Genomic DNA, 121,847 nt, shown 5'->3' with positions numbered 1-121,847 from the left:
GACTTTAAATTTTGAGGTCATTCATTTCCATTCTTGTTTAAAGAATAAAATGCTACAGACAATTACCTGCCAAAACGTTTAGAAATGCACTGATAATTTTTACAGTGACCTAGAGTGTACTGAAGTAGTTTCACCTTAGTGGTTCCATTGAAAAAAAAACATCAGTTTCACCCTGTTTCCATATTTATAGTTGTCGTTTTATACCAAAATGTGCTTTGTTTTGGGGTTTAAATGTGACTTTTTTATATGTTCCAAAATGGAAAATAATGTGAATGGATTTGTTTTGTGTGAAAACATTTGGTCTTCCTCCTCTCATCCACAGGATGAAAACAGATTTCCCCTTTCTGAACACGTGAAACATGCACGCCATCATTCCTTTTTCTGCAACTATGTAAAGCACGCAAACACACACAGCAGGGTGGAAAATCCCAACGTTTCCTTATGACCCTTTGGTGCACTTGACATGAGAGCAGGAGTACCCATGTTAATGAATGGAGCTTTTCTCTTAAATAGAGGGAAACCTCATACGCACACGTGTACACATAATGCTTTAATGCATGCTCCAAGGGCAGTTCTGTCACATCATCCCACGCTCCAGGACTCTGTAAATGTCAGACTGTGGGAGACGGGGTTTATCTTGGAGCAGCATGATATTTTTACACCTTTCATTACTGCCTCTGTCTGCCTCACATACTGGCATTCAAACACCTGGTATTTCAGTGAGTCTAAAATCAGCCATCCTAAGCACCTAAGGAAACCTTTATGTCAATGACAAAACGTCAGTGACAAAACATTGGGTGAAATAAAGAAACTTGTCAGAAAAGTCTAAGTAGATATGATGAATTTGTGTCTTTCTGCAATTTTTTGTATGCAATTAGTTTTTCTTGGGGAAGATATTTTCCAAAACGAAGTAAAAAACAATGCCTCATGGATGTTTAAACTTTGTACATGCTTTAAGTCAGTAGGAAAGAACAAGTTTGAAGTAAAAATGAATACTTCTGCCTGGAAAGAGCAGAAGCTGCAAGTTAAAAGTCTATAAAAGAAAAGTCAGTGAAATGAAAAGGTTTGAGAACCTGAGAGAAAGCAAGAACATTCATGTTTTGAGGGGAATATCTCTTTGATGCAAGAAAATGTGTTGTCATTAAAATATTTCCATCTTATTCTACCATTTGTCACTCTGAATGCATGTGCATTTATAGTGAGAAAGGACTTATTTTTCCAATATAACCGAGAAATAATTTAAAAAAAAGCACTGTTGTTGCTCATTGCAACTTAACCCTTGTGCTATCCTAGACACTTTAACATTGGGAGTTGGGTCATCTAGACCCACTAGACAGTGCTCTGAACCTTTTTTCTTCAATGATTTGTGATCTTCACTGGTGTCCATGGATTACATGAAATCTTTCCACCTTTATCCACCTTTGTCATGGCAGGGAGAACATGTCAATGCAAGGGTGGGGTCATCTATGATAGCACAAGGGTTAATTCAAATTTTTGAACATGCTTTTGTCTCAGATATTTGTAAATGTGCACTGTCCCGTTAAACAAACTTTAATCTTCAAAAAAAAATCCTACTTCAAAACTTTTCCTGGCTAAGTGTAGGATTATTAACTAAATCGTCTTAAATATGTATTTATGGTGCAGAACAATGATCCCGCTTACAGTATCAAGAAGACTAAAAGACATTCAGATCATTTTGAAAGTTTTGTAACAAGAAATTCTAAAGTAATTATAATATCTGCATAATTTATTAGCACCCCAAAAAACAAGTAGCTCATTCCAAACCGTCAGTTTTTAGATGCTTCTTGGAAGCAAGACAATAGGATACCTCAATTTGTGACTCAGAACTGCAGAATTTGAGCTCGTTTTTTGCGAAAATTATGTTGTATTGGTATACTGAATCTATATTTTGACATGAGTTACAGCTCCAATATTTTTCATTCTGCAAAAGAGTGAAACCTTCATTCTGAAAGAGCAATGAAAATAAACATAATTTTGAACTTACACTAATATTTTTATTTGTTTTTCTATGGTAAAAATAAGTGAAAAAAAATGTTAAAAGTTGATTTGTGGATATCTTTAAGGCGACATGTTAGATTGAACGGCTAGACAGGACATGGCACTGCTGATCTGGCCAGTTAAAGGCAGACTTGTGTTGTTTGTTTTCTTCCAAATAAAGAGCTGTCTGTGCTGTTGAAATTAAAGTGGCTGGTTGCGATGGTTGATTGGGGGGGTTTACAACAATGCTTGTCTCATTCCCTGCTGTTCTTAAACTGCTAATGGCCCCCTAATGTATAAACACCATTCTGCCTGCATTAGTTACACCTTCGTTCATTCTCTGACGCCTGCAGAAACTTGTGTGCACGCACACAAACAAAGGCTCCGGAGGCAGAGCTACAAGGCATTAGTCACAGTGGCAGCTCTGCCTGTGGTTGAATTGTAGATTAGGGCCAAGGCCAGGGGGCTGGGGGGCTAAATTTCCTTGCAAAAACAATGCATGTCAAAGAGGCCCATCAGAGAGGTTTTATAGAGATAGAACGATTCAAAGCAACTGAAAAAAGCTGTAGGAACTGTGGAGAAAAGTTGTGAAGATAAGTAAATTACTAATTGTTGTGAATGCTTGTTGTTCAAAAATTTAAAACATGAAAACGTTTTATCTTTTCATTTGCTTCAAACCTCTGTTTTTCAAATCAACTCATAAAGAAAGTTGTTTTTTTTTTTCTTTCGTGCTGGGTTAGACCACAAGCAGCGCGAAGACAAAAACCTTTTTGACAGTTTAATATCTTAATTCCCCCACAGGACACTAATAGAACAAATTGTCAAGTTGTTGCAAATATTTATGAAATATTGAAGTTATTGACTATAATTTAATCCCTATTTTACCTGTGAGCAATTATAATCTATACACTTAAGATCAAAATAAAACACTTTTTTTCTTTTTGCCATGGATTAGTCTGCGCATCTGTGGATGTTTGGTTGCGGTCAGTGGAGGGGGGGCTGTTTGGGCAACACTATACAATGATTTTGGCATTTTCCCAGACATAAATAAAGTTTTGACTTGACAGTCAAAAACACTTTAATGAACTGATCCTCCTCCTTCCTCTGCCCGCCCACAGATCACTTAAATTTCTCCAAAAGTCATCTGAGGCTTGTGGTTGTCTTTGAAATCTTGAGGAAATTCTTGGGCGGGACGTTTTTTTTAATCAGATATGAAATTCTTACACTTTAATCTTCTTGTTAGATTGTCTGTGATGGTGACAAATGTTAATTTTTATGAGAGTTTAAGACACCAACTCACATGTCCTTGTTCTCAAGCTTGTGGAACTTGCAAAAGAATCAGCCAATAATTAGGCTAAACTGTAATCATAGGGAGCATTCCTGCTCATCAACACTGAATCAACACTGAAAATTACACAATATATTTTCCTTGATGACATATTTTATGAAATTTCTTAGGTCTTTCCATACTTTCATAACCCTTGTGCAATCCTATGGGGTCAAGATGACCATTGACGTGTTCTCCCTACCATGACACAGGTGGATAAAGGTGGAACGATTTCATGTAATCCATGGAAACCAGTGAAGATCACAAATCACCGAAGAAAAAAGGTTTAGCGCACTGTCTTGTGGGTCTAAATGACCCCACTCCCAATGTTAAAGTGCCTAAGATAGCACAAGGGTTTAGCTCATAACGGCTGGATTCGAGCTATGAAAAAAAAATCATGTTTTTGCTTTGAAGTAGATATTTTGGAGCAGATGTGGTTTGATATTTGCATCAATAGACATCAAGGAGTTGAAATATCTTTTTGTAAAACTGTACTCACAGCAAACACATCTGATCTGCATGTGAGCAAAATACGACAAGGAATTTATATGAAAATACTTTTTCTTCCAAATGAGTTGGCATGCGATTTGAATATTTTTGGAATATGTGACATAAAGTAACACCTTTTATACACATGTCTTGCAACTATTTTGTCCTTGCCATGCCCAGGATGTGTTTTTTTTAAAAATGATCAATTAAAGCCTTTTTTTCCCATTGTGTTCCTTCCACCTGCTTTTGCACATTTGATGGACAAGTAGCTGCAAATGTGCACGGACATAACAGCTTTTACTTCTTTTGGATAAATAAAGAAATATATCCCACAGAAGGGCGAAAGTGTGCTTTCAGTCTTCCATAACTTCACTTTGAAGAGTGGGACCTGTTACCCACAAGATAATCTTTTACAACTGCTTTAAGACTTCAACGCATGTTGCAAGGTTCCTTCAGTAAAGCCAATATTCTCCTTGTGATTTTAGTGCTGCTCCTGAGGTTTCAGGGTGATTGTAATGTATTCCTATAACAACCCCTTGAATAAATGGAGCAGTCTGCCTCTTCACGAGGCACATTTTCCACTGATTTAGGAGTTTCTGCTGTTGACTAAGTAAAGACTCCAGAGAAAACATTGCATGGAAATTTAAATGAAGGAAACTATTTAGGGGGAATAAAAATAAATCAACAAATAAATGTTGCAATTTGATCTTTCGTTGGGGTACAAATGTTGCACTTTGGTGGTTTGGGTACATGTGAAGCTCCTAGATAATAATGATGTCACATGTTTCTTATCACCATAAGTTTAAATGACTTTAAATTTGTGACACATGAATTAAACTATATGTCCTGTAACTGAACACACACAGTCTGTGTTTGCATATGCATGTAAATCGGCAGGTTCTGTACATTCAAAATAAATGTACCGTTGGGTAATATTTCAAAAACTATTTAGCCAAGTTGGAGATAAAAGTAAACAAAAATCATCATACCCAACTATTTATCTTCTATTGGTGCTTAGTCTTGTGTAGGGTTGCTGATGCTTATCCCAGCTACTTCCGGGCAAAGGTGGGGTACACCCTGGACCCACAGGGCTACACATTCACACACACTCACCACTGAGGGATACTTTAGAGTCAGCAATTTGAAGTATGTTTTGGGGGAAATAACACAAAATACCTGTATAGCGAGAACATGCCACTCAGGAGGGACTCAGTTAATCAGAGGAACGCTACCGGAAACACAGCAGCCGGTCTCACGAGTGTCTTAAAAGTCTCTTACAGACCCACTCTTTTTAAAATCCTGTTTTTCAAGATTTTAGCATGTTCTTGTGACATTTTTCCTGATAATGGGGGACATTTATTAAGAAAACTAAGCTCACAAGTGTTAGTAACGTAGAAGCTACAATCAGCTCCCTTCTCTGCTTCATTCTGATGTGTCTACTTACAAACAAATAGATCCATGTATGCTTTCATTTTCCTCATCTGAGCTGGCATCTGGCTTAAAAATTGTACATCTGGATAGTTCCAACATTGCTCGCCAATGTTAGGTTGGGGGTGAGAGGGGCTGTAAGCTAGCGGGAGAGAGTGTAAACAAAGAGCTCATTTATTGGTGACAGGAAGAGGGGCGGGGGTTGCTCCATGCCAACAGTCCCGCCCACAACTCAAAGAGTAAATTTCTAATAAACTAATACTGTTAATATGTACTGGAAAGTACCAGGGTTTTTTGTGTGCTAAAAATGGAATTATCATAAATAAAAGTCAACTAGGAACGATTTTACAATAGATCAAAAGATGATTGCAGTGGGACTTTAAAAAAGTTATGTGAGCCTTTCCTAAGGAACTTAAAAGTGTCTCAAAAACATCTCACAAAGGTCTCAATTATACCCTCCGAAAATGCACCAGCTCACAAGTATTTCAAATGTTTACATTTTCAGGTTTTAGGGGACAAATTCAGAATCAGAATCTGCTGTTGCACCGTTTGATTTTTTTTCACTACTTCAGCAAAGAAAAGAAACAACTCAACATGTCGTGATAGAAAAGGTGCACCTGTTGCATGACGTCACGCTCAAGCATGACGGCCATTCGCATCCTGTTTAAAGCTCCGCATTAAGTTATAACATCGTTATGATTCCACAATACCTCCATAGAAGGCGGCATCATCAATCTTAGCCTGTCTTTGAACAAACTCCTGGTGTTTGACAGCTCTTTCTTCCTACAGCTTGGGCCTCCTGCAGGAGTTTATTATTCTTTTTCCTCTCACATGGTGTACGCTCTTTTATCTTTAAACCAAAGTCTTTTTCAAAATGAGTTGAACATTTGACACAGACGTTTAGTTTATTTGCATTCCTTTTTAGCTGTTAACATGCCCACACATTCACAGAAGTCTGTCAAAAGTCTGCCCTTGTTTTTTGTCTTTTGTCACAAGTATGGTGTGCTAAATTCTCATTTTCCTGTAGTAGCTCCGGTACTTGGAGGCGTCTGGGCTAAAGCAAGGGATTTTGCTCTTTCTTCTGCAACCTAACCATGTTGGGGCAATAGTGGAAAGTAGAGGATCAGGTCGCTGGCTGCCATCTCAAAACTTCAGCGTTCTCTTGGCCTCTCCTTTCCCAGCTCCTCTCCCCTGAAGCACTGTGGGTGTTTTAGAGCATGCTCAGCAGGTTGCCCTGAATCACAAAGCCCTCTTCTTCCATAGTCTGAGGCTGCCAGCTGGTGAGAGTGGGCAAAGTGTTTATGAGTGTTTTGAGAGAAGTAGAAAATATTCCTGCTTTGAAAAAAAAAAGACTTCGGCCTCTCCTCCCTCCACTGCTGACCTGATCACTGAGGAAAAGAATGAAACACCGAATTGGAAGGAGACATGAAGGACTTGGTTCTTGAGGAAAAATAAATCAACAAGCTGGATTCATTAGAAGCAACACAGCGGGATTTTTTTTTATCTTCCCAGCAGGCGAGTGAGGCTGATAAAGCTTCTCCAATCAGAAGCAGCCTCAAAGAAGAAAAAAAACATATAACACAGAGAGCAAATGAAGGGCTTTTCAGGGGGCTTTAAAATTCAAAATTAGCAGTGGGTTACGTGGTGTGAAAAACGACAAAAAGGAGCAAAAATAAAACCACTGAACTACATCACCTTTCAGAAGCTGTGGGCAGATCAGCCTTTCAACTGAGGAATTTGTGGTTCTGAAGGCTCAACAACAAAACCAGAACAAGTGTCAGGCTGAAGACCACAATTGTTTGAGGTTGAAAATAAGGGAGCAAGTTTGTCATTTTTTCAAGGCCAAATGATTGGATGCTGCTCCCCCTAAGGAGCTGGCTCAGCTGCACTCTGCGAAGGAAACAAAATGACAGCTGGGTGATGAGCATCAACCTCCAATCCAGTCCAAGTCCCTAAGAAGCACCAGTGGCCACAGAGATCTGCATCTGTCAGCTGTCATCTCTCTTAAAGCGCCACTTCCTTCCTGCCAGAGCTCCTGCCACCAAAAGGTTTCAGAAAAAGAGACTGGACTGTTCACCCCAGATCCGTTTCATTCTCTACAAAAAAACTTGACTGAGCTCAGACTGCTTGAGATGTAGCTTTGGCCAGACTGACAGCAAGATACATTTTTCTAAGGAATTATTTCAATACAAGAAAAACCTTTGAAGATTTACCCTCTGAGTTGATGAAAGCTCCATTATTTCTTCCAAACCTCTTTACAAATATATTTGACACCAATGTCTGACTTCTCTTTAATCTGTTATTTGTTGTCTTGTGATGAGGGGAAAATGTTGATAAAACTTTTACCTCGTGGCATATAAATCTTGAAAGTGCATGTCTGATCATCCAAGGGCATTTCTTGTGTAAAAAGAATAAAATTGATTGTTTAAAGCAATTTTAGAGGAACAATACAATTAAAAAACATTGCTATATCTAAACTATTTGAGAAATTAATTCATAAATTGATGGGGAAATCAATAATTCAAAACTGTGCTAAGTTCTTGACATTGTCATTGATTGTGATTATAGAAAGACTTGCCTAACTTACCTATAAATGCAGTACGCAACAGACACACTGACTCAATGAAATATAATGCTTGTCAAATAGTTTGATTAATGAAATAAAGTTTGATTAATTACTTGAAAGAGAGTAAAAGATGTGCATTTATTTTAATCCCATCCGATTATCTTTCACTTAACTTTTTTAATATGTGTATACTATTAATATGTGTATACTATAGCTGCCATCATTGGAATTGATTAAACTGGATTAGAAATGATTTATTTTAAGCAAACAATACAGAAAAAGGAAATAGAAGACAAACATACGCGACATACATCTACACATAGATATATTAATTTAGGATTTGTCATGATTTCATAAAAAAATTAAAAAATTAAATAAAAGTAATAGAGATATATCTTCTCATATAAACATCCAAATATCCATTACAGTTACTCTGAATTTTAAATAGATGTAGTTCACCTATACAAAGAGAACATGACACAATGAGTCCATTAAGTGTAAAGTTTGTCATAAACTGTTTAATATATTGCTTGAAAAGGAGTGGGAGGAAGCAAATTCCTTTACAGTAAACATGTCCCATGCTTTAGCTAACTATTTCACTTGTTTTTTTTACCTGGTTTGTAATTTCTAAATAAAGGCATTACCCTATTCCAGAAATCCCTATACATTATCACAGATCCAGTTTAAAATGGTGTGCGTAATGTTCATGATCAGTAAACACTATTGCATTAATTATCTTTTCTTTTTTCTCAAAATCAGTGTCTTTGTCACAGCTGAAACAAATTACAGATATGCAGATATGGTTATGATGTTAAATCAAAGGTCCATATTCTGTAGATCCTAGTCCATGCTGTCTTACTTCAGGATTGACAGATATTTTAAAGTGCCACCAAAAGGTTTAAAGTGTAATATGTTCCACATAGTTGTTTTTCATATTTATCTGAAACAATTCTTCCCCCCGGATCTGTTTCCAAACAAGCACAGTAAGTTGATCTCCGCCTTTAAACCTTGTGCTATCTTAGATGACCCCACCCTTGCATTGACGTGTTATCCCTACCACGACAAAGGTGGATAAAGGTGGAAAGATTTCATGTAATCCATGGACACCAGTGAGGTTCACAAATCATTGAAGAAAAAAAGTTCAGAGCACTGTCTAGTGGGTCTAGATGACCCAACTCCCAATGTTAAAGTGCCTAGGATAGCACAAGGGTTACAGAGGACACTTTGATGCTAATTGCTGAGACAAATTGAAAAAGCAGATTGTTCTTTTGGATAGAAGTTAATATTAGGTTATGAGGGGTCACATTAACAATTTCAGTCAGACAAACAGAGGATGAATTAATCAAGTGGACAATTAACAAAAGAAAATTATGAATTTCACGAGAAGTGCTTCCTCGGCTGAATAATGAAACCGGTCTTTTGACTCAGACGGCATACAGAAGCACTTCTGAAAGAATCCTGCTATGGTTTCAGTTTTCCATTTCCCCAAACTGTGATTACGCTATTCTTTTGAATTTCACCCCATCAAAACTGCACTCAGACCTCCAGGCACCACAGCAATCCTTTGGGTTTATGATTAGCATTTCAGGATTTATGTGAAGTGACCCAGATCAAACAAAATCTTAAAATGCAGTGAAACTGCTCTGGCTCCTCAATGGAAAAAAAATCAAATTAAATTTAGAGATATTAATGAAATTAAGAGACGGTGCGAGAGTCGAATGTTGGACTCTTCTTCTGGTGTTTGAAGCGACAGGCAGATCAAATGCAGAACACAAATAGTAGTTTTGTTTTTACATTTTTACCCTCGTCTACGCCTTTAACCCCAGCTTCCTCAGAGTCATTTTCCGTGTTTTCCTATCCAGGTTTCTACTAGCAATGTGGAGAATGAATAGAAACTCAATCGGTCCCAGATTGCTCCAGCGTGTCCCTCTTTCATTCATCAGATCAAGGCCTTTCTGCAAACAGAGCTTCAACAAGCAGTTCATGGTGTTAAGCTGTGCAGATGGATGCTGCCCAGCATAGCAACTGCCCTGAGGGGCAACACAAAGAGGTCACTTCCTTTACCTTCACTTCACCCTTATGGAGAAGAATCCCAGGCATCAAAATAGTGTCAACTTAAAATACATTTTTTACTCAGTGGAAGAATAAATGCCTTTTCTCCTTAAACGTTTGTGAAATCTCCAAATGAGGCAACGACAAAAAAGCTAAAAGGATTGCTTAAGAGTGTCGGGAATCATAGTGACTTTTTTCTTTAAAATTGTAGTTTTGAGAGGGAATTTTACAAAATTATGTTCCCTAAATGATGGAGCAAAAAATGTCATCCTTTGGGTTTTTAATGAGAGGACGAAAGACGTAGAAGTCAGAGGCAGGTAAAAATGTGAAAAGTAAAAGACGGTCATGTTCCTGGGAATCCCAGTGGCATCATGTCATGCTCTCAAAAGCATTAGAGACTCACTCCTATGAAAATCATGTTTTTTTGGTCATGGAGGATATATATGGAGAAAATTATGCTTAAAAATGCATTTCAGAGTATTTCTTTATTCAAATTGTTGTAAATTAGGAGCATGAAAAATGCTGTCCAAAGATAATACGTAATACTATCAGTGGACCACTAGAGGCACATTTTTCTAATGAACTACAGCCGCTCTGCAGAAACTATTTACAACTACTTTTTGATTTTGCCTAAAAATGATATAACCATAATTATTGGACCACTGGGAGAGCAAAAGATGTTCGGAGTGGGACATAAAGCAAAAGTTTGAATGAGTGTTTATCAGGCAGGTTAAAACTCCAAAAACCATGAAAAGGTCTTCTCTATCATCATAAAAAGCTTAACAATGGTAAACAGAACTGTGAAGGTCAACCAGTCATCTCTTCCGTTCATGGTTCCAGAACTCCAGTATGGCGTGGCTCCTGGCCAATGAGCTTTAAAGAGAGATGCAAAAATCTGGCACCGGTGGAGGTCCGGTGTGAAGAGAGTATTGTCTCTGATTAAACTATGTCTATAGTGATGATGCCCGATCCTTGATCCCTGGCCCAGCTCCAGACTGAGCATACTGCTCCTGTCTCCCCACTAACCATCTTCTTTCTACCTCCTCCCAACTGTGACAGGAGGGGTTTCCAGGAGCAGCTTTGATCAGTGTCTGCCTGTCATTCAGCATTAGTCACCCCTGCGTAGGAGAGTCCTCTTTGGGTCAGGGATGGACCGGAGAAATGCTGAATGGAAGAGCCCATGGCTGCGGAACAATCAGCTCTGTGAGGTGCAGCAGGCGCCTGAGTGTCAGCGGACATACCGCCGCATGTCTCACCCCTGCCACTGTCATGAACCAATCTGCACTCCCCTTACAGCTTCATCTCCCTAATATGGCCCCACACCTCTGCAGATGAGATCATAGCTACTGCTGACACTTACACACACAGTCATATAGGTATGATTTAAGGAATTTTTCATGAGTTTTCCAGGACAAACTCTCACAGGAATAATGACGGAGTGCAATTATACTAACTACATTCAAAGGGGAAAACATTTCCAAAAATATAGCTTATTTCCTTTTTCCCCTTATTTCCCTGCACTCAGAATGTTGTTCTTGCTCAGGACTCAGGAAGGTGATGTCATCCACCGTTCAGGCATATCATATGTCGATAACTCCTTTCAGAGGCAGGCTCTAGACAGAGGGAATGTAGACAAACTGCGCCATGACACAAACAAATGAAATCACTCTAAACTGTGTCTGCATGTTTTTGTTCTTTTGGATGATGAGATTTTACAAGACTGTACTCGTTCATGAAATTGTTGGTAAGAAAAAGACAAATGTTTGATCACTATAATGTGTTGTACTACTTTCTCTTTGAGTTTGAAATCTTTTAGGCAATGAGGGGGAAATACCAAAACTAGAACATTAATTCAGCCTGTTGCATATCTGAAAATGTAAATTTAGGAAATCCTACAGTATACTATGCATCCCGAATTTTAAGATAAAACCTGGATTTAAGTCAATGCATGTGAACTTTTCTTAAATAGAAAATGAAAAAAAAAATAGATAAGGATTTGTCATAACAAATTGGCATAAATACTGGCTTGTTAAGCCTTAATGCACCTGTGTAGGAGTTGATCTGTACGGGTGCTACAGGTTTTGGGTTGTCTGGTCCCATGGAGGGTCGTATACAGGAGGAGGTGCAACTTAAGAGGAGCTCAGGTGTGTCTTGCAGTTATCTTGAGGTTTGTGACGTCATTGAAAATGGAACACATGATTGTCATATCATACTTGTAGGCTTCACGCTACAAATGTGCCACAAATGTGCCACAAATGACAGCTAATCAGAGACATGGACATGAAGGTTGATGCTGATTGGTCAGAAATTGTTCCAATTGCGCTCAAACCTGATCCAGTCTACAAGCTGAAAGGAAGAATTTCTGACCAATCAGCAGAAGCTTAACGCTCAAAAAAGTGAGTGTTGTGCTTGGAATAATCCTTCCTTACAACAGGAGCAGATGAATGGAATTGGAATTTGATAATCCACCTCAAAGAAAGAAATAACAAGAAATCTGGACGAAAACATGAATTAATTTTGACTGAAATGTGATACCTAAATTTTGAACCCAAACATTTTGGAGGTTTTATTTCTTTTTTTCTTTTCTTTTTTTATTTTTTTTACATTCTAGTGCCAATTGCACCATTGGATTGATGTCCTTCAAGGAAAATGCAAACTTAGAGAAATGCTGGGTGGTGGATTGATCGGAAAAAAATGGTTGTCCAACTTGGCAAAACACATAAACATCAGAACCACGATATGAATGCAAAATAATTTTCTGCATCTAAGTAAAGGTCAATTTATTAGTATTGCACCATCTATGGGGAAACGCCAGACTTATAGGGAACATTTTAAAGGACTATCAATTTAATTTATTCTCCTTTGGCGAGCCAGATTTAATAGGTCGTAACTGTAGTCATGGCAAGGTGCATGCACTGGTTCCTTACTGACTGCACACAAATGCGCACGCATGGGGGTGTGTGCGGGTGATACTTAATTGCCCACAGGACAAACTACCCTTTAGTTGTCTAATTTTCTAAATTCTAAAAGTCAGGTTCTGTGCAAGGAGTGAGCACAAGGGGTACACACTTATCACCAGAACAGCACTAACAGGCCTCTTATGCTGTGTTGGGAAGGGTTGAAAAAATGAAAACTCTATATGACATGCGTGCGTCTTACCTATCTCACCTTTACTTACCCCATAAGTTGTTCAAGTGTTCGCTACAGCCTGTCGGCCGTAGCCTGCCCGTAGGAAAAGATCTGCACGAACATTTTCACTGGCTCACCTAGCGGTCTACAACCATAATATTTTGTCCTCTGCGTGCCTCGCATGTTTGCCCACAAAAAGTTCACATCCACCCATAAGAGCAGTTGTGACTAAGGCCTTAATGACGCTGATCTCCTAAAACTCTCCTTTTATTAATGACAAAAACAACAGGTGTTTAAGAGATTAATAAATAAAAGACGGTAATCTAATCAGCATTTTTTTATTGACATTTTGTTTAAGTTATTACCACAACTTTTTCAGTTCCAGGTTGATTTGGTTCCATGGCAGTTTACTAAATATCATTCTTAAGATTTTACTTAAAACGTGTTAAAAAAATACCAAAGAGTTGCTTAATGGCAGCAAAATAAGAATATTGTTTATATTTCTAATTCATTCAGGTTTAATTTAGCTACAATGATTGTCTACAACAGTTTGCTGTGGCTGAAGCTGATGCAGCTTGTAGGACTAAATGCAGTCTAACTTAGATATTGCTACTTTTAGATTACCAAAAAAAAAAAAAATTTGCAATGGTAAAAAGTACTTTTTTTAATAGGAGGTTTTCTCAAAGCTAATTTTTACCCAAATTTGACTGAAGAAAGACATTTCAATTGACAACCTTTCTGTGGATTGGAAAATGTTTCAGTTTCTCAGTTTTATGTTGCAACTTAATAATGAAGGACATGAAATGGTTAAACAAACACATTTGAACTTCAAACTGTAAAGAAGAAAACCAGATAAACAAACACAATTTTATAAAGAGCTTCACCTCAGCTTTTCACCCAGATTGTAATTGATCTTTCCATAACACACAGAAGTGTAATTTTTTTTAAACTCCTAATGTGTTCAGCAAAATAAACGATAATTGAGTGAAGCCTGAAGGTTGATTTTGTTTATAAGACAAATGCTTCGAAAAAGATTTTTCTCTTGTACTCACTCAATATGGGTTCTTGTTAGATTACAGATTACTGCTCTGGTTATAACCTTACAGCAAGACTGACACACTGTATGTTTAGTCTGCGGGCTGCCCTTCCTCTAACACCAGCAGAGACAATATTTCCCACAGAATAAAATGTTTTTTCTTCTGTCAGCGGTTGCCAGAATCATGAAATTCCAACCTGATTCAACACGACTTGGATATAGAAAAACATATTTCTTTTTTTTTTTACCTCATTCTCATCTTTCAATAACTAGTCAGTAGCACTGCTGGCTTTTTTCCCTTCCTGAAAGCTGTTAACATGACATCACCAAAGTAATAATCGCTCTCAGCGTGAGCTCAAAGCACAGGAGGAGGCTTGAACCTCCTCAACTGGGAAGTACACATCACAGCTTCTGCTTTTCAAGGAAGCTAAAACTATTAGGAAATATCATCCTCCACTTTTAGAAATGAAGAAGGGAGAAACAAATTACACGGATTGTCGAAGGACCAATCTGTCAATCCTATCGGAAAAAAAACTTAAACAAATATTAGAAATGTCTGCTTATTTTGGAGAGTTTGAATCTCTACCCTTTTTCTTTGAAGAACATTTAAGTCATCCTGAATTAAAGTCAGTTCAACAAAAAAACATGACCCTTAGCAGGATGTTTTACAAATAAAAAAGGTATATCCCACTGTCGAAATAAAGCTCTCAAAGGGTATTGCATCTACCAAAAAATTTACTTTTTAAATTTCCACATCTTCTGATCTATTGTAAAAATTTTCCCAGTAGCGCTTTAATCATGTGTATGCCGTATTTAGCCAAAATAAAACAACCTGTGGCATTTAAGACATGGTTTTCTACAGTAGTTCATTACAAATTCCCCTCTGAGTTGTGGGCAAGACCATTGCCGTGGAGTAAGCCTTTCCCCACTTCCCGACATCCATCTGTTTACACTCTCTCCCGCTAGTTTACAGCCCCTCACACCTCAAACCTAACATTAATGGTGCAACAAAATTGGCAAGCAATGTTGGAGCTATCCAGATGTACAATTTTGCTCAGATGAGGAGAATGAAGGCATACATTGATCTTTTGGTCTTCAAATGGATGCATTATATAGAGGTGGAGCAGGGGACTTGTAGCTTGCAGTAGCAGCTTCTACGTGGCTGCTTAATTTTTTCAAATGACATTTTTGTCTGCTCCTGATTTCAAACGATTTGAATAGAAACTTTTAAGCTTAATGTTCTTCAAATATGAAAAAAATACTATAGAATACAAAATACTACTTGTTAAAAACACAAAAAACATGGTTTTCATCTGAGTGGGTCTTTGAGGTGTGATCAAGCAACTATAATTCTATTTGCTTTGGCATCAGAATCCACATGGACCCTGTGATTTTTTTAAATATCATAAAACGGGCCGTATCCCGCATAAGCTTTAAACGTCACATAAATATTAGAATAAACTTTGTAGTCAGGCTGCGCATTCCTGTCTTTGTTGGTCGCCTACCAAAGGCACTGAAACCTGGGCCTCATCATGAAATCCTAATAATTAAAGGATTTAGTCAATCAATCTCCTGGAGTAATTTAGTCCATCCTGGCTGTAGCCCAATGGGGTTTCAGGGAAGCCTGTAGAGGTGAAGGTCAGGGCGCCATGAGATGCCTTCAGGAAGTGGCAGCACACAGCACTGCCTATGTAATGGGTTGTTACAACCCCCCCCCCCCAGATCACACTAAGAATGATCCACATTTCACATTTACACTAACAGATTTTCTGTTTCACTCAATCTGCAAACAAAGTCTGATTAAGGATAAGTCATAGTAAAAATGTATAACAGAAACACCCTATATGTGTCACTCCAAGGCTTAGTGTGTGTGTAAACAGTAAGGACAGCATGTTAAATGGAAATTGGAGAATCAGAAGAGCAAATATTCCAACAGTCGGGCCCCAAAACAGATTATTTGTGTCGACTCGGCTCGTAAAAAAGGGAAGCAGAGAACATCTACATCAGTCAATGAAACATGAAGCAATATTTGAACACTGAATGTCTGGAATTTAGGTTCCTCCTCAATACCAAAAGACAACAGATGCATTTTGAAAGGCTTTTCCTTAAGAGAAAAAAATAATCAAACACAAAATTATTTATGTAGACAAATTCCGAGCAGAAAGAGAAATATTTACACAGCTCTGAGTCGATCGGTCAGTATAGTTTGAAGTGTCAGAATAGTTGAAGTGGGGGGGGGGGGGGGGGGGGGGGGGGGGGGACAGCCAGCTCTTTGTTTGTGGACAGAATGGTGCTCTCCGTGGGGTCACTGCAGGGGGACCAACATCACAGATACAACGACACACACAAAAACATGTGCACACACACACACACAGCAAAACTATAACATTCCTCTTCTTCTATTAATGTTTTATTAACCATGTGAATGGGTCACAGAGTTACATCCCCTTAACATAACTGCATTCTCCATAGTCACACACACCCCAGCTCTTTCTCACGCTCAAACCTAGCAGAGGGCCACATGCAGGACTGCCTGTCATTCAGAACTCTCCAACCTGAGTCAGAACCAAACCCAGGAACCCTGTAGTTTTCCGGGACAACTTCATTTCTTATCTGCAAACTAAATTGTTCAGAGGCATCTCAGTTTTAAACCAAGCTAGACTGGTTCTGGACCACAAATCTCTCCACACTTAAGCTGTGCATTGATTTGACCGTATGTCACTTATTGCATAGAACTGAAAATATATAAACCAACTATACATTCTCTTTCAATACTTTAAAAAAGAGCTAAACTAATTATTCCCAAAGTAAGTTAATTTGATCACACAAAGAGCTTATTTTTTCAGTCAAAGAACTCAAACGTTTTAATTTGGTGGAAATCTGTACAACTCAAATGATATTCATACTCAGAAAACAATGTTTTTTCACAAAATATACAAAAGTTATTCAATAAAAGAGAAGTAAGATATAGTATAAGGGAAAAAAACGTTTTTTAAATTCACATGTGGAGCACAACTGTGGAACAAAACCATTTTACACTTAAAACAATATCCAAACATAAAGGAGTTTAAGATTAAATAGATATATGATTATAGAAATCTACATGTACTAAACAAAAATAAACTGTGATATATCTGTAAGTATTTGTTAACATTAATTTGATTTATGTGGGGTTGCATCGGGTGTGTGAAGAATTAAGATTTAAATGGAAACAAATGAGTGTTTTGTGTGTATGTGTTAATGTGTATTTTTATCTGTGTATACCTTTTAAACTATCTGAAATAACAAATAATTATCGTCATCTTTTTTCAGCAATAAATGGATTTGGTAAACCCCAAAAGAGGATATTTTCCTTTTCATTGTTTTTTTGTTTCTCAAGGTTATCTCTGCATTTGAAAAAAAACTACTTGCAAAAGACCCATAATGTGAACTTTTTCTTAACTGCTGTGACCTTATGACTTTTGCTAAACTTACTATACAATCTACAAAGAGGTTGTTTGAGGCTGAAACGCTTCATGTTTTAGTGATTGTCAAAAAACAAATTGCTAATGCTCCACCACACGCAGGGATTTATCAGAGCTGCACTGTTGTGCAGCAAGGACATCTGAAACCACATGTCTTTCCTAAGTCGTCGGTGTGTTTGCTAAAACATACACTTTAATTGCTCCAACTCTTCCACACCCTCGGTGAGATTAGAAAAGAGCTCCTGTTTGGTTTGGACAGCCGACTCGAGGACCTCCATGTTAAACAAACTCAACACAGTGGCCCTGTGGCACAGTCGGATACAGCAGCTTTACAGTTCAGTGCTGCTGGAAGGATCAGTCGGTACCCACATCTGTATTGATCTCTCCGGCCTTCAATCATCAAACAATGAGTCCATTTAAAGATATGCTCCTCAGCAGCACGCACAAGTTGAATTTTTTTTTTTTTTTTGCATCTGTAAAAGGCTGTCAGTTAGGGAGGGCACTGAACTTGTGTCTGAAGCATTTTTAGTTTAAAAACCCACCCCAATGAAAATCTCGTTGCTTAGTGTTTATAACATTTTTGTAGGATTTTTCTTAGAATGGAGGTCATATATAAAGAAAATTACGATTAGAACTGCATTTCTGAGAATTTCTTCATTCCAAATTGCTGTTAATGTGAAGCAGATGAAAAATTGAGATGCATATCCAATCATGTGACAGGGGGAAAAAAATATGCAACCCTAGTAAAAATATAACTGAACAGCTATACTCTGATCTGCCTGTTTGAAAATCAAGGTAGTAGTTTGCACACGTGTGTCCTGATGCAGTTCAGCATGGGTGTGAATCCAAATAGACCATCCAGCAGGTGAAAGAATAGAAACAAGCTAGAGTCTGAGAATGTTGTGTGTTTCAGGTAGTAACAAAAAGTTCAGGTCAGAGAAAATTATGATTGTTGTGTTGTAAAAACATAAAGAGGGTATACTCAGAGGACTAACAGAACAAAGCAGTCATCGTTAACCACAAAATATTTGGAATTCCCCAAATGTTTGAATGGAGTCCACCAGACTGTTTTGATGTGAAAATAACCTAAAACATATTGCATTGACTTAAGATAGGTAACAAACTGCAGGTGTGAGCATAGTTATCTCATTTGGGTCTGTATGTTTTCCGGTGTCCTATCTAGGGTTCACACTGACATTTACCCAAAAGGATTTGTTCCACACTCCAAAAACTCTGAAAACAACGATGCAGGTATGGAATTAAACAATGAACTCATCTTTATTCTTTATTATTAATATTAAAAATGTACTTTTCCTGCTTATTTAATCAAAAAAGTAATGAAACAAGTCAAACATAGATCCAACTCAGTCAACATCAGTTAGGAAATTTATTCCAATTGTGTTTTGGATCTTTGCAATACTCAGGATTATTATTTTAATCTTCTCAAATATTTCTTGCCGAATGATGAAAAGAGTGAGTGAAAGTGGATTTTAAGGACAGAATAATCTTCAGTGCCAAAAATCAATAATATGAGTGTCTTCAAGTCCAGAATCAACAGCCTCCATAAAGTAGTTGGGATAGGGGGAATCCACGAACATTTTTGGTCTTTCTTTTATCTGCAAGCACATCAAAAAAAGAAAGTTGAACTAAAATGACACTTATTTATGACCATGTCTGCAGTTGTTAAACCAGCTTAAATCCAATGCTCCATTCCTGAAAATAAGGATGAAGAGAAAAGCATCATTTGTGATAATGCCTAACAGTAATCTCACATTAGCCTACATTTCAAGGGTTAGAGATCAATTTCAGGCTTTAACTGGTCAGATTTGTTTTAAATCTTCTCGCTCACGTAGCAACCACAATTGTTACGTCACAATTCTTGACTTTATTTTGCAGAAAAAACATTTGAATTTCCCCTACAGACCTACGTTTGTTCAGGTATTGATCTGAGATGATGATTTTTTTCAAGAACTCCTGGTTCATGTGGAACCTGGGGTTTCAAATTTGGCAACTTTTTTCCTGGTTTTGGGGGGGGCTACTGTTTACACTACTACCCACTAAAAAAGAAGAAAAATTGTCAATTCAACTTTATGAGCTAAGAAGAAATGTGGGGATTAGATATGTGCATCGCAATATGTATCGTATCAGCAGACTCTTGCTAATACACGTTTTAACTGTTACATCTTTAAGAAAAAGCATTTTATTGATCAGTTCCAGATCATTCATGTTTTTATTTATGAAGTAGTCATTCTAAAGCTTAAACTATTAATCCTCATAATTTTTCTACAGATCATTAGTCATTAATGTCAGACAAAAGTACTTTTTTTATCCAAAAGAAATTAAATCTGTGTGATGTTATTGTAGCACCAAGGTCAAGTGCGCACAAACACACCAAAAACGTACACACACAGTTTCAAATGCAACTTTAGAGTAGCCCAGATTTAAGACCTGTCGCTGGGGTGGAACATAGTGAAAGGGAGTATCCTGTGGGGCCCTTGGGGGCCAGAAAGGTACTAAGTAGCTCTCTCTGTGTGTGCAAGCATGTGTAAGTCCATTGCACATATCAGTGTATGTGTATGTGGCGGCAGAGAGTGACCTGAGAGGCCCAACCAGTTACAGCCTCTCTGCTGGAGACCACCACTTTCACAAAACAAGCATTGTTGGTACAGAACTCTGCAGACAGCTGAGACATGCATTTGGACAAACACGCACAAACACGCAAAAATGCAGGCGCGCAGCACAGACAAAACCAACACGTTCAAAACCAACAGAGGTCATGTGCTGCTCTCAATAAATAAAAGCAGGGAAAGAGTGTGCGGCACAGCCCAAAATTTTTACTGCAAAGCACACGCACAAATCAGGAAACAGATGAACACACTGCACAAAAAGTGGAGCTTTGTCCCAACAATAGCCCTTGGGTGGTTGGTCTTTCTGTTATTGTAGGTGTTCCTCTGTTAATTATGTGTGACTGAGAGCATGTCAAAAGCAGTTACTGGAAAAAGTGTGGTCAGATGAAGATTATAAGGTAGAATTACTGTCAAAAGACACACACAGGCAGTTTTTAAAGTTTCAGCAACTTTTTTGTTTGACCATTCCGAACAAAAAAGTTCCAAAATTCTGGACCAACACTGGACCAAGTTATTGCAAATCATAATCATCTCTACATCAGTTCTTTGCTGTGCAGATATCCGTTGACTGAGAGGTGCATGTCAGTGCCTCTCACTGCTCTAGTAACCCCCCCACCCACCCACCCATCCATCCAGCCAGCCAGCCTCTGGTGACTAAAAGTGTGAGAGTAACAGCTCCAACTGTTGTCTTGACCAGCCCATTTAACATCCAGGTCCGATAGAGGAGTGGAGACTGCGCACTGAGCCAAATGCGGAAAGACCGCGCACAGAGGCGCAGCAGCTCGGATTGTTTTGGATTTGGATTTAATCTAATTTTTTGGTTGCCAGTTTGAGTCTGATTCTGGATTAATTTCAGCACACCAGTGAGAAGATGATTTCCTCACACCTGTCTCTGCTGATGCTGAGCTGTCTCCTAGGCGCAGCGTTGGCTGCTGGGGACAGCAGTTTCCTCCAACTTTCCTCGGATCCGCTGTCAAGTGACCAACAAGAGGAGGACGACGTGCTGTCCCAACACATGTACACACTGTACGAAAAATACAACAAGGAGAGCCACCTTAAAGAAAGGAACACTGTTAGAGGCTTTAGAGCCAGCCGAGGTTAGTGGAAAAAATCATAATGAGCCCTGCCTTTTTTTCTTTTGAATGATTTGTAAAAGTAAGCCAGGTTTCACGCAGACGCGCGTCTGCGTAAAGACTTACGCATGACTATGTCTGACTTTTTAAAATAGATTGTTTTGCAGCAGTCTGAGAATGCATTTAAGTGGCTTTGAGCTCTCTGGGTTTAATGCAAGCAGCTGTGCGCACAGTCCGATCAATTACCCGAGGCAGACGCGCAAGAATGCGTGCGATTCGCTGCGAGCCACGCACAATAAATACAATAGCCCTACAGTAAATTCTCCGTGGCAATTCTGCGCAGCACTGCGTCCTTGTGCACGAGTGACTCCTAGACGTGGAGTTGAGAAACTTGAAGTTATCCACCTCTGGCTGATGCTGTTACAAAAACAGAGACACTTAAACCCATACAAATAACCCCGTTTTTACAGCAAAAACATGAAATCAAAGAAATGCAACATAGTTTTCAAAACAATACATGAGCTGATGGAACTGTTGATTAGCCTGGGTGTCTGAGCAGACAGTGCATGCTGTGAGCTTTGAAAGAAACTTAGGTAAGCATTTCCATATGCAGGCTAAATCCAAGGTAATGTATATCTCTTGAGTCACTCCGTTCTTCCGCTGAACCTTTGCACAATGAACAATAACTCTGCTGTTGAAGTTAGTAATGTTCATCATGAATATGCAGCTCTCTGCTAAGCCCCCTCCCTCCCTGCCAGCCAGACTCCCAGAGTCTGGTTCCTCTTAAGGGTACCTTCTGAAATCCTACCAAACCCTTCATCAGTCATACAAAACCGAGAACACTGAACTATTTAAATGTCCAAAATTCGAGAAATGTTAAACCACAGTTGAGTGCTTTTGGCTTAAACCAATTTCTTTTGGCACATTTAGACTCCTTTTGGGACTTTTAGGTAGAAATTTCCAGTTATCGGTACATTAGTGAAGACTCGAATACCAAAGTTCATACAAGGTTCAGTCCATGGCTGATGCTACCTTTACTGTTGTGTATGCGTGTGAGTTTTTTTTTTTATAACAGCACAGGAAGGCCAAATAATGGTCAGATGATAATGGGCTAATTTGGGGAAATTATACAATCCAAGCACCTAGAAAACACAAAGCTGCACAATTGTTAACATCTGGGCTTCCAAAAAACACTTTAACAAACATTTCTCTGTGGATGACATGGATGAAAGCCAAAGTGTCGCTGTTCAGCTCAGCTCTGCTTCTTTCATTATCTCTGCAGTTTCTGGTGACCACAGGATGATGTACCAACTCAACCTCTCATCCCTTCAAGACTCAGAAGTCATCCTATCTGCCACATTCCACTTCCTACTCGATAAGAGCCTGCATCCAAACCCCTGGTTCTGTAAACGACTCAAGCGCCCATCCTGTCGCTCCACAGATGCTCCGTCTATCAACTTACTGTTTTGCCTGGACTCTTTTGACTCTAAACTTGGGTCAGCGGGGTCATTTTTAAGCAATGTGACCTTTCACCCCGACAGGAGAGGGGTGTGGCAGATGAAAGATGTGACCCAGGTCATAAAAGAGGCACGAAACAGAGGTAATCTCACGCTGTTGGTTGAACTGGATTTAAGGCAGCAGCAGCATAAGAAACCAGATCACAGTGTCTTAGCTGGAAGAATGCCTTATCTGTTACTATATGCTAATGACAAAGCATTAGCAGAGCCCAACAGTGTGGCAACAAGCCTTCAAAGGTTTGATCCATTCAGTGAAGGCGGAGACCTCCTGCACAGAGCCAACTCCTCCCCTTTCTCTGCTCAAGGACGCCTCAGACGGGAGGTCAATCTGCTGTTTGAGCCCATCCAGAACAACGAGCTGCCGGAGGTCAACGACAGACCCGATGGATACAGGAAAGATGACCTGTGGAAAACCGACTGGTACCTTGCACTCAAGCCCAAGCCTAAATCCGAAAGAAAGGAAGAGAAGAGGAAGAGCAACGTTGAGGACAAAATGGTCCAAAGAGCGAGTCAGCAACAGGTTCTCACAGAAACAGAAACAAAAAGAATCAAAACCAACAATTCTGCTGTGAAAGAAGTCAAAGACAGCAGCGCAGTTTCTAATAGTAGAAGACGAAAGAATGAAGAAAGAAATGAGAAAAAGAAGACCAAAGGAAGTGCTAAAGCACACTCGCCTATCCTGAGTTTTGATGAGAAAACCATGCGGAGGGCCAGGAGGCGGCAGTGGAGCGGCAGCCAGCACAGAGGCTGCTCCAGGAGGAATCTTAGAGTCGACTTTGCAGATATTGGCTGGAGTGAGTGGGTCATAGCCCCAAAAGCCTTTGAGGCCTACTACTGCGCTGGCACCTGTGGTTTTCCGCTGCCCCAGGTAGGAGAGCTAATATTTAAAACATTCTACATTCTCATTTTGTTTTAATTATTTTTTTCCCTCTTTGACTCCCACAGGTGACAAGGCCATCCAACCACGCCACCATCCAAAGCATAGTACGAGCTGTCGGTATCATCCCGGGGGTTCCTGAGCCCTGCTGCGTCCCAGAAAACATGAGCCCTCTGGCTGTTCTCTTCCATGATGAATCCAGCAACCTAGTGCTCAAGATTTACCCTAATATGTCTGTGCAATCCTGCTCCTGCAGGTAGGAGGTCAGCCAAAGCAAAGGGGGACAGAACAAGGTGGATGCATGGAGACTAATAGAAACTGTTCAGTGGTCACATGGTTGGCAACGTCCATTCTGGACCAGAAAGTGATCCCGTTTATCGCTTCTGTTCTCTGGAGGCAAAAGGAAAAGGACAAATCTGGTGACCTTGAGAAAAGGAGAAACAGAAATCAGCACTCTATGAATCTGAGAGTCAAGTTTTATGCAGTTTTTAAGCGACTTTTACAGTCCTTTAAGGCTCACAGTGAGCTTGTATTCCTGTCCTAGGTGACTGTAGCAAGTATAAGTGAAAAAATGTGTTGCCAGACAGGAGCATCCACACAACCTGAAGAAGGGAAGAAGTTTTTTCCAGTTCTGTTTACAGCAACATTCTCCATGTCGTTCATTCAGTCTTTTGGTTTCAAGTTGGAAAGACTAAAATGTTCTTCTGATTTATCGCAACCCTCTTTTAACCTCTCAAGGACAGTTTTGAGAATGCTTTTTTTATTATGAATGTAAAAACTATTTCAAAGTATTTTCCTAGTTACTAGATGTTGCATCACCATGTAGAGGATGTCGTTTTGTACATGATTAAATTATGTTGAAAATAAAAGGTAGGGTAATTTAATCTAACATTTAGATTTTTCAAAGCTTGTGTTTTTTCTTTGAGATTCTTGTATTTGATTTGCAGGAGATTTTTTTTAAAAACGACACTATACACTGTCCAAGATTAGTAAAAACAAAAGAAGAGGAGTGATATTTTCCGAGGTAATTTTGTATTCCATATTAGTCTGTTGTTTGGTTTCAGTTGTGAGACATAAAAGAAGACGAGTTTTGATGTTTTCTACAGTCAGTCAGAATTCTTGTCTTAAAAACTCAGGAGGAGAAAAATAAAAAAAAAATCAGGAGGAGTTTGGAAAAAGATCAAAAACATATACTGTTAATTATTTTATAATTTGGCATTATAATACTTTTGGCAAGTCAGTCTCATAAGCATAAATACCATACATTTTCCCATCATTTGTGCTGAGTTTAAAAACATTTTTAAGGTAAAATTTATTCATTGTTTTTCCTTTTACTAAACACAAAATTTAGATTTTTTTTCTACAGTCTTCCTTATTTATTGTAAAAGCAAAGACTTACAAGTGTAAAATGTTTTAGAGAATTAAAAAAAAGAGTGAGCATGGTAAACACAGTAACTTAAAATTTCTGTTCTGAATATTTGTCCATTTATTATTGGTACATAACTTTTTATTATTTAAACCAAATTTTATGCACTTAAGTTTATTTTGTGTTGTTTTAATGTGAGCATAATGGTTTCTCTTTCTTTTTACCTTTTTATGTCTCTTCTGTTGAATCACTGTGCATTAATAAAAATGTATGTTTAACAAAAATGTTTTAATAACAAAAAATCTTTATTTTTTATTTTAAATGACTGAGCAGCACAAATGTTTTTTCTCTTTCTAATCTAATAAATGCTTTCATTTTTAATAGAATTGTATCTAAGAAAATGTAAAGAAACAAAAGATGAAAAATTTAAAGAACTATTATGAAATTAGTGGATCGTTGACTCTTGTTATCAGGTTAACCAAGAAAAAAACGCTTTGGCGAAGCGTTCTCAAGTTCTCAAGTTCATTATCTTTTGCCTACAAAATCAAATCACTCTTAAATTTTCTTTTTAAAAAAACATCTTTTCTGTGTATGTTACATGAAAATACCTTATAAATTTGCTGTACAAAGGACGTCTGATTATTTCTGCTCTTACTATTTTGTAAAAACAACGATTGATGAAGACTTTCAAAAAAGGAGGAATATTACGTCTTAAATGAGTAGTGTTAATATTGACATAAAAATAAGAGCAAACACATTTTCCTTTTTGGTCATTTACAGAAAGTTTTCTCTTCTATCTGACTAACTGCAAATCTTTTACAACAGCCAAACAATTTCTCAAAACGTTTGTTGTTTGTGCTGCGAGCGGGTCAAGCTAACCCCAAAGACCCACTCCGATCATCTTTTCCTCCTTTTTAAAAGCGTTCCAAGTGGTCTTTTAATTGCGGTTATACCATTTTTAGCCTAAATCAAATAACCTGTGTCGTTTTCTGGGACATAGTTTCTGCAGAGTGACAGTAGTGTTATCAGAAATTTATGGAGTAAGCCCACCCTCAATTCCCATCATCCATTTGATTATACTCTCCCCTGCCAGCTTACAGCCCCGTACAACCGAAACCTGAGAACAAGAATGACAAGTAATATTGGAGCTATCCAGCTGTACAGTTTTGAGCAAAATCCCAGCCTCGACAACTACACCAAATACATACTTGGATCTATTTTTCTGCTTGTGATGCATCAAAATGGAGCAGAGCAGGTTGCTTTGGTCAGCCAATTGTAGCACCTACATCACTGCTATAAGCTTATTCAAATGGGCAATCTTTTATCTGCTCCTGATTCATAACCCTTTGAATAAAAAATACTCAGAAATGCAATTTTGATCTTAATTTTCTTTATATTTGTCCTCCATCATGAGACAAATGCTTCAAGAACATGATAAAAACATGATTTTGCAATCAGAAGTTGAATCACATCGACCACATTCAGCAAGACTGTTTCAGAGTGAAACCAAGGATAAAGATGTATTTTTCCTATGTAATGAAGATAGCAGAGACATTATTAGATAGCACAGATTTCCTTGAAAAGATTTAAAGTGGATATTTACCCCTTAGGTTTGAAAGTTGTGCCATAAGGATACATGTTGGTGATAGAGCAAGACTGTTTCTCTTAGTTTTGTGAGTGTTATATTCCATGATTTTAGAAAAGTCTGCCTCCACCAGTTTTCAGAGAACTTTTGAGGTTTTATTCTGTGGTGGTAGGGGCGGTGTTAACACTATAGCAAATAGCCAAACACATTTGAGCTTTTTTCTCTTTTTTCTACTTTTGCCAAGTTTATTAAAACCAAAGATTTCCTTGAAAAGGTTTTTCAAACACAGGGTTTCAGTCTGAGGGCAAAAAATGGGGTAATGAGTTGTAGAATTCAGAGGGTCCAGTTCCTTTCAGTTCAGAGGCAATGAAGGTCCATAAGCTCAACTTTCCCATAAACTTCATGTCTTGTTCCTGCCTCATTTACCTGTAACAGAGAGAGGTTATTTCTGTCCATCAGTCCAAAGCCAAGTTTGAATAGTTTCTGTACTGCTGATGATAGCAAAGAGACGCGCACGTCACAAATTCAATGGGCTGGAGCTAATAGAGGCTCCAGATCAGTGATAACGAAAAAGTTTTATCCAAAAATTTCATTTGTGAACAGCCGCTTGGAAATGAGTCTTACTGTGTCGTTATTCAAGCTCATTAGTTCAAGCAGGGCATTGAAATGTTGAATACACCAGGGATGTGTAGAAAAGCCACAATTTATGGGAAGGAGATGCAATTCGGACATTTCAGATGGTGCAGAAATTATTTTCATTTCTTTAACCCATAATATCTCACAGTGACATCGGTGTAACAGAAAGCACATCAGAAAAGTGTTCTGTAGTCCAATTGGCCTGCGGTGTATCCCACATCTTTTTTAAGGAAAAGTTGGTCTGGGTTCTCATGGGTTAAGAATGCTTTTTATTTCTCATTTTATCAATAGTTGGTGATGCTGCTAAGAAGTCATTAACAAAAATGAAGGAATTCCAAGGCTCATAAAAAAAGAATACACTTTCTCAAAAAATATTTGGACTTTTTAAGTTTAAGTAATGTAGATAAAGTAATTAAGTTTTGTTAAAAATGTTCAATTCTGTAAAAATTGAGGCTACACTAAAACTGTCACAAGAACAGGCAGACAGCTGGTTCCAAGTGCAGCAGGATAAAGTAGCTCAGCTAAAGGTCCACTAAGCTTAATCAGGGCCAGCCAGGCAGGCAGGGGTCAGTAACAGGCATGAGAGCATCAGAGAAGAGACAGGAGTTGTTAGGATCCAGGTGAGAGTTGGTGCAGTCGGCAGGCAAACAGAGTTAGATCAGATCAGAATACACCGCTCCATAAAGAAGCCAGAGTGGCACAAACAATAGTTCGCACTGAGTGAGGCTCAGTGCAGTGTTGGAGTAGACTGTGATTGATTGAGTGAATGAGAGTCAGGTGTGTGGCATCCAGGAAGTGCACGCTGAGGTTGCTGGGAGATGAAATGCGTTCAGTACTCTGGAGATGGTTCCCGCTTGTGATCAGAAGGGGAGACAGAGTTCTGACTTCTGAGACAAAAAATACAACTGTTCTTAACAGTTACCTTGAAATCTCGTGACTTTTTAGATCTATTATGAACACTTATTATAAAACAAATAACACAACTAAAAACTTTAAACTAGAAAAAGTAAATGAAGGAATTCCAAGGCTCACTCCATAATAATAATGTGTCGAAATAATGATTTAGTAAGATACAGAATGAATACACTTTCACAGAAAAGGTTTATTGGTTTATTTTGACATTTTAAGTTCTAATAAATTTGTAGATTTATATTTTTAAATATTTAAAACTTTTGAAATTAATGCTTAACATTTCATGAATGAAAAAAATATTTTCTAAAATAATTGTGTTTTCTGTTTTTAATGTTAAAGCGCTTCGAGCTGCACAAAATACATGAGAAGCGCTATTTTATAAATAAAGTTTGATTTGATAAAAAAATAATAATAATCTTAATAATTCCCTTTAAAATATCATGAGTTTGTTAGAATTGTTAAGAATACTTGCTATGTTATAGCAATTAAATAAACTAAATCCAAATACTTTAAGAATGTTTTAACAGTTCTTTTTTTGACTGATGCTAATGTACTACTGAATTTTGAAAAAGAGGTTTCGGGTCCATACACCTAAAGCTGTTTTCCTCTTTCCTCATTAGCCTAAAAATAAGAAAAAAAAGGATTAACTATATAGTCAAATGCATACATTCAGAAATATTTAAATAGATTTGAAACTTGTTTTTATTGTTTTTATTTGGTGCTTCTGATGAACAACTCTCTTTTTCCATACTCATCGCTCAATTTCAGACATTCCCTTTAGAAAGGTTAGTTTTCATAGGACTTTAATGATAAAATTGAGCTTTACGTAGTATAATGAACAATAAACAGACTTGTGTAGAAACTAGACATTGAAACAAGAGAATTTCTTTGCTTTTCTTAGACTGAAAGACAACATTTTTGATAGGAAGAAGTTGGGTCCAGATGACAAAATTAAGCCAAACTTGTTTTACCAAGTCTCTTCAAAAGTTCATGAAGGGCAAAAAGACAATAAATCATATTCCTTTTGGTGTTTGGGTACAATGGTTCCTTCCTTTTTGTATGGTAAAGGACAAACTCATACATTACTGAAGGGAAAAGCTGGTGTCAGTCGCCACCTGTTGGAATAGAAAAATACTGACACATATTCACCAACACGATACATTTTTTGATTTATGAGCAAATATGCAAAGCTGATTAAATCAATGTTTCCAACAAAGCAAGTTTGATAAACAGTAGATGAAAAGGTTTATTTGTTTTCAGACAATCAAAATCTGTCCTCCATATCTTTTTCTTCATTTTTACGTCTCATAAGGCACAAAATGACCATCAGCCTAACACAAAAATGGAGCACGACAGCAGCAAACTGCAGTGAGATCCGCTCCTGCGTCCCTCTTGCATCACCTAGTGGCTGTGGGCTGTTTAATACCTACATTCACTATTACATGTCCACAAGCTTAAATATGAGCGTTCATATCAAAAATAAATAGCGTAAAGACTTGTCTCCCTTCAGTTGTGAGAAGTCATGTGTCTGGACAGGTGGTGTCGCTCTCGGAAGTACTCGTGGCAAATCGGGCAGGTGAGTTTCTCCTCCCTCCTCCTCCTGACCTGAGACTCCACGGCGAACTCCTTTTTGTGATGGGAGCGCATGTGGAAAACGAGGTCGGAGGTCATGCGGAAGGACAGGTTACATTTGGCGCACCAGTTCTGCGCCGAAACGCCGAATGAGGTAAAAGTTGGCGGAAGGATGGTGAGGGTGGAGGCTGTGTGCAGCTGAGCCCCAATGTTTCTGCACCACTGCTCCGGTGCGTAATGGAAAGCCGTGCTTATTCCAACCGGGGAGGCTGCAGTCTGCACGTCGCTGCTCAAGATGCTGGAGGCCATCAGGCTGTTGTATCCTAAAACATTTCTGGAGGGGAAACCATCAGTCATATCCCCTATGCGGCTGGGGTGAGCTGTTGGAGCGCCGCTGAGATACGCCGGCGTCTCCAGGAGAGAAGTCCTTTTACTTGGTTTACAAAATGCACTTTTCTGTTCGCCATGGTTGTTGGAGAGGACCAGAGAGAACGCGCTGGTGCTGCTGGAGCGCACACCAAAGCCTTCCCTCTTCTCCCGCTTTTCACCCACCTCTACGTCATGCGTATAAATCCCATTGGCATCCACAACTTCAGCTAAGTCTCCACTTTTACGATCCACTTTAACCATTTCACCTTTCAGTTTGTCCTCAGAGGAAGAAACAGCCCCTGTGGTTAGGTCGCAGTCCTTTACAAGTTGTAAAATGTTGTCATAATTTGCAATGTTTGTTTTTTCCGACAGAACTGTTTTGCGCCATTTGGGATGAAGAGTCACGTCACATTTCCTCTTCTTGGGGGAAATTTCCGCCTCCACAATGCCGCCTGACTGTTTGTGCTCCAAATCTCTTGCGATGTTGTGGAAGTCTGTCACTCGGTGCTGCTTCTTTGTTTCCAACTGTTTGTGCTCATAAACGAGGCGGACGCAGCTGTCATCCTTTCTCTGATTACACTGGAATCGACAGTGAGCCAAAAAAGGATACTCGTTTTTGAAAGTCTCGTTACATCTTTCACATTTGAACTCTGTTTAAAAAAAGCACACACACAAAGAATATGATCCATTTTAAATGAGACTGTCCTTGTTGTGGATCTGAAGGAATAAACTGAGAGACGTCTCACCTTCATTTAAACCTTTTGCCATGTCTGTGAAGCCCAGCAGGTGGGTCAGCTCTTGGTCGTACCACACCAGCAACTCTTCCTCCGGCCGGATTTCCCGGGTTGTCCGAACATAGAGCTGACCCGCTTTCAGAAAGGCCTCTGTGTTCTTTTCCTCTTCGTTTCGCGCAGCTTGTACGAGCCGCAGCCACGACAGTACCAGGGCTGAGTTGCACATCGCCTCTGGGTCAATCTGATGCATGAAAACAGGTCTTTTACACAAATTTGGTCTGCAGGCGGAACCTCTGTGAAGCTTATGCTTTAACCTTCAGTTTCTTGACTGACTACCCCTTAAATGTCACTGCAAACGTCTAAAGTTGTTGGCAAATAAAGCAAAACTCTTTAAAAAGTCTGTTGACTCACCCTGAAAACATATGATTTGGCTCTTCTGTCGGAGGATTTCTGCGCTATAAAGGCGATGGTGTCGTAGAAAGTGTTTTGGAGCAGGCATGGACCAAAGCACGCGCCTGCGGGGATGCTGCGCGTCACGACTACGCTGGCGTATAGATCCGATGGATGCTGGACGAATTTGCAGTCACTGGTCCAGGCGGACCGAGCCAGAAGAGCATGATCCATGGTTAGACTGCAGAACACATCCATGATCAGATCTATGTCATCAGAAGGTAAAATAACGTTTTAAAAAGCTGAATGAGACATAAATCACATTATAGTTTGGATTGTTTTAATCTCAATGTTTAGAAAAGAATAAAGTCAAGGCTTTGGCATGCCTTCACTTTGATTTTCTCCGCTGCTGCACAGACATTTTCGTGCCAAATTTAGATATTCTGCAATCAAATTTTGAGGGAATTGAAGATCCTTTAAAGAGAAGCAGGTGCAGCAGTGTGGAGGCAAAAATGATTTCTAACGCTTCTTTGTCTGATTTTTTCACTCGGTTACTCCTTTTGTCTCAACATCTGCCGCGCAGACCAACTGCCTCCATGCGCGACAGGGAAGTTCGGTGCGTTTGTTTTATTTTTATGAAAGACACAAATGTTCATTTTCCACCCTGCGGATGATCATCTGGCAGATTACAAGAGGGAATGACCGCTGCACACTGAAACAGAATGATGTCATCTGGGAAAGAGAACTTTCCAGTTAAAATGTGGATGTAAAAATGCGCAGAAACCTGGACTTACCCGCCGGACATGAAAAGGATGTGGGTGATGCGCGGCAGCAGCTCACAGCAGGTGCAAGAGTTACCTCCCCGGCTCGAATCCCTCCTCACACTGTAGTCTCTCTCCTCTTCCTCTTCCACTTATCTCCCTCCCGGAGCGCACTGAAGCGTGTTGCATCGATTTAAACAACAGCGCGCTTGTGCCCGCGCCCGCGCGCGCCCTTAGTTGAGCCTTTATATTTTTCTTTGTCTTTTTTTATCTTTTAGATTTTGTTTACAGTCTCTAAAAATGTACATTTTTGGTCTGTTTGAATGCACCCACAGCCAGATTTATGCCAAAATAGTCGGTTTTATATCATACCATTGCCTGATTTGGCAACGTGTATCCCATATGTGCATATTTACAGCATAATTAGGGATGTGACCTTTTACCAATTAAGTAAAAAATCCAAATGAAGGGACATCTGTGTCAAATTTAATGTGAAGACCACATGCAGTGATGCTGACAAGGCATCAACACCTCACCCCCCACACTGCACCGCAGCACATGTGTGATTAAGACATTCTCTATAATTGTTATACCAGAAACTGAAACATTTGAAAATGCTCTTAGAGGGTGATCACTGTCAAATTCAACATATTAGCCTATATGACATGTAGTTGCATGGGTTGGCCACTGGGAAAATCCATAATTAATGGGTGTTTTGTGAGAAATTAAGGATTCTTCTGCATCACAGCTTCAGCTTTTGATCAATTTCAGGATGGATTCTGATCCAGACTCTTCGAGAATGCCTAAAAAGCTTTGAAGGAGGGATATCTGGAAACAGTCAAAAGTGTTTTGCTATGAGTTCATCAGCCAAACATTTTAGTTATTTGGAGTTGTTGGACTATTTGTCATTATTCTGAAGTTTATTTGTGCCTTTAATCATGCATTAAATAACTTATTGTCACCAAAACTCAGTATATGAATGCTATAAAAGAAGACAACATTAAAAAATACACTTTGACCTATATCATTGAAATATTTTGACTAATATATAGGTCTTTTTTTAATTAAGCACCATGGTGTGAAGTTCAAGGAAGAAACAAAAGTTTATAGTATTCAGCAACATCATGTGACTCTAAATGCTTTTTGTCAGAGAAAGAAACTTGTTTATTTAATAAATAAATGCATTTAATGCACTTAAAGTCAGTAAAAGACTCAATTTATGAGGCAAAACAAAAAAAATAGACACGTTTTCATCCATGACACCCCAGCTGGCAATACCTTCAGTTGAACCTGCAGACAGTCCGTGTTATTTTGTTTTTGATTGTGTACTACTGCTCGGCCTCCTTTTGAGGAAAATAATTTTTAAAGTTATTTAAAGTTTGAGTTTGATTTTGAAAGTGAAAAAAGTGGAAATACTCCGGAAATTAAGACAGTTTATTTAATTTCTTTAGATGTTTTCCTCCTCAGATGGCTTCTTTCCCAGGAACAATGAAGTCCTAACTCTTCTGGGATTTGTTTGAGGATTAAGTGATGCAGAATCCAAAACCCAACGAAAACCTTAAAAATTATCATTTTGCAAAATAATTAAAGTTTACTTATAAAATCCACTTTACAAAACAAAAACTTGTTAAAATAAACTGTTATGTCCATTGTTGTCAATTTTAAGAGGCTCCTAAAGCCTGATTATAGAAATGCACTTTGTTTTTTCTCTTTTTCTAAATGAGTGCATTTATTTGGCTGCCTCTCGCTTCAGATTTCATGATCCAAATGTTTCATAAATGAGGTCAGTTTTTTTCCTTGTGTTTAACATCTCATCGGGTGTCGCTCTTCTTCATCCTTCACCCTGCTCCCAAGCTTTTTTTCCCCCTTCGCCCCGGTGGAAAGGGAAGGAAAGGAAAGGAACGGCTTTGGAGAGCCCAGCTCAGGCGGAAGACGGCTGAGCGCACTCAGTCGGAGAGGGATCCACACCTGGAAACAAACTTTCCAAACGCAGTTTGCTGAAAAGCAGACAGCCGAAGAGAAATGCAGAGATCTTCAGCTGCGCACTCGGTCTAAGAGCAGCACGGAGAAACCGGGAAAGATGGCGTGGACGCAGGCTTGCGTTCTGCTCGCTCTGGCTTCACTTGGACTTTTATTTCTCGGCGTCTCGGTGGAAGGAGAGCCGCAGGGGGATCAACAGGAGGAGGAGGAGAGGTCCTGTCAGGGTGCATTCGACCTCTATTTTGTTCTGGACAAGTGAGTCTTCGGGATTATTTATGGCTTTGTTACTTTCTGGTCGCTGCCCATTGCCATGCAACAACAGAAGCACTTTCTTTTTTGAAACGCGGAGAGAGAGTGCATCAGCTTCTTCTTTTCCTGTGGTGTCCTTGCTGTCTTCAGGAAGAAAACTACTGCTACGCTTTTTGAGTCGAAACTCTGATTTTATAGTGTATCATTACATTTTATTTGTGAAACATTTCCCATGTAAACCCGGTTAGCTTGACTTCCCACAGAATCACAATCAACAATGTTGTGATCTGAAATCCAAACTCCGTTTCAGAGAAGGGGAATATACGAACATTAGAACTTGTTTTGCCTTAAATCCTCTTTAAAATGTGGAGCCAGGGGAGCTGAGATTTACCCACGGGATGTGGGCAGGGCGAGCTGTGTGGAGGGATTGGGTTTCAGGCTGATGACGCCGGCGGACACTGCTGCACAAGCTGCCTGGTCCACTCACTGCTCCTCCCGAGTCCTTTTACGCATGACCTGATGCTGGGCTGGACTGGCAGGAACCACAGGCCACGTACATTTGACTCTGGCTAAATTTTAATCTTAAAATATGTCCACTTACAAAATAAATGTAAATAAAATAAAACCAATGTATCAAAATAGAGATCTGTTTTAACAGTTCAAACAGCAAATATTGTGATATTTTGCTCTGACACTTGATCAAATTTAAATGAAAAGTGCAAAAAACACTTTTCGTGGACCCCCTTTTTTTTTAAACCAAAACAAAAGAATCTTTTACTCTGATCCAAGAATGGTTTTACACTGGTCCATTCTGGTTTGTTTCCTTAGACTGCAAATTCCATAAACAAACTCGGGTCTACCTGGAAGCAGTGCCTTCAAGGAACCACTGGTAAAATATTGTAATGATTACCAATTTGACATTGTTTTATAAAATTCTAAACATTTTTAATACCCATACCAACTTTCTTTGATTATAAAATACTAATTTTATATAAACAACCATTTTAACTCAACAAAGGTGGAAAAAGTCGCATAGGAGCTTATGGCTCACCGTTGTAGGTTCTACATAACACCTACAAGCTTTTCCCAGCAGCAGTTCTTCATCTGTTCCTGATTCACAACCATTAGGATAAAGAAACTCGCAGAAATTCAGTCTTAAGCATCATTTTCTTAAAATATGTCCTCATTAGAACAATGCCACAAAAATATGTTAAAAACTCCATTTTTATTGGAGTAGGTCGTAAAATATTCAGGGGACAGCTTTGGTGCACATACAGAGTGGACAACCAATATTGGAATATCCCAGGTTTGATTCCCACCTCAGAAACATAAGGAGAAGAGAACCTTTTTTTTTTTTGTAAAGGACTAACAATTTGATCCAGCTATCAAAAGGGTCCTGTAATTTGTGATCATCTCTGTGCGTATCATTCAGAGAGGCTTTTTTCACCCTCATCCCCTGCATAATGTGTAACAGTTGAATGTTCCGAACTCCAAACACATCAAGTGGCATTTAACTTTGTTCCCAACATTTGTGATGATCTTTCAGATGTTCACATCAGCATCTGTCAGCCACTCTTCAGTCTTTACCCTTTGCTTCAAAAAGTGTACTCAGAGCCTGGGGATTGTGGCACGCCATGCATAGCCTCTGCTTGTCTGACTGTCTGGACCTGCAAGCTTCAGCAGGCCTTCAGGAAGCAGCTGATCTTTCTCCCTGGACTGTCTCACTGGCTGTTTTTGTAGCTCCTAAATGCCAACCAGTGACCTAATCTAATATTTCTGTGACAGAGAGCAGAGCCAAACTGTGTTTTGGGGATGTTGTTGCACGTCTTAGTTAGACTCAACCTCTCCAGTATTAAACTAATTCACATTTTTGGCTTTAGCTACATCAGAAAAACAATTATAAAGCAAACTGAGTTAAATGCTAGTGCTCTCTAGCAGAAATACAATATTAAATGTTGAAATGTTCTGGATTGCTCACCTTTTGCACTTCACACTTCATGCAAGCGTGCATTTTTTTTTCTCCAGCTTGTTGCCTACGGATTCATTTACAAAGGGTTTTTCTCTACTTTGGGGACATTTTGTCTGCATCTGTTGGTAATAAATCCTACTGATTTAGAACCATTACAGCTATTTTTATGACATCTTTGTGTCATCACACTGCAAAAGCAGGCCTCCTAGAAAAACGTTAAAATATTACTAGGTAACTATAATTGAAAAATGTACTTTGAATAAGGCAATAAATCTGCCAGTGGGGTAAGAAAAATGGTCAATTATCATTTTAAGAGAAAAATTCAAGTTACTCAGACACATTTTCATATACTAAGATTATTTTGCTTTTTAAAAAAAAATCTTGGTAAGATTTTTCCTTCCCAGCCAGAAACTAAGACATTTTGTTTTAAATTAAAAATCTGTGTCATAGGATGTACAGTAGTTTCTGCAGAGCAGCAGTAATTCATCACTAATTTGCCTCTCTGTTGTGACCCATCCCCACTTCCCAACATCCATCACACTCTCTCCCGCTAGCTTAAAGTCCCTCACACCCCCAGCCTAACATTAAAAAAAGCGAGCAATATTGGGGCTTTCCAGCCGTACAGTTCTTAGCCAGATTCCAGCTCAGACGACTAAAAACAAAGATGTACATGGATTGATTTGTCTGCAAGTGGATGCATCGGAATGGATTAGAGCAGAGAGATTATGGTCTGCCTACTGTAGCACCTACTTCACTTCTACAAGCTTTTTCCAAACAATTTTTTTTTTGGTCTGCTCCTTTGGTCTGCTCCAACATTTTGAGTAAAGAAGTTTAATTTTAACTTTCTTTATAGATGAGAAAAATGCTAAAGGAACATGGTAAAAACACCAAAAACACAATTTTCATTGGAATTGGTCATTAAGATTTTCTTTTTTTTTTAGTACAGTAATTTACCAAACATGTAATATCTTGGGAGTTTTCAAATCCTTTCCTAAATATTTACAGGAAAAGGATGATAATTGCAAAACGGATTCTTTTCTAAACGGGTGGTCCAAACTGAAACATTATTGCTTTTTTTTTTTTTAAGGAAGCTGGGTTTGATTCATCAACACAGAGGTTCAGACTTGAGATTTAAAAAAATATTGTAGTCATCATGGAACAGGACTGTTATGTCTTCAAGAGAAGAGCATAAGTGGAACAGGAAGCACCTTTGAAGAGCCATAATGAGTCTGACCGCTCCGATTTTCCATTTAGCTGTCAGCCCTGTTCTTTCAGACTTTGGTTTTGTGAGCTGATTGCATCCTTTAGACACATTTCTCCCGACTGAGCGTTAAGTTATGGGTCTCTCTGTTGTTTGTGGGTCACTCTTATGGGCACCCGACCTGTTGTCGAGTTGGCCGTGTGCGGTGGGACCATCTGTTCCCCCTCACAGTCAGCACATCTCGCATATGCATGGTCCAGCTGCTTGCTACAGTGTCGCTGCTAGAGGCAGACTGCTACATCTGTCCGTGTATAACCTCCACCCTCTGGCCCAGCAGCAATTAGCCTCCATTAACAGCCCCATGGGACTACGTTTCATTAAGGACTGTCATGTAAGCAGCAGCACGGAGCAGCTACAGCAGCTCACATCTGACAGATTACAATGGAACGTAATGGAATGTGACTTATCTATCAGAGATGTTACATTTTTCTGTTTTCCTGAAAAATATGTCATTGTTGTGAAATTAGAAGCTTATGATTAAATTCGAATGAGAAATTCTTTAAGTCTGCAAAATAATTTCAAAATGAAACATTTTCTTTCTTTTTTCAGATCTGGAAGTGTGAAATATCACTGGAAGGAGATTTACTTGTTTGTGAAGCAGTTGGCAGAAAAGTTCATCAGGTACAGGAAGATCATCTGCCGTGTTTATGTTTTGCTCGTGCCGGTGCTCATGTGAAACAAAACTTGTGTTTGCAGCCCCATGCTGAGGATGTCTTTTATAGTCTTCTCCACCCAAGGAAAGGTCATCATGCCACTGACAGAGAACAGGTAACAGCGGTGACTCCATTCAGTTCACATGTCTCGACTATGTAGAGTTACCCACATTTCTGTTTTTTTTTCTTTATATTTTAACTATAATTTGCAAATTTCACAAAATATACCGTAAGCAGCTTTTAAGCACAAAGCTCATTCCACAAATGTTGGCTTACACAAACATTAATACTGCCAAAAATGTTTCACACTAAACTCTATTTCTTTTTCTCAAAAGGACAGTCTTTCTGCTTTTTTATGTATGAGGAATTGTCTGTTTGCCTTAAAGGGAGGCCATAACTGAGGGCTTAAGGGCTTTGGACAAAGTTGTCCCAGGAGGAGACACTTACATGAACTTAGGACTTGAGATGGTAAGATTGCCTTTAAAGCACATAAATCTCTTTCATAGACTTTAAACAGTTTTTACAGAAATATGTGTTGAGGATTAATTGAGTTTGGCAGGCAAAACCAGGGCCAATTAGTTTGCTAAGTGAAGTGCCCCCGATCATGAACGGCTTGCTGCTTTTTTTTAAGTTATAGCTTAAGTGCTTCAGTAAGTTACTTGCTTGCAGAAATAACCCCACCTAAATCACTTAAAGAGTCCAGAATATGCTTATTTACAAACTCATAAATTAAGCAACACTTACAAAAATCATATTTGAAACAGGAACACTTTCTGAATCCTAAATGACGGATTTCTGCTCTGAGCGGTCAAAATTCACAGCGGATTATTCCATTTTGAAGACTCCAAGCTTAGAATTTTGCAAAATCCAAGTGTTTTACACAGTGAAGACGAGGGATGCTACAATTAAAACCAAACTGTATGTTACACCTTTAAACCCAATTGTTGCTTCCCCATTGAAGACATCTAATAAAGGAATAAAAGTGTATGTTTAACTTTGCAGATGTTTAAACCAATAGGAGTTTAACGTTGAGGCTGGTGGAAGCTACTGCAGAGATGCTCATCTATAACTTTTAAATTAGGTTTTGAAATCAAATGTAAACTTGCTGGGTATTTTTTTGTTGTTGTTGTTGTTGTTGTTAAAACTTGACTCAGGTTTACTTTTCTCCTGCAGGCCAATGCACAGATATATCGAGAGAAGCAAGGTACGCTCTGTCTAAACTTAATATGTTCTGTTTTGTGTTTAAAGAAGTGATAAATGAATTTGCCCTGTGTAGGAACTGCCAGTGTTATAATCGCGCTGACTGATGGGGAACTGAATCTGTGGCAGTTTGACACAGCGCAGCGAGAGGTAAAATGTGATGTGGGGGTCAGAGGGACCCTCATATAGCATAAATGCGTTTTATTTCAGGGATTTGTTTAAAAAAATTCAAACAAGGCATCATAATTGGAGAATAATCATTATAGATGATTTTATCGTTCTCAAGCTAAAACCTCAAATGAGGAAGTTATGAGTTTTAAGGTTTACTGAGTACACAACAGTTGTGCTTTTCTTAGCAACAAAGCTGCAACTTTCAAAATGCAAAAATTATTATCTCAAATATTTAACCTCTTCAAGTGCTTGAATTTCTTTCCAATTATATATATATATATATATATATATATATATATATATATATATATATATATATATATATATATATATATATATATATATATATATATATATATATATATATATATATATATATATATATATATATATATATATATATATATATATATATATATATATTCTTCAGTGTTTTTACCATTTACGGTGATGCTGAATTAAGTGACGCCCTGGAATAAATTAAATTTTGCAAATTAGCGACACATGGTGTTTAAAATAGACAATTTCTCCTGTTTGCAAGTTATTTGAGCCCAATAATGTATTTAGTTGTTTTTATTATTATTTCAGCAATTTCTAATATACATCATAAACCAAAGGAGCTGTTGTACTGGTTTAATTGTTGCAGTTGGATTTTTTATTTTTTTAAATGCCCTGATTTCTTGAAACATTTCACTAATTTACAAATTTTAAAAGGGACAGAGAGCCAGGTCAATGGGGGCCACCGTTTATTGTGTTGGGGTCAAAGAATTCAACCAGACTCAGGTAAAATGAGATAAAATTCTGCACAGGGTCAAAATGAAATGCATACGTTTATCTCCATTCCATGTCTTTCCAGCTTGCAACTATTGCCGACAGTATGGAGCATGTGTTTCCTGTATGGGGTGGTTTCCAAGCACTCAGGGGAATCATTGACTCGGTATGGCCCACACGTACATGTATGTCATATAGAAATGCCCACACAGGGAGATCTACACAGTCATATTTAATTGGTAAATTATGTCATTGCTGTTATTTTTATTTTTTTATTTGTGGTTTTCAGATCATCAAGAAGTCTTGCATTGAGATTCTGGCAGCTGAGCCATCCAGCGTGTGTGCGGGAGGTAAGGAAGGAGTTTTGTGATGGCGTGTGATCGTGTCAGTTATCTGAAGGCTCAGCGGTGTAACACGAGGTTGAGTAATCGCATGGACGCTTGTGACCGTGGAGTGACAGAGAGCGTATTGTCACTCACGGCCGGGGGAAATTAGTTTGGCCGCTTCGGCTCAGCGTGTGTGCAAAAGAAAGGGGAGATGGGGGGGTGTTGGTCAGAGGAATTAGCCATGAATCTTTAAGCATGGCTGCTTCCCTGGCCTAGTTTGCCACATTGGGTATGCTAAATAGCTGTTTTTGATTGTTTAAAGCTCATCCTCTTCATCCATGTCCAGTTCCTTTGCTTCTTCACTGTGGTTTTAGGAAGTGTGGAGCAGAGTAATGCTGAGAAAGCCTTTATGAGTACCCACTGGATGAATGCGCTTTGACATGACCCTATTAAGGCTCACTTAAGAGAGTGCATTTGCAGGCTGGCTACCAGGACAGCTAATGGAGATTAGCATCCCTTATTGGATATGAAGGGCAAGAAAAAGGATAGTGAAGTTGGTGAGAGGAGGAAAAGGAGGCAACTTTTTGCCCTTAAAGGAAAAAAAAAAAATCAAGTAAGATAATTTGACAAATGACCACTATCCCCCAGAGATAATTACAGTTTCTGGTTTGGTGCCAGAGTCTGGGTATGTGTCACTCGACATGTGACCAAATATCCTCCAACAGCCTCATTTATTATTCGATTGATGAATTGCCTGATGGTCAGTGAACTAAGAAACCAAGGGGTCCTGCTTGTAGCAAGTCCGTATTCTGGCCTAATTAGTGAAAATTGAACTCACTTAGTCTTTTCAATGTAAGTGTTTTATGATTTTATGTGTTTGCATAGCACTGTGGAGAAATAGGTTGCATCTGTTTATTTTAAAATAAACGAAACAAGAGCAGAAAAACGTTATAAGGTCTTCTTCTACACACATCAGTTTCTGCATTTATGCACCAAACAACACTGTCATGCTGCTAATATATGTCGACACCTTCCTTTCCTTTTGCTTCTGCATGTAGTCAAAAAGCATATCGAACATGTTTTGAACCAACAAACACATTTAGATGCTCTTTAGTCTGCTAGCGTACACACGTCTTCAAGCACTTGAATCCCTCACGCTGATGTGAAGTGACCAGACCGGGCTGCCTGCAAACAGGCCATCAGACCGGACAGTAAACGTTGGGCCACACTATTGGACATGACAGCGCCGCACCCCCTGCCCAAAACGCACACGCACACACAGAGAATGCGAAGAGTTAAGGCTCAGATTTAACATGACAGGAAAGATTGCTGCTTTCATTAAAGTCTGACCCTTTTCTCCCTGTTGTCTCTTCCTCTGTTGCCCCTCCCTGCCTTTCACTGTCCTGTCGCACTAACGTGATTGAGGGACCTCCGTTTGGACAAGCCCACCACATTCTGTGCGCACGCAAACATGCCCATGCACATGTGTAGCAACACACAGACACTGATTAATACAAGCCATCCTTGTCAGATATTCAGGTGTAGATGTGTGAGAGGGCAGCAGTGTGGCAGAGTATTGCACCACCAGTCCCTGCCCACCCGTTGTTTGACAGCATTGACCTTTCAGCTGCACTTCAGTGTATCTGAACATGACTTTTGTCCAACCGTACAATCAATAAAGACTGTATACGGTAATTGCCAAATCTCAGTTCGTCAAGTTTGAGTCATGATTGCGGTACACATTTTATAATTACAGTTGTTTATTACACAAATGAGCTAAGCCAATCAACAGAACCCATCCTTCTTAGAGATCTTTTTTAAAGGTATTAATTAGGAAAGCAAGCTGTGTAGCCTCACTGCTCTCAAGCCAGCAGCTGTAATTCACAATGATGAACGCCAGAAAATAATGATTCATCTCTCTACAAAGTGGACAAAACATTAGTGTTTTCGCACCAACAAGAGCACCATTTTTTTATCCTTCATCCTTGCTAGTGTTTTTCTTCTAACACCCTGTTCTCTTTTTTTTAAGTCCCACTCTGATCATATTTGGCTCCCAGTGTTTTTTTTTAATATGGTTTTGCCATTTTTAGGACATAGTTTTTGCAGAGCAGCTGTATTTCTTTAGGAATCTGCCTTTAAGTTGTGAGACCATTGGTGCGGAGCAACCCTCTTCCCATCTGCACTGCTGAGAGCTCTCTGTTTACATTTTCTTTTGCGAGCTCACAACCCCTCACACCCCTAACCTTAGATAATCAGTGCAACAAAAATGTTGAGCAACATTTGAACCGTCCAGTTTTGAGCCAGATTCCAGCTCGGACGAGGAAAACAAAAACGTACATGGATCTACTTGTCTGCAAGTGAATGCAGAGTGGAGAAGGTTGGTTGTGGCCCACCCTGTGTATTTTACAAGTCACAAATACACAGTTTTTTAAACAGCATCAGAAAATGGCTACAAGAACATGTTATGAGCACTTGGGAAGTGGGTCTTTTAATATCTGCTTCCAAAGCAACTTGTCTGACCCTTTAATAAAAACCTCATAATTTACACGCCGTCACCCCAAAATGCTTGTATTCACTAATCTGAGCTTTAATTTGTTAAAAAATATTGGAAAAACCTTTGCCACGATGGTGCTGGAGCTCTTACACTTAAAGACACACAATCATATTTTGTGTGGGTGCTTCCACTCACACCAGTTTAGATGAAGGCACACAATTTTTAATGCCACACATCGGTGCCACAGGTAAGGTCAGACCTACTTTGACAGTGCTGTGCCGTTGACAGCCTCGCAGCCATTTTTTTTTAACCAAGTGTGGGTTTAAAAAAAAAGGCTCTTTAGCATATGCTAGGTAGCAGCCACATAGACACCCCAGCATATGCTGGCAAGCCTCTGTCAGTGCACTTTAACAGTGCCTTGGGGAGCCTAAAGGTCAAAGACACACACATGCACAATCTCCTTCTGGCTACTGTCTGAGATATTTGTGAATAGCAGCACTTTTAGTATTAGCACCATTGAAGCATAATATGGCCTTTCCACACATACGCGCACAAACACACAGATATAAACAAGCAGTAATGAGGCATGCATGAGTTTCTACTGCTCTAGTTGAGCACATCAGAGAGTAACGGAAAGGCTCCCGGCTCTTAGCACAACTTCGGGAAATCTATCTCCAAATTTAGCTGGAATAAAAAATCAATGTTCCTAATTTAAAGTCATTGGGATAAAAATGTGCGTTTTACCTTTAGTGAACTTGTTTAAATGATTTTTGATTATGATGTGTGCTGTTTTTACAGAGAGTTTCCAGGTGGTGGTTAGAGGGAATGGTTTTCTTCATGCTAGAAACATCAACAAGGTCCTCTGCAGCTTCAAACTCAATGATACACACTCTGTGGGTAAGTTGTGTGAGTCAGTCTGCACATTTGCACCAAAAATAATTATATGTGAACATAAAACTAAATGTTAGGAAACTCATGTTTGGTTGATTGTTTTCATCCCTTACCATCACACTGCCTCCACCAAAGATTTACTATGCTGGATGGAGCAATCAGGGTATAAAATTCTCTACGTCTTCTTCACACTTTTGAAATAAAACTACCATAGGCAAAATTTGGAATCATCACAAAAAAGGGAGAAGTGGACTCCACACTATGAGTGTATAACACTATAAGTGTTGGTGACACCAGCACAAATAGGCGTGACAGAGTCATGGCTGGCCTTTTTTGCAGGTCTTCGTATTTTTTGGAATGCCCACTTTGCAGCCCAACTCTTACATTGACAATTGACCCCGGCCGTCAGTTTAATGTCACACTCCAATCTTCTTTTGATCTATTTTCAAAGCCTTCCCAGTGTTTTTATAGTATATATATATTAAAAGTCATTTTAATATTTGTTTAGCTTTTTTAATTGTGATCTTTAATATGTTTTTGCGTTAATTAATTGGTTGCTATGATTTGCACTTCAGGGCCACTGTACCTTAGGGTACCAGAACCTCAGAGCTATTGGTCATTATAAGCAGATTGACAGATTGAACAAAGAACAGCAATCTACCAATCTCTAGTTCTATCACTTTTTGTGTTCATTTTTATAGAAAATTAGTTTGTTACAGAACATTTTTGACAGTAAGAAGTTTTGTGTTTTTCTGTGCAGATGAAAGACCAGCTGGGATTGAGGATACCTACCTGCTGTGTCCGGCTCCTGTCATAGAGGAAGTTGGAAGGTCAGTTCCCTCCCCTTTTGTGTCTCTCTCCAAGTTCGAATGCCAGATTGAGTCTCAGCTGCGGCTCCAGTCTCCAAAACAGTCGGTAACACAGATATTCGGCAGCTGCACTCAAGTTTTGTGGGGACACAGAAGGCGACTGTCCTTGAACAAATTAGGGCCAAAGTCATTGTGTGTCTGTGATCAATCAGTGTTTGTCACAGCTAACGAAGCCAGACACCAATCATGAAGGGACAACAGGAACATAACTCAATGAAAGTCAGCTCAGGAGGCCTGCACAACTGCACACGTGTTTGTGTGTGGGATGTTTCTGATCTCGGAGAGCGAAAGTGTGATTTCAGACAGTGGGGCAGTGTAAGGATCCCTCCAAGGGCCTCTCGCTTTGCTCCTGGTGATTCAGCACAGAGTCTTCTTGTGGGCAAGGCAAGAGTGATGCTTTTGGCTGAGCTTAAGGAGGAGTGAGGCCAGTCGCCTTCACAGCCCTCCTGCCCGCAGTTTGGTGCATAATTATACATTCAAGCCTGTGGCTTCAGACACCTCCCAGTCCTTATCTGTCTTGTTTCTGTCACTCAGATTTCTACAGTGGTTTCAGCCTGCCTTTTATGCCGGGAAAATGCCTCTCATTGATTGGAAATTACTGCTCAGAGATGGAGAGGAAGTTCATATTTTTATTCATTGTGGCTGCAGATTGTATTTAACTTAAACTGCACTAAACAAATTGTGGCTATGAGTTACAACTTAGCAGAAAGGCGGTCTTTTTTATGATTTAAGGCCTCAGAGATGTTGCTTTGTTGAGCAAAGCATAGTTAGGATCCTCCAGAGATTTGATATTACATCAACTCATCATTAACATCCCTTTATAGAAAGTGAAACCACAGACAAAAACGGACAAATGAAAATACAACACATTTTAACATTTCAGTTTTTTGCTTGAACAGTAAAAAATTTTAGCAATCAAACTAAAAAGAATGTTTTATATCTTATTCTTATCATAAGAAATGTAGGAAAACAACATCATAAACTGAAAGAACATCCTTCTAACCAGAGTTAGCGGTCACATAAACCCTGTTAAAGTCCACACAAGCATAAAACACATCTTTAATAAAATATGAAACAGAGGTATCCTTTCCTTTTCTTGTTTTGTTGCGACAGCTACACAGGCAGCATCATTACACACTGCAGTGAAGCCTGAAGGAGGCCGTTCACAGCAGTCAGGACTGCTGACTCCCCGAGAGACGCTTCAGAGGAAGTCAGCTGTGAACGGCTGAAGGGCTCAGAAAGAAGGCCAACAGCTGGCTGATGACTTTTAGATGTGAAAATACAATTCTGGGAAGTCTCGGGTTCCCTCCCACACCTTCTGAAGTACTAGTTATTATTTGATTATTTTGAATTTTCCAGCTGCTAATTAAAAGTTTCATTGCAAAAAAAAGCAAAGGGTGTTGCAGACACTGAACTGATTTTTTTTCCTTAAAATGTGTTAAACTGTTACCCATTTGATAAATAAGACACGCAGTGTAAAAAAAATCCATTTAAAATCTGGAAACTTCTAAAGTCTCACTCAAATCATTTTTGATCCATCATAAAACAGTTTCCAGCGTTTTTTGTAATCATGATTTGGTTTTCTGAAACGTTTCGTTTTTGTATTTAGGGGTTCATCAGAAATTCCCCTCTGAGTTGTGGGCAGGACCATTGATGCGGAGTAATCCCAGCCCCACTTCCCACCATCCATCTTTTCACTCTCTCCTACTAGTTTACAGCCTCTCATACTCCAACCTAACCTTACTTGTTAGGTTGGTTACTTACAAAAATTGCGAGCAATATTGGAGCTATCCAGCCGTACAGTTTGGAGGCCTCTGCACAATTCATCACAAATACGCCCTTTTTCAAACTGCATTTTTTCATCTGCTCCTGATTTACAAGGATTTAAATAAAAAACATGCAGTTTTAATCTTAATTTTCTTTATATATGTCCTTTTATATATGTTTAAAAAAAACAAAAACACGGTTTTTAACAGTGGGTTTTTAAACTTTATACAAGAAAAACGTCACTCCTCTTTCTCAAGTTTCTTTGTCAAATACAATGAAGTCACTGATGCAGCTATCAGACAAATCTGTGTTGACTGCACCTTCTGGATGCAGCTCCTCCCTCCACAGTCACAAAGGCACACATGAGGCAAGCAAGGCAATGGTGGGCACAATAGTGATTGATAGGGGGTGAGATTTCTCCGTCAGCACGGTGCTGATAGCATCGTGTCTCCTGCCTGCCTGTAAGCTGAGCCGACCATGTGATCGACAAGAAAAGGAGGAAACGGCAGCTTCCTTATTCCAGGTGGGAGAAAACGAGCCACACTTGTGATGGAGGTGCTGAAATGATAATCAGCGCTGGAGGAAATAAGGAGAGTTGGGACGCTGCAGAGGGGATGTAAAACAGGAAAAGCCCTCCTTGTGCCCATCCCCCCCATAAACTTCATTTCCTTTTTGCCCTCCCACCACCCCTGCATTGACCTCTGTCTTGCCGCCCCTCCTCAAGTCTTAACCTACAGCTCAATAACCCCCTTGTCTCTGTAGCTCTAAACCCAGAAGAACAAGAAACCTTTTTCTCCTTTCTTTCCTGAACGAAAAGCACAGCTGAGAAATATACACGCCTTGTTTATATTTCCTAAATATAAATATAATTCCTGAATAATCTCATTTCTGCATTCAGTTTTAATTCAATCAAATAAAGTTTTTCAAGTCATTTCCCCCTCACCTTCTTTTCTCAAAGTACTTAAATCAGCAATAAAATCAAGAGCATAAGAGGTCATTTAATCCCTCTGATGTTTCCATGATTGAAGTCTGGGATTAACCCAAGCCAAGATTCCTTCTTTGGGTGGAGAGCGTCTTGACCTTTTCATGCTGCTTTCTTGTCTTTGTCAGCAAATGTGCGTGCCTGTAAGGCAGCAAGTGTGGTTAAAGCGGGCAGAGGAGTGTACTGACAGCTGGATGAACTTTTCCTTTCTCTGCCGATGTGTTCACACATGCAGACTGGCTCCGGTATCACAGCTTTGCACGCCAGGTGATGAGCTGAGATTTTGTTGTTTTTTGTTTTTTTTTCAGGGTGATTTTCCTTCAGGTGAGCATGAACGAGGGCCTCACCTACATCACCAGTTCTGTCCACATCACCACTACAGAATGCGTGAGTGCTGAATTAAGACATGTTGAAATGTTTCAACAACACGTTCACGTTTACATTTTTCTTTGGTGTGCTGCCTTTTTAGATCAAATCCCCCCCCAAACACTTTTTCTGTTTTTCTTGTCTTACTTTGTTGGTTTTTCATCAGAGGAGGCCTTGAGCTCTGTTTTTCTTTCATCTGAGTGCATTTTTGATCCTTCTACTGTCTGCTTTATTGTAGTTTGACGGCACCATTGTGCTAATATCAATGCTGGTCTTGTTCCTGCTGTTGGCTCTTCTGCTGATGTGGTGGTTCTGGCCTCTCTGCTGCACCGTGGTAAGTTTCCTTCATACGCATCCATTGTCCCATTTTTAACTTTTAAAAGGAATAACTTTTATTGGAAAACAATTGAATCTTCTTCCAAGGTTTTGACTTGTTTTTATCAATTTGGACTTCAATTTCCCTGATGTGATTAATATAATCATTGTTCTGTGCAAATATCACGTTCATACTGTACATGCAAATTGGAAATAAAACACTCACTTGTTCACTCTTTATCTGACTTATTTTTCTGATTATTTTAAGTCTCCTAAGCAAATATCCAACATGAATCCTAAAACTGACGAGATCTATCAAAATACTGCAATATTTCTTTTATTTTTGTATGTCTTTTGGATTATTTTCTTTTCTTTCCTCTCACTCCACCTTTTGGTTTCTCTGACTGAGGTTTCACCATTCCTTGGTTTGTACATGAAATAATAAAGTTAATAGCAAAAACATGATTTTTTTCTTATTATGCACAGGTGATCAAGGAACCTCCACCACCACCGCCTCCAGAGCCCGTGAGTCACAAGTTACCAAAAATATACCAAATTTTCCACAAAATGAATTCTATTTAAGAACAAGATTTTGATTCTTAAATGTCTGTCAGAGAAAACAATCTGTGTCTTGATAAATTTCCCTCTGGTAGGAGTCAGATGAAGATGATGGAATGCCGAGGAAGAGGTGGCCCACCGTGGATGCCTCGTATTACGGGGGAAGAGGAGTTGGTGGCATTAAGCGCATGGAGGTAAAACTACACGTTTGAAACTTTAACATGTACAAAAGGTAAAAAATATAGCGTGAAGTGCATTTCCAATGTGAAACTCCAAGGTGCGATGGGGGGAGAAAGGCTCAACGGAAGAAGGTGCCAAACTGGACAAACCTAAAAATGCTGTGGTAAAGATGCCAGAGCAGGAGTTCGAACCCTACGAACCCAAACCTCGAAAACCGCACCGCCGCCCCCCACAGCAGAAGACGTGGTACTCGCCAATTAAAGTGAGAATATGAACATTTTCTCGAAACAAGGAAATTTAGACTTTCTTAAGATTCCATTTTTGCTGTGTGCGCATGTTTTTTACTTTTACAGTAATTTTTTTTACCTATTTGGGGTTTTTTGTGACATTCCTAGGGCAAATTAGATGCTCTGTGGGCTCTGTTCAGAAGAGGCTACAACCAGGTATCCCTGATGAGACCTCAGCCCGGAGATCAGGTGAGGCTGCAAATGCATTTCATTTAATCTGCTGAAATCTCTCATAATCCTGAAATTCTATACAATTGAAGGGATTGCTGTGTGTACAATCAACACCCAGGAGCTTTTAATTGTAAGTTAGATGACAGACAAGGATTTTCTGTCTGTATTGTGAGTTTCTGTGTCTGCCTTGGTACATAAGGATGTGTTGGAGAGCAGCGTGTAAACCCCAGCTAAGAGTTTCTGCACACACACTTACATTCATGTTGAGTCAAAGAGCTACTGATAGAACTCTCCTTGTAAAAGGAGCCAATTGTTAGCACACAAGGAGTCTCTTTTTGCTTAGTGGACCGATCCCCTCTTCCAAAAAATTACTAGTTTTACTTCAGTTTGGGTGTCTTTAAGTCCAACTTTTTAAATTTTACATTTCTTTTTCTGTAAATGTAGCAATTGTGACTTCTTTTTTTTATTTTATCCCTCCATGTGTGAGACAAAAGTGAGCACAGTCCTCTGTCTTCTAACCTTGACCCTGTGAGTCACATCCCATAACCCCAAGAGACATGTTTTTATCATCACACCGGTTGTCATGGCGAAACATCTGCACTGTTATAAATACGGTCATTGTGGCTCCACAAAGCTGATTCCACATCATCTTTTGAATGGGACGACTCATCTACAATGTATAACAGGGCTAGTATGTATATTACTTGTACATTGAGTCTAAAAGTGCTAACCAATCCATAGTTGGATCTGTTTTCTTCCTTCCATCCTGGATTTGGTTTGCAATCAGGACAAATCGGATTCTGTCAGGGGCAGAAGTTTCTGGACTCTTTGTCAGCTGTTTTCTGTGAGACTATGGTTCTCCGGGCCATTCAGTAATGACCCCTAGAACTCCCTTCACGAGCCATTAACTGAGGAAAATGAAACGCTATTTTTCACGTGAAAGAGAAAAAACGGGGCGGGAGGAGTTCACTTTTATTTCCAAGCGAGCTGCTGAGGAGAACTGGTGCTAATGACCATGTAAAACACAAAAGATGAATGTGATTTCTGTTATCGGACAAAGTCTGGCTCGGATATACGTTCTTACAGCTTCCTGTGCTGGAGTTGCGCCATATTTTTTAGTTGTTTAGAGGAGAAAATGCACAGTCGGGTCACAGAAAGGTCAGCAAGGTAGTTGCTGTCGTCACACTCCCCACTCTGGCCTGATAGGCAGGAGATAAGATGGAGATAAACCGCTTTCTTCTCTCATTACTGCTACATCACTGCCTCTGCAAACAGCCATCAACGGGCGTGCAGGTTTGCCACCTTCCCCTTTTTGTACTTCATCCCATCCCGATGTTCGTGTGCATGCACATGTGTGTCAGCTCTCCTGAGTGAGTGTCACACGAACAAACGGGGAGTTGAAAGGCCACAAGCCATATTGTGACAGACGAGATTCCTTGTCTTTGTCTGACAGCACTGATGGCACTGTCATTCAGCTGCAGGCCGGACCGCAGGCCAGACATCAACCCTCTGTCCTCACAGACAGCAAAGGGGATGCTGCCCCTTCTTCAACTCTCTCTGTTTCTTTGCTTTTAAGGGTTTAGATAGTTACTAAAATCTAAAAATAAAGTCGTCAAAATAGCTGGACAGAAAGGTGAAACTAAAATATATATAATTTAAAAAAAATTTACACCTTTATTTGCAGATAAGAGAAGACCAAAACCTCTGGAACACTTTGATATGTTAATTTCACGTCATTAAGTTAATTTTTGTATTTAAATGTGTACATTTGTGGTTCTATGCTCTTTGCTGACAAGCAAACTTTCATCAGCTTCAGAAAATTACATCAACAATCACATTGTATATCATCTAAGACCTAAATATCCACGTCGGAAGTGTTAATGTTAATTAAATATCTTAATTCTTAAAGTTTTCACAGACGACTGCGTCTTTTGCCATTTTAGTCTCATTGAAAGTCCACTATGATTATGCTGTTTTTAGCCAAAATCAACAAAAAAAACGTCGTTTTCTAGGACATAGTTTCTACAGAGCGGCAGGAGTTTATTAGAAATTTAATTCTTAGTTGTGGGCGAACCATTGTTGCAGAGTAAGCCTGGCCTCGCGTCCCTTCATCACTTTGTTTACACTCTCTCCCCTTAGCTTACAGCTCCTCACACCCCCAACCTAACGTTACCAGTTCAACAAAAGTGAAGAGCAATATTGCAGCTATCCAGCCGTACAGTTTTGAGCCAGATGAGGAAAAAACAAAACGTACATGATTCTAGTCGTCTACAGGTGAATGCATCAGAATGGAGCGGAGCAGGTGTAGCTGCAGCTTGTGAGGCACCAATTGTAGCACTGTTGTTCCCAACAGCAGTTTTTCATCAGCTCCTGATTCACAACAATTTGAATAAAGAAATACTGAGAAATGCAATTTTAAACTTTATTTTCTTTATATTTGTCCTCCATCATTTGAAAATACAAGAACATATTTAAAAAAAAACAAGATTTACAACGGAGTAGGTCTTTTTCAGACAATCTCAGTCAAATGTCAGACGCTGGACTGTAAGGGGAAATTACAGCTATGAAACACACATGTGGACGTTTGTGTGTGTGAGTAAAGTGCTGTAATGTCATGTGAGGTGACAGGCTGTGCTGTCACGTTTGATGTTGCTCCTCTCTCCATTTCTGGACATGTGTATGTGCATGTGTGTGTGTCTGTGTGATAAAACTAAACAGACTAAGGAGTGATGTGAAAAGAGATACTGGAGGCATTTGAGGATTTTTCTTTCGTTTTTTTGATGTTTTAGATCAAACAATCGCCTTGGGGGGGGGGGGGGGGGGCAGTGAAATATTTTAGCAATACAGACATGCAAGCTAGCTGACTGACTGTCTTAAGTGACACATTTTTGAACTCTTACTCATCTTCTGCAGGAGGCTGGATTTTTTTTTTTTTTTGGACACTTGGAGTCAACCCCCTAACCCCCCCCCAGTTTAGCTGTTATTCATGAGGCTTCATTCAGGCCATATGCTGTGGTTGAGGCATGCTTACAGTCACACACACACAGACACACTCATATTCATGAGCTTGCGCTCTCATTGTGTCCATATGCTCTCCGTTGTGTTGTGCTGCTGTTATGCTGCTTGCAAACTTGCTTTTTTCCCTCCAGTCGTCACTCTCCCCACCCCACCCTGGCCGGGCTGCCTTCAATCAATTACACACCCCTCATATGTGCTCACAAAAAACACAATGGCCCCTTCAGTCACAATGCTACCACTGCTGGGGTCCTCTTAATGGCCCCTGTGTGACTTTAGGGCCTCCCTGTGTAATAAGGTGTTATAATCAGACCACCAAGGGTCTCTGCATGCTTTGACTGAGCAGGATATGGTTGAGGATCTCCATGCTGCAGGAAAATGACATATGAAAATATTCTTAGGGAAAACAGTTCCTATTTCTAAATTTGACACCAAGTGAGAACATTTGTAGGGACATTTATGGCATCAACTATCTGTTCTACATTTATCAGGACCTGTCTTTGCTTGCATTATGGCTGTGGTGGAGCAGATGTGGGGAGATAACAGAAGCAGCTCTGTGGGCTCTCTGAGGACCCAGACACTCATCCATTTGTCTGCAAAAGTGAGCAAAGGCTCACACGCATGATCTCGTCTGCTATAGCTTAATGCTTATTGATATTACACAGAGAAACTTTGTTATCCTAGAACTTTGTTGCAATGAAAAGAGGCGCTGCTAGATTTTTTGAAGTCTTGTGCAAAAGATTCACTGGAGGCTCCCTCACAAAATAAAAATTCACAAACAATGTTAATATAAATAGAAAACCTTTCAGCAACCTCTTTTGCAAACAGCTGACAGTGTTTAAAGTCCCCCAAAAAGAATTTAGAAAGATTTGATGCCTATTGATACAAAAATGCATCAAACAACTTTGGCTCCAAAGTTTAGCATCTACTTGAAAGCAAAAACACAAGTACATTTGTTTTGTTTTTTTCCTAGCTGGACATGAATTCATGTATCAAGGGGTTAAAAATACACAAAAACTTAAAAAGTACAAAAAACTAAACAATTTTCTGATTCACAATAATTTGGTCTCCACCATTTTCCTGGCTCTTCTTTGTGTACAGTTTTCATCTTGTTCATATGTCCTCCAGGGTCGTTGTATTCGCTTCCAGCGCATCAGAGATGAAGGACCCTCTCCAAAGCATGAGAGTCTTCCTCGTAGGCCTCGTTCTCCCTCAGCAACTCCTCCTTCTCCTCCTCCTCCTCCAGCTGAAGAGCAACCCTTGGTCTCTGTCTCTGTCCCCCGGACAAAGCCTCCATCCAGAGGACCTCGCACCGCCCTGCCTTCCATCGCAACACCTCCGTCTCGAGCACCCCCTCCCATGGTGCGACCTCCGCCGTGTACACCCCCAGCTCGTTTACCCCCAGGGCCCCCACCCTCCCGACCGCCACCGAGGCTGTAAAAAAAGAAGAGAAAACGCAGTGCACAATCATTACGTCAAAAATGTGTAGACTCAGACAGAAGACATTTCTTGACCACCACCACCCCTGTGCCTTGTTGCTGGACAGCAAAATGTATCCGCTGTGGTTTCTGATGGAGCACAGCACTCCAAAGACGAAATAACCATGCAGGTGCTTTATCCGGACTGTGCATTAGGTCAAGTAGGCTAGCTAGACGGTGAGAGGAAGTGCAATCATTTCTGGAAATCCAACCTCTGAGGGATTTGGTGTTGCTAAATGCTAGATTTTTGCATGATTGGGGAAAGTAAACAGGAAATAGAAGAGTTTTGTTTGTAATTTTGACCAACACAGCATGTAAGGAAAGATAAATGGCAGTAAGAGCTATGTTGTTGTTTTTTTTTCTTTTAGTCATCACCAACTGAGCATTTTCTATGTAAACGTAATTTTTTCAACCAAAGAAACATTTTCTGCAACTTTTTTCCCCTAATTTTTTAATAAATAAACAATGACCTTGTTGCAACTGCAGGCCAGTTTTTTTAATTACTTTTATTTATTGTAACACAGGCCCTTAAGTTTTTCCTAAAGCGGGGTGGGTTTTTTAGACTCTATGGGGCAGGGGCATGTAGACGGGTTTTCTGCACAGACAAATATGCAAGACTTTGTTAACAATGTGCTATCTTCATGGCTTGTTTTTAGCTTTTTTTTACTGACTGAAATGATCATTTGCATTATTTCTTTAACAACTTTTATGTTTTCAATAAAGTTTTTCTTTTTTTTTCTCAGCCTCCCCTATAAGAAATTCTTTTATGGAGATTAAAAATGATAAATTTCACTATTTCATATTGTAAATCAGCCTACAATCACACCACACTGCAGATATTTTTAGAGTGAAGTAATTAGTTAATTGGATAATGCATGATGTAATATTTGGTAATGTAATTACCTTTCCTTCTTATTAGGAAACCTGTAATCTTTCCCAGATATTTTATACCAATAACCTTTGAAAGGCTGCTATAGATCACAAGATTGTACATTTGTCTAAAAAATAGATTTTTATGGATAACATTGTTGTGCTTCCAAATCCTTCACTGATTTTACAACAGTAGGATTTGAATCAAGGTGGCCTATATACTAAAACTAGAAACAAGAAAATCTGAAAAAACACAAGTAAATTAAGAAGTTTAAAGATTATATACAACCAAAAACAAAGTTGAAACCATGTAAAAGTATGTATTTCAATATATTTTAATGTACTTCTCATTTTTGCAGTGTCTCTGGGGTCAGTGTCAACCACACCTGCAAAAATATATGAGATGAACTGAACAGCTATAGCAATGTGCAACAACACGAGCGTGTATCTATAAACACAAAATGAAATTCTAACAAAATGTAAAGCATTGTGCAAAGATTCCTTTCAAGACCTTTGAAGACGTTCAGTACGTGTGCAAAAAAAAAATCATTACTCAAGGTCTTTTTTTTTTTTATGGAGTGCTCATCAGTTTTTGCAAGTTTCCATAGTTTGACCACTTTCCTATGACACCAGTATAGTTAGTCATAGATTTACTCCAACACCTCATGGCTACATGGCTTTCTTCTGAGATGATCCTTATTGACGTGAAGATCATCCATTTTTAGGTTATTCTTGTATGAAAAGGAGACTAAATTTAGCTCAGGTTTTGTTTACGCTGAACTGAACCATTTAAGGCAGAACATTTTCAAGAAAGAAAAGTGCTCATGCTCCAGTCTGAGAAGCTTCAATGACGTGTGTTCAGTGTGGATGTATGTGTGAAGGCACAGCACCCTCAAGTGACCAAACAACACAATGACAGAAGACAAAAACCTGAGTTCCATCATCTGTTTATTTCCCTGCATAAATATATTTATTTCTTCTAAAGAGAAGACATCAGATGAGATCTAAATGAAAGGTTTCCATCATGAAGTGGGAGCATTTTTTATAGCGGATGCATGACAACATTTACTTCTTAAAGTATTTTCCTTTCAATTAAAGGCTTTTCAAATGCAATAAAGGTTTAAACTGTTGAGTTAGTAGACACTTTCTCACAAACCATTATTCAACAGAAAGGTTTAAGCTCATGTTACTCTATGCTTGAGATCATGGCAGCACTGTTTGAGTCCTCTGGATAAAAAAAAAGCAGGCTCTCTTCATGTTTTTCTCTTTTTCTTCTGCATTTTCTTCCCAGACAGCGCCCCCTTCTGGGCTCCTCGAACCATGCCTCGGAACTGGCCTTGCAGTTTGGCGCGCTTCCTGAAAAACACGTTTTTAGACACCTTTAGCAAAAGTTTTTTTTTAAGTTTACCACCTGGCAGGAAAGCGGTTAGTACCTGCGATTGAGCTGGGACTTCTTTAGAGGTATGTAAGCATATGGGTCAAGTTTTCCTTTCTTCTTCACATCTCCTTTTCCTTTCTGTGAGAGGAAATACGTTTCTGAGCAACGGCACACTTTAGTCAGCCGACATTTTTCCAGCATACTCACTTTTGATTTATAATCACTTCCCCAGTCTTGCGCCTGTCCCAAAGGTCTGTGGATGCCAGATCCTCCAGCTGACCAAAGAACACAATATTGTTGTTTAAATGTCCTGAGACAATAAAAACGTGTTTGAATTTTAAAAGGTTACCTTTATATTTCGAAATGGGTTCAGTTTCCATGTCATCAAAGTTGTCATCTTGAAACTTCCTCTTTTGTGACTTCTTCTGTGGTTTTGTGGGAGGAAAATTAACAGTCATCACAGAAGTAGATCAAAAAAGACGCTTCATTTGTTCTTTTAACCACTTACAGTTTTCACTCCTGTTTCTTCGAGGATATCTTTCATCTCATCTCCATCTGTGAGGGAAATAAAAACATGTATAAAAAAAATTCAGACAAAAAAAAAAGCAGCTCATTACCTCTTACCTTTATCCTTTGCTTCCTCCTCTTCCTCCTCTCTAATGATGAGCCGTCCATCTGAGGTGACTTTAAAGCCGTGGTCCCCCTTGACAACTTTTTTCGGCTGTGGTTTGGTGGCTGACAAACAACAAAGACTTCGTAAGCTAGCAAAGTAAGATACAAATCCTCCACCAATAATAACTATTTTACCTAAAACTCTCTGAGAAACCTTCGGATCCAAAAAGTTAAGCGGGTCATCTTCCTCGCCCTCTTTGAGCCACACCCGTCCTTTCTGCTGTTTTCCTGTCTTCTTCTGTGCGTTACGACCCTTTCCTTCATCCTCCGACAAATCGCTGTCAGACTCCGCCAGGATGTCTTCAATGCTGCAATAACGGAAAAAAAAAAAAAATGTAACATTGACATTTGAGACGAACAGTCAAACTTGAGTTGGCTCAAGCGCAGTACCTTTCACTTTTCATTTTTGGTCCCTCCTCTTCGTCAGCTGAGTCGTCCTGCTCCTCGGAGGCCTGTTTTCGTCTCTTACTGCGAGCTTCGGCTTTCCGGATGTTTACCAGCACTTTGTGGTGTTCTTCAGGCAGCATGCTCTTCACCAGCTCAAATCTAGACACGAAGCAGAACTAAGAGTCTTTGATTTAAAAAACACCAAATACAGCATTTCCAGTACTTTTAAAACAGTTCCAGTGCCTAAACCTGCTCGCACTGCTTCTTTAAAATGCGAAAAACAGCAGATTTTGCATAAACTTTCGCTCGCTCTGCACTTTGACTGAAGCTCCGCCCACCCTCACAGCCTCACCTCTCCATAAATGAGCCCGCCCACAAATGCTGGAAAGATAAAATGATTGGCTAGAATCATTTTACCGGAAAAACTGAGTAGAATATCGGTGATTGAAATTGATAAGAAGCACTACAACCGGTGTGTTTATTCGGTAACGGTAGTTCTGTTTACATCGGTACTGTACCAACTTGAGCTTCGGTACCCATCCCTAACAGAACATCATACAAGAGGAAGAGCACACAAGTGTCAAAAACTCACCCAAATTTTCTAATAAACTTGGTGAAAATATTCTTTAGCTTGGTTCTGAAGTGTCTCCTCATATCATCTTTGATGTTTCCGATGGCCTCCATCTGAGGAAAGATAAAAAAAAATCTTTATTTAAGACACTATGGTTGAAAATTAACATATATTTTAAACATTCCTAAAACATCCCTTCTAAGGCATAAATAACCCTAAGTCTTAAACAGCTCTTCTGATCTTTTATTGGAATATATTTCCAAAGACATACTGACAAAAGAACCAGGAAGATTTTAGTCAAATCTGCTCCCAAAGGCAAATAAAAAACAAGTACAATTCTGGATCTGACTCATCGGCTGATAAAATTAAGATTTTTTTCTATTTTGATATTAGATAAACTTTGACTTCCAGTAGACACAATGTAAGCATTTGTACCATCACTGTGACATGTGAGGCCAGCGTCTTAGGATCCATGATGAAGAGGATGACCTTGATGAAGCCTAAGGCAGCTTTGACCACCTCTCTGGTGCGGGACGACAGCAGCAGACAGACGTTGTTGAGCAGCTGCTCTAGGGTGGATTCCTCAATGAAGTCTGAGTTAACAACAAAGAAAAAAAAAAAGCACAAGCTTAAAGTCTCACTCTCATAAGAAATGCTGTATTTGGTGTTTTTAATAATGTTCTTCTGATGATGGAGGACGTATATAAAGAAACTTTAGATTAGAATAGAATTTCTGAGTATTTTCTGAACATTTTTTTATTCAAATCGTATATGATGACAACATTTCACTAGACACTGTAGTGCAGCAGAAGATTAGAACACGTGCTTTAAGTTGATTCTAATAATAATCCCCTTTGCCAGTAGATTCCACCTTTTAACATCATGTGGCTCAGTTATCTAAAGATCTAAACAGAAATGGCAAAACTTTATTAACTAAAGCAAATTACCCAAAACAACAAACCCAACACTGTATTTCAAGAAGTCAAGTCACTTTTTTTACCCTTAGATTGGCCAGAGGTGCGACTTATATATTGTATATTCGTTATTTTCCTGCTAACAACCAGTTTCCCTACAACAGCTGTTTCTCAATTACAGGCGCTAGAGGGCACTGTAGGTGCATGCGTCAGTATTTGCTGCCAACGGCATCACAGATGAAGAAGCGTCGTCCGAAACAAACACGGATAAACAATCGTTTGCATTGAGACAATACTTTTGTTCTTTTAATTTTTTCTCTCCTTGGAGTAATGCAGGACAGCAAGTCATCAAACTGAGACATCTGAAAGTGCCATCATTCAGATGCAGCACCTGTGGTATAGAAGGTAACAATTGCGTAAGAAAAGAAAAAAAAAAGACTGAATGATCTCATGAACCCATAAACGTGATTATCAACGCTTTAGTAGAGCTCTTTAAAATTAATCTTCCGTGATTTATAAACGAGATATACAGTCAAAGCCTTCATGTAGTGATGAGGCTACAAACTTCAGACAGTAGTTTCTCCACATGCAATGGGAGCGTCTAGTTTATGAACACAGTTTTGGACAAGCATTGAGGATTAAATTTGACGCGTGTCAAAAGAAGCAGCATGCGCAAATTTAACGAATGACTCAGGTTTGGTGTGAACACAGAATTATGCAGGGCTTGGCAAATTTGTTTATAAATGTAGGACTTTTCTCTTAAAAGTGCGACTTATACTACGGAGTGACTTGTATATGTTTTTTTTCGTTCTATAGTATGCATTTTTTTTGCTCCTGCGACTTATACTCCATAAAATACAGTATTTATTTAAATTGTTAGCTTTTTTCTACGAAGCCAAAGAGTCACAATGGCTTCGGAGCCTCAGGTTGCAGACCCCTGGTGTAAACCAATAGCTCAGTTGACGGGAAGAGGCGGGCGGGGTTGCTCCGTGCCACAGTCCCGTCTAAAACTCAGAGGCAAATTTCTAATTAACTGCAGCTCAGCAGACACTTTGTTCTAGAAAACGACATTATCATAATTAAAAGGACCACTGGAAGCGCTTTTAAAATAGATCCAAAGATGATCGGAGTGGGACTTTAACCCCGCCCACAAATACTAGCCTCACTAGACTCACCTTTGTATTCAAACACCAGCCGTGTCAGCGCCAACACCGCGCAAGTCATCATGGTGACAGAGCCTGTGAGGCCAGCGTACACCAAAACCAAAAACTGCTCAAGGGCATCTGGAACACAAACAGAGGTGGCAACCAGGATTGTTGGTGGATTAAATCTGAATCAATGCACAAAAAAACAAAGCTTTACCTTTAGTGTTACCACAAAATCGAACAAAGGCATTTCCTATTTCTACCAGGAGACTGTAGGCGCTCTTTCGGGCTCCAGCAGACACCTCCTTGGTACATATGATCACCTGCAAGAGACGACATTGCCGTAGAAACCACAAACATCGGCGAGTAACTAGTCTGCTCTCCGATTAGTGCTGGTACCTCTGGCAGCAGCGCAGTGATGAAGTCCCTGTTGCTCTCATCTAGCCTTTTCACTATGTGGAGCAAACACCTCAACCTCGGCTGGAAAAAGAACAAAACAGTCAGACGACACCAAGAAATACCTCCTCTACAGATTTAGGAGGAAGACATCTTACCCTTTTTGCAGGAGAGGAAGCTTTCTTCAGGGTGTCCAGCAGCACCGCTTTGAGTGTTTCCAGGTTGGACACCACGAACGACTTGCACTGTTCTCTCTCTGCTCCACACAGCTCCTCCAGCACGCGGTAAGCCTTTTTCTGCATGCCTGGTTCCTTGACCTGAGAACAGATGCATCAACAAACAAGCAATTAACAACGCAGGTTAACTATCCATCGAAGTGAAGCTTAGAAACCTTTACCTCCAAATATGGTCTAATCAGCTCAAAGGTTTTAGTCATTGTTGCCTCGTCTACAAAAGGAACCATTGCTACCACGAGATCCATCACAGACAACCTGAGAAGCAGATGAGGTCAGAGCAATAGAAGCAAAAAGAGTGACTACAGTAAATAATGCTGTTTTGCAACATTTAACTAATTATTTCAGATTTAATATCAGTAAATCCATCTCAGCGTGTCTTACCGGATGAACTCTGAGCTGTCGGCGCTGGCCAACCTGTCCGTGGCTTTTTGCATAAAGGTGCAGATCAACTGAAGAAAGATTGAGAAACGGTTAGTCGTTGACATTCAAAATTTAAGGTCAGGCATTTCTCCAGACTTTTTTGCCCCCAATCTGATTAAAAATCATTTGATTTTGAGTATCTGCGGATCCGCTGATCCGATACTTTTGTAAGAGAAAAAAAATAAACAAATTTAATACACATGGTACCCCTATTTTTATTTATCCCTTAGCACTTAAACAGTGCACTTCTGTGAAGTACCTTGAACAATGAAGTAACTAGTGCAAATATCAACTAGTAAAAAAAGTCAACCATTTACTAGAAAAAAATGTTAACTAGTAAAAGTAGGTGCTAATTAGTCATTTGAGTTTCGTGACCGTAGCTTTAGAATCTTCAGAGGTATTAGTATTTATTGATTATGATCCATGTTCATTCGTAAAAAGTAAACAAAGTAATTTTCTTCTAAAATCTTTAGTTGCAGAATATCTATCTTTCTATAGAATAGAATAGATTATCTTTATTTCTATAGCACTTTTCCCAGAACGAATCACAAAGTGCTTTACAAAGAGCATAAAATCATATCAAAACACAAAAATTAATAAAATACAATAATAATAATAATAAAACAAAACACAGTAAAACAAGGACTAAAATCAACTAAAAGCTCTCCTGAATAAAAACCTCTTGACCTGAGATTCAAAACACTGAGTCGATCTGACGCAATGACAGCTGAAGACGGTTTAGGGAGCGTTGCAGTACAACAATAAGGTGAGAATGTTTGTTAACTGTAGCTTCAGGGTCTTCAAAGACAATGAACATTTATATATGTCAGGACCATAAATATATGGACAGAGATAAATTTTTCGGCCACGGTCCGAGGTTGTGAGGCTACAGCATTTGGCGTCTGCCACCGTTTGCCACTCAAGTGCCTTTTTGGCATTAGTAATCCCCACACTGTGCCCTCAAAACAACATTTTTCTCCTCTTTTCCACCTCGCCAACGATAACTTCTACTTCACATTGAGTGAAGTTACGTTTTTTTGATTTCCTCTCTGTGTTTGCCATGATCTCGCAAGACATGAATATTAATTTGTGGGCGTTTCACGGACTATTTATGGGCAACTATAGGCGTGTCATGAAGCCGCAAAAGCTGCGCAGCATTTAGAATTGGTTGTGATTTATTAAGGGAAAGATGCGTAGGATGTGCGTGCGCACGGTTTTATAAATCCGAATATTTCTGAGCGTACGCACATCCTATGTTTCATCCGTACGCCACTTCTGACGCAAATCCTACGCAAAGTTTTATAAATGAGGCCCCAGATGCTGGGTTTTTCCTTCTGAATGCTCTGCCAGGCCTTAACTGCAGCGGCTTTCAGTTGCTGTTTGTTTGTGTGCCTTTCTGTCTGAAGTTTAGTCTTCAACCAGTGAAATGCATGCTCAATTGGGTTAAGATCAGGTGACTGACTTGGCCATTCATTTAAGAATATTCCACTTCTTTGCTTTAATAAACTCCTGAGTTGCTTTGGCTGTATGTTTTAGGTCGTTGTCCGTCTGTATTATGAAACGCCGCCCATTCAGTTTGGCTGCATTCACCTGGATCTGCACAGACAGTATGTCTCTGAACACCTCAGAATTCATTGGGCTGCTTCTGTTCTGTGTCACGTCATCAATAAACACTAGTGTCCCAGTGCCACTAGCAGCCATGCAGCCCAGACCATCACACTGCCTCCACAGTGTTTTACTGATGATCTAGTGTGCTTTGGATCATGAGCTTCTCCACGCCTTCTCCATACTTTTCTCTTGCCATCATTCTGGTAGAGGTTGATTTTGGTGTCATCTGTCCAAAGAATGTTTTTCCAGAACTCTGCTGGCTGTTTTAGATGCTTTTTAGCAAAGTCCAATCTAGCCTTCCTATCCTTAAATAAAACCAAATCCATTAAGAACTTTTAGTGAAGAAGGAAGAAGGTACCTGCATGTCGGTGACCGTTAAATAAACCTTGATGGTATCCAGGATGGCCATCCGGTAGCTCCCAGACTCTCCGGCTGCAGGCTGCTGACTGTACACGTTAAAGAGGATGGGGAGGAAATTTTTGGAGAAGCGTCCCAACTCCACCTTTTCTTCCTCTTTAAAAAAAAATCCGAAAACATCTGAGATTATTGGACGTTTTCATTGATCTTTTGTTTGTCGGCTTCCTGTGACAACATGCATGGTCTCACCGGAGGAGCAGCTCTTGTTGATGAGAGTGCGCAGTCCCTGACACACCGGGAGTCTCAGGTCTGGCCGTTCATTAATGGCCATACCCAGAGTGCGAGCAATGCCTTTGAAGGACGCCATCAGGTCCACAGGACATGTGCAGAAGCCAGGAAGCATGGTCCAAATCTGACACACACCAAAAAAAGAAAGAAATAAACCTTCGTCTTCTTTGATCAATACTAAACAGCAGCCATTGATCATTTTTGACAAATTCCTGCAACACCTGTAACCCCTGTGCTGTCTTAGATGACCCCACCCTTACATTGCCGTGTTCTCCCTACCATGACTAAGGTGGATAAAGGTGGAAAGATTTCATGTAATCCATGGACACCAGTGAAGATCACAAATCATTGAAGAAAAAAGGTTCAGCGCACTGTCTAGTGGGTCTAGATGACCCAACTCCCAACGTTAAAGTGCCTAGGATACCATAAGGGTTAAATAAGATTTAGCTCAGAAGTCAGCAGCTTAAAGGTTTTAGTAAATCTTTTACACAAGTTTCCAAAGATAACTAAAGACATGAAATGACATTAAGTTGAAAAATAAAAAGGATAAAAGTGCAAATCAATAAATAAAGGGGCATAGAAAAATATAACTAGCGAGTTTCAGAGGACTGAATGGTTATGCTGCAGGCAGAAACCGGCCCAGACGAGCAGCTGCTGTCCAGATGCCTTTGATCCGACTCTCAAAAGTACAGTGTGAAAGAATACTGAACCACAGAAGGTGGAGCGTTTTTCAACATTTTTGGTTTAATCAGAGTCCAGTATAAATGTGGTTTGAGCGTATAGATGCATGCAACAAGATCAGCTGCAATTGATTAGTGTTATTATTCAAAAGTTCACATCCGCACCGTTACTCTAAGCTTACTTTAAATTCAGTTTTTTTTAACTTTCGTTAAAACTTTATTTCAATGATCACTCCTTTAATATTTCTTTTGATGTTTTTTGTAAGGCAATGTGCTATACAAATAAACCTGCCCTAAAACCCAAGGCATTGGACAATCCCGTCTTTTAGTGATTAAGGAGAAGTGAGTGAACTTCAACATAGCGTGAAATATTCTTTTTTGTAGATGTTGCTAATTAACTGAAGCTCCTTCTTCCCGTTTGTCAGTGTAACCATGTGTGAAGTACATTTTGGAACACGCCGACCATGCTTCACACCCACCACTGAATCTGTACTGTGTGGGACTTTAATATCAAGCTCAGGACAAAACTAATTCTTCATGTACCTGAAGCTGCAGTGTCTGGTAGACTTTGGCCTCTAGTTTGTTTCCTGCCTGCTCCAACTCTTCAGCTGCAACACAAAGCAGTGACATCTGTTATCATGTAAAAACTTTACAATCCTGAGTTCTCACTCGGTTTTACCTCTTTGCTTGAGAGTAGAAGCCAGTGGGAGGAAATAAGAAGTAAAAAAGCCAAGGTTGGTGTTCTTCACATGATCTCGAATGACGGGAATGAGCCAGCTGCGTGGGAACTCCATGTCATCACTGAAACAAAACCGGCGGGTTAAACAAAGACTTAAAGACAAAAGCTCCTCCACTGAATGTCCTCACTTTTGCCCGGTGATGTTGAGCGGCACAGCAGCCAGCACAAGCTGAGGACCCATGCTCTCCACAGCTCCTCCCACGGCCAGGTCCAACTCCCCGCTGAAGGGGAACTGAGGAGTGGATCGCAGGTCTGCAAGAGACTGGAGGGACTACCCGCCACACAATACACGTCCTTAGGAAAAACATATCTTCATTTATTCTAAAGAAGAAGAAAAAACTCAGTCTTGCTTAATACCTTGGTCATGATGGCATGAGCTTGCTTCCCTGCCACTCTGTAAAAGCATCCAAGGATCTGCAGCACAAAGGGCCAGGAGGCATGGAAGCGATAGGACAGTCCGTCCTCTACGGTGCTGGAATACATTTGATGATTATTAATGCAGAAAAGAGGGAAAAGGGCTCTGATGGCTTTTGCTATTAGTTTTCAGTCATACCGGAACATTTTGTAGACATATGAGGCGTTTCCTGCAGAAGCAGTGGCTTTGACGACGCCTATTTTCTCCATGTGAGGGGCAACACATTCCGTTAGTAAAGTCTGAAAAAGATAAACAATAGTTTTGAGAATGATTTGACAAAGTGAAGCGTTTTTGAGTGTCATAACTTTGTATGTTTTACCTTGAGCGTGTTGGTTGCAGCGGAAACCACTGAAGTGTGTGGAGAAAGCAGGCAGGACATGGCAGCTGAGAAGAGGCGTGGGAGGTGACCCAGACTCAGAGAGCTCTGCAAACTAACAGAACCAACAACGGTTTCTTCTGATGGGAAATCTACCACGGAAGATTAGGACCACCATAAGAAAAAAAATACATCGATGTACAAGAATAAAGTCGTAAAATTATGAGAAAACATTATGAGAGACTGAAGTTGTGTATCCCGGCCACTCGTAGGCAAAACATCCTGGACAGGTCTTCAGTCTGTCGCAGGGCGACAATCGCACACCCTTTACATCTAGGGATAATTTAGAGTCAGCAATTAACCCATGAAGCATGTTTTTGGACGGTGGAAGGAAACCAGCGTCCCTGGCGAAAACCCAGGCATGCACAGGGAGAGCATGCAAACTCCACACAGAAAGGTCCCTCATTGGTGTTCTGTTTCAGGTCCCCCAGCCGGGGGCCTTCTAGCTGTGAGGCAAGAGCGCTAACCACTACGCCACCAAGGAGCACAAGCACAGGGGGCTTGTGGGGCGCCAGGATAGGCTCCGGCAGCCCATGACCCCAAAAGGGAAAAGACGATTAAGAAGATGAATGAATGAGAAAAAAGGGTCAAAATTCAACAAGAATAAAAACAGGTGTTGTAGATCTATGCAGTCTAAATGCATACTGCTTTTCACTCATTTATTTTATTCTAAAAAAAAAATAAAGTTTATTTGGGATTACTTTAGCCACTGTCATTTTATCTGGAAAGACAACCTGACTGTATTGATAAAGTGCATATAAAAGTCAATGGTTTTATAAACCAGTCAACAGTTCTTTTAATGATCAACATGTCCTGTCCATCACTATCCATAGATGTTTTATTCTACCTTTGTTTCCTTCATAATCAATCACAACATTGGTTCTTTTTTTGTTGTTGTTGCTCATTTTTTTTTCTTAGTAACTGTCTTTTGCCTTAATTCTCGTAAATTATCAATGTATAATTTATGAAGTTATAACTTTATTATTGTAACTTTATGTATTTTTTATGGTGGCTCTAATCATAAATCTGACCAGATTTGTGTTAAAATGTGCGTTTGTACCAGGCAAGATGAACATGTGCTTTCTCCATGACCGTGAGCCAGGCGAGCAGCGGCTGCAGGTCACTCTCACTGGGGAGATAATCATAGAGAGCCTGTGGATCATTAGAAGAGAGTTAAAATCCCCCAACAGGTTCGCTGACATGATGACATGCTGCCCTCTGTGTTCTTACTGTGATGATTTGTGCGTTGAGTTCTGGTGAAAGGGTCGAAGCGTTCGGCTTCCCACTGAACAGCCTGTGAAAGGCCTGCATGGCGCTGGCTGTCACCAGCTTCAGCCAGACAAACAGAAAAACGCGTTACAATAAAAAATACGTGCAAAACCGCAGGTGTGAAGCATTTGCAGGCTTCACATCCTCACCACATGGCTGAGAGTCATCACTCGCAGCAGAGTCTCACAGCAGGACTTGACAGCTCCCACAGGAAACGTTCCCAACAGTTCTTTCAACAGACAGAGCACGTGGAGCGTAGTGGTGTCCTCTTTGCCGCCTGAGCAAAAATAAAGAACAGGATTGACTGGAGAACCATAAAAAATACATTTTAATTCTGTGACTGTGTTTTGTACTTCTTAAAGTTTTTAAAAGCTAAAATTACTGTAAAGTTTCTAACAGTTGAATGCTTTTAATGTTTTGTGGATTGATTTTGTTTATTTATTTTTTAAACCCTAGTTTTTGCAAAATAACTGGCAAAAAATTAATCAAATGATCTTTAGATTCACCACCTTGAATTCATGTTGTAGTAAACAATCTTATGGTAGTGAATTATTTAACAAATCTCTGTATGCATTTGACCAATCGGATGGACCCCGTTTATAGTACCGTATATAGATGTTCGCCTTCTATGTAGACAAGGGTCATTTGGAGTCTAATTTAAGTTATGTTGACTCTTATTTAAATTAAACTGTTGCAGTGAAATGGAAAATGTTTTGGTTGTTTTGCTATTTGTTCATGAATCACAAGTTATATTGTCATTGCATTGCATTGTTAAATTGCACTCAATATCTTGGTCTAGGACAAAGGTATTGATGAATTCAATTATAACTAGGGCTGCACGATATGAGGAAAACTTGCGATATGCGATATTGGTGATTAATATTGCGATAACGATATAATTTGCGGTATATAAACAAATATCAAACCAACCAAAAACATAATTTCCATTTCAATGCAACAGTATAAAAATTATACTCCAAATGACCCTCGTCGACGTAGGAGGCAAACATCAAACATAAAAGGCCTCATTTGATTGATCAACAGCGTAAACGGGTCCTTCCGATTGGTTAAATGCATAAAGGGATTTATTTCATTTATTCAATATTTCAAGCTGCCATGAGATTGTTTTAGCACATGTAACCCTTGTGCTATCTTAGATGACCCCCCCCCTTTTATTGACATGTTCTCCCTACCATGACAAAGGCGGATAAAGGTGGAAAGATTTCATGTAATCCACGGACACCAGTGAAGATCACAAATCATTGAAGAAAAAAGGTTCAAAGCACTGTCTAGTGGGTCTAGATGACCCAACCCCCAATGTTAAAGTGCCTAGGATAGCACAAGGGTCAAGGTAACCATTTATTGCGATTTTTGCCGATTTTTGCGGTATGCATATTGCACAGCTTGATGTCGCGATAACGATAAATTTGCGGTATATTGTGCAGGCCTAATTATAACCATTAATTCATTCGACTGCTCATTATACTCAAAACCCACGAGTTGTTTCTGGTGTCCATTAACACTTTAAAACAGTGATTTGGTTCATATAAATAGAATAAAATCTGTTTTGGAGGAATGTATTTGGAGGATGTACTTGGTGTTTTGTCTCAGGAGCAACATTTGTTCTCGAGTCAGTTGGGATCGAACGTGATGCCTAACCTCCCGCCTGCTCCATTTCCTTGATGCAGAACTTGGCGGTGGTCGCGGCAGCAGGGTGATGGGCCGGGGCATCATCTCCAAACAGGAAGTCACTGCCTCGAAGTACGGAGCAAACGCCCTGCTGTGCTGCTTTACGGATCTGAGAGGAAAAGACTGTTATTTTAAACTCTTTACTGCATTTATTTGTCAGAGATTAGGTGAATTAAAGCAGACTAGTAAGATAAACCTTTGGCTTGCTGTGCACCGTGAAGCTCAGCAGGCCGTGGTAAGCCTGCAGAGTCGATGGATAAGTCCAGACGGACAAGTCCTGCTTCCGCAGTAAAGTGGCGAGGCATGACAGAATCTAAAATGCACAGAAGAATATTAAATAATTCTAAAACCCATTTTAAACACAACAAACGGTCTTGGATTGACTAAAATGCTTAAATGTTCTCACCCATCTAAGGGCAGATGATGAATCAGACGAGGCCTGCTTTGACATGATGTCCATCAGAGCCTTGGTTGTGTCTGAGAACTTAGACATGAGAACTGGAGCAGGAACTCTGCAAAAACAACAACAGTGAAAGATGAGGTTGGGCACCATTTTTTATTTTTTACTATAAAAAAACAAACTAAGAAGTGCCAAAGAGGTACCGCTTCATGACGAGGTTAAGGAGGTATGCCACCGCCGTCTGAGACTCTGGTGAATCCACAACTTCCAAGGTGGTCATCTACAAAAATAAGCACAAAAGTCTAAGAACCATGAAAATAGTTTTTAAAAATAAATGGAGTTATTTACACAATGCCCACAAGTTATTTGAATTCTTATCGACAAAAAAAACCTCACCAAAGCAGCAAAATACTCTGTTTCAGTCTCCTTTCCTCCTTGACCTCGAATGACCTCAGTCACAGCTGCCAGAACTGCACAGATCTGGGGAGGAAACAATGAAAAACTGAAATTTGCTTGTATTTATAATATTTACCAACAAGTGGGGGTAGCATTTTTGCTCACATTATTAGCAAACAATCTGTGTGTGACATCATAGGAAAACCATCTGTCAGGAGGCTACTTTCTGTAGTATTTTTGTGGTTTTTCTTATCAGAAACGAAGCAAAAATTACTTGCAAAGACAACTAACTATAAATTTAAGAAAAGAACGATTTTCAAGTATTTCATCAGGTGCTGTTTGAGGAAAACATTTATCATAACACTTGGCAGCCCTGCCTCACAGATGATTCAGTAGACCTAGTATCAAAAAAATACTGTGTATATGGTGTATTAGAGTATGTAAGACATTAACAGAGATGATCTAGCAAACCAAAATCCTGAACCCCCCCTTGCCTTCCCAGTTTCTTCGAGCTCAAAGCACGTAGTTTGAGTATTTTCTACATCAATAATAAGTTGTTTTTCAGACCGCATTTTTTTGTCTGCTCCTGATTCACAACTATTTAAATAAAGAAGTACTCAAAGAAATGGGAGTACCAGTACTTGCAAATTTGAGCTTAATCATCAAAAAAAATGCCACAAAAAGACATTCTAAACATATTATCATAAGAGCAACAACTTGTAACTTGATTGTAAATACAGTACACACCTCTTTATGTGCTGCTGAGTTGGACTCCCAGAAGCGCTGCACCTTCCTGAATGTGAGGTTGGAACAGTCTGAAAGGCCACTGAGAAAGGTGCCAGAGGTTCTTTGTGACATCTCATCAGGTTCCTCCTCCATGCGAGCCTCTTTGCAGCTGCCTGTGCCGACCTCCAGAGTCCCTGCCTGCAGCTCATTGTGGAGCTTGAGCGCATCGACCGTGAGATCACTCTTTCCTGCAGGAACAAAGCACATTTTTTCACATTCTGATAATTAAAAGTATAAAGTTTAAACCTAACTGTACAGTTTAAGGTAAAAAAAAAGATCAATCTTGACAGAGAAATATTGATTTATAACACACTTTTGTTCTTGTTCACAAAAGCAATGCTTACATTGTTTCCTAATGTAGGGACGGAAGTGGAATTCCTCAATTTGGCCAATTTTAAATTAAGAATGGCCCTAAAGAGAGGAGGTGAAATGTCTTTAACCCCCCCCCCCCCCCCTCTGTTTTTTTAACTTACTATCAGGATGAGAATGTAGGGCGGAATAATATTATCAATCACAGTTTCACTATTTATTAAAATAAATGACTAGTTGAGTGAAAAGTGTTTTTTAATAACTTAAAAAACAAAACAAAAACCTCAGGTTTAGTGATATCCAAGCCCAGACAATTCTGTCTTAATCAATGTAATCTGTACACTCACTGCAGGTCAAAATGTTAAATAAAATAAATTTAAAAAAACTTAAGACAATAGCATAACTTTAGCACAATTTCTTTTCATGGTGATCTGAGTCAATCTGAAATCAATGATGGTCCCATGAGTGTTAGTTAAAAATTCACCACAGATCATTACACTGGATGCTTAGTTAAAGCTAACGAACAGACGCACGGACCCACGTGCAAACTCACCACTGGGTCGGCTGAAGAAGCGGCTCTTCGCGGCCTGTCGGAACCGGTTCGTCTGCGGGTTTGAGTCGCTACTGTGTCCTTTCTTCCATCGTTTCAACTTCGAACCGGTCCCCGAACGAAGTTTTCCCGATTTGACCATTTTGGGGTTGAAATTGTTGCTAGCCCCAAAATGTATGCAGGTAAGCAGATGACTGCCCGTCGCTCGCAGATGACGTCACATGCGTGCCCGAATGTTTGTGATTTTCTATCTCTAGATGGCGCTGCTCACGATGCAATCGAAACAGACTTTTTTTATCTAGTTATTTTGTGTTACGTTATTAGAATATTTTGAAAAAGCAGGGTCTAAGGGCAGGGATGCAATTTTAGATTAATTTGTTTAGTTAAAGTTAAGTATTATTCTATTGAATTCTACACATTTATGATCCTTTTTGATTGTATGTTTAATAATAATAATAATAATCCATTTTATTTAAAGCGCCTTTCAAGAAACCCAAGGACTTTACAAAACAAAGGCTAAAATATACATTAAAAGCACAATAAATATAATCGTACCTTACAATACAGTACGAAGCCCATTAAGACGACTGTTGTTGTGAATTTGGGCCTTACAAATGAAATTGAATTAAAAAAAATCATAACGATCATAATATTAATGAAAAAGATCAATAAAACAAATTTTCTAAACATAAAACTAAAACTTCAGTTTCGGGGTTTACAAATAAAATACAAGGAATCTAAAACCACAAAGATTTTGACATTAAAATGCATGAAAAATAAATTAGGGGGAAAAGGTGTGTATACAAAAACAACAACTGGGAGTTAAAAGCCATTGAAAATAGATCTGATTTAAGGAACAAATCTCTGCTTTTTGATATAGAGCTACACAATTGAACAAGTTTAAAGCCTAATACCTAAATGATGTATTTGCTACTTATGTTTGTGGGCCTTGTAAAAACACAAGTTTTTTGCCAAATGCCAAACATAGTGCAGGCCAGGGGCATTGGCTTGGTTTGCAGCCTGAGGCTCTGGAGCAACATGTGGCTCTTTTACCCTTTCATTGTGGCTCTCTGGATAAAAGATAACTAAAAGTGTTCATAACGTGAAACAGTTACGTATTTTTGGACAACTGGTTGCATCAAACCAAACAAAATATTCAAAAAGTCAAACTTTATTCTACTCATTCAAAAACAGCTGAGGCATAGGACTGATCATGCCAAACTGATGACAACAGTACCCATAATGCTCCAAAAACCCATCTAGAGGTGTGGTTTTGTACTTTATCAAAGTAAAACTAAAACAATTAGACTGATTTTTGATAACGTGCTCAGGGATAAAAGGGTCATTTTCTTTTTTTGAAAAAAATGCAATGATTTTTAGTGAGCCCTATAGTCCTTAAAAGAGTAAAGGTCACTTAATTTGCTCTGATTTAATTTTAGTCAGTTAGGTTTATGAAATTGCTCCATTGAGATAATGCTGTGTAACACAGCATCCTTTATTTTGAAAGGAAGTAGTGTCTGTCAAAAGCTATAAACTGTTTCATGTTTTAGAAAAAAAACCTCGACATTGTCTTTATATTTATGTTTTATTAATGCCAGAAATTGAATAGTTCGTTCAAATGTATCATAATAGTAACAAAAATGTAATCAGTGTCTTGTTCTTCTGCAGGGTGAAGTCAGACTTTGTGGCTCCTACTGGGTTGTTGTCAGTAAGAAAACAACCTGAATGGCTCTTTAAGTGTTGAAGGTTGAAGTTCCCTGGTATAGGCATAGGTCTACTCATAAAACTGCCATTGGGTCGTACAGAATTTAGAGCCTAATGAGCAATTATTGCTTTTAATGGAAAGATTCAAAGAATCAGTCAATTACATAATACAAATATATAGATTTAAAAAGAAATCTTTATTCTTGGACAAAGGGATTTTTATAAACATTGTTATACATTTCTAAAAAAATCTAATCTAATCTAATCTAAAAAAAAAAGCAAAATAATGCAAGGTTGGTTAAATTGATCAAATGTAAAGAAACCAATGATGGGACAATAGTTAACACTACTCGTATGACTATTTGGCATCACAAACGAGCATGAACATACTGGTAACGGTGCATTTGCTTTAAGAATCATCTTTCTAAATTGTTGTGTGGATATTTAAGCTCACCAAGACATCGATAAAGAAAATCACAACAGCAATTAACAGTTTTGAAGATTTATTTGAATCCAGAAAACAGCTTATTTTACATGAAACTACTAATTGTTTTTCACATTTTGATTCCCTTTAGAATCAATCAATCAAACGTTATTTTTATAAAGCACTTTCAGAAAGGTGCTTTCATCATGTTCCATGTCTTCATTGTTATTAGGTGTTGTACACAGTACTTTAAATAAACAAAAAAAATATTTTATAGTAAAAAGTTGATTACTTTCTACTTTTCAAAAAAGGAAAAAAAGTGTCCTTAATTGGAGCCCTAGGCAAAGTGTTTCATTCACCGCAAAGCAACAGTAATGAGGAAGAGAAGAACCCATGTCAAAAACAGAGCTTCACAAAGAAACAGATGCTGGGATGAACATTTTTAGGGCTACCCTTGTGTTTCAGCGCTTTTCAATAATTTTACTTCATTTGGGAAAAAAGAAAAGGATAAATACAAAAAGGACCGATATAAAAGCAATAACTTATATATTTATATACAATTGTACACAAAATTCCAGTGCATTAGAAGCTGGATACTCATGTCAGGCCCTACTCCTATCCCTGCAGCCCCATCTGGCTCATTGTTCCGTGATTTAAATAATTACTTTCCTTAAAAATTTCTTTTCCCCTCAATTAGTTATGACAGATGGGTTAATGTTCACGATTACTTGGACGACAAAATCTTTCTGAATCTTTGCATCTTGGAGTCGAGTCTTGTCAGTGAGCAGCTTCCCGGAGAAGAACCACCTTTGACGGGTCACTTCTATGTCCTCCCGTTCTTCCAGCTGCTTCTTCAGTTCGGCAATAGAATCTGCCATGCTTGCTGTGAGACGCACGTCTTTTCCTAAAAAAAACAGACCCATTGTAGATGATATATATTGCTAAAATACTGCAACAAGGAGACAAGGTTTTTTGTTTTTTTTTGGCAGCTTACCTGTCGATAATCGCACCCGCAACTGGAAGTCCTCTCTGCATGGTGAGGCCTGAGCTTGTTTTTGTGTGCAATCAGACACTTTGCAGTCGCTGGACGTCTCAGTGATGAGATTAATTGGTGGAGCTAAGGTGTAGGCCGGGAGCTGATAACGATTGCCAAGTTCATCGTAGCTTTCTGTGAGAGAACCTGCAGACAAAAATTGGATTCCAAATCATATGGAATCAAAACAAACTTTATGTACATAGAACTTTTTCATATGTCGAAACACAAAGAGCAGTACACCCAAAAAATAATGAAAAATAAGTAAATTGGTTAAAATATTTTTTTAATATTTTATATTTACATAGTGAGGTAACAAACCAGTGACTTTTTAATCCACGTTTGAAACATTAAAGTAGTTTAAAACAAAAGCACTGTTCCATGTTGGGACGGTGCTTTTTACTGTCCTGGCTCTGCATGCATCAATCCATCTGCAGTGGTCAAAGCAGCTCTGTGTGTTATGCAACCCTCACAGCAGTAATCTCTGGACAATTCTTGCTTGTGATTCTGCAAATGTTTTCTTTGCTAAACTGATTACTGTGGACTGTGCATGTAGGCAACTTGGCTTTCAGGGGACACAATTTAGATGATGTCAAAATGTCAAACTGTGGTTTCTTACCGTGTGGCAGCGTAATGCAGGCTCCATCCACTATTGCCTGTGCCAGCTCCAGGTCATTGCACTCCACAGCCAGAGCAGCAGCTCTGAGGGCATCCCAAATCTCTTTCCGTCCATCGAAGGCTGGAGCTGTATCCCAAAACTCGTCCCTCTTGCTCCTGAGCTGTCCTTCTGTCATCGGGTACTCACTCTTCCATTTAGGACACTCCTTCTTGAGAGGCTCATTGCGAGCTATGGAAAACAAACAAGGGCAGAGCAAATGAAGCTCATTCCAAGCTATGTATTTGAAAAAAAAAACAACAGTAATATTAAGCAATTATTAAAGATGAAAACCTCAAAAAATCAATAACTTTCTGTCGTGTAATGTAAAAACAAAGAGATCTAAGTTCATCTTTATATTTTTCAACTCGAACTGTTTTGGGATTTCTTTTCCTTCAGGAGTTTGCAAGAATTAAAAATGGTAGCAGTTCTCCAAAAGAAGGATAATAGAGAACACAAAAATGATTTTTTTTATAGCTGTGTGCTGCTGCGGTGGCTGGAAACTCAGTCTGCATGTGCATGGACACACACAAACACACAAACACACACACCCATCAGCGGATTATGAGGTCAGTAATCTGGTTCCACATAACAGGATTTATGCAGTCTGGCACTATCACATTGGTTGGAGAGATGAGCGGTTTTTAACCAATAAGAAGAAACAACACTACAAAAAAGAAAAAAGGACAAGAGCATCAATTGGAATCAAAAATCCAAGTTTCCAATGGAAAAAACTGGCAGAAAAGTTTATTTTTTTCACCTTTTTTTGCAAAAGCTTTTATCTGCAACATCCTTTGCATACTTAAATGTTGAAGATCCCTTGTTTTAAAACCATTCAATTCTGAAGTTAAGGAATTTTTATCAAAAATATTTAGCACATTTTTTACACGAGATGACAGAAGTCTTGCGTTTTTGATCAAGCTTAAGCTTCATAATCAGCAACTTTCAATAATCACTCCAGAACATCAGGACTTTTAATTTTTTTTTGTTCACAATTAATTTATTATTTGTTAAATAAGATTGTGAGCTCCAAAAATTCACTTTCATTTAGACTTCTGGGTTGAATGGCCTTGATCTTCTAAATAAAAAATTCCACTTGAACTGGACTTACATGTCCTAGCTACTCCTAGTTACTAGTTTACCTGTTAGTTCAAGTCTTTATTTAAATTTTTTTTTAAAGAAATTCACTAGTACCACATTTTACAAACTGCTTTAAGCAAAATGGCAAAAAAAATCAAAAAAATAATTTTTTCTACAGTTTCTAGAAAGTTCTTGAGCTAACCAATTCTAACAAGTTGTCTTCCACTTTTCCACATTTGTCTGAAATATCGTTTTTCATTCATTATCATTCATTCATTATCGTTCATTAATGAATAAATTAATGAATGAATGATTGAATGATTGATGAATGAATGAATGAATGAATGAATGAATGAATGAATGAATGAATGAATGAATGAATGAATGAATGAATGAAGGAATTATCATTGGTTGACTGTTCTTCTTTTACAAACAGAAACATGCTTAATCTTTCCGCAAATGCACCCCATGGTATGGCATACATTCTTTTAATAACTGTTGTTTGAAAATAAAAATAAAAAGGTTAAAACAGAGTTTAAAAACTGAATACATATGTTGGAAGTCATGGTTTTATTGTTCTTTACTACTCTCATTTGTTAGTTTACCTTTTACTAATAAGACTTGCTCTTTTTTACATACAGGGACTTACACCAAAAAAACTTTTTTTCACATGTTTTTGACATCTATTAGGTAATTATAAATTAATTGGTGCTGATGTATTTTTTATTAGAAAGATTTGAGCTGGTCTAGATTATACAATTCTTAAATGATTTGAATATTTTTGTCTTGTTTTGGTGTTTTTCTAGCATTCTTTATAACAATCTGTGATTTGTTGTAATTTCAACTGTAAAAAACAATAACATTTTTGGAATTTTTAAACATTAGTTTATTAAGCAAACAATCTAAGTAAAGGTTTTTAATCAACTAATTGATCACACTCCACCAGTCAACTGATGTAGCTTATAGAAAATAAATAATTGCACTTTTTAGGTTGTTAAATTATATCCTTACCTGTAAACTCCACCATTTGGAATCTAAGATTAAACTGCCAAAGACTTTCAAAACAAAAATAACTTTTTTATGAAATATAAATGAAAACATTTTAAAATGAATAAAAATATGCAACTAAATGAAACCTGTAGGTGTGTTGTCTTGTGCGTCTTTATAATACAATAAACTTAACGTATCAAATATTAATAAAGACTAAACTTAAACTATTTCATTTTTAGCTATCAGAATTGAGGCTGTTACTCAAAATTATTAAATTGACTATTAATAAACCTGTTAACTGTCTAATGACCCACTAAATGCAGCCTTGATTAGAATAATTTTTTTACTGAATTTCTTCTTGTACTTTCAGGGCACTACTTTTATTTTTTAATGCCATGGACAATTGGAGAGGTAAAAAAAAATCAGCTTGTCTCGACAAAGTTATGTATTTAAGTCTGTCAATATAAAATATAAATGTTAAAAATAGTTTGTTTGTAAAGCAGTCAGAGGAATCGGTTTTAGTCGTCTAATTGAGTCATTTTCTTGGTTTATAGTGATTTATTTTAAACAAGAGGTACACACATTTTAGTAACCCCATAATCCCATACTTGAAACCAGCAAGAACAAGTCAGACGTGCATGAGATAAACTGTTAAAAATTCTATGAAATCCATACATAAACGACACATATAAGTGCCACAAATCTCTCCACACCAGAAAGGTTGTACTTACTTTTTACTATGATCTTAAAAGGTGCGCTTGGAGCATGGTAGTAATGGTATTCCCTGGAGTTAGGCACTCCCATAGCTCAAAGATTTGTGGAAAATCAAACTTCCAAACATCAAAAGTCCTTCAAAAAAGGTTTGCAAAAAGCAATCGCAAAGAACAGCTGGGTCTGCGCGCCACAAGAAAAGCACAATGAAAAAGTTCAAGCTCAGAACCCAAAGGTGTTTTGATACTTCCCTAGTTGCTTAAAAATGACAACACCTTCTCCAGATTTATCCTTTCTAATAACAAACCCACCACCTTAAAATACCATGAGAGCACTTCAGAGGAACAAGTTCAATGTATAGACAAGAGTGTCCTTGCCAGACTGCAGCCTCCTTACACAAGAGGTCTAATCCTATCAGCTCTATTAAAAGACTGGACGGAAATACACAAAGACAACGTACTCAAGCTGTTACCAGACTCTAAACTCTTGTTAGGTCATGCACAGGGGGAAGCCACTGTAATTCTGGGAACATAAAAATCTTGTTATTTTGATAACTCGATCATTACAGAGGTTTATTATAAGAACTCATATAATATTATTCCTACAGCTGATCATTTATGTCAACCAAGTGTATCACTTTCACTGTAAATCCCTGTCTCTTTTTCAAAGCATTGATGCTGTGTAGTGGATCCACAAAGATAGAGCCAGCGAGCAGTCTCACAAATGAAAGCTTGCCGTAACCGATGCCTAATTCCAAGTCCCGACCAGCACTTATTCAGGAGGAGGGAGCCGAACAGTATTTATATAAGCCCTCCTGTCAGATCAGGTCAGCTTAGATACATAACTTGGCTGTAATCCTTGAGACATTCAACACCTGCACAATGAAGACCAAGATTGACTTCTGTGCAGGAGGTTACTAATGGAACTCATCTTCAAAAGGAACTTTCTTTTATCGCTATTTGTCCATCACTTTGAACTCATTGAACACAGCAGATGCATGTTCTTGACATTTTATGCAAAACCCCAAAAACCCTTTGAATGGTAGAATTATCAATACAGACTCACAGATTTGCAATTACATTCAAGTCAAAAGACTCCAGAAGTTACACAAAAGCCATAAACCTTCAACCACTGACACATCTATCCTGCATTTTTAAAGTATGGATCAAAATCATGTAGTAGCATATTTTTATTTTCCATTTTTAATGATTGTGTCACATTGGTAGATTGGAATGACACATTTTTGTAATAAATTGATTCATCTTGATCCCTAAAAGCAACATATTTGCAGCTATTTGGAACTTAAACCCAAACTATTATCCCTCTACCTCTGTGCTTTAGAAGCTGGAGATGACAAAGAGGCTTATGAAGTTTTTCCTTTTTTTTTTAGACAGACTACTGACAGTGAATAGTTTTGTAAAATAATTTTTCTAAAAAGGTTTATCCTCTGACAATAGTAATGTTCCACCGTTCAGCATATCTCTTCAAGGATCGCCCCTTGAAGGGAATAGGCTTTCACTGATTCACACAGAGAGATTTCTTCCTCACAAAATCCTGTATTTGATCCCCACTGGGGACTGGCACAGGGGGACCCAGACTTGGGCCCCCTTGTGGCTACATAGTTGAGCAGTAGTGCTTTGGGTCTTGCCCAAGGACTCACACAGAAGTCAACTTTGGTACTATCCAGTTTTTTTTTTTTCAAGTTTACCAGAATGCTGGAAAGTTGCTTAGTAAATTGACAATTTCTGTCCAAATCTATAATTTCTGTTACTGTTATGATTATAATTACTGTATTGATTGTATATTATTGAGATATATAAATCTTTAATAAAATAATATATTCATTTACCAGCATGAAAGAGGCCAGATGGGGTTTTAAAGAGTGTTTTTAAACTCAGAACACATTGTCCCATTGCGATTTTGACTTATCTCCATCCCATAAAATTACATGCCAGGAAACAGAGGATTACGGTGCTCCTCGGGACACTCTATATTGAGGTTTCAGCTTCTTACCTCCACGTTTTTTCCCTCTCATAGATCCTGGGGCCCTCCCCTGCCCATCCACACTGCTCCTCCCCACGCAGCCTCCCATCACGGTGTCTACATGCCAAGAGAGGCAGAAAAACAGCATCCAGACTGAATCAAATTCGACATATAAATCATTTTATATGCAAATGCAATTTAGAGTTAAAAGGCTAAAGAAAGGGTATCCTGCAGGGGAAAAAAAGCATCATCGGAGAGCAATGACAGCTCAGCACTTCTCATCCCGGAGAGGTCAGCCCAGAGCTGCTCTAATGTTTGTGTCACGTGTAGCGCCAGCTGATGGCAGCATGCTTCTCACGCACTCTATTCTCTGATATTACTTAACAATATATAGGTACCAACACAAGAATTGCGTGTCATTTGGATATGTTTGAAGTATTTGGAGTTTTACGCACGGTTGTGCGTAAAAATCCAAATACTTTAAGTCTCAACACCATTTGGAATTATTAAAATGAAATATGTTAACCAACCGTCACCTACCAGAAATCCAGTCTGCTAGATTGTGCATCCTTCTACAGTTTGCTTGCCACATCCGAAAAGAGTGCAAAATCAGTTTTTAGGAGCTTCCAAATCCAGACTAGAGGCACAGCCTACAGGAAGACAGACACACAATGAGAAAACTGTCTGAACGTCTGATAATCTGCATGATCATGATCCAACAGAAACTCTCACCTATTCCCGCAGCTCCTTTTGGGGGAAAAAAAAACTACTCTCTTCTCACTCAAATGACACAGAACAGAGGACCATATGGAGATGAAACGACTAACGACCGTTTTCTTGGTAAAAAGCGACCCGCCTTTCTAAAAAAGCACCGTCAAACCGGCCGCCCCTCGTCAGGCGTCACAGATAAACCTTACGCGCGTTTTATCTAAACTTTACGGTTAAATCCTCACGCGGACGCGCAAAGACAATTACGGTTTTTGCTTAATATATACAATGAGAACTGACATGCTTTAACAAACACACACATTTTAATGTGAAGTTTTTGGAAGCAAATATTACAATTGACCAAAAAGTTTGTGATGCTTTGAGTAAAATGCAATTATTCATTTTGCTCATGAAACACCAATAGCAAAATATGACTTTGGATTATGATTTTTACGAAACTGCATTGTTTTAATTTGATATCTCTGAGGAAAAATGTCAGTATGCACTTATGTTACCCATAAGAAAACCAGGCAAAGCGAAGAACAGAGAATTTTAGATCATTTCTCCCAAACTCTACTGACATTTTTGAGAGTTGAGACTTTCTATAGAATGTAGCTGGCATAAAAAATGACCGCCAAAACAAGAAATAAATGAAAATTCATGTCATGATGTGGTTTCGGAGCAAGTATAAATCAAAAATGGAAATTTGATCAGTTTGCTGTACTTGCAAGCACTTGATTTTGGAAATGTTTTGGCCCAAAACTGCAGCTTATTTAGTGTAAAGAATAAGAAATAGTACATTTGATTATTTTATGTTATATTTAATGTTCAAGAGCTGCAGCTTTGAAAAGTCTGAAGAAGAGGTTTGCACACAGAACAAAAGAAGGCTTTGTGTAAGTAAGAGACACAATCTGGATGACAGAAGAAGAGCATCATGGGTTTGCACCTGTCTGGATGTATGCAAGAAAAAAATATATATATAAAAAATACAAAACAATACAAATAAATCTGAAAATTAATTAATTAAATGTAAAAATTAAAGTAAATTACTAAACAGACACACACTTGATTTATGGCTTTTCTTTAGTAAACTGGGCTGAGAGTCTCTGAAAAACAGAAACACAATCATTAAGTCTCACACTGTACATTTCTAAATTGACCTCTCAAAGTCTAGAATTACCATAGCTTTAATGTAAATTGGTTATATATGAGAGTGATATCAAATTTGATGAAATCCAGCTTTTTTTATCTAGTCTATTAAAAGTGAAGTAGATTAGACAGTCAGGACTGAATAAAAAAATCTAACTAAACCGACTATTTTGATTAAAATCTAAACCAAAAATGTTAAGACATTGCATCAATAAAAATGTATCACCACAGAACCATGCATCAGTACCATTTAGAAAAATAATAAAAAAAGCAAAAAATATTTAAAAAAAAGCTTTTGGTTCTACTCATGACTTTAGAAGGTCAAACACTGACACCTGCTGGAGAATAATGTGAGAAACTTGTTAAAATATATAGATGTATAAATATAAATTAAGACTGACTGAAGACAATAGTTTTTAATTTATGACTTACCTTAACCCTCAAAGTAGCAAGGATTTTATCCAGATGCGGATCACTACTTGTACCCATGAAGAATTCTTTTGTACATAAAAATATTCCACCATAAATTCTAAATTCCTGACTGATGATCTTAATTTGTTTTTCATTTTTAATATTGTTTTGACTAAAAATGCATGACTCAATCCACCTGGTTACCTGTTTACTGTGTGGCAGCAGCCCTGCGGCTAAAGAAATTCTGTTTGACATGTGGCGTCTTAAAAAAATCAAACCATTTTTATTTAAGGGTTTATCATTTAAAGCCATATTTTTAAAGAAATTAATGTGTAAAAATAAAAAAATGCTGTGATACAACAATTTAAATACCGCACTTTATTGACTAAGAAGTGCAAAAAAAGAACACAAACACATATTTTCAAGACAAAGTTTATTTTTTTTCCCAAAGGTTTGAAAGTTTGAGGACTGGAGTGTGCAAATGTGCAGGCAGGGCGGATGGACTTTGACATGAACAGTGTACAATATTTCACTCAGTTTGGACTTAAAACAAATTTGCTTGAGAAACATTAAGATATTACAAAATCTGCATTTAACAAATAACTTAATCTGTGTCTTTTTTGTATAAAAATATTAAATCCATAGCTATGGCATTGCAATGCTTAAAGTCAAGTACAACCAGTTGGTTTTGATAAGTCAAACTTACAATAAAGCATTTATGGCCTTCTACCTCTCTGATATTATTTACCCCCACTGCTTAATAAAACAGTCCTAGAGGTAAAGGAGGTATACGGGATAACAAGTATGATGTCTGACAATTTAGACAATCATACAGGTATCACATCCTTATGAACTGGGAAGGTGTCCCATGTTAACCCATCTCCATGTGGGGAATGTCCAGAAGGAAGGAGGACGCGAGTCACCCAGTGGCTGAAAGGAAAACAAAGTCCAGGTTAGTGGAGATGCAGGGCAGCGCTGATCACAGCGATGCGGAAGTGTCCCAATGGATATCAGGAAAAGGTGCAAAAACAAACCTTCTTTTCTCCACCCCCAAAAAGATTTTCCAGTTGTTCAGCCCACTATAGTTAAATGGGTTTTTGTATACCTGGCAGAAAAGAGAAAGAAAGAAGAAAAAAATGACTGTTTTGTGATGAGAAACCTCAATGAATCAAGGATTCCACTTCATATTGTGTTGTTATTGGATTTAGCTTTTTCCAACTCATCTGAAACATGCTTGCCAATGTTTCTAATTCATTTTCAATTTGAAATGAATTTTGCTTTGTATTTTGAACGTTTTTGTCCTGTGAGCTGTCATTTGAGGGAGAGTTTGGGTAAATATCAATAGTCGGCATGTTTGTGTGTGAATGTACGCATATGTCAATCTGTTAAGTCATACTTTGAATCAGAATGTATCGTTTTTCTTTCCTTTTGATTCTTTTTTACTTTGCCATCTGTGCTTTTAAAATCCCACTCTGATCATCTTATGAGCCATTTTATAAAATGTTCTCAGTGGTCTTGTAATTAGGATTATGCCGTTTTAGCCAAAAATTCCAAAAGCTTTCTAGGATATAGTGGCCTAAGTTCATTGGAAATTCTCCTCAGAGTTATGGGGGAGACAACCCTTCCGCTTAAAATTACTGAGAGTTCTCTGTTTACACTCCCACTTGCTTACAGTCCCTCACACCCCCAACCTAACATTACTGGTGCAACAAAAATGGTGAGCAATATTGGAGTTATCCAGCCATACAGTTTAGAGCCAGATGTCAGCTCAGACGGGAAAAACAAAGACGTACATGGATCTATTTGTCTACAAGTGGATACATCAGAATGGAGCAGAGCAGGGAGCCCAATGTATTTTTTACAAAACAAATATGCTGTTTTCTGACTCACAACGATTTGAATTAAAATAAAAAAACTCAAATGCGATTTTGAGTTTAATTTTCTTCATATATGTTCTCCATATCGTTATCTTTATAGTATCTTTAAGTGATACTAAAAATCAAAGTATATATTGTACATACTTTGTTTTTTGGCTTTTGCTTTGCTGTCAATGCTTGTAAGTAACTGGAATATAGGAACCCCTTGAAAATTAGATTTTTCACCTCCATCCTCCTTTAAATTTAAAACTTTAAATACTAAAAAACGTCCAAATTAAAAAGAAAAAAAAATTCAAATAAAAAAGTGGTACCATTTTTTTTTTAGTTCAATATATGCCTTATATGACTTTTTTTGAAAACAATTCCTGAAATTATCTTTTACTTGCATGTATCCGTTTCTCACCTTTCCCAGTTTTGCCAATCGATTCGTTTCCTTTTTGTTGATGTGTCTCTCAATGCACGTCTCGCCTCTGGATATGAGAACCGCATGCCAAACAGTTAAAGCTCCCAGGGCCACTCCCACTGTGCTGATAGAACAAAGCACATTACATGTCACTAACACGAAACCGACAGGTTAGTGGAAACTAAAGTCAAAGTTTCTGATGACGAAAGTAGATGATAAACTTTCTATTTTTTCCCCAACATTTCATATATCAGGAGACGTCAAAATCCGCAGGCATGGAGCTTTGAGTCGATTCATCGCCAAACATTTTTTGACACTATGGACTCCAAAAGAATGTCGTGCTTTGTTTTGGTAAAAACAAATGTTATGCACGACAAGCTTCCACTTTCGGCTTCTCCCATCAGGGGTCGCCACAGCGAACAAGTCGCATGGTAAATTTTGGCAATGTTTTACGCCGGATGCCCTTCCTGACGCAACCTTCTCAAACCGGGCTTGGAACCGGCAGAGGTAGAGAAGGGAACAGGGAGCAGCCTGGAGTCGAACCCGGGTTTCACGGACGGAAGGCGCTGCAAACCAGCACGAGCTAAACTGGCTCTCAAATGTTATGCACGACAAGCAATAACATGAAATGCAGGCTTTACCTGGTGAGCACCCACATGTAGACGATACTTTTATGAATCATCTTATCTCTAAAGGTGTAGGGAGGTGCCGGCGTCTGGTAGATAGTCTTGACAAAAAAAAAAAACAAAAAAAAATGTTGATGTATTAACACACACACATGTAAGTATTGTTACCGTAATAGGATAATCCAGTACCTGACCAGAAGGGAGAAGCCCTATGAGCGGTCCCATCCCTGTTACGGGAATCCCTGGTTTTTCCAAATCCGTATGCTTGAAGCGCTGAAGTGACAAGACAAAGAAAGGGGTGGAGAGAATAAATGAAATATCTAATCCACCAACAGAAACAGAGAGTTCAACCGTCTCACCTCGAGAGCATGGTACGCATCAAGAAACAGGTTTCTGCCGCTGATGCTACAGTAGACACAACCCAGGGTCATGAAGAGGCAGAAGGAGAAGAAGTAGCGGTGGTTAAAATGGCCGATGCAATTATTCAGCCAGGCTGAGAACATGACTTAAGGAACACTCCCTCATTTTAGTTTTTAATGTATTTTTCCTGCAGGAGTCAGACGTTTTCCCACCATCAAGTTCTTACTACAACCACCTGTTCCAGGTCATTCAACAAAAAAAAGGATACGGCAGTGATGGTCCATTTTTAGGATGCACCTGAAAAAAAAAAAAAACAGCATTAGTTTTGCCGTCATGGTTAAAGACCCAATGAGCATCTTTTCATCTCTTTTCAAAGCGTTCCAAATGCTCTTTTCAGTACGCCCTTTTTAGCCCAAAATAAAAATCGTTTTCTGGAATAAAGTATCTGCAGAGCAACAGTAGTTCATTAGAAATTTCCCTCTGACTTGTTGGCGGGACTAAGGCGCAGAGCAACCCCGCCCCCATTCCCCTCCTCTTTGTTAAGAGCTCAAACATAGAAGTTTGTGACTCGCCCAGTGTATTTCCTACGTCAAGAATAACCTTTTTTATTTTTTTAACTGCCTTTTTTTTCCTCTGCTGCTGACTCACAACAACGTGACTAAAAAAATACTCAGCAATGAAATTTTAGGCTTTTTTCTTTTTACATTTGTCCTCCCATCACACAATTTTCATCATAAAGGGTCTTTAACATATTTCTTAATAGGCGAGTTTAAAATTATCAATCAGAAGTTCATATTTCAACATTTTGTGGAAAAATTATCTTAAAGAAAAATTTGGTGGCTTCGACCAAAGCCCAACTGAATCAGAATTTCAGGAAAGTGAGTGTTGCTAAGCAGCACCTCCCTTAACTTTTGAAAGTGATGTGTCCATCTGGTTTGACTGGATGTAAAAACCAAATGGATCCTGGAGGAGTTCTTTCACTCATTCCATCTTTTGTGCTGAAAGGCAGGAGAGATTTAGCTGACAATCGCCACAAATGAGGGAGTTGCAGTTTGAATCTGAGCAAACCCTAAAGCAAACGTTCAAGATGACAAAGCTTCCTTTCAAGAGCCAAATTGCATTGCGACATTTGAGATGACAGACCTGTTGCAGATGCCACAGTGGTGAGTTCGCGCAGGTTTAGGTATAATGCACTTCTTGCAAACCGCCACAAAGGGTCTGTCGTTTTTTTCCTGAAAGACACCACAGATGAATAAAAGCAGTTCTATCTGCGGCTCAGCAAACAAGGAGAGCTGATGTTTCACCGTGGGTGGATATCCAGGGGAGGTCTTTGCAGCTTTGTAGTAATGAAACGCGATCATGATGAGGTTCCAGTGTCCGTAACAAAGATGCCAAACAATCCACGCAGGGGAGTAGGTGTTGAGGACGAGAGGCAGGAGGATTGCGTAAGCGATGACCACGACGGAGCTGGTCAGGATCACCACCAGACAAACAAACACCTTGGAGACAAAAGGGAGAATTGTCAAACATAGAAGAGCAGCATCTGTACGTTGAAATAGTTTCTCTGGGAATTTAAGAGAAATTAGCTACAGTTAATTAGGATGAAAATGTGTCAACAACAAAAAAAGGAAGCCACGATGACTTTATGGTATATTTACACACTTACAGTGCCAAACCAGCGGGTGATATAATCCACAGTCAGAAACACTGGCTCAAAAACGCAGTCAAAAACTACATCGGAGTCCGTGAGCGAGTTGAAGTAAAGCGACTGGAGCAGCAGCCTCATGTAAGCCCACGTTTCCCTAATCCACAAAGGCAGTCTGCTCCTTCCTCGCCTGCTGCATAACCTCAGACGGATGCTTCGCCGCAGGTAAACCAAAGAGCTGGTACAGCACCACATGCTGCATTGCTAGTGAGCAGCCACCTGTAAAAAAGCTACACACATGCACAAAGAGGCAGACAGGCTATAAACACGAAATTCATTCACTCAAACTCATTTCAACGCTTCCATTTTTAATCTGGTTTGGTGGGAAATATCTGAGCCTAAAGGGACATTAGAAATATGAAAGGTGCGTGATGAACAACAGTATAAAGTTTTTTAAAAAGCGATCGGAGTCACACACACATGTTTAAAAGAAGCGATAGTAACAAGTTACACCGGGGCAAAATTATATTTAACAGTCACAGTTTCTGCAAAATTTCCCAAGAGAAAGATGAGAGAAGTCTGATCATCATTACTCAATAGCATGGGTGTAAAGATTCATTTTAACAGTTTGATTTGTAACATAATTTGTGGTTCCTGATTCAGTTGATATTGGTTCATATCGAATGATCCAATTCACTGATCTAAAATCAATCCAGGAAATCTTTAACCAAAAAAAACAAAAAAAAAACAAAATCAACCATATAGACTCAGAGATAGATACCTGGGTACTGAACAGTGCAGGTGAAGTTTTCCAGATTCCTCGTATTTCTTGCAAAATAATCAAGTGTACAACAATTAGTGGCAAATCACATTTTAGCTTCCCAGAGTTCAGCCCACTGTTGCTTTTCCACATAAAAATAATACAAATGGAACATTCTTAGAACCAAACTGTACGGTTAATTCAAAGTGTTTCCACAAATTGGACTATAATGATGGCTTGATCACATGCATGTTGTCCGTGTGACGCCGCTTGGTCATTTTTACGTTATAGTAAAATAAACCAAACGTTCCTCAATCCAAATGGTATTTTCCAAAACTGATGTATTTCATATTGAAATCAATTTAATAATTATTTAAGTCAATTAGATTAATAACTTGGACTGCAAATACATGTCATGTGGTAGAGACTTTGTTTGGACTTAATTTTATATCTTCAGTGCAAGAAATGTGTTTTTAATAATGCTTCTGTAAAAAATATATAAGTAAAAGTCCAGAATAGAGCTTTCACATTTGCGTATAGAAGTGAAAGACTTGTTTATGCAAAATCCTTATTTTTCTTATTTTCATCTTTTATTTTTCAGCAACTAAATATTTAAGTAAATATTAGAGAACCATTTCTTGAGGAAAGGCTGATTTTATTTTAACTGCAGATTACTCCACTTGTCTCCGTCTAAGTGAATCAAAAGGTCTTGTTCTGCTGCATTCCCTGCAGGGTGGAGTCCGGGTGGAGTTCGCTCTTCTGTCTAAGGTGCAGGGCAGTGGTGTCCACAGGAGCTGGCTATCACAGCAACATAATTCCCTTGGAACTTAAAAAAAGGAAACTGCAAAGCAGCTGTAACTAACATAACTAAAACCCGTTCAAAACAGTCATTAGTCCACACATGACATACATAGCTGTAAGCTTAGTTAATGCCCCATTGTCTGCATGCCACAGACGGTTATCACTCCGCGCTAAGCTCATGATAGGTGCATCTAAAAACAACGTTTTCCCGTTTTTCCTTCTTTTCTACTCACCGATTTATAGAGACAACAACACCGCCGTCGCCACTTTTTCTCGTCGACATGCTAGGAAACAAAGTCTAAATCGTCATCACTGCTATTATTTACAAGGACCAGCCGCAGACAACAGACCTGCGACAGTTAGATCAAAATCCCGAGCTCGACTTTATACGCATGCGCCACATTTCCAGAGAGAGGCATTGTGGTAAACTGAGTACGAATAAAGCATTACTATGTCAATACTGATTTTTTTTTATTGTTTAAGAGAAACGCTCGTGTCTATTTTTCTCCTCAATATTTTTTCTAATAAAATATATGCCGGATAAAATATATGCCGGATAAAATATAAAACCACTGAAAAGAATACAAGAATAAAAGTTTTTTGAATTGTGAGATCTGAAGTTCCTCCACGAGGGGGCTCTATGACGCTGCTCTTTCCTCTGGCGGGGTTATGCAAGTGCTACCAACCTTAGCTAGCCGCATTTGATTGAATTCAGTCGAAATGTCGTTTTGTTTTAATTTCAACGTTCCAGGAGACCCAGCAGCTTCTGTTGACTTTGATGAGAAGGAACTCCAGGAAGAAAAAACAAGTGGAAAAGCTGAGCACGTGAGTAACAACAGCTTAAAGTTATGTTGCATGTGCGCCGTATACTCTGGTGCTCTGCAGCCGTAAAACCAAACCTGCTGACACTTGCCAAGTCATATTTTAAGAAAATGTGAATATTGATATTTGTTTTTAGACTTTGAAGCTTTTAATTTTCATTGGGGAAAATTACATAGAAAAACAAATAGTTTTTTTTTTACATCGCTGGAGTTTAAAATAGTGTTTATCGAATCGACCTTAGCGGAAATTGTTAATGTATCTGTATTTAATTATTTAAAAAAAAAAATTATTAAGTAACTATAGAAATTTCGGTGTGTAAATTTGCTTTTTCCCACACCCTTTCCTCGAATCCCAGCAATAAGTCAACTTCTATTTGACTTTATTTGATAATCATCATATTTAATGTGACTGTGTGTTCTGTATGCACAACTGCAAATATGTCTGTTTCTGTTTATAAGTAATTATATTAACGTCTACATTTGATTATTTCGAATCAATATATTGCTCAATTTCTGAATATGCTTTATATACCTGTTTTTTGTATTATTCCATTATATTAATGCTTGAAATGAACCAATAAATTACTTAATCAAAAATGGAAAATGAAGATAATATAACATCTAGAATATAGGAAGCATATCTTTGAGTAATCAAGGCAAGGCAAGGCAAGGCAAGGCAAGGCAAGTTTATTTGTATAGCACAATTCGTACACAAAGTAATTCAAGGTGCTTCACAAAACAGAAAAATGCATTAAAATCACAATACATCATTGAAATCAACGTAAAATTTACTTTAAAGGAAAAGAAAAAATTTGAAAAATGATTTAAAAATAAAGGAAGGAAAGGAAAGAAAAGTGCAGATAGGACCTTTCAGTCATATACACGGCTAAACAGAAATGTTTTAAGTCTAGATTTGAACATGAACACAGAAGAGGCCTGTCTTACGACTTCAGGGAGGCTGTTCCAGATTTTAGCTGCAGAATATTGAAACGCTGATTCCCCTTGTTTAGTTCTGACTCTGGGAATCAACAGGAGGCCGGCCCCTGAGGTCCTCAGAGTACGAGATGGTTCATATGGCACTAACATGTCAGAGATGTACTTTGGTGCTCGGCCATGGAGAGACTTGTACACAAGCAGAGCTGCTTTGAAGTCTATTCTTTGAGGTACAGGGAGCCAGTGCAGAGACCTGAGCACAGGACTAATGTGATCATACTTCCTGGTTCTGGTCAGGACTCGAGCAGCAGCATTCTGGATGTACTGAAGCTGTTTTACAGCTCGTTTGGAGAGGCCGGTGAGCAGGCCGTTACAGTAGTCTAACCTACTGGAGACAAATGCATGGATAAGTATCTCCAGGTCTGGTTTTGACACTATGTTTTTGATTTTGGCAATGTTTTTCAGATGGTAAAATGCCGCTGATGTTACTGACTTGATATGGCTGTTAAAGTTCAGGTCAGAGTCCATGATTACCCCTAGGTTTCTGACTTGATTTGAGGGTTTAAGAGACAGAGAATGAAGGTAGCTACTGACTCTTTCTCTTTGTTTCTGTGGGCCAAAAATAATAACTTCGGTCTTGTTTGAGTTTAGCTGGAGAAAGTTGTTCTGCATCCACGCACTGATCTGTTGGAGGCATTAATCAAAAAAAAAATCTAAGTTAGCTTAAGTAAACACATGTTTAAACTAACAACTACAACAATTAAAACTGATAGATTTTATGAATCGCCATTGTATTTTTTAACTATATTAACAATTTGTAGTTTTGTCCAATTAAGACATTACAATTAAGATGTAACAGACTATCGTTAATCGTTTTTCTGAAGGGAACAATGAAACGAACAAACTGAAACCGTTTTAGCCTGCAATTAGTTTTATTCCCTCTGTCGTCTCGTTCCTTTGTTATTCACTCAAATCTGCTTGACACTTTCTAAACCATAATTGTGCAAAGCTAGGAGACAATCTGGGCAGGTTGCCAGTGCATTACATGCTCGCTAACCTTACAAAATAGTTGAAGTGTGACACAACTACCGGTAGTTCAGCGGCCTTGTGGTAGAGTGTCCGCCCTGTGACTGGAGTCCTCTCTAAAGAGACTCTATAAATGGGACCCAATGTCTCCCTGCTTGGTACGCAACATTAAGGGGTTGAATTGGGGGGTTAATCCACCAAATGGTTCCTGAGCGCGGCTGTGTCTGCTGCTCACCACTCCCCCAAATACGTCACATGCAGAGAACAAATTTCACACACTTAGGGGTGTGACAGCTAATGGTACTTAAACTTTAAGTTAGACCAAGTTTCCAGTATGCTGGTGTTTGCTTTTATTTCCTAAATTAACTAAACGACTTCTCTCTTCTGCCAAAAGAAAGTATTGATTAATCTAATCTTTGATTTATACATTCGTTGTGTGGTAAAAGTAGTGAGAATTGCCTAAGGATGGATAGTCATAGTGAAACTAGAGTTCATCAGTATCAACGGTGGATCAGATGAGTTTCTTTTGAGTGACAGTAATGCAACAGACAAAGAACTTTAGTTTCGTCTTCCTGTGGGAGTGACACACATGACGTGCAGATGGTCTTTTAAGTTGCACAGTAAATCCCATGACTGACATGGTCATATGTTGGAAGTTGAGAACGCAGTCAGAAACTTCATTAGTCACAAAGCTCCAAATAGAAAACCACTGCAGAGATTAAAATAATAATAATACCAGTAAATTGTGACTAGATTTCTATGAAAGGATGATGTTACAACGCGATTTTTAATTTAAATGATGCCACATTTGTGAACAATAAGTTCTAACAGCACATATCTTTTCTCTGGATGGCTCAGACCGCTAAAAATCGAATCATGTAGGTCAGAGTTTTAAGGAAGAATCCTAAAAGGAGTGGTTCATCAAACGCTGCTTTTTCCATTCCTGATTTTGATGGTAATTTAGCCCTCAGGTGATGGTGGCTTTGCCAGAAAGCGGGAAGTTCGGTGAATGTTTTAGCTTGTTCACTTCCAAGTAATATATCAACTGTAGCCATCAGATACCTTCTTAACTAAAGGAATGTGTTCCCTGACAATGCCTGCTGCTCTGTGTTTGCAGATTGAAGACAATACAAGTCTGGAGGATTCAGTAAAAGAGGCCAAAGAGCACTTTCCACCGTCCAACCCGCAGCTCCTTCTCACCGATTCTGTCTTCGAAACGGTTACCGTCGGAACGCTTCCCTCTCTGCTCTTCCTCAACGAGACGGTTTTTGAGAAAACCGTCTCAGAACGAGAGGACACAGAGAAAATCCTGTCCTGCAGCAAAGAGCAGAATTCCGATCTCATCTCAGGAGTGTACGAAGGAGGCCTGAAGGTGTGGGAGTGCACATATGACCTCCTGGAGCAGATCGAGAAGAATGGAGAAACCTTCAGGGACAAGACCGTTTTGGATTTGGGCTGTGGTGCTGGGCTTTTAGGAATACTGGCTCTGAAGAGAGGAGCAAGCCAGGTCCACTTCCAAGATTACAACAGTACAGTCATAGAACAGCTGACGGTGCCAAACGTCATCCTAAACTGCCAAGAAGATGAGGAAGGGGACTGGGAGGGCGACAACAACAGGAAGAGAACAGTAGAAATTCAAGATAAACATGGTTGTGAAAAAGAAGACGAAATTTTCAAACCACCTCCTAAGAAAAGAGCTACAGACATGTCTCAACACACATTAATGAGGAGGTGTCACTTCTTCTCTGGGAACTGGAAGACATTTCTTCCGTTGATTCTGAAGAAAGAACCACAGCCAAAGTTTGACATCATTTTCACCTCAGAAACCATCTACAACACTGCCTACTACCCCGCTCTGCACGAAGCCCTGCAGAAGCTGCTGGCATCAAATGGCCAGGTCTACCTCGCCACTAAATCCCACTACTTTGGTGTTGGCGGTGGACTTCATCTGTTTGAGACCTTCGTGAAAGAGAAGGAGGTCTTCTCCCTGGATCGCTTATGGGACGGAGAAGAAGGACTCCAGAGACACGTAGTAGTGCTGCGCTTAAAAAAAACAGATTAACAGGGATTTACTCATTTCTGTTTACATAAAAATAGTTTGTTCTAAAATGAAATTTTGGAATAAAAAAAAAGGAACTTCCCGATTAAATTTTGCAGTGTCATCTACTTTTGTGTTATCTCATTGCGTACACCATCTTTCACTTCCTGTACCGACATTTGAACATCTCTGTTTGGAACCAAAGTGCTGTTGAAAGGGACTGTTACAGGTCTTTCAGCGCATGGGGAGGTAAGAAAGGAAATGGGCTCAGTGACCTTTTCGTGTGTTTTCCCCAGTCTTCAAACGGCAGCATGAAAGCCGGGCTTGTTTCTGAAGTCCAGCGCAAAATGTCAATTGCAACTTATCCTGCTTACCTAAGGAAGTAGTATGAAAGTAGATTCTGGGGTCCGTGAACATACGTGGTGAGAATCTGAGGAGTCTCTGTCCCTCTTATTCTATGATGACAACATTATAAAGGCTCCATTCCAAAATAAATATTCCCCACATATATTCAGGAGGATGTAAATACTAGAATTGGGGCACAGACAGGAACTAAACGGTTATTTTTTTAACTCGATGTGGATTCCCCTTTCACTTCTGGATCAAGGAAATGCACTGAATTTTTCTAACAGGGATTTTTCTGAGGAAGAATCAAGTCCGGACTAGTTTGTTGTACTTGAATTGTGGAGGGAAAAGAGGATGAGGAAATCTTTAATCAGGTCACTTAACAATGCAGCTATTTGGGGAAGCTTTCTTGTGTGTACAGAAACTGCTCTTTTACCCCTTTGGTCCTACGTTCTCATGTAGTTATGAGCACAGTCATGCCTCAGTGGTACTTAACTCTTGATGGGAGGTCAAATAAAGTTGTTTTAAGAGTTGTTGTTTTTTTCTTCTTTCTTTTTTAGTATGGCGCAATGAATCCCCAAAGGATGATCAAGAAAAGTCAACCTCAACATTAACAGAGCAGACCATTGTTCCTCTGATAATATTCAACAATCGTCAGAAGCACCATTAGGAAACATTATCAGCGGTTCAAACATGACTGTGCATTTCCTCACAGAATTTCCAATAGCTTAGGATGTAATCGTACTGTATTACTAAACTTTGTTTCAGTCTTACATCTAGAAAATCAACCCAAAATTGGTTTCGGTTTGAGAAAACATTTGGCAAACTTCCAGCGTGCCCAATTCGTCATCATCTCTCATCTCGACAGCTGTTTGTGGCCTCAGGGGGAATTCCTGGTGCCTCGAGTAAAAAAAACAGCCTTTCCCCTGCTTACTTTATGGGAACAAGGGGCAGGGCAAAGTCAGATGGTTTTCCTCAGAAACTATTATGTGTTGAATCACAGTGAGGGGGCGTGCTGTTCACTCCCACTGCTTCCTTCTTACTGGGAAGTGACTGTCAAGCTTACCGTATGGAGGGAGTGTATGAAAAACAGAGGAGGGGAGGATGATGGGTGATGTGGAAAGGTGGCTGTATTTAAACTTCTCTGCTCTGAGGGTCAGACACTCTGCTTCATCCTTCCTTGGAATTTGGAGGGAAAAAGAGAATGAGAAAACTTTGGGGAGGATCGGAGCTAAACTGGACAAGAGGAAAACGCTTGGAGCATTTTATATGGAGGGTTTTGTCGGGTAAATCTAGGATTTTTGAAAACAAAAGGTAGGTTTTGGTAAAAATGTCAATGGACATTTTGTTTATTTTTCAATATAGCTCTGCTGAGAGAAAAGTGACTTCCACATTATATGAATATGAACTTTATGGAGCAGCTTGGCCCCTGAAGAAGAGGATTTTTATTCTGTGTAAACTTAAAGATGTCTTGTAAAGTAATAGGTAGGAGAACCGGTTGTTTCCCACTCCAACTGCCAGAAAGATATGAGTTTCCTGAATGTGTTTAGGTGTGGCCTCGCTCAGAAAATTCTCTGCACATTTTGTACACAATTAGAATCTAAAAAGCCACATAAAGAAAAGAAGGCAGTCAGTGAAATAACACTGACAATGTATCTCACTGTACTGCCAGAGGTAACATTGACTCCAGACCTTGAACAAGGTGCTTTTCTTTCCAGCGATGAGAGTGAGCTGCACAGGTCAGTTAATGTCAAACTTTGGTTCAAAAATGCCCTAACCGATCTTTTTCCTGCAATAGTGTTTCTCTGTATCATTTCCTGGAAGTGTGCGGTCATAACAGATGAGTAATTTCATCCCTTGGTCAGAACACAATCGCCCTGATCTGATTCGGCGCTCATATATGAGCTTGTTAGACTATCGTGTTAGTGGTTGTAAAGCATTTCCAAGAATACTGCTGCTTCTAACATGATCAGCTCTTTCAGCAAACCCTAGAACCTTGTGTGAGTTTTACCCATGCACGCTCCTGTCTGCTTCCTACTTTTCTTTTTATTTGAAACTTTAAGAAATATACCTTTTTCACATTTCCAAGCAAAAACGTACTAATGTTTTATTTTTTTAAAGTACACCACAAGAAGAGATTGAGATGAATATCAGCCTCTGTTAAACTTAGTCAGCACATACTTAGCCGTTGCTCAATCTTTAAGTGAAAGAAGCAGAGTTGACGTTATCACATCATCATCTTCTGAGGAAGTGCAGATGAATGACTTAGCTACATCATGAAATCACATCACTTACTTTAAATTATCCTGACTTAAGAATCTTGGTGGTTTTTGTGTTGTCTTGTATCTATTCTTTAATGCAAAAATGTGTAAAAACGTTGATGCTCGAGTCAAACAACTTTGCTGTTCGAGGATCAACTCCTGAAGGCGGTTTACGAGAAGTGCTCTACTATGAGAACTGAATTCCATAGATGGTAGCTTTTCTAGGTGTCATCTATGGGCTCAGTTCTTTTGGCATGGTACTGGTTTGTCGAGCATGCCGCAAAGCAACAGACCACGTGCATGTAAAGCCAAGAGTTCTTGTGCAATGAACATTTGTGGATGGTTTTATTATGATTGTATGTTATACATCTGTTTGAAATGCAAATGAATTTCTTTCAGATTATACACTTCAACTAATGTAATTAAAAAGAATAAATAAAAGATGGATGTTGTTTATTTTATATTCTAATAAAATATTTGAAACTATCTTTGTCAATAAGTTATTTTAAATTTTTTTGCTGTTTGTTGAAAGTACCAGCTTATCTCATCCGCATCTCTGTGTTTCCTCAAAAGCTGGATCCATTGTAATGGTGGCCAGCAACAATTTTAAAACAAACCTTTAAACCATTTTGTGTTTGATTTTTCTCAATGAAAAGAACATAAATTAATTGGGCGTTATCAAAATGTCATCAAAAATCAAAATTGTATAGTATTGATGCTTACAAAACCCAGAAATAACCCCTAATCGGCAAATAGAATTGTTCTATCTGGAAAAGTTGTGACGCTTCCACCCAGATCTCTTTAAAATTTGATCTGGAAAGCAAAATATTGATTGAGACATAATGAAAGCAGAAGCTTTTAATTAAGAGATTATTGTGCATGAAAGCAGTTGTGTCATTGTTTTGCAATGAACCATGTTCGATCTTGAAACTACAGTTGACACATCAGTTTATTTAAGGAATTTCTTCCTGAATCACATAACACTGTCCCACTGTAAGATCAAAACAGATACCACTGACAGGTTGCACAGCGAGGTTTGGAATTCTTATCTTTACTCATGTCCCACGCAGAAACCAATTTCTCTCTTGTTGAAAGACGTTTCCCCTCAGTTTCACCCACACCTGATCTCACACAAAATGATCAAAAAACAGATTTGACTACAATTTACACAGCTGTTCATCTGCAACGTTCTGTGTGATTAAAGAACAAATCTTAATACCAAAGGAATTTATGACAGGCAGGTGGGGATGTTTTGTGTTTTTATAATAATTTTGATAATCCGTACATCTTTTAAACCCCCCTTTTGGGGTTAGACGGTTGCTGAAGCCTTGATGGACAAAGGTTAAGTATGCGCTGGGCAGGTTGCCATTCTGTCACACACACTTAAGGGGCAATTTAGACATTTCAATTAACCTATGAAGCACATTTTTAGACAGTACGGTAAGAAGAAGTTGGAGTTCCCAGAGAAGACCTGGAAAAGCCCCATAGCTGGGATTTGAAGCAGAGCCTTCATGATGTGAGACAAGAGTGCTGACCACTACACCAGCGTGCAGCCCAATTTTGACATATCCTTCTATGGTGGGGTTATATTTTATTATTTCACTTTCATGCTCATTCGGAGCAGAAGGAAAGGTTATCCCTCATCCTCAGTGTCTCCAATTTGAGCACATTCAGAAACAGTGTGTGTATTACTCCCCACAGCAAAAAAAAAAAAAAACATTTTTATTGATTTTGTCTAGTTGTTTTAGGGTTAATTCATTCACACAAAAAAAAATCCAAAGCTCCCTACTTGGATTCTTGGCGCCTTTTGTGTTGATTTACATTAAATGTCATCACTCTTTTGAAATTTGTTCTGTTTTATAATAAAAGAATAATATAATAGCTGCCATGAGGTCATAATTATTTAAGACCAATTTTAGATACAAAAAAAAATAATATGGAGGCCATCAGGTATATATTTTGTATATCTGTTTTGCTGTTGGAGTACATTTCCCTATGAGTAAAAACCTAATGAAACATCAATCCGTCCGCATAAGCACTGGCCTCTACTATAGTTGCATCATATAGGTTAATTGAAAACTATAATAATAAAAATGACAACAATAATTTTTTGACCACAGTTTTTTTAAGTCCGACACAGCGGCTCAAAAAGCTCCACTCCTATTGGTGGATAGAAGCGTCGATCTGTGACGTCATCCTCCCTGGCCAACCAGCTGTTTGGTGTTTTTTTTTTTTTTACCCCTTGTGGACAATGAGCAACAGGCCCCTGAGTTTAGCACAACGAGGAGAGTTCACTGTTACACAACGCCTTGCTTTTGAGAGATTTCTTTATTTTAGTGTCCTGAAAAGTAACTGAATTTGTTTATCTTTATTTTTTCGTCTTACAAAGATAATTCTGGATTGTTTGAGGCCGTGGTATGGACGAGATACGGCCTGTTAGCGGTGCGCCAGCCCACGGGCTGGTACCACTGTTTCCTCCGGGGCTGCAGGCTATCTATGGGGAATGTCGGCGACTTTATCCCGACCAAGCCAACCCGCTGCAAGTTACTGCCATTGTAAAATATTGGTATGTAACAAACCATTATTTTTAATCTGACAAAAATCTTTATAAGAGACTTTTTTGTGTGTGTTCTTCATGAAGCGATAGCTAGCATTAGCAGAGAAAAAGTTTAGCCTAGCTAAACAACTTAGCTAACATTTGGGAGATTTCTTCAAACAAAGGATGTTATTTTGATGGAATTCGGAATTTTAGCACCAAGTTTTATTGTTAAATAAAGCACAAAAAAGTGTAAATAATAACACTAAAATCTTTTCATCTCTCAGTCAGTTTAGGTACACATGACAGGTTTTGGAATAAACGTAGTTTTTTGACGCATCATGTATTGATCTTAATGGAAAACTTGCTTTTAATAAATGAAATGTTGTCTATACATTAGGCTTGGTGGGCCAGACCCGCTAGACTACATCAGCATGTACAGAAACATGGGCCGTCCTGCTCAGGACGTTCAGGAGCATTGGCACTATGTGAGCTTTGGCCTGAGTGACTTATATGGCGATAATCGTGTTCACGAGTAAGTTTTTGCAAATTTATTGACATGCTATTAAAATCATGATTAATCCAAATGTTGATATGGTACTGCACCCCCCCCCCCCCCCCCCCATAGTTAGCCATATGTTTTGATCTGTATATATCAATGCAGAGATTACCAAGGCAAGCCCTGCTGTTTATAAAAACATACACAAATTTACGTTTTTCAGATTTACAGGGGCAGATGGACCTAGTGGGTTTGGCTTTGAGCTCACCTTTAGGCTCAAAAGAGAGGTCGGAGAGACTGCACCTCCCACATGGCCAGCTGAACTCATGCAAGGATTGGCACGATATGTCTTCCAGTCAGGTAAAAATCGCAATCTGGTGCTCCTTCAATGTCCACATGCATTCAGATGATGCTGAAACATACATTCTCATGGATGGATAACAATTTTGAAAGTTTGATGGACTCCTGTTCTTGATGTACATTAAAATCCATAAAACCGTTTGTGAAACTGGTTGCTGCTAGTACGGCGTTTAAGTATTTAGCTCTGTTATTCGTTTTAACTATACATCCATTTAATTTAGGAACGTTGATTACTTTTTAAGGCAATTCTTTTCTTGGCATATGGTCTTCCAGTTGAAATCAATTTTTTTATTTATTGAGAACTGTTTTTTTTTATTATTCTATTTCAAAGATAAAAAAGATAGAGTTTTGTGGCTCCTGTAAACATCAAGAGTTGAAATGCTATGTTATCAGGTTTCTAGTTTTCTTCTGAGCCTGGATCAGAAAAATGTGGCTGAGTTGGGGTAGACACAAAGGAGGGGAAGCCGTTTACTCTAGGCTCTCATTTCCAGCTGGGGTCAGTTTGGATGTGGGTGGGCTCCTAAACAGAATGATTGCTGATTTTTCTGACCATCCTCCCCTTTGCTTCTCTTCTGAGTCCAGATAGGGAGCTTGTTGCCACCCAAGCAGATGCATTCACTCAGATGGATGAAGGCCATTTATTTAGTTTTTCTTGTTGTTTTCTTCTGATTTTCTACTCATCCTTTTTGTTATGTCATTTTTTGGGGTTCTTATTGCCTTGATTTTGTTATTCTTATATTTCTGTGCAGTGATACAGTAAAGTAAAGGAATGAGGAATGAGTTTGAAAACACAGACCCAGATGTACTAGACTTGATCTCATGACAGTCTTAACTTCCAACCGCATTGGTTGAACTAAAAAATAAAAAACTGCCTCTCTACAGAAAACACCTTTTGTAGTGGTGACCATGTTTCATGGCACAGTCCACTTGATAACAGTGAATCTCGGATCCAGCATATGCTGCTCACAGAAGACCCGCAGATGCAGCCAATCCAGACTCCGTTCGGCACAGTGAGCTTCCTTCAGGTGAATCCAAATTCCCTTCAGCTACAGAGTTCATAAGAATATATAGATATTTCTTTAGTTTTTGTTTGTTAACCACACTTTAATATGTTAGGTCGACCGGGTTTGTATATAATAAATATAGATTGGCATATTATTTTTCTGTGATTATCACAAAAAAAGGGATTTAAAAATGTATTTGTCAGTATCACAGTTTTGGTTTTTGCATTTAATTCTGTTAATTAAACATTCACTTTGAAGGTTCTTGTGTAACAAAGAAGGAAAAAACTGTTACAAAAACACTCCAATGACTGTTTCTACTGTCACGCTTCGTATTGTTTCTTTGCCTCGCTCACTTGTGTTTTTCTGGCTCATCTTTTTGGTTCATCATATGTGGATTGTTTGAATCTGAAATTCTGAGGTTTTCATTCTAGCGCCGCTGCTAAACTGTTAACCTTTTGTTTCTTTTACTTAAGTCAAAATGTCATATGAACATCAGAGAAATAAAACTTTCTTTTCAAACTGCATTTAAGGAACAGGAACAAAAAAATAGCTTTTTTTTTTACATGTTTCCAACTCTATTCAAATGTCTTATCTACACTCATCTGTTTTTAAAGGTCATACTCAGCATTATTCGTGTAAATAGCTAAAAGATTATCCTATATATATGCATTAACTATAAACAGTGCAAAATACCAATAACTGGTTCTGGTGGGTTTCCTTTTCATCAGATTGTGGGTGTTTGCACAGAGGAGCTGCAGGCGGCCCAACAGTGGAACGGCCAGGGCATCCTGGAGCTGATGCGTGGAATCTGCATGTTAGTAGAACAGAGTTTCGTTTGCTTTTTTGGTGTCCTCATTCTGTTCCTACAGAAAGAAAGAGGCTCTGTGATCTTTTCACTCCCTCAACAGTGTGATGCTTTTCAATACTCATTTCAAAATGGATTCTTTTAGCATCAGCCCACCTGATGGTTTCTCTGTTTCTGTTTGAAAGGTTATTACAGCGAATTTGTGCTTTGGTTTTCCTTTAGGTCATTTAGATTTGATTCATTATTTTTCCAAAGTTGCAAGCATAATTAAAAAAAAATCAAATATTATATACAATAAATATTGATAGATGTGATGCAGAAGTCTCCTTATTTATAGGAAAACATATATTTGAAATGTTTTTTGGTGTGTGCTGCAAAATCTCTCATAGGTTAAAATGTATATGTTTTTGTAAAGTCCCTTGTTTTCTGAATGACGAAAAGAATTTAGTGAACAGAATATTTTAAAATAATTTTTTAGACAGTCAGACCATGACAGGCTAAATGTTAAGGTGTTTAAAAAGAAAACTGAAATCTGTGTTTTAGCTAATGTGCATCCACTTTGACTAAGTAGCAATCATCTTTGATTTCCGCTAAGATTTGACTTAAATGTAAAAAATAACTTTTTTGGTCAGTTCTTTTATGTCAGAAACAAGTCTGCTGGGATTTATTAAGCTTTTGTATTAGTTTAGGTATAATCTGTGTGCCTAAATTTGTTAATTAAAGTTTTAAGGGGATTCCCTGGGTGTAGTAATTGAGAAATGCAGTTCTAATTCATCTATACATGCCTTTTTCAACCTGAGGTTAATGTTGATGCTCCCTCTGTGTGCAGAGCTGGTGGCCCTTGGCTTATCACAGACATGAGGAGGGGAGAAACCATTTTTGAGATCGATCCACACCTACAAGTAAGGTTTTATTTAGCATCACGTGGAATGTGAAGCTCTTATTTGACATATTAGTATGAATCTAGTTTAGATGAACTGAAATACATGACAATAGCTTTAAAAATCTTAAAATGATTAGGGATTCCTGCTCATCTTTTTATTTGATCCTTGCACATTTGATTGTTGACTGGTTTTTATTCTATTTATTTTTCTGTATACCATGTATATTGACAATAAAGGCTTTCTATCTTATTCGTAGAAATTTACAGTAAATATATTAGACAGAAGTTTAGCATTGGAGGCTTTTAAATCCAACCAGTTGGAAATTGTATTATTTTTAAGTTGACATTCTTTTTCCTTGTATTCCTAAAAATGTTAACTTTTGTATATTTGTCTATATAAATGTAAATGATTGTGGGTTTTCTATGGCTTTTCTAAGCAGGAGAGAGTGGACCAGGGCATCGAGACCGAGGGCTCGAACCTGAGCGGTGTCAGTGCCAAATGTGTGTGGGACGATCTGAGTCAGCCGCCAGAGGATGAGGAGGACAGCAGATCCATCTGCTTAGGATCCCAACCGCGGAGGCTGTCAAACAAAGGTAAAGCCCCGCCCCACATAGAGGTAAAACTGTTTCTGCCTCAGAAGAAGACGTTTTCAGCGTTTTTTGATATGTTTAAAAACAGACACGGAGCAAATCAGAGAGACATTAAGAAAAGGACTGGAGTTTAACAGCAAGGCAGCACTACCGCCCATCAGCAGCCAGAAGCAGAGTCACGAGAGGGCGCAGTGAGTGATCCTCCCACACTAACACCAGCTCAGCACAGGCTCTGCAGGACGTTCACTGCAGTAACCCCAGCCGACCCTGACATCTGAACTGTTATCAACATTGTTTTGAAGAAAAGGGCGTATTTTATGTTGGTTTGCTGAGGATTTGTTTTCTTCTCCTTGGAAGTTGGATTCACTTAAAGAGGTGTAACGTATCTAGAAGTTTGTTATTGCACGTTAGAAGAAATGCCGTTTAACTGGATGATGGGTGTTTTTGTTGTTTTTGCAGGATGAGCTCATCAAAGAGGGTCTTTACCTTTCTGTTCTGTGTTGCAGGAGTCGGAAGGACAGTTTGGAGAGTGAGAGCTCATCCGCCATTGTTCCCCATGAACTGGTGCGGACGCGGCAACTGGAGAGCGTCCACCTGAAATTCAACCAAGAGTCGGGCACTCTGCTGCCCCTCTGCTTGAGGTACGGCTCCACGTTTGATCTCCAACAGAGGTGCACTTTAGGAGCTGCTCCGAGCACATATCAAACCTCCACTTGCAGGAACCCGTATGCTGCAAAAGTGCAAAAATACAAGTTTTGACTTGTGTCCTTTAAGTCGGTTAAAAGCATTTGTCGTGGAAAAAGCTAGATGTTGAAGGCAGAGCTGTGGCAGTGATGCATGTTCTTTTACTACGTTAGATGAAACTTGACCCTTTAAAGTGTTTTGATCAGTTTTTAATATTAATTTTTGGCTCATAAACAATGAAAGGAGGTTTTCTCATTTTATGTTATGTATAAAGCTATTTGGTTAAAAAGGGGCCTTTTTCAGTGCTATTTTAGTCATTTATGGCTCCGGTGATCAGCCAGCTGAGCAGAATAAACCCGGTTTGTGGTTTTATCGGCAAATAGACCGTGTTATGAGACTTGATCTTGCGAAACTTTTGGAGAAAACACGTTTGGTTTGTGTTCACATTGGAATTTATGTTGTTGATCCAATAAATAATGGCCACACTGTTTCTTGTGGTGTGTTCCTAATCAGGGACATACTGTGACTTAATTCGTGAGCTGACATTCACAGGCATCAGCTATCACAAACCTGTAATGTCAAGTAGACGGGCCTATGGTCTTCTCGCTCTCACAGAACGTCTCTAACAAACGTTTCTGGTGACTCTGTCTGTACATGCATTTAACAACAATTCCTTTTTATTTTTTGGAACTCTGTTGTCCTTCATTTAATGAGGTCAACAGGGTTTTATAACAGAGAACAATGTCAAAATACTTTTTAAAGACGTGTCACACATAACTCAGTCGAAGGAGAGAAATCCCTCCCTTTTTTCCACATGTAGATTTATTGACAGACCTATGTGTCATAGTATTTATGGGGTAAAGTAACTGACTGTATAGAAGAAGTGGACTGAGTGAGCCCATCCCCCTTGTACTCCACGCACGAAGTGCCCTTTGGCTCCAAGAAGCCAAAATTCCATAGACTTCTATTGGGAAATAAACAGCTATTCTTCAGTCATTCTGATGCTCTGATACCATTTGCTCTGATACACCTGTGGACCCTAAATCACCATTTGATCCACGGACAAATTTAAGCAGAGAAAAGCTTGTTTACAGCAGGAGTTCTTGTTATTTATGATATGACTGAAAAAGCAGGAGAAGCAGAACCAGTTTAGAGGATTCTATAAACTGTGTTCTGCTTCTTTGATCACCTGCCAGGCAGGTAAAGGTTACGTCTTTGTTTATTTCAAAGGAAAAAACATTATTTTTAATTGTTCCACATTTTAGAACAAGAAGGGCTGTTGTAAACGAGGAAAATGTGTTTTATCACAGATTAATATTTATAATTATTCACTAATATGCAGATTTTTTTATATCGTACAAGAAAAATTAAAGCGTCGACTCATGCAGGTCTTTATTGATTTTTATTTTACTCTCACCGTTGAGTGTTTTTGCTATTGTAGCTCTTGATGTGTTGTATTTCTTTCATCCAGGGGCCGCTTGCTTCACGGGAGACATTTCACTTACAAAAGCATCAACGGAGACACGGCGATCACGTTTGTATCGACGGGAGTCGAAGGGGCTTTCGCGACGGAAGAGCATCCCTATGCGGCTCAGGGCCCCTGGCTTCAGGTAAACGCAGATAACATTCTTGCGTGGCGCCGCCGTTTGCGTTCGTTTGTTTGACTTCCTGTTTGTCGTCACTAGATTTTATTGACTGAAGAGTTTGTCGATCAGATGCTAGGGGATTTACAGGAGCTCAACAGCCGGGAGGAGGTATGCAAGTTTCTAAGCTCTCACTTTTCATTTGTGTTTCCTTGAACGCAGCTTCTTTTCATTCGTGTTCTTTCTTCTTCTTTTAGACAAAGTTACCTAGGGAGTACAGTTGGCCAGAGAAGAAGCTGAAGATCTCTGTCCTACCAGACTCTGTGTTTGATAATCCGCTACAATGAGAAACTGACTGTAGGAATGGAAAAACCTCCAGTAAATGTTCACGTCAATGCAAACGATCACCTCCAGAGGAGCTGCTGCTCCCACAGAGGACAGCCACAGACTGCATTTCTCCCAAAGATGATCCCGGGGATCAGCTAAACACTTCTGTTACAGCCTCGCCATTTAGGTTAAATGCCTTTTAAGATTATCAACCCAGTTTCAAACCAGCCTATCCAGATGGTCGACCTGTGAGAAACTACCTTTAGGGGCAAACGACAAGCCTTCCTTCTAACAGTGAACTCAGAATATGCATTGCATCTACAGTTCAGTGTGTCTACAGCATTAAAGTCTGAAAATCACCTCTATTTATTCCAGTGGCCTTAAAACAGTAAATATCACAAAGTGAATCCTATCATTAGTGTTTTTATTTTTGTTTTTTTCTTAGTAAATGCAAATGCTGGACATTTCTCTGTTTTGATACCAAAGTTTGAACAATGGCCTTGTTTTCTATCCATCACTGTCTGTCTCACTTGTTGAAAAATTCAGAAGCAATAAACTGAGACCTTTATTATTATTATCATCAAATGGTTTCCATTAGATTTTTGGAAGATGCTGCTGGTGAAACTCATCGCTTACCACAGGTCCTCTAATTGCTTTTTTTCTTCTTTTTTTTATTATACAGTTTTTAATAAACCTACGTTGACATTTAGGTGGTTAGGCGACATAGCGTTGAATCAAGGCCTCTCTAGTCACTATTTGTTGCATTCCACTTAAACTCCTAACATGAAATGCCTTTAATTGCAGTGTTTTTCTGCAAAAATGTACTCCTATGATGCAGTGGCATAGCTTTTTGTTCATGCCTTTTTTTTTTTTTATTTGGAATGAAAAATGTAAAGGTTAGACTTTGTGATTAAAAAAAATATTAAATTTATGGCAGAACTGACATTTAAATGTTTAAGTGCATTAAAGAGTGTAGTTATTACACAAATAAAAGATGAGTTTGGAACTTCTTTCTTTTTCAAAAGAGAACTGAACCTAATAAATACTAATACATGGTTCTTGCATCTTTTGAAGTTGTCATGCTGTTCACATGGACTTTTTGACAACACATGGGAAAATTAACAGTAAATCAGTCGAAAGTGCCTAACAGTCATTGACGATGAAATCAATAATTAAACATACAGGGGGATAATGTATGTCTCTGCCTACATACATTATTGCACTAAAAGGTCACTTGTGTGCTAAAGTTTTATACAGCCTCTACAACAAATAATGTAAATATTAAAAATCTAAAATATTTTTAAAATTCACAATAAAATATGAGGGAAATCTGTTTTTTGATCTGATTTCTCAGAATCAAATTAACTATGTCCTACATCAGATAGCACTGTTTATAAAACCCTCTGAATAATCTGATAACACCAGAAATCCGATAATGATCAGAGTTTTGGTGCGCATGTCAGACTCAACCGACTTGTTTTCTCAGCTGTCTTGTATTTATGGTAGCCCAAAAACACACAGTTTTTATTTCAAAAGTGACAACAGCAGAACGAAAGTTTTAACAAACATGTATTACTTGTGAGCTGTTTTAATCAGAAGTCGTAAGATATATTTTTCACCGAGCCAGGCGTGGGCCCCTGAAGGCCTCATCTGCACTGCGAAGGCGTCGGTAAAGCGGCGCTGCGACGTTTGGGTCCACTGGTCTTGCTCGTTCCATCCGATAGAGCTTGCTGTGGTCGCTGCCTCCCTCGCCTGGCTCCTCTCGACTCCTCCCCGTCTGTGTATCAACTCTGACGGGTCACGTTACTGGAGGAAGGGGGGTGTTTTAGTCGTTGTGGAGACACTGCGCTCCCTTCCGACGACTCACTATCTGCCTTTACTTACTGTCAAATATTACTCGGAGACTTTACGGGAAAGTGGAACGAACTCGTCAACCGAACGGGAATCGGAGAAAATCCCGGTGTCGGGAGGTACGTCACGCGGACGGCTGTAATCCAAGCGGAGGAGCTGGATCTCATCGCGGGCTGAATGACAAGCTGCGCGGCGTTAAAGGTGCACCGGAGTCTGCCGACGGACGACATGGGAGATAAATAGTTGGTACGGTTGCGTTTTGACATATTATTTTCATATTTATTTCACCTAAAACATAAAATCTGTCTTTTTCTTATTTAGGATTCACATTTTCAAAGTTGTGTGCCCCCCTCCCTTATTTTTTCTTAAATATTCAAATCAGAAAGTAAATTTTTATGACATAAAAGTTCATTTAATTTAAATGGCATACCAGTTTGTTTGTCCTGTTGTGTACTTTTTATGTACTTTAGTTCTTTTCTTTAGTTTTGTCCCCCCCCCCCTTATTTTTTTTTAATTTTTTGATTTGATTTGAAATGGTTTATTTCAAGCAATCAAATAGGAGTAATACACAAAAACAATGCAATCATCAGTTATACATTCATACAATAACTAATCAAACTTAGAATAATTAGTTTTGTCCTCCCCCCTCATTTTTTTAAAATAAAGCTTTTCATTTTTTGAATTGAATCTCTTATGTAGACTGTTGCTGCTTTTCAGCTGCACACCCTCAGCTCGGATTTCTCTGAAGTCATGGATGAGAGCTGGAAAAACTGCTTCGAAGAGGAGCTTCTTTGTCCCATCTGCCTGAATGTTTTCGATGAGCCAATCCAGCTGCCATGCAAGCACAACTTCTGCAAGGGTTGCATATCTGAGGCATGGGCCAAAGACAGCGCAGCCGTCCGCTGTCCAGAATGCAACCACGACTACGACCAGAAGCCCACCCTGGAGAAGAACTTCAAGCTTGCCAACATTGTGAAGCGATTCAATGCTCTTAACAGCGACAAGGTCCCCCCGGTGCTGCACTGCGTCCTCTGCAGACGAGGCCCCCCGCTGCCTGTCAGGAAAGTGTGTCTGCGCTGCAAGGAGCCCTGCTGCCAGACTCACATCCAAACCCACCTGCAGCAGCCGTGCACGGCACCAGGACACCTGCTGGTGGACGCGGAGGAGCTGAGCGCCTGGACCTGTCCCAGTCATGAGGAGTACAGGCTGCTGCACTGTGAGGAGGAGCAGGTGGCTCTGTGTCCGTTCTGCTGCCTCTCCCACTGCACGAACCAAAGACACACAGTGCGTGATGTGGATACACAGCGCGTGCAAATGCAGGTAAAGAAAGCCACGGTCCGACACGCCAGTCGCAACAGCATCTGATGGATGGTCCATTCAGGTTTGCGTCCTTAGCTTTTACTCTGATGGTAAAGAGGTGGACAGGTGAAAGTCCTCGCTCTGGTTGTATGACGCATCGCACACAGCTCTTAACCTTGATCCTGTCGCCCAACACACACATGGCCACGCCTTTCCATTAGTTGTGGCGTGCCCTCGGGAAAGTGCTGTGATTCAGCCTGCACCCACTGGAAGTGATCTATCTTGGTATACCCAAATAAAAAGGAAGTGCGCCTTAGAAGCTGGTAAGATCAACATTTAGAGAAATGTCAGGATCACAGGGAGACATGCCAGAACCAAAAATAAGAAGTTCATGGCTCCATTACCAGATTTTCAGGAGTGAAAATCGCACCGGAGTATAAGTCGCAGGACCCAAAAAATGCACAGTAAAGAAGAAAAAAAAACGATATATAGGTCGCTCCTGATTATAAGTCACACTTTAGGGAGATAAGCGCAACTCTTCTTAACAAATCTGCCAAGCCCGGCGTAACGCTGCCTTCACATAGAAGACGGTTCATGCGTCAATTTTGCATCCGCTGCCATCCATCCAAAAATGTGTTCATTAACCAGAGGTGTATGGAAGACGCTACTGTCGAGTTTTTACCCCCATTGTTACATGAAAGCGTTGACTGCACATCTTAGTTACAATGCACGCAAGACACGGTGACTCAGTGACATTGAGAGATCAGTTTAATTTATTTTTGAACAGCTCCAACAAGGACATTATTAAAGACGTCTCCATGTCTTGAGTTCAGAAGATCCCTCAGTCTTCCTTTTTTTTTTTTCCGGCAATCTTTTGCTTCTGCTGCAGGAGCTGCATCTGAATGCCGGTGCTTTCAGCGGTACTTCCATGACTGTAACCCAGTTTGATCACTTACTGTCGCGCATCGAAATAAAAACTGGAGCAATGCCTTGATTACTGCTCTTAAATATATAAGAATACATAAGACCAATATTTATTTTTTAAAGCCCGTATATCATGCAAAATCCACTTTTTGAGCTTGAAAGCGTGTTATATATTCAATCCTCACAAAAGTGATTATTCCTCTCACTGTTGAGGATTCCTTTTGAGTATTCCTCTGAAGATGAGTATTCATCTTTGCAAAAGTTTGGATGTTGTTTGTTTTTCGTGGGGCAAAACACAGACTCGCTGCCGAGGCTGGATCTATGTTGACGTCATGAAATGGGCGGTACCCACAAGGAGAGAAAGGCGGAGCCTCAGAGATAGTCATCTTCCAAGTAGTAACTACAAAAATAACTAATATTTCATTAAAAAATGGTTCTTTAGTGTGCCTATTATGAGCTCATATATATATGGATATAGTTGACTCTGAAAGGCTTAAGAAAAGTGTGATAAAGGACCTTTAAAAATCACATATAAGTCGTTCCTAAGTATAAGTCGCACCACTGACCAAACTACACAAATAAAACACGATCTATACACTGAAAATTACAGCATATATATTCCTGACTTTCTGTCTTCTCTGTCTAGAGGAAAGCTTTGCTTTGATCATCTGCTTTGTTACTGTCTGCTTGATATTTTTTGCCATGGCTGCAAAGGTTTCAGGCATGCTGCAGACCAAATCTGAAAACTTCTGAAGAAGTTTAAAGTCTTCAGTTGCAAACTGTTGCCCTGGTTTTAGAGCTATTACTGGGACAAAAAGATGCCTGTTCAGCCCTTTCCAAAGCTGCTCACGCTACACACTCGCCCGTCTTTGTGCTCTTTCACAACTCCTCAGGAAGAAGAAGTCCTGGTTCTTCCCTGATCAGAACTGTCCCTGCCTGTTTCCTCACACCCCGCTTAGACTGTAATTTGCCAGTGCTTGGTCATCTATTGAAGGAGTTTTTCATCCTGACGGTGCTGAGGCCTATTTTGGTGAAAGCGTTTGAAATTCCCCTGGCATCATCTGTGCTGCGTTCAGGATAAACAGAGATGGGAAAACTGTCATAGCTACAGCGGGTTCGTGTCTCTGGTTGGCTTTTTTTTTTTTAACTGAAGTCCTCATAGCTGCGCTGGTAATTTAAAGATGCGAAAAGACGAGTCGTTTATTAATAATGTTGTCCCTGGGACAAGTGGAGGAGGTGGCCTCCCACGCAGCCTCACCTAGGTTCCTTTTAGGCATCTCAGCAGGAAAGCGTTGCCACCGGAGGCTCTGCTGTTTGCATTTTTCTCCTATCTGGGCTGGAGTGAGTCAGTTCCCCAGAATGCTGAGGGCAGTCCATTGACATCAGAAATGGGGAATAGTTGTCAAGTGATTGTGAAAGAGGCTCTCTGTTCATTGAGCCCCGGGCTCCTCATTTAAACATGAGCTTCCTGGCAACCTGCGGGTGCATGAGTGTCTAAATGGGACAGCGCTGATGCTGATCATTGGTGGATTTAAGCTGGATAAAGGTAGGCTTTCATGCTGCTCCTGCCCCTTGATGCTGTTTCGAACACACAATGAGACAGAAGAGGAATCAGAGGGGAGGAGAGCTGAACAAAACGAGGAAGACGTGGTTCACAATGTAGAGCCACTGGAATATATGAACCTTCAGCTCATATATGGACAACATAACGGGAACACAGTTGATCTGTTTTTAAAACGCTGGATGAGTCAGATATGAGCTTTCAGAGTTGAGTCAGCTCCTGCAGGTGTAGTCAGGTAGCACAAAGGGGCGTGTTCAGCTGAAGCGTAAACAGGCTTGGGGTGTGGGACAGGTGTGGGGATGTTTTTCTGACAGTTTGGACCTGGTCGTGAAAGTGTGACATGCAACCGTCCAAAGCCTCTTACATGTAAACTAATTTGTAGTGTGGGTTCATTGACCGTTTAAGAGAACTGCACTGAGTGGCCCCTCCCCTCTCGCGTTCCAAACAGGAAGTACCTACCGGCTCCAAGATTCCAAAATCCCGTAGACTTCTACTGAGAAAAAAACATCTATTACTCAGTTTTTTTTTTTGTAGTGAAAATTAGTCATGTAATAAACCGGCCAATCAGATGCCTCAATAAAAGTATGTGGTCTCACGTCGAACGGTCGAAATGTTTGATTGATAGATTCTATGTAGCCCGTCTTAAATGTAAGGGTTCCAACAAGCTCCTTCCTGATTGGCAAGAGTGGTTGCCATGGTAATGTTGACTCAGACCGATTAGGACCAACAACGGCTGAGTGGCTCCAAGATTGTGGCATCCGTATCACAAATAAATAAGTAAATAAATGCCAACTTAATCAACTTAAGTCGTTGGAGCCAGAAGTAAACCAATTTTCTATGAATGATGTCATACTCACTTGTTCGAGTTCCCATTTACAGTCAATGGTGTGAACAGACTGTATGTTTCTCTCACATTTTCTACCAGAATGTGAAAGTGTAACTCAGCCAACTCTGGAAAAGCTTCTCAAATTTGAACTAGTTTTGGTGTGTCACACCCATTGACTGTAAATAAGTACTGGAGCGAGTGAGTGTGACATCATCACCCAAAGAAAATGACTTGGAGGGAGGCGGAGTCTGTCAATCCACTTTGTACACAGTCAATGGTTATAACAGAAATATAAGTGAATGCCCTAAATCAAAACTTTACATATAAAGTACTCTTCATACATAGGTTACACAAAGTGCTATGCATAAAAAAGCTTTTTTTTTTTACTTAAAAACCAAACGCAAAACAAAGACGTAATCAAAAAACAAACAAACAGTAAAACACACACATTTCCCACAGCTATATACTTTTATGTCAACTTGAATTCTCCTTTAGGATTCAAGTATAAAATGCCTTTGATTAAAGGTTTTGAGATTGCTTTTAGTTATCTGTCCTTGTCCATGTCAACCCTCCTAGAGAGAAGTTTATAATTATGTGGAAATAACTGTTAGCATTTATATTTTTATGGAAAAACTAGATCTCTTGGCTTTATGAAACACAAGAAGGGTCCAAACTTCACCGTTCCTTAAAGCCTTTACGCACTTCCTTTTTAAATCTAGGATACTTCAAGTTATGAGCAAATGTGAAAAATCCGGACTGATTCCCGGACGTCAACATTTCTGCCCCTACTTTTAGTCAAAATAAACATTGTAAATAGAGCAGATTGAGCCCCTCCCAGAAGTTGTGGCACTCGTGGAGGTTTTAGCCCTCAGAGGTTTCATCCAGGTCTGTGACCATAATTGACTTTTAAGGGCTGTGGCCTCTTCACAGTCATGCTTATGTGACGTAAATTACAACGCTCCATACTGCTCACATCCCGGCAGAAAAGTCTGTAGCCCCTCTTTCATTTTTTGCACATTTATCAGACTTCAATGTTAAAAATAATACAAAAAACAATAAATAAAGAATAATAACACTTGTTTTATTAATGATCCAGTGTGAAGTTATATTCCCCTCCTTCAAACTGCAAAATCTTAAATGAGCTGTGCTTAGTCAGATTTATTAGTCTGCTGCCACGCCCGCGCCTGCTGACTGCCAGGCCTGTCAAATCGCCAAATCACTTCGATAATAAAACTGCCTGACAAAGTAATGTAACACATTCAGATTAAATCTAAAGCAGCTCAAAAACCGAGAATAAAGCCACATCCTTGAGATGCATCAGTTTGAGGTTTTGTGAATCCAGAAAACCACAAACTAAGATGTTTTGCACAAATGGAGACTTGGAACAGTGATGGACTATTTTCCAGGAGCAACCAAAAGGACGCCAAAGCTAGAAGGTCCTATAAACAAGTCAGGAACTCTGTGCTTAACTCGGATCAGTTCCGTGTTGAATCATCTGACAAAAATGTCACATGTGGGAGAATTTCATAAGAAAGACTGCAAATCCAGAAAAATAAAACATGTTTTCTATGTTGTAACTTCTTGATTTTCGTCGCATTATGTCACTAGGACACAATCTCAGAAAAATTAGTGAAGCACGGTGGAGGTACTATAATGATTTGGAGCCAGTTTCTGTTTTATTGGATAAGCCACCCTAACTGATGGAGCCATGAAGTCTGTGTTTCACCTGAAAATTCATAAGGAATATTTGTGATCCATCATTTTCACACTCAAAAGCATTTGGGTTCTCCAGAAAGTGACGATGCAAAACCAACAAGCATTACCACCCCTGAATGTGCAAAACATGGAATAATGAAGATTTTTGGAGCGGCCCATCTTAAAAGTTTGAAGACGCTGTGGCCAGTCAGAAAGAGGCTGAACTGGAAACCAGTCCAGTGTCACAATTAGAACCATTTTTTTAAAGAAAAACTGGAGAATCTTCACCTCTTTTCCAGGAACCTCTTAGTTGCATTTGCTGCTGTCAAGTGTGGCACAACCACTCACTAAAGGGAGCAATCGGCTATTTCCACAGCCCAAGCAGGTTTGAACTGCTTTTTTACTTTGTAAATAAAATAGACTTCGAAATTAACAGTATTCTTTTCCTAATATTGATTATGTTTGTGTGATAATATATATTGTTAAATGATTTAAATAATTTCCGTGTGACAATTTTTTTTTAAACGTCCAGTCGACACAAAATCACAATAATTATCAGTCTTTGGCTTCCTTTTAGAAATTCAATAAAAAAAACATTAAAATATTTACAAAATAAGCATTTCTGTTGTTAAAAGACACTGAAAAGAAACCAAAATAATCAAAATATTTACTTCATGGGAGTTCAATGGATTAGGAATCATAAAAAAACAGAATCAGAAAAATGTTAAAGAAAAGATCATGTTGAAACTTCTCTACACAGCAAAAACCATTAAGAACGTTTTTCTCATATGTCTAATGTTTAGACAAAAAAGAAGCAACTACTGGAAGGAAATCTTAGTTTTGTAGAACAAGATGGTTATGACAGTACCCCGTCTTCCATGGTGAAGCATGGGGGTGGATCCATTATAGTATGGGCTTGACGTTTCAATCAGATTTAATTACCACAATTTCAAATCCACAGTGAATTAGCTGGAGGTGGGAAGATTTGTCGTTCTCCTTAAGTCCCTCTCTGGATGTCAAAATTCTTTCGAATCTCAACAAAAATTACACTTCAAGAAAGAAACAGCTTTTTTGTCTGAAAAACATATTTTAGCACATTGATTTATTATTTAGTCAAGACTTCAGATGTTTTAAAAATATCTTCCATCCCTCAATGATTAGAAGTTAACTACAGGAAGGATGGAGTGCAAAGCATTCTAGTCTGTCTGTGTTCTTTGGCTGAAAAACCCTCTTTCTTTTTCTTATTACCTACAAGTTTCATCTCTTTTCTCCTTTTTTGTCTTCTCGCCTTCCCTCTGTCTCTTCTCGGTGTGAACAAGCAGCGTCTTTGCTCTGTTTTTTTTTTGTTTTTTTCCAGACGCCAGGCGAGTAAAGAGCCTGACGCTGTGCACACAGACATGACAATCAGTCACTGACACCGAGGCCTGTGCAAACAATGGAGAGCAACGTATGTGGCAAAATGAGAGGGCCTGTGAAACACCCCCACTTTGTGCTCCCTCGCAGCACATTTAATATATAAATGCATACATGCAAGGCTTTGTTGCCATGGTAGCGGAGTTTCTGTTATTGGGGCACAGGCAGAATCAGTTCATTAAAGAGCTTACCTGCCCTCTGCTTGTTAGAGTTGCCTCTTTGCCTGCAGCTGCACACTAATGTCCGTGTTTTAGTGTAAATGTTGAAAAATGATGTTTACTTCATTCAAAGGACTTTTGGCTCTTCTATTTTATTTATCTTTTTAAAAAAGGGCCTAGAGGCTGGTGTTGACATCCCACTTTATGCTGTTTCTGACAAACAGGGTTTGCAGAGAGGAATTGGAGCGTTTGCCCTTATTCGTGCCCTCCAAACGGATGATAGCATTCACCTGCTGCCGTTCCCTCTAATCAGAGTTGAGGGGGAAGTTGAGGGCAGAAAATCAACGTTTAAGGTTGTGCTAATATTGCATTCCTGTGTTTTAGCGTCTTGTCTTCTTTGCACAGGCCATGCTAATGAGGCAACAAGACCGGCTGGAGGGTCGTGTGCAGAACATCGATGAGCAGCTCAACAAGCTGGAGTCAGACAAGACACTGATGAAGGTAAAGTGCAACTTGTGCGTCGACCGTCAATGCCTTGACCTCCTGCGTGCTTTCATTATAACCGCTGCAATGAAATAACCCTTTTGTGCTTTGGGTAGTGGCAAACAACGTCTCTGGCTCTGACTGGCTCCAGCATCAGTACAGAAAACATATTCAGAAATGATTTGTCAGGGGCAGTTTTGAGTAACACACAAAATACATTGGTTTAGAAAGCAGTAACTGAACATTTCATTCCAAAACCCTGTTCTGAGGCACAGCTTCCTATTTTTTGTCATGATATACAGTCAACATTTCTGTGTGGTGAAATCGTGGGTTTCAGGAAGACGCTGTTTCTCCGCAGGACGCTGTGTCTGAGCTGAAGGATCGTGTCAGAGCTCAGTATCGGAGGATGCAGGCACTGCTGGAGGCAAACCAGGAGGAGACCATGCAGATGCTGGAGAGCACTTACATGATGTATGTGAGGAAAAACTCCCAGCAGTCTTTGCAGCTCAACGAGAAGAGGCAAGAAGCAGAAAAACTCCTGAGCTCCGTGCAAACTGTGTTCCAGAGAGTAGAGAGTGTGAACTTCATGAAGGTACAACTCTCCTCTTCTGTCTCCAGCCCTCTAACACTCACCTACATTTGAACAAATGCTGTAAAGGGTTGTTTCCAAGATATGCAAACAGATTTACCGTCTTTTTCAGAACACAAAACCGTACCAGCTGCTGATGGACAGGTCAGTTTGTCTTCATACTTGCCTCTTTTTGAAGTAAATAACTTTAAAAAGAAAATTATTTTTATCTTTTGAATTATCTAGTAAAAAATAAACATTATTTTAGCTCATAACCAAGTACCTATAGATTTAATAAACAATTGGTATCCAAGGACAAGTAGGTTACAATCAAAAATGTGATGCCTTTTTGAGTAAGCCCATCTTACCAGTACAGAACTTTAAAGTCCCACTCTGATTATTTTTGGATCTATCTTAAAAGCATTCCCAGTGGTCTTTTAATCATGATTATGCCTATTACCTGTGTCGTTTTCATGGACATTGTTTCTGCAGAGCAGCAGGAGTTTATCCAAAATTTCCCTCTTAGTTGTGGGTGGGACCATTGACATGAATCATCCCTGCCGCCCTTCCCCTCACTGCTGCAGATCAGAGCAGGGAGCTTCTGCCCCCAGTGAATTTTCAATGTCAACAACATGTTTTTTTTTTTTCTTTTCGTTTTTTTTCAAACTGCATTTATTGGGTCTGCTCCTGATTCACAGCGATTTGAATTAAGAAATACTTAAAAAATGCAATTTGGAGAGAATTTCCTCCATCATGAGAACAATGCCACATAGCATGTTAAAAACACAGAAAACACCATTTTCATCAGAGTGGGTCTTTGCTAATTGAACTTCATATTTTCTGTACATTTTGGATGTTGGTCTTCCTGGCAGCATTGGTGTATGGAGGGTTTCAGTTTAATCTGAATATAAGTATTGCTGTTTTTCAGGTCAAACACACACCTCAGTGCTGCGGTCCCTTCAGTCCGAGTGGGCCAGCTCAACTCCCATCATTTTCTGTCGGACCTGTCTACACGAGAGAAGAACTTGCGAAAAATGCTAGAAGGTAAAAGAGAAATATGGAGTGTAAGCAAAATGCAATGTAAACTTTCAGATATTGAATTATTCATGGGACAGAATGTGGTCAGCATTAACTGTCATCTCTTGATGCCACTCCCCCACCCTCCCCCAGAACCGTTCAATGAAGCGTCCATTCTCGAGCTCGTCCAGTCTCTCGGCACCTCCGCTGGCTCTCAGCTGGGGATGAGTTCTGGACTACAGAAAAGGAAATACAGCATGGCCTTTCTGGAGAGCAGCACCCAAAACTCCACCTCCCAAGATCCTCCACCTTTGCTCTACAATGGCAAGAAGTCCTTTCTGTCCGACCAGAGCCATCAAATTTCCTCCATGTATTCTTCAGAGGTCCTCCCCCAGAATCCTCACGGTGGCCCGGGCCACAGTCACCTCCTTGAGACCTCTGCCCATCATATGATGGGATTGGGGTCCAGTTCCAGCCACCACTCAGGGAACTTATTTCCAGCCTCCCACTTCGCCAGTGGAGCTTCGTCGCAACAAGCCATGTACGAGGGGAGGAAAGTGCTCATGTGCACGCTGAACAACTGCTGCTGCTCCCGAGCGCCCGCCGCCCGCGCCCATCCTCCATACCCGGCCTCAGACTCGTTCCCCTCCGTGACCTCTCAGGAGTTCCCCCCACTTCCTTCAAGCCAAACACTGCAGCATTTTCCCATGAGGGGGCTGGTGGAAGCCCCACAGGGTGCCAGGCACCCCGACTTCTACGGGCTGTACGGCCAGTCTTCAACCAAGCATTACGGAACCAAGTGACAGTTTCCACACAGCCTTTCTGTCCCTTTCATTTTGACTCAGAAATGATCACTTTCCTAGAGGCTTTTATGACAGAACTATTTTTGACATTTGTTTTGACACCCACCTCTGCAAACCACAGTAGCACGTCAATCACAGTCACACTCGTAAAGCCTTGTATTTATTTTCTGTTGCAACTGGAAGTGCTCCTATAAGTACTTTAGTCTGTAAAAGGAGAGAAGAGTGTTTTTTTATCATGAGTCCCGGCATGTGCCTAAAAAAGACTGTTAACACACTGAGTGTATTTGCAATTTCCGAGCTCGTGATTATTTCCTGTTTGTGGCTCAAGGCATGCAGGGAGTCTCTCTGTGCACTCAGAGCCCATGTGGCTTTAGAAAAAAAAAACAGAAAAACACTGGACTCCAAATGCCTGTCTGGTTTTTCATGCTTTTTTGATAGAAGATTGTGAATAAACCAAAATCTGTAAAGGGTTGACTAAATAAAACAAGCAACACAAATAAAGTTGACTGTATTTTCTTTTGTTTAACACAAGTTGGTTTTTGTACTTTATAAACTTTCCTTGTAGCCCTAAAAAGACCAAGAGCAACCTAACTCTGCAAAAACGCGCCTCCAAAAATTCTTAACATTTCAAAATTTTCTTGAAAATGTGAGAAAAATATTATTACCAAGAGTTCTTATTTTAAAATCCCACTCCATTTATCCTTTGATCTATTTTCAAAGAGTTCCTAGTGGCCTTTTATTAACAATTATGACGTTTTTAGTCAAAATCAAAAAATCTTTTTCGTTTTTTTAAGACACAGTTTCTGCAGAGCGGCAGGGATTTATCAGAAATTTCCCTCCTAGTTGTGCCTGGGACTGTTTCTCCCCTTCCCATTATCCATCTGTGCACACACACTAGCCTACATCCATTCACAACCCAACCTAACATCACTGATACAACAATAGTGGCGAGCAATATCGCAGATATCCAGCCATACAGTTTTGAGCTGGATGCCATCTCAGATGAGGGGGAAAAAAGCGATATGTAGCGCTTTCTTAGCTTGCTCTGACCTACAGAAGATTTGTTCGACTCATGGAGCCCAGAGTGTGTGGATAGAAGACGCAACACAGGGATAAAGCAATCAATTGACTGTATTTAAAAAAAGAAAACAACAAAACAATAATTTGAGACAGTGGAGAAAGGAGTGTCCAGGGATCCACAAGGATATTTTTCAGTCTTTGGTGTTCAAAGTTCCTTTTTCCTTTGGGTATGGCGTCTTTTGCGAAGTTCCTTTTTCCTAGGTTTGTAAATCAAGTTTTTCATTGAGAGTTCGTGGGTAGCTCGCCATGCACCATTCCTATATGGTGCAGATCAAAAAGTTCTTCCCATAAGGATAGAAGTGGGGGTGGAAAAAAAAAACCTGACCGAAGAGTAGTTAGTTCAAGGTGTGGTTGTTCGAAGAACTAGTCCAGTAAGATGTTACAGAGTTTTGTTTCAAGTTTAGATAGCCGACAGCTATAGGAGATGCAGCCAGCCACAGCAGATCAGCAACAGCCAGAGCATGGATGACAGGAAGTGGCTATGTGACCCGGATGTTAATATAGGGAACTGGCCCCACCAAAATAAGAGCGCTCAGGTGTTTCTAATCTGGTAATGCAAGTGGGGCACTGATCCGGGTTACACGCTCCCCCCCTTGTTCACATGTACGTCCCTGTACATGGTTTGTCTTGTGAAATTTCCCCGTCGTCCTGAAGGGCGAATAAAAATGCAGAGCTCAAACCTTGCAGAAGTGTTTGGATGCTTTTCAGAAGTGGTTTCCCAGGATGTGCATATTGAAGTCGATCTGGTTGGGTTCTGGTCCGTAGTGTCCGCCTGAGAGTTGGCTGTTCAGGACTGAGAGGTTCGGACACAGATGGTGAGGGGGGTTCGGCATGGGGTTCGAGTTGAGGTATGGGATCCACAGTCTGTGTAATGGCATCTGGTATCCCAACAGGGTCAATTGGTTCTGATTGAGGCTCTGGTTTCATAATTTCCACAGCCAGTGGTTCTTCTTTGGGTTCTGTCACTTCCTCTTCTGTGTTGGTCGGTACAATTGATTCAGGTGACAGTGCGGCAACAGCAGGTATTGAGACAGCGGGTGACTCGACAGCTTTTAAGTTTTCAGCAGGTAAGGTTGTTTCTGGTGGCTCAACCCCGACATCTGGTTGCTGGATGGCAGGTGTGTCTAGAGTTGTGGAGCTTACTGGTTCAGATGAGACTTGAATGTACACATCATCGTCCGGAAGGTCTTCCTCGATGGTAGGTGTAGGTGCAGATACAGAGGGTGTTCTGGTACGCTGCTTGGGGAGTTTCTCTTGAGGTGAGGGTAGGAATCCACAAGGCAGTAATAGATCCCTGTGTAAAGTACGAAGGGGTTTGGGCTGGTTTTCCGGTCGGACTGTGTAAACAGGGAGGTTTTCTGCTCTCCTTACAACGATGTATACCGTTGACTCCCACTTGTCAGCCAATTTGTGTTTACCCCTCTGGCGCACATTTCTGACGAGGACCCTCTCTCCGATGTCCAGATCTGCAGTCACAACATGTTGGTCAAAGCGGGTTTTGTTGCGTTGCATGATTTTAGCTGCGTTCTCAATTGCTAATCGTTGATTTTCATCCAGGTGTGATCTCAGCTCCTGGACATACTCCCTGTAGGAGGGTGATCGGGCCTCCTTCAGGGGCAAGCCAAAAGCCAAGTCCACAGGCAACCGAGGTTGACGGCCAAACATCAGTTCGTAGGGAGAGAATCCTGTAACGTCATTTTTGGTACAATTGTATGCATGGACAAGGGGCTTAACAAATTCTTTCCAGTGTTGTTTCTCTTGTGTGGACAAGGTTCCGAGCATGTCTAACAGTGTCCGGTTGAACCTTTCCACTGGGTTGCCTCTTGGGTGATAGGGCGTTGTTCTTACTTTATGAATTCCTGCCACTGCGCAGAGTTCACGGATGGTTCGGCTTTCAAAATCCGTGCCTTGGTCACTGTGAAGCTTCTCCGGGATGCCGTAGTGAACAAAGAAGTTGTCCCACAGACACTTGGCAACAGTACGGGCCTTCTGGTTAGGAGTGGGCACGGCGACAGCATACTTTGTAAAATGGTCTGTAATGACAAGGATGTCCTTCGTCTTTCCATCCGGTTCAAGAGAGAGGAAATCCATGCAGACCAGTTCCAGTGGATGAGTTGTTTTGATGTTCACTAGGGGTGCAGCTCGTTCCATAAGCGACTTGCGCTTGACACATCTTTCACAGGTTTTTATCTTATTTACAACAGCTGCTGTCATCCGGGGCCAGTAAAAACGGGAACGGACTAGGTCTAGCGTCCTTTCAATCCCGAGATGGCCCATCTTGTCATGAAGATGGTATAACACCACAGCTCTGAACTCCTCTGGTAGCACCAGCTGGTAGGTGATGTCCCCTCTGATCTGTCGTCTTCTTACGAGAAGGGTGTTAAGGAGCTCCATTTTGTTTACTTCCCTTAGAAGGAAGGGCAGGTCAGGGAGTTGGTCTTTCACAGCTGGTGGTGGCGTGAGTCCGTGTTCAAGCTGGGCAATGACATGCTGGATTGTAGGGTCAGCACGCTGTTTAGCTGCAAGATCAGATGTGGAAATCTGGGGTAGTGCAATGGTCGTGAACTGAACATCATTTGTAAACCCATCGGGCAAACTGTTCGCATTATGGGAAATGGACAACACAAGAGCTTGGTCTGGAGCTGGTAGAGTACTCAAAATTATATGACGGTCACATATGGCTCTGGTGATGGCTTGATCAATGCTAGACTGGTCACTGTTGACATGTTGGGTGAACCTCTGAATACGCTCTAGCTCTTTGTTGGAGACAGGATCTTCAGAGGGTTCACCATGTGGTCGACGGGACAGTCCATCAGCATCTGTGTTCTGTTTTCCAGCTCTGTACTCAATTTTAAAATCAAAAGTGGACAAAGCAGACAACCATCTATAACTGGTGGCATCAAGCTTTGCACTTGTGAGCAAGTAAGTGAGGGGATTACTATCTGTAACTACCTTGAACGATGCTCCGTACAGGTAGTCATTGAATTTTTCTGATACTGCCCACTTGAGGGCAAGGAATTCCAACTTGTGAGCTGGGTATCTGGATTCACTTTTGGTGAGGCCTCTACTGGCATAGGCCACCACTCTGTTCTTCCCCTCATGCTCCTGATAAAGGACTGCACCCAGGCCGGTGGAACATGCATCTGTGTGGAGCAGATAGGGCTTTTGGGGGTCCGCAAATGCCAGGACAGGAGCAGAGGTGAGCTTCTGGATGATGGTGTCGAAGGCTTGTTGACACTCTACCGTCCAACGACCCCCAAATGGTTCTTTTGGATTGTGGTATTCTTGTTTCTTGATCAGTGGTTTCTGTTTCTTTTGAGAAGGTGGGTATCCTGCAGTGAGGTCATGCAACGGCTTAACAATAAAGGAATAACCTTTCACGAATCTCCTGTAGTAACCAGCGAAACCAAGGAAAGAACGTAGCTCCTTTAGGGTTTTGGG

At 39.4% G+C, this 121,847-nt stretch overlaps 9 protein-coding genes and 1 non-coding gene across 15 annotated transcripts; 6 read left to right on the top strand and 4 right to left on the bottom strand.

Moving 5' to 3' along the window:
* Positions 1–20,796: 20,796 nt before the first annotated feature.
* LOC101167980 (growth/differentiation factor 10) lies at positions 20,797–25,249 on the top strand. Its single transcript, XM_011484489.3, has 3 exons — positions 20,797–21,213; positions 22,472–23,574; positions 23,652–25,249. The coding sequence occupies exons 1-3, from the start codon at positions 20,988–20,990 to the stop codon at positions 23,841–23,843; spliced, it is 1,521 nt and encodes a 506-aa protein (XP_011482791.1). The 5' UTR covers positions 20,797–20,987; the 3' UTR covers positions 23,844–25,249.
* A 4,054-nt stretch (positions 25,250–29,303) lies between these two features.
* Positions 29,304–32,946, bottom strand: LOC101164500 (PR domain zinc finger protein 8). Of its 2 annotated transcripts, none has more exons than XM_004077399.4 (4): positions 31,942–32,946; positions 31,169–31,388; positions 30,770–30,998; positions 29,304–30,673 (listed from the first exon to the last, which is right to left on the bottom strand). In XM_004077399.4, exons 1-4 carry the CDS (start codon positions 31,950–31,952, stop codon positions 29,589–29,591), a joined length of 1,545 nt encoding a protein of 514 aa, XP_004077447.1. In that variant the 5' UTR covers positions 31,953–32,946; the 3' UTR covers positions 29,304–29,588. The 2 variants fall into 2 exon arrangements, with proteins under 2 accessions (XP_004077447.1, XP_011482790.1); XM_011484488.3 differs by having other exon boundaries at positions 31,169–31,413; positions 31,942–32,942.
* A 901-nt stretch (positions 32,947–33,847) lies between these two features.
* Positions 33,848–54,603, top strand: LOC101167728 (anthrax toxin receptor 1). Its single transcript, XM_004077164.3, has 18 exons — positions 33,848–34,143; positions 37,917–37,988; positions 38,064–38,135; positions 38,407–38,488; positions 39,194–39,224; positions 39,297–39,370; positions 40,106–40,174; positions 40,248–40,328; positions 40,452–40,512; positions 43,781–43,879; positions 44,634–44,703; positions 47,800–47,878; positions 48,096–48,191; positions 48,659–48,697; positions 48,826–48,924; positions 49,008–49,172; positions 49,306–49,386; positions 53,512–54,603. The coding sequence occupies exons 1-18, from the start codon at positions 33,989–33,991 to the stop codon at positions 53,821–53,823; spliced, it is 1,737 nt and encodes a 578-aa protein (XP_004077212.1). The 5' UTR covers positions 33,848–33,988; the 3' UTR covers positions 53,824–54,603.
* A 1,058-nt stretch (positions 54,604–55,661) lies between these two features.
* Positions 55,662–70,936, bottom strand: rrp12 (ribosomal RNA processing 12 homolog). 2 transcript variants are annotated; one of them, XM_004077163.4, is made up of 34 exons: positions 70,716–70,936; positions 69,815–70,041; positions 69,068–69,151; positions 68,875–68,951; positions 68,678–68,783; positions 68,468–68,584; positions 68,242–68,380; positions 66,732–66,859; positions 66,544–66,642; positions 66,374–66,465; positions 65,257–65,368; positions 65,076–65,176; positions 64,880–64,994; positions 64,651–64,793; positions 64,463–64,584; positions 64,327–64,391; positions 63,065–63,227; positions 62,817–62,971; positions 60,812–60,879; positions 60,592–60,685; positions 60,353–60,511; positions 60,198–60,278; positions 60,016–60,121; positions 59,829–59,936; positions 58,175–58,332; positions 57,761–57,852; positions 57,172–57,327; positions 56,917–57,089; positions 56,734–56,844; positions 56,618–56,664; positions 56,459–56,534; positions 56,317–56,384; positions 56,165–56,247; positions 55,662–56,087 (listed from the first exon to the last, which is right to left on the bottom strand). In XM_004077163.4, exons 1-34 carry the CDS (start codon positions 70,852–70,854, stop codon positions 55,985–55,987), a joined length of 3,867 nt encoding a protein of 1,288 aa, XP_004077211.1. In that variant the 5' UTR covers positions 70,855–70,936; the 3' UTR covers positions 55,662–55,984. The 2 variants fall into 2 exon arrangements, with proteins under 2 accessions (XP_004077211.1, XP_020565270.1); XM_020709611.1 differs by having other exon boundaries at positions 56,459–56,531; positions 70,716–70,854.
* A 1,966-nt stretch (positions 70,937–72,902) lies between these two features.
* LOC101167228 (ubiquitin domain-containing protein 1-like) lies at positions 72,903–80,295 on the bottom strand. Of its 2 annotated transcripts, XM_004077162.4 has the most exons (6): positions 80,025–80,295; positions 79,833–79,942; positions 79,323–79,409; positions 74,493–74,720; positions 73,835–74,020; positions 72,903–73,744 (listed from the first exon to the last, which is right to left on the bottom strand). In XM_004077162.4, the coding sequence occupies exons 2-6, from the start codon at positions 79,882–79,884 to the stop codon at positions 73,530–73,532; spliced, it is 768 nt and encodes a 255-aa protein (XP_004077210.2). In that variant the 5' UTR covers positions 79,885–79,942; positions 80,025–80,295; the 3' UTR covers positions 72,903–73,529. The 2 variants fall into 2 exon arrangements, with proteins under 2 accessions (XP_004077210.2, XP_011482789.1); XM_011484487.3 differs by lacking the exons at positions 79,323–79,409; positions 79,833–79,942; positions 80,025–80,295 and adding an exon at positions 77,330–78,544.
* A 1,681-nt stretch (positions 80,296–81,976) lies between these two features.
* Positions 81,977–88,432, bottom strand: LOC101164249 (palmitoyltransferase ZDHHC16A-like). 2 transcript variants are annotated; one of them, XM_023963239.1, is made up of 12 exons: positions 88,266–88,432; positions 87,253–87,299; positions 86,493–86,761; positions 86,131–86,325; positions 85,970–86,058; positions 85,095–85,123; positions 84,826–84,959; positions 84,656–84,739; positions 84,482–84,567; positions 83,841–83,964; positions 82,595–82,665; positions 81,977–82,490 (listed from the first exon to the last, which is right to left on the bottom strand). In XM_023963239.1, exons 3-12 carry the CDS (start codon positions 86,724–86,726, stop codon positions 82,388–82,390), a joined length of 1,149 nt encoding a protein of 382 aa, XP_023819007.1. In that variant the 5' UTR covers positions 86,727–86,761; positions 87,253–87,299; positions 88,266–88,432; the 3' UTR covers positions 81,977–82,387. The 2 variants fall into 2 exon arrangements, with proteins under 2 accessions (XP_023819007.1, XP_023819008.1); XM_023963240.1 differs by lacking the exon at positions 87,253–87,299.
* A 216-nt stretch (positions 88,433–88,648) lies between these two features.
* mettl18 (methyltransferase like 18) lies at positions 88,649–92,978 on the top strand. Its single transcript, XM_011484485.3, has 2 exons — positions 88,649–88,857; positions 91,930–92,978. The coding sequence occupies exons 1-2, from the start codon at positions 88,753–88,755 to the stop codon at positions 92,872–92,874; spliced, it is 1,050 nt and encodes a 349-aa protein (XP_011482787.1). The 5' UTR covers positions 88,649–88,752; the 3' UTR covers positions 92,875–92,978.
* A 2,646-nt stretch (positions 92,979–95,624) lies between these two features.
* Positions 95,625–95,730, top strand: mir146a (microRNA 146a). Its single transcript, NR_107178.1, has one exon. It is a non-coding gene; the product is annotated as a microRNA 146a (primary transcript).
* Positions 95,731–97,692: 1,962 nt separating this feature from the next.
* Positions 97,693–105,726, top strand: sufu (SUFU negative regulator of hedgehog signaling). Of its 2 annotated transcripts, none has more exons than XM_004077396.4 (12): positions 97,693–98,022; positions 98,393–98,527; positions 98,715–98,851; positions 99,734–99,876; positions 100,584–100,669; positions 101,490–101,562; positions 101,984–102,137; positions 102,223–102,325; positions 102,641–102,775; positions 104,290–104,428; positions 104,504–104,572; positions 104,659–105,726. In XM_004077396.4, exons 1-12 carry the CDS (start codon positions 97,874–97,876, stop codon positions 104,746–104,748), a joined length of 1,413 nt encoding a protein of 470 aa, XP_004077444.1. In that variant the 5' UTR covers positions 97,693–97,873; the 3' UTR covers positions 104,749–105,726. The 2 variants fall into 2 exon arrangements, with proteins under 2 accessions (XP_004077444.1, XP_011482786.1); XM_011484484.3 differs by having other exon boundaries at positions 101,981–102,137.
* Positions 105,727–106,423: 697 nt separating this feature from the next.
* Positions 106,424–117,842, top strand: LOC101163515 (probable E3 ubiquitin-protein ligase TRIM8). The gene is made up of 7 exons (XM_004077395.4): positions 106,424–106,825; positions 107,297–107,899; positions 114,861–114,956; positions 115,297–115,530; positions 115,640–115,671; positions 116,435–116,550; positions 116,677–117,842. Exons 2-7 carry the CDS (start codon positions 107,330–107,332, stop codon positions 117,324–117,326), a joined length of 1,698 nt encoding a protein of 565 aa, XP_004077443.1. The 5' UTR covers positions 106,424–106,825; positions 107,297–107,329; the 3' UTR covers positions 117,327–117,842.
* The last annotated feature ends 4,005 nt before the right edge of the window (positions 117,843–121,847 follow it).

The sequence above is a fragment of the Oryzias latipes genome, chromosome 15, assembly GCF_002234675.1.
Source record: "Oryzias latipes chromosome 15, ASM223467v1".
NCBI lineage: Eukaryota > Metazoa > Chordata > Actinopteri > Beloniformes > Adrianichthyidae > Oryzias > Oryzias latipes.
This window is presented reverse-complemented; position numbering and strand designations above follow the sequence as displayed.

Excerpts from the sequence above, each read along its gene's own strand:
- LOC101167980 (XM_011484489.3), top strand. The coding sequence starts at position 20,988 with ATGATTTCCTCACACCTGTCTCTGCTGATGCTGAGCTGTCTCCTAGGC. Across the intron at positions 21,214-22,471 it reads AGGCTTTAGAGCCAGCCGAG|TTTCTGGTGACCACAGGATG; the intron begins GTTAGTGGAAAA and ends TTATCTCTGCAG. Across the intron at positions 23,575-23,651 it reads GTGGTTTTCCGCTGCCCCAG|GTGACAAGGCCATCCAACCA; the intron begins GTAGGAGAGCTA and ends TGACTCCCACAG.
- LOC101164500 (XM_011484488.3), bottom strand. The coding sequence starts at position 31,405 with ATGGATGTGTTCTGCAGTCTAACCATGGATCATGCTCTTCTGGCTCGG. Across the intron at positions 30,999-31,168 it reads CCAAATCATATGTTTTCAGG|ATTGACCCAGAGGCGATGTG; the intron begins GTGAGTCAACAG and ends TTCATGCATCAG. Across the intron at positions 30,674-30,769 it reads GGCAAAAGGTTTAAATGAAG|AGTTCAAATGTGAAAGATGT; the intron begins GTGAGACGTCTC and ends TTTTTTAAACAG.
- LOC101167728 (XM_004077164.3), top strand. The coding sequence starts at position 33,989 with ATGGCGTGGACGCAGGCTTGCGTTCTGCTCGCTCTGGCTTCACTTGGA. Across the intron at positions 38,489-39,193 it reads TGAACTTAGGACTTGAGATG|GCCAATGCACAGATATATCG; the intron begins GTAAGATTGCCT and ends TTTCTCCTGCAG. Across the intron at positions 48,925-49,007 it reads GTGGCATTAAGCGCATGGAG|GTGCGATGGGGGGAGAAAGG; the intron begins GTAAAACTACAC and ends TGAAACTCCAAG.
- rrp12 (XM_004077163.4), bottom strand. The coding sequence starts at position 70,854 with ATGGTCAAATCGGGAAAACTTCGTTCGGGGACCGGTTCGAAGTTGAAA. Across the intron at positions 60,512-60,591 it reads TGATTAGACCATATTTGGAG|GTCAAGGAACCAGGCATGCA; the intron begins GTAAAGGTTTCT and ends ATCTGTTCTCAG. Across the intron at positions 57,853-58,174 it reads CCTCACATGTCACAGTGATG|ATGGAGGCCATCGGAAACAT; the intron begins GTACAAATGCTT and ends ATCTTTCCTCAG.
- LOC101167228 (XM_004077162.4), bottom strand. The coding sequence starts at position 79,884 with ATGTGGCAAGCAAACTGTAGAAGGATGCACAATCTAGCAGACTGGATT. Across the intron at positions 74,721-79,322 it reads GAGAGGGAAAAAACGTGGAG|CTCGCAATGAGCCTCTCAAG; the intron begins GTAAGAAGCTGA and ends TGTTTTCCATAG. Across the intron at positions 73,745-73,834 it reads GCGGGTGCGATTATCGACAG|GAAAAGACGTGCGTCTCACA; the intron begins GTAAGCTGCCAA and ends TGTTTTTTTTAG.
- LOC101164249 (XM_023963239.1), bottom strand. The coding sequence starts at position 86,726 with ATGTGGTGCTGTACCAGCTCTTTGGTTTACCTGCGGCGAAGCATCCGT. Across the intron at positions 86,059-86,130 it reads CCCCTGGATATCCACCCACG|GAAAAAAACGACAGACCCTT; the intron begins GTGAAACATCAG and ends GGTGTCTTTCAG. Across the intron at positions 84,960-85,094 it reads AAAAATGGACCATCACTGCC|CCTGGCTGAATAATTGCATC; the intron begins GTATCCTTTTTT and ends TCATGTTCTCAG.
- mettl18 (XM_011484485.3), top strand. The coding sequence starts at position 88,753 with ATGTCGTTTTGTTTTAATTTCAACGTTCCAGGAGACCCAGCAGCTTCT. Across the intron at positions 88,858-91,929 it reads CAAGTGGAAAAGCTGAGCAC|ATTGAAGACAATACAAGTCT; the intron begins GTGAGTAACAAC and ends CTGTGTTTGCAG.
- sufu (XM_011484484.3), top strand. The coding sequence starts at position 97,874 with ATGGACGAGATACGGCCTGTTAGCGGTGCGCCAGCCCACGGGCTGGTA. Across the intron at positions 102,776-104,289 it reads CTGCTGCCCCTCTGCTTGAG|GGGCCGCTTGCTTCACGGGA; the intron begins GTACGGCTCCAC and ends TCTTTCATCCAG. Across the intron at positions 104,429-104,503 it reads CTCAGGGCCCCTGGCTTCAG|ATTTTATTGACTGAAGAGTT; the intron begins GTAAACGCAGAT and ends TGTCGTCACTAG.
- LOC101163515 (XM_004077395.4), top strand. The coding sequence starts at position 107,330 with ATGGATGAGAGCTGGAAAAACTGCTTCGAAGAGGAGCTTCTTTGTCCC. Across the intron at positions 115,531-115,639 it reads AGAGTGTGAACTTCATGAAG|AACACAAAACCGTACCAGCT; the intron begins GTACAACTCTCC and ends CGTCTTTTTCAG. Across the intron at positions 116,551-116,676 it reads CTTGCGAAAAATGCTAGAAG|AACCGTTCAATGAAGCGTCC; the intron begins GTAAAAGAGAAA and ends ACCCTCCCCCAG.